General features: G+C 41.1%; 2 protein-coding genes across 2 annotated transcripts in view; one reads left to right on the top strand and one right to left on the bottom strand.

Moving 5' to 3' along the window:
* Window positions 1-33,878, top strand: part of DAW1 (dynein assembly factor with WD repeats 1) — a 66,214-nt gene extending 32,336 nt beyond the window's left edge. The window contains exons 6-16 of the mRNA XM_049614473.1: window positions 2,330-2,474; window positions 4,148-4,206; window positions 10,700-10,822; window positions 14,778-14,877; window positions 18,728-18,835; window positions 21,046-21,152; window positions 22,277-22,379; window positions 23,459-23,573; window positions 30,637-30,713; window positions 32,939-33,101; window positions 33,476-33,878. Coding sequence (XP_049470430.1) covers window positions 2,330-2,474; window positions 4,148-4,206; window positions 10,700-10,822; window positions 14,778-14,877; window positions 18,728-18,835; window positions 21,046-21,152; window positions 22,277-22,379; window positions 23,459-23,573; window positions 30,637-30,713; window positions 32,939-33,101; window positions 33,476-33,510 — 1,135 coding nt within the window. The 3' untranslated portion in view covers window positions 33,511-33,878. The remainder of the gene's footprint in view (window positions 1-2,329; window positions 2,475-4,147; window positions 4,207-10,699; window positions 10,823-14,777; window positions 14,878-18,727; window positions 18,836-21,045; window positions 21,153-22,276; window positions 22,380-23,458; window positions 23,574-30,636; window positions 30,714-32,938; window positions 33,102-33,475) is intronic.
* Window positions 33,879-70,688: 36,810 nt separating this feature from the next.
* Window positions 70,689-127,343, bottom strand: SPHKAP (SPHK1 interactor, AKAP domain containing). Its single transcript, XM_049614472.1, has 13 exons — window positions 127,299-127,343; window positions 126,956-127,057; window positions 118,575-118,691; window positions 112,350-112,409; window positions 110,537-110,671; window positions 103,506-103,761; window positions 98,643-102,411; window positions 93,110-93,135; window positions 83,778-83,937; window positions 81,839-81,925; window positions 79,607-79,659; window positions 79,332-79,516; window positions 70,689-72,560 (listed from the first exon to the last, which is right to left on the bottom strand). Exons 1-13 carry the CDS (start codon window positions 127,341-127,343, stop codon window positions 72,417-72,419), a joined length of 5,139 nt encoding a protein of 1,712 aa, XP_049470429.1. The 3' UTR covers window positions 70,689-72,416.
* Window positions 127,344-144,179: the final 16,836 nt, after the last annotated feature.

Here is a 144,179-nt window from a genome sequence, read left to right as displayed (position 1 = left end):
CATCCACAACAATCATTGCTCTATCTATTTTTCGGGGAAGACAAAGTCTCAGATCAAGTCACGATTTTCGGTTCTTTTGGTAACTGGCACATATCACTGGTAAGTGTGATTCCGCCAGCATGCTGAAAGTTCCTTTGTTAGACATTCATTTATTTAGTCTGTAATGATGTTTTGTGCACCACCTCCCTGCAAAGCTCTAGGTTAGGTTCTGTAAGAGGTTCTAAAGATATTAATCTTAATCCCTACCTCAATGAATTTATTGTCTAGCTTACTAGAGAAACGACTTGTATAAAACATGAGTGGCACAGATAAATGTCTATATGAGAAAATATCTTGCAGGTAGAGATTCAGAAAAACACAGATTTTGTATTTAAAAAACTGTAGATCCTTGGGGCGCCTGGGTGGCTCAGTTGGTTAAGTGCCCGACTCTTGATTTCGACTCAGGCCATGATCTTAGGGTTGGTGAGATCGAGCCCCGCATCAGGCTCTGCACTGACAGTGGGGAGCCTGCTTGAGATTCTCTCTCTTCTTCTCTCTCTGCCCCTCCTCCATTCTCAAAATAAATAAAATCAACATTAAAAAGAAGCGTAGATCCTGGGGATGCCGTAGTCATCCTACGTAGTGAATAAATGTCTCAAAGTAAAAAAGAGAAAGGATGGATCTTATTTCTAGTTCTGCTCAAGAATCTGAGTGAATTCTGCATATAAAAACATTTGCATGACATGGGGCACACTCGAGTTACTGTATTAGAATTAGAATTAGAATTCCACAGGGTTGGGATGGACAGATTAAATATCTGGTTAATTTAGACCTTGCTGGGAAATCTGTTTTGCTTCACAACATTTGTTGGAAACCTTTGCAAGAGGCATTATTATCTTTCTAATTCTTACGCAAGTATAACTCCTTTGACAACAGACTCTGGAAATTCATCCAACTCATCATTGTAAACTGTCTCTGATTCATTCCTGTTCTAAATATTCACTCCTATTCCGATAGATTGTATTTCTTGAGAGCCGAGATGATATCTTTTACACTCCCAGGGCCCAACCGTAGTAGGGACTCAGTAAATGTAGGTGGGATGAATCGTCTTCTAACTCAGTCCCTTACACAAGACTGGAGCTCAGGAGATGTTTATTTACAAAGACCAAGGCCTACTTATCAGAGTTTGCATTTCTGGGCAGTAGAGGCTGAGACGGAGGCAGGTGGGTGAGAGGTTTATTGGGAAGTGACATCTGTGACAGATGGGATGGAACAAGGCTCAGCACGAGGAGCCATCAGCTACGATGATGCAGAGGTGATAACATTTTCTGCCAAGCCCACGAGGGAGCTCCAGAGTAAAGCTCATTGGCGTGAGTCGCTTGCGGGGCAGAAATGGCCAGGCTGACCTTGGGCTTAGCCCTGGGCTCGGGGCGGCGGGGGAAGAGCATGCCTCGGGCTCCGATGCTGAGGTGGATCCCGAAGGAACGGCCGCTGGAGACTGTCAGCTACCTAAACACCTGCCCCCCAGCGGGGCCCCGAGTCCTTTCTTGAAGGGAGGGAACTGGACAGTACATCTTCGAGACATGTTCGTGACATGTTTTGCAGAATGACCCCATTTTGGATGCTTTGTGGCTTATAGACGTTTTGTCTTGAACAATTATTATTCTGGGCTGGCAAAATTTACCAGAATCGCTACAGGTTATTTGAATACGGAGGGAAACCTCGAATCTGCACATCCCCAACAGTTCTTTTTTAAGAAAATGATGTTGTAGCCCGTAAGAATTATTAATGATAATCATCATCATTCTTTGAATGTTCATTTTTTGGTTCGCTACTTGCTGTTTCCCTAAAAAAAGTATTTCAAACTTAACCTTTTTCAAATCTCAGTTTCTTCATCACCAAAGTAATTATGATAAAAGCGTTATATTAGAGGATTGTTGTAAGATTAAACAAGAAAGCATATGGAAGGCACAAAGTATAGTCGTATCGGGAACATTCTGTATATGTTCGTGAAAGAGACAAAGGAAGCAGGAAAAAAGTAAAGAGAAAGAGCTCAGTCTGCACTTGACCTTCTTAGGTAAGCAAATCAATATCCTTGCTCCCCTTTCCGTGGGGAAGTCACAATTAATGAAGAATCATTCTGAAGAACCCAAGCCACTTTCAGGCAGACTTGATTTCTTTATTGATTTGTATTCCACCCCCCCCCCCCAAGAAATCTCTTCGTAAAGCTGATGGTGTTTTTACATTTTATAAATGTGCTTCATAAATGCAGTGTCATTCTTCATGGGTTGCGTGTGTGTGTGCAAATTTTGGTATAGAAAACAGTAACTTGTGTGTGTGGGAATTTCAGTACTGACGTCAATGCCTTAGTAGAGGAGATACAGAAAGCGGAGCCGGTAATCACAGCTTCACGATCAGACCAAGTAAAGCTTTTACTACGGAGATTACAAGACAAACTCAGGCAGCACAGCAACCACCAATTCTATCTTTTTAAGGTAATGCATGTTTTAAAATGACCAAATAGAAGAACTTCAAAGAAGTGGTTGACATCCGATCAATCTGAGATAAAATGCAGATTATATTTTCTCTTTCCCTTGGTGTCTCATATATATTTGCTAAGACTAAGTCTCAGCAAGTCTTTATTTACTGACTGAATGAAACTGAAACGTGTTTCTCGAGAGAAGTTAAAAAAAGATTTGTAGTAAGTTTAGCTCTTCTTTACGATGTTCCTTTTAAAGGATGACCATTAAGGTAGCTTCAAGTTATTGAATAATTGAAGTTTCTTTTCAGTTGGAGTAATATTAAGTTCTGTTTCATGGAATATCAATACTTACTATTTTCTGCTTCCATGTGAACTAAACCATATTTCAGGAAATTATTTATTGATACGGCTTATATAATAATTTTAATGCAATGTAAATGTGCCTATTTTTCTCTGTAGTTTTCTCAATGATTAAATTTAAAGTATAACAAATGTAGTCAATTACTCAGGAATAGCTCTTAGTTTTTCTTAATTATTTAACAATATTTAATAGTTTATTCTAATATTGCTTCATATCACACCGGTTTTCTTTTTATGATTTAAATGAATTTTGAAGAAATGCCATTGTTATCAGGACGCCTGGGTGGCTCAGTCGGGTGAGCATCTGATTTATGCTCAGGTCATGATCTCACAGTTCATGAGTTCGAGACCCGCGTCGGGCTTTTTGCTGTCAGTTCAGGGCTTGGAGCCTGCTTTGGATTCTGTGTCTCCTGCTCTCTTTGCCCCTCCCTTGCTCGCTGTTTCTCTGTCTCTATCCCTCAAAAAGAAATAAATATTAAAAGATTAAAAAGGAAATGTTATTATTATCTATATTTGTGGCATATTCTGTCTCATAAAAAAATTACATCTTTTGTAGTCATCCCTTTAATGTACTATTGAAAGGAGGAAGTTATTCTTGTAATATTTATTTTTCCAGCAGGTGGCACTATTTAACTTCAAATATCAGCTCTATAACTAGAGTGACCTTGTAATTTATCTTCCAATGGGAACATTTTTGATAGTGAAAGCAGACACTATTGATAATTATGCCCCCGCAGCAGACGTAACTTGGACTGTCCCAGCCTAGCCAATCACTCCATCTGTAAACAGACTATCCAATTTATGTATGTTCGTTTGATAAATATTAAGGTATCCACTCTGTGCTTGACAGTGTAGGAATTGAAAGATAAATGAAATAAGAGGCATCCTGACTCTAGAGGAGCGTTAGGATTCCAGAAGTATTAATTAATTGTAAAATCTGCATTTGAAATGTATTTAGTGTATTTCCTCTATATGCTTTTTATGCCTATGGACAAAATCATGTGCAGTATTTAAAAGACAATATTATAAATTAATGCTATTTGGTATCTTACTTAATAGCAGTAATTTATCTTAAAAGCCATTTCATGGAAAACACAGATCCAATATTGTTTTTGTAATTATGTTAACTACCAAATGTTTTATTGGTCTTAATGGTAGGAGATACAATGTAGTTTTTTCTCGTCTGCTCAGATAGTGAATATTGTCCACTTATTATGTATAATTAAGATAAACTTGAATATCTTCCTTGGTTTGAAATTACAATTAATGATTTAAACTTTTTTTTTTTTTTGAGTTTAAAACAAATGCTGTTTTCTTTCATTGAAGGTTCTCAGAGCACATATACTGCCATTGACTAATGTTGCACTTAATAAATCGGGGTCTTGGTAAGTTTCTGTTATTTATTTAAAACTTAAAATTTTAAAAATTTTAAATGAAAAAATTATTTATTTATTTTCTTGCACCCAAAGTCGAAAAGTTGCTTTTATTTTATTTAATTTTTAATTTTTAATTTTATTTGAATCCAAGTTAGTTAACATACAGTGCAATAATGATTTTAGGAGTAGAGGTTAGTGATTTATTACTTACATATAACACCCAGTGCTCATCCCAACAAGCGTCCTCCTTAGCCCCCTCACCCATTTAGTCCATCTCCCCCAACACCCCTCCAGCCACCCTCAGTTTCTTCTCTGTATTTGAGAGTCTCTTATGGTTTGCCTCCTTCTGTTTTTATCTTGGTTTTCCTTCCCTTCCCCTATGTTCATCTGTTTTGTTTCTTACATTCCACATATGAGTGAGATCATACGATATGTATCTTTCTCTTATCTTTCTCTGACTTTTTTCACTTAGCATAATACACTCTAGTTCCATCCACATTGTTGCAAATGGCAAGATTTCATTCTTGTCGATCTGTAATATTCCATTGTACATATAAACCACATCTTCTTTATCCATTCATCAGTCAATGGACATTTGGGTGCTTTCCATAATTTGGGTATTGTTGATAGCGCTGCTCTAAACATTGGGGTGCATGTGCCCCTTTGAATCAACATTTTTGTATCCTTTGAATAAATACCTAGTAGTGCAATTGCTGAGTCATAGGGTAGTTCCTTTATTAATTTTTTGAGATGAAAAAAATATTAAAAAAATTATTAGACTTTATTATTTATAGTGGTTTTAGGTTTACAGCAAAATTGAGCAGAGGGTACGGAGATTTGCCACATACGTCTGGCCCCCACACACCCTCAGCTTCTTTCACTGGCATCTTCCCCCAAGGATTGTGCATTTCCTACATTTGATGGGCCTACATTGACAAACACATCATTATCACTCAAACGTCATAGTTTACATTAGGGGTTGCTCTTGCTTTCTTTCATTCTATGGGTTGACAAATGTTTAATGACAGATCTCTACCATTAAGGCATCACACAGAGCAGTTTCTCTGCCATAAGAATCCTCTGTGCTCCATCTATTTATTTCTATATATCCCTTCCTTCCATCCTTCCTTCTTTCCTTCCTTCCTTCCTTCCTTCCTTCCTTCCTTCTCCCTCCCTCCCTCTCTCCCTCTTTCCCTCCCTCCCTCCCTTCCTCCTTCCCTCCCTCCCTCCCTCCCTCCCTTCTTGTCTATTCTAGAGAGAGAGCAAGTGATCAGGGGAGAGGGGCAGAGAGAGGGAGAGAGAATCCCAAGCAGGTTCTGCCCTGCCAGGACAAAGCTGGGTTCGGGGCTTGATCCCATGACCCTGGGATCATTACCGAGCTGAAATCAAGAGGCAGACACTCAACCAACTGAGTCAACCAGGTGCCCCTCTATATTTCCCTTTCTATTCTTCATTTCTAATTTTCAACAACCAAGGATAAAAATTTTTAAATAAAATTGTATATATATTTAAGGTGTACCACATGATTTGACGTACATACACATAGTGAAATAATTGTTGCAGTCAAGCTAATTAACATATTATCTCCTCACAGTTACCACTTTTTGTGTGTGTGAAGAAAGCACTTGAAATCTATTCTTTTAGTGTATTTCCAGTATTCAAGCCAGAATTATTATTTTATTTTATTTTTTATTTATTTATGTTGTAATTTACATTCAAGTTAGTTAGCATATAGTACAATAATGATTTCAGGAGTAGAAGACAATGATTCATCCCCTACGTATAACACCCAGTGCTAATCCCAACAAGTGTCTTCCTTGATGCCCCTTGCCCATTTAGCCCATCCCCCCACCCCCAACCCCTCCAGCAACCCTCAGTTTGTTCTCTATATTTAAGTCTCTTGTGTTTTGTCCCCTCCCTGTTTTTATATTGTTTTTGCTTCCCTTCTCTTATGTTCATCTGTTTTGTATCTTAAATTCTACATATGAGTGAAGTCATATGATATTTGTCTTTCTCTTACTAATTTTGCTGAGCATAATACACTCTAGTTCCATCCATGTTGTTGCACATGGCAAGATTTCATTCTTTTTGATTGCCAAGTAACATTCCATTGTGTGTGTATGTGTGTGTGTGTGTGTGTGTGTGTATACATATACATACACACACACACACACATATATATATATGGCACATCTTTATCCACTCATCTGTTGATGGACATTTGGGCTCTTTCCATACTTTGGCTATGCACTCCTATGAACAGTGGGGTGCACGTGCCCCTTTGAAACAGCACGTCTGTGTCCTTTGGATAAATATTCAGCAGAGAAATTGCAGGGTCATAGGGTAATTCTATTTTTAATTTTTTGAGGAACCTCCATACTGTTTTCCAGAGTGGCTGCACCAGTTTGTATTCCCACCAGCATTCTTCTTTTTCCACATCCTCAACATCTGTCATTGCCTGAGTTAAATTTAGCCATTCTGACAGGTGTGAGGTGGTATCTTATTGTGGTTTTGATTTCTATTTCTCTGATGATGAGTGATGTTGAGCATTTTTTCATGTGTTGGTTGACTATCTGGATGTCTTTTCTGGTGAAGTGTCTATTCATGTCTTTTGCCCATTTCTTCACTGGCTTACTTGTTTTTTGGGGGTTGAGTTTGATAAGTTCTTTACAGATTTTGAATACTAACCCTTTATCTGATGTCATTTGCAAATATCTTCTCTCATTCTGTTGGTTGCCTTTTAGTTTTGCTGATTGTTTCCTTTGCTGTGCAGAAGCTTTTTATTTTGATGAGGTCCCAGTAGCTCATTTTTGCTTTTGTTTCCCTTGCCTCCGGAGAGGTGTTGAGTAAGAAGTTGCTGCGGGCAAGATCAAACAGGTTTTGCCTGCTTTCTCTTCGAGGATTTTGATGGCTTCCTGGCTTACATTGAGGTCTTTAATCCATTTTGAGTTTATTTTTGTGTATGGTGTAAGAAAGTGGTCCAGGTTCATTCTTCTGCATGTCGCTGTCCAGTTTTCCCAGCACCACTTGCTGAAGAGACTGTCTTTATTCCATTGGATATTGTTTCCTGCTTTGTCAAAGATTAGTTGGCCATTCGTTTGTGGGTCCATTTCTGGGTTCTCTATTCTGTTCCATTAATCTGTGTGTCAGTTTTTGTGCCAGTACCATACTGTCTTGATGATAACAGCTTTGTAATTCATCTTGAAGTCCGGAATTATGATGTCTCCGGTTTTGTTTTTCTTTTTCAGGATTGCTTTGGAAATTCAGGATCTTTTCTGGTTCCATACAAATTTTAGGATTGTTTGTTCCTGTGAAGAATGTTGGTGTTATTTTGATAGGGATTGCACTGAATATGTAGATTGCTTTGGATAGTATCGACATTTTAACCATATTTGTTCTTCTAATTCTTGAGCATGGAATATTTTTCCTTTTTTTTTTTGTTTTGGTATCTTGTTCAATTTCTTTCATGAGCTTTCTATAGTTTTAAGTGTATAGACTTTTAACCTCTTTGGTTAGATTTATTCCTAGGTATTTTATGGTTTTTGGTGCAATTGTAAATGGGATCAATTCCTTGATTTCTCTTTCTGCTGCTTCATTATTGGTGTATAGAAATGCAACTAATTTCTGTGCACTAATTTTATATCTTGTGACTTTGCTGAATTCATGGATCAGTTCTAGCTCAGGCCAATATTATTAACTATAGTGATTATGCCTGTGCATTACATCTCTAGATTTATTCATCCTACATAACTGCAAATTTATGCTCTTTAACCAATGTCTCCCCATTTCTCCCACTCCCCGGTCCTTGGTAACTACTGTTCTACTGTCTGCTTCTATGAATTTGACTTTTTTTTAGATTCCACCTGTGTGTGAGATCAGACAATACTTGTTTTTCTGTGTCTGGCTTATTTCACTTAGCATAATGCCCTCCAAGTTCGTCCATGTTTTTGCAAGTGGCAGAGTTTCTTTCTTTCTCATGGCTAAAGAGTATGACATTCATTCCCTGATGGATATTTGTTGTTTCAGTGTTTTGGCTATTGTGAACAGCACTGCAAAGAACATGGCAGTGCAGATACATCTATGGGACCCTGATTTCTTTTTTTTTTTTTTTTTTTTTTAACGTTTATTTATTTTTGAGACAGAGAGAGACAGAGCATGAACGGGGGAGGAGCAGAGAGAGAGGGAGACACAGAATCTGAAACAGGCTCCAGGCTCTGAGCCGTCAGCACAGAGCCCAACGCGGGGCTCGAACTCACGGACCGTGAGATCATGACCTGAGCCGAAGTCGGACGCTCAACCGACCGAGGCACCCAGGCGCCCCTGATTTCATTTTTTTTATATACACCCAGAAGTGAGATTGTGGGATCATACGGTAGTTTTATTTTTAATTTTTTGGGGGACCCACCATCCTATATTCCATCACGACTGTGCCAGTTTACATCCCTGAAAAGCTAAGAGGAAGTGTCTGGAGAAGAGTCAAAGGTACACTGCCTTGTCAACCCTTTTGTTTGGTTGAGTTTCCTTGTCAGAATTTATCACGTATCTGTTTACCTTTTATCGTTACCACTTGACACTCAGACTGTTTTTTTTAAATTTTATTTATTAATTTACTTCTTGATTTAATTTATTTGTTTTAATTAATTTATTCAAATTTAAGTTAGCATACAGTGCAGTATTGGTTTCGAGAGTAGAACTCAATGATGCATCACTTCTGTATAACACCCAGTGCTCATCACAAGTGCCCTGCTTAATGCCCATCACTCACTTAGCGAACCCTAACCCTAACCCTACCCCTAACCCTACCCCGCCTCCCTTCCTCCATCCACTCTCAGTTTGTTCTCTGTATTTAAGAGTCTCTTAGGGTTTACTTCCCTCTGTTTTTATCTTACTGTTCCTTCTCTTCCCTTATGTTCATCTGTTGTGTTTCCTAAATTCGACATATGAGGGAAATCATCTGATACTTGTCTTTCTCTGACTGACTTTTTTTCACTTAGTATAATATACTCTGGTTCCATCTACATTGTCGCAAATGGCCAGATTTCATTCTTTTTTATTGCAGACCAGCTTTTTACTTCTGTGCACTTTTTTTTCTGTGTTGGGGAAGTAGCTTTCCTAATGGAATATTTAAGGAATAACTAAGATAGTATTTTTAACTTTAAAATATTAGAGGTGAAGGGGTGCATAGGTGACTCAGTTGTTTCAGTGTGGTCAACTCTTGATTTTGGCTCGTCATCTCAGGGTCGTGAGATCGAGCCCTTCATTGGGCTCCATGCTGAACATGGAGCCTGCTTGAGATTCTCTCTCTCTCTCTCTCTCTCTCTCTCTCTCTCTCTCCCCCCCCCCCCACCACTTGCATGTGCTCTTTCTCTCTAAAATAAAAAACTACATATGAGAGGCCAACGTACAAATTATTCCTGTAGAAGAATGGTCATGTAAGAGGATTGCTAATCTTCAGTAAATATTCACTGACACTTACTAGTTTGCCAGTCACGTTCCAGGTCCTGGGGATGATGGCAGTAAACCAGATGGGTAGAAGAAAGACTAGCAAAGAGGTGAATGTGCCTGCTCAGGGTGTGCTTTGGGGTCAAGTTGAGGTCCCAGAGACAGCCAGTGCTGTTGGTCTTGTGGGCCATGAGCAGAAGTTTGAATTTTCCTCTAGATTGTTAGGAAGCCATCGGAGGGAAGTTAAAACAAAAACAAAAACCTCCAGTTTCGGTGTGGAAGATAGACTCATAAGGAGTAAGGACCATGTGTGAGCCAAGGTCTATTAGAAGATGGTTTCATGGTTTAGGCAAGAGACGGAGGCAATGGAGCCTGGTGAAATGCAGCCACACTAGGGGTGTATTTTGAGATTGGGCTCACAGAATTTACTAATAGATTGTGTGTGGTATATGAGGGGATTAGAGGAACCAAAGATGATGCTAAGATTTTATGGGCTGACCAATGGGAAGAACGATACTGTTTATTGAGATATGTTAGAATTTCAGAAAATGTTGCTGATTAATATTATTTAGTTCATAATTATTTATAAGAATGATTATTGGCAGGATTACTCTTAATTTGATTTAGTGGCTCCTTTTTGGTTTAGGGATAACATTTAAAAAGTTCCTAATAAAAGGATGTAGCTATTGTTCCCAATTTAACGGTTCTCCATACACGATTTCATTTTGTAAAAAGCAAGATAGGGGCACCTGGGTGGCTCAGTTTTGGTTAAGCATCCGACTTCAGCTCAGGTCGTGATCTCACGGTTTGTGAGTTCGAGCCCCGCCTTGGGCTCTGTGCTGACAGCTCAGAGCCTGGAGCCTGCTTCGGGTTCTGTGTCTCCCTCTCTCTCTGCCCCTCCCCTGCTCATGCTCTGTTGCTCTCTCTCTCAAAAATAAAGAAAGATTAAAAAAAAGAAGAGCAAGATAAATGGGGTTATAATCTTGTAGGTAAAAAAACGAGGTCTTTATTAACACCCTGCTGTTGTCACTTTGTGATCTATTTGTCTCCCGCGTGTTAGCTTTATTACAGGAAGCTATGATCGGACGTGTAAACTTTGGGATACTGCATCTGGAGAGGAGCTTCATACCCTGGAGGGCCACCGGAATGTGGTTTATGCCATAGCATTCAACAATCCGTATGGGTAAACAGACATTCAGTCATTCACTTCTTCCTCATTAATGCATTAAATCCTTTATTTTCTCTCCATTTATTCATGTCTTCCTCTGTTTTTTGGGGGGTGAAAAGAAAAAGAGAACTAAAATTTCCAAGTGCCTGGATGTGTGCTTTGAAAGCTTTTTAAATACCCCTTTCGGTGCTTAAAGGAGTTTGGGGATACATCTTCTTTTTCTCACATAAAGTATATAAAGTTCAAGGACCTTTCTCAAAATCACGGGGTAGTTAAGAGGCGTGCTAAAGTCCCAAGTTCAAGCAGGGCTGAGTCCCGTCCCCTGGGAGTTCTCTGACAGGCACTTATGTCCTATTGATGTTTAGAGCACTGGCTTCTGGAGAATGTGACATACCCCCAGAGCATGGTTTACCTTGTTCAGAAGTTAATTTACAGTCTTAGCTGAAAAAAAAAAATGGATCCAGTAGCATTCTAGATAACAGCACAAGATATAATAGCATTTTTTTAAAAAATTTTTTTAACGTTTATTTATTTTTGAGACAGAGAGAGACAGAGCATGAACGGGGGAGGGTCAGAGAGAGGGAGACACAGAATCCGAAACAGGCTCCAGGCTCTGAGCTGTCAGCACAGAGCCCGACGCGGGGCTTGAACTCACGGACCATGAGATCATGACCTGAGCCCAAGTCAGACGCTTAACCGACCAAGCCACCCAGGCGCCCCTATAATAGCATTTTTAAACCAGCCTCTAGTTAACTGATTCAACAGATGAACCAATGTTCTCTCTAGCTCTCCTTCTGCATGACGTACTGCTGGTACCCAAGGCTCCCTGGATATTTGCAGAAACGGGGCCATCCACTGGTGTGCTCAGCTTTTCTTCCCACCGGTTAGGTCTAAGTCTACCATGAGTTACTTGTATTTGTCCATAAATCTGCTTATGTTTCTTGTGATTTCAACTTTAATGATCGAATTGAATTAAATAGTGCTTAAACTAATGAAATATGCATGTGAAAAGAAAGCTGTTATTTTTTCGTGAAAATGTAGCCAAGGTAAATCTTTGAAAAATTGCTAGTGAGTGAAGTTGTAGGTGAGGCCAGTATAAACATTAGAAAATGCATGGAAACATTTCGAACTATCTTTGTACTCAGATGGTCCTACAAGTGTGTCTAAATTCTCAAATTGGAACTTGTAGAGGTTGGATATGATTTCTGTAAGGCAGATAATGAGCTCCAGGTAGCCAAAGAAAAAGCCTTTGCCTTGCGTATTTGAGTAAAAGTTTTTAATGTGTGTCTTTTTTCATGACTGACCACTGTGACTTTTTCCATTCACTAAGCTGTCTCAGTAAATATGTCTCTTTTATGATAGTAGTATGATGACTAGAACACAACAGTAAATGGCTTGAAAGTTAGAAGAGAAAGGCCAGTGGGATTTCTCTTGGTGGAGGTTGTGAGGATGATGTGCAGCTCCAGCAGAAGCTTGGAGGTGGAAAATAAAGGAGGCGGGAGGGCACCCTGGGGGAGGGCACCCTGCAGCTCCACGGCCTAGGTGGGGCTTTGCCCGGCTCCCCCAGTGCCCCTGGCTCTCTAGTGGATGTTTCCTGGTGAGAATCAGAAGTGGGTGAGGTCAGAGCGTTCTGCGTAGTTTGAACTCTGTTCTGGACGACTGAGTTGTCATGAAGGCTTTGTGTACAGAGGAGGGACGCAATGCAAGTGCCATTTTGGGAGGGCTGTTCTGGCAGAGAGAAGGGGTCAGAGGGTTTGGATTGGGATGAAACAGGAGGCAAGGAATTTAGTTAGGAGGCAGATAAAAAGATACATTCATGGGATGATGAGAACAGTCTAGGGTAGTGGCAAGGGTGATAAAGGGAATCCTATCAAAATCTGATCCACTTAAAGTAGAAATTTTATACCATATATGTTAAAAACTTGATATGTAGATTGCTAATGTCATTATATCTTTCTAAGATGTAACACAGTTTAAATCATATCAATTGTGATGGCACAATCAAACTTAATTGGTACATTAAAATGATTAAGTATTCCAATTACATTACCCAAAACTTAACTTTGATGTATGCAGTTTTGCATTGTAGAGAATGATAGTTTTTATAATGCCTTATTGCACCAACCTGTGGGAGAGAGATTTAATTGACATTATAAATGATAATGCTTTACCTCTACTATAATTCCTACTTTACTTGCAGTGTTATTTAAAGGACTTTAACAGTATGTTCTGCATGATATAATATAATATCCTATAATATTATACTTACAAGACAGGATATTTTTGCATATCTATCTTAGAACAAAGTTTTGGGGGGATAGAGAGGGGAGGAACTCTTCATCTTTTGGCCTTTCTATTGGATTCTACCAAGACCCCCTGACAAAAAACTCGCTTGTCCAATTACATAGTCTGATGATTTATGTATGGATTAAAGCAACCTTTTTCACAGCACTTTGGGGCACTGGGGTTTCAGCAGAGTGAGTTCAAGATTCAAGATCGCCACCAAAGAATGAGACGGTGTGTGTGTGTGTGTGTGTGTGTGTGTGAGAGAGAGAGAGAGACAGAGACAGAGACAGAGAGACAGAGAGACAGAAAGACAGAGATAGAGATAGAAGAACCAGGTTAGTTCTTACATGTTTTATACATTGGGTCAGAAGTAAGCTTTGATTCTATAAAGTAATTCTCAAAACTATGAAATCAGTGTTATCTTTTATAATGTAGTGGTGAATGGGTGTAGAGAGCAGTGTGTGATCCAACAGGAACTGAGAGAGAAACAGCAGCAACTTGAGACAATATGTCTGAGGGGGAGGAGGGCTGGAAAGTGGAGGGAAGGAGCTGACAAAGAGCACACAGTGCTCTCAGCGTATCTGAGCAGAAGTTGGACATCAGCAGCTGATGAGAAACGCTCAGACCATATGGAGGGGGGGTTAGTGCAGACTTTGGGTTGACAACCAGCCTTGAGTGTTAGGAAGCTCGAGTTGGGTGGGTGGGTGTTCTCCAGAACAGTCTGTCCCTGGAGCATGGAGCATGGACAGAAAGGACCTGACTCCTTTAGTATCAGAGACCACAGAAATACTTATGTGGGTGGCCTGAGAGCGAAGGAGAGATACAGGGCATTAATGTTAGTTTGGATAAAATATAAATCCTATGACTGTGCCAAGCACATAGAATTTGCTTTAAGATATGTATTTGGGTCTTAAGACCCAATAAGGGTCTTGAACAATGAGCTTGCAGTATAACCGGTGACCCCGTTGGGTGAAGCATTTTAATGAGTTGCTATAAAAGACAGGGGTCAATGGTAAAGGAAAAGGTTTAGTTCCATGGTCAAAGGTTAAGCGGGCCAACCTACTCTTATCTGTCTGGTGTCGATAGTAACCCTGCTCTGCGGTGTACATGGAAAACCTCTTGTTTGAAAGGGACTGAGGTCTCACCATATTTCCTCTGAAAACCGTCTTCCTTCACCAAAGAGCTGACAATTGGAATATTAGCAGCATTATTTTCCCAAGGAGACACTAAATTCTCAAAAACTCATCTAGCCATGTGGTTCATTGGATTTATACTTTTTCATTTTTCTTCTTTTAAATTCAATGTTATCCTTGTCAGTAGATCTAATAGAATTTTTCCATTTCCTGCCTCTCATACATTTTTAATTTCCATTTGGTAGGAGTTTTCTAAACTAAAAAATTTACCATATTCATTGTGCTAGTTTAAAAACTGATTGTAATCCCAAACATAAATTTATACTTTCAATGTAAAACATTTTAAATTAAATGCATAATCTTATATTATTGAAAAATTAGACCTTAAAATTTTTATCCACCGAAACAAACATAAGATTGTTTGTTGTTTTAAAAACGAAGTAAATTTCTGAGTAGATACAGACCTACGTATTAATGTCTTGTCTTAATTCAGTGTCTCATATAGTGTGTTTGAATTTGTTTTCAAAATCTACATTTGTTTTAAATTTTAGTGACAAAATTGCCACTGGATCCTTTGATAAGACTTGTAAGCTATGGAGTGTAGAAACGGGAAAATGTTACCATACCTTTAGAGGTCATACAGCAGAAATAGTGAGTATATTTATTTTGTTATATTTTTTATGTTCTTGTTTTCCTTCTCCTTCTTCTTCTTCTTCTTCTTCTTCTTCTTCTTCTTCTTCTTCGCTTTTCTCTTTCTCTCTTTTTTAATAGACTTTATTTTTTACAGGAGTTTTATATTCACAACAAGACTGAGTGGAAGGTACAGAGATTTCCCATATATTCCCTCCCGTCCCCCCAAAACCAAGCATGTCCCTTTATGAACATCCCCCACCAAAATGGTACCTTTGTTACAATTGATGGACCTATGTCAACACATCATTACTATTTCTTTTTAGGAGTCCATTATATAAAAGTGGTGGCTCTACCTTCATGATTAATTTTATAATTCTATCCAGTATTTTTAGTTTACATTTATTTCATATGGTGACATTTATGTAAATTACAAGCTATTCGAGTGTTTATATATTAAAGATGTCGTTCAATAACCTGCATCCTGCATTGACCAATTAGATGTGTAATATGATAAACATTTAAGTGCAATATCCAACCTGACTTCTTCTTTTTCATTGACTTGCTTTTGAAGGATTGACTTGATGGGAGTTGATAAAATTCTTAACATAGCTTTTAAAGTACCTTTTTTAAATATATATATATAATATATATTTAATTATATATATATATATATATATATATATATATATATAATATCACGGGATATATTTAGGCTGATTGTTTCCCAGATATCGTTAGAATTCAAATTTGCATAAATAGTTTGATACTCTAAATAGCTTTCACTATTGGGAGGCCTTGACCTTGGCCAATTCCGTGTTACAGCTTATAACAATTAGTGAGATAATTGGCACCCTATGGAACAAATGATAGCTTTTAAAAATAAACAAGCTGCTTATTTTACGAGTAAAATTTATTTATATTTATCCTTCAAACTCATGGTGTACTCATCCAATAAGGGCTCATGCTATGTTTAATACTTTGCTAGACACTGGGGGATAATGCAGCGAAAAACTATAACCGACTCGTTAATTGCACTCAGTGCGCACAAAGCGCTGTCCTAAGCCCTTCACATATATTAGCTTAGTTGCATCTCATAACAACACTAAGGGCTAGATATTTCCCCCTTTTACAGTCCAAGATGCTGAGGTATAGAGTACGTAATTTACCCAAAGTTATAAAAAAGACATAATCCTCATTCTCACACTCCCTTGGAACTTTGAAAAAGTTTTTTTTTAATATGTGGTTCCTAGGAAAACATTGATTTTTTCATAGTCAACAACATTAATCCAATAAATATTTACTAAATATTGGCTGCGTGTCGAGCCCTGACCTACGTGTTTGGCATGCCAAATAGAATCACACATAGATCTTGTCCTGCAGGGATTTTGTACTTTAGTAGAGGGAGTAGAGGCACCAATAAATAAGTTCAAAGATGCTTTGTGGGTGTGCTAGAAGTTCGTGGGGAGTTTAGTGTGGTCACAGAGGGGAGCACCCAGTAGGGGGGTGCTGAGGAGAGACTTTGCACGTGTACTCAGGACGAGGAAGCAGCACGCCCATAGGAGGTGTGCAACGGTGGTGGGTGCTTTTGAACTCGGGTGACTCTGTGTGGCCAGAGCAGCTCTTCCCAGCCTCACCCTGGGGTGATATACACGGAATATGCCAACGTGGCCATGCAACGCACGGAGGGGAGCTGCCTTCTGCCCATGGGCAGGGGTGCTGGCTGAGGACCCCTTGTGCTGCCCAGCTGCCTGGATTCGAGGCACCTTATCTTGGCACCTGCAACCCATTCAGAGCCACATCGCATGGTGAGCATGATCGAAGTGGCCCGTAGTTTTGATTCCTATGCTATACTAAGGAATTAGGGCTTCATCCTGTGGATGGTGCCGTGCTGTTGGGACTCTTAAGCTGGGGGATCGCGTGGTCACTTTGAGTCTTTGGGAAGATCATTCTTTTGGCAGTGTGCAGCGTGATGGGAAGTAGGGGCCGGTCGGGCATCTTGTTTCCAAGCAGAAATGACAGAGGCGTAGGTGGTGGAGGAGTAGGACTGGGTCAGCAAGTAGGTGTGAGACCTGAAGGAAAAAAGGGCCCCTCGAGAGATTCCCTGATTTCAGACAATGGCAGTACCGTTCACCAATTCTCTATATAGAAGGAAAAGCAGCTCTGTGTTCATATGACCCACGTGTCTTAGACTGATTGGTCCAAGCTGCCCGCGTGGTGTCCATCGGAGGCCCCTTGGGCCTGAATTGAGTGGCAAAGTCTGGGCAGGAGACACGGATATGTGGGTGAGTCAGTGGTATTAGGGTGGCAGCACTTCCACTGAGGAAGTGAAATTTCTGAAAGGAAAGGGGTCAGTATGGGGAGAAGTGCGATGGCATCTTGAGCAGATGGGGAAGAGAAGAACCCTCCGAAAGATACAAAAAACAGATAGGAAGCAAAAGAAGAAAAGCAGAGCAGGGTCATGGCTGCCAAGAGGGAAGAAAATATGGAGAACAAAGGGGTCAACACTGCAGATGTCAAGGAGGTTAAGTGGGATGACCGACAGAGCCATTGGATCGGCCCTTTAACCAAAGTGGTTCCAGCAGAGTTGAAGAGTGGGGGATGGGCAGTCAGGGATTTGGTGGTGAAAGGGAAAAAGTAGTCGGCACATAGAGTCAAGGGAGGGTTTGTTTTTATGTGGGAAAAGCTCAAGCATGTTTCCAGGCCACTAGGAGGGATCTAGTCCAGAAGGAGGGAAAAATCAGTGGGCACGTGGCTCCTAGGTATGTGGGCAAGAGGGTGTCTCAGAAGGGCGAAGGGATCCCTCTGCACCTGAGACGGACGGAAGGGAGGAGAGGCCCAGGTGAGGAAGTCCCCCCCTCCCCATAGATGAGTTTTCTCAGGGAAATAGTAGGAGGCCAGGCTATCTGTGGAGGAGGGGTGAAACAGACCGGGGACAAGAGTGGGGAAAGGGACAACGTACTGAGGCAGAGGCACGTTCACGTCGGGAAGGGTGCTGAGCACACAGCTGAGGACAGAAGGCACGAACCAGCAACGCCATAACCTGCTGTGCAGTTTTCCGAAGCTGAGTGGTGACGGAGGGCAAGCGAGTGAACGCAATGGCAGTTGCTACAGTTGGTGGGAGTCTTAGGGATGGTGCAGTGGAAAGACAGGGAGTGAAGGTATCGAGGATACTGGCAGGAGCCATGTTCTCAGGGTGTCAGCTGAGTGGGGGATGAGGGCCCGGGAAAAGGCAGGGGTCTGAATGAGATGGAAAATGTCCTGGGGATGGCTTGGTGAGGAAGGAAGCGGAAGTCCTGGGAAATTGTAACTCGGGATTGATGTATTGGTAGTGAATTTTCTAGGGGAAGTGATGTCAAAGTCCAGGGTGTGGCCATGGGAGCGATTATGAAAGGGAGTGCAGGGTCACGGGTCTGGGGTACTGGACTGGTGCCTCACAGGAAGGCCGCGTAGGACTTGGACTTGAGACTAAAATCCAGTAGCCAAAGTCCTTGGTGAGTGAGGGGGAGGGTTGAAAGGACTGTGAAGTTAACACCCAGGAAGCCGGAAGCCAGAAAACACGAATCTCATCTCGAAGGAGATGGGTTTGCTTTTGTTCGTGTTCTGTGGTCTGGAAGCGGGGAGGGGCGCCAGTGCCCCTGAAATCCTGAGCCGGGTGCCGTGGGAGAGCAGGAAGCTTCTTCCCAAGAGGAGAGTGCTTCGGGATTGAACCGGCACAAGGCAGGCCACCCGGATCTGATGTTTCACTGCGTGGTTTACAAAGAATTAGGCTGAATCCAAGGTGGTTGCTTCCCGAAGCTTTTCTATGCAAAATTGACGGCGGCGTAAAACTCTTCTCTCTCTCAAATCTCTTCCACTTCCTGTAATTCAGGTGTGTTTGTCATTCAATCCTCAAAGCACCCTCGTGGCCACTGGCAGCATGGACACAACAGCCAAACTGTGGGACATTCAGAACGGAGAGGAAGCGCTCACTCTGACGGTACGTTCACAATGCCGACAGCCTCCGGAGCCTTGCATTTTCATTCGCCGCCCTTTAGCACCGGCCTATCATTTGAGTTTGTTTCTATTTTTGTGTTTATTGCAAACTGACCTCTTGGGCTTTCAGACTCTGCAGTGAAAAGAGTGTCCCGGTTGGCTTGCTGGCTCTTCCAAAAGGCTTTGATGGGAGAGCTGGGGAAGCCACGCGGGCTCTTTCCTGTGACTGGCTTTAGTCTCTAAAGCTTACCAGCTGTGGCTTAAAGCCACCGCCGTCTTCCTGGCTTAAAGCCAAGTAGGAGGAGGCTGGCACTTTCTGGAAGGGGCGGAAGTGGAGAACTTGCCAGAAGATTCCTTAAACGGATGACTGCTCGCTCCGTCCTCCACCACTCCCCACCCCCCCCAGTCTTAGAAGCCTTCTGTGTTACAAAGTCTGAAATGACAGGGGGCCAGTGGAGAGAGGAGCAAGGCCACAGGGCACCGCCCATAGCCCCGGTGCTGCCTGTCCCCACAGGGGCCTCTGTCCACTGCCACCAGGCGTCCAGCACTTGCCTGCCACCTCTGCTTCTCCCCACCGCAGCCCGCACCCCCGTACAAAAATAGGGTGATTCTCTGTGCCAATCAGTGGGAACTGCTGGCTGGAAAACCCGAGTCTTATCCTTCCAAATTATAAACGGACATTAAACACAGGACCCCTCTCCTAGGAGAGCTTTTTCCAAGACAGTGACAAAATGGCCCGGGGAGAGAAAAAGCACCCTTTTTAACTAACGCCAAGGGATTCAGAGTGCCAGCCTTAATTAGCGTAAGCATCCTCTTTCGCTCTTCGTTCTCATCCTGTCCGAGGGCGGCTGCCTCTGCATTACCTACACTTTCAGACACATGCCTGACAGTCCTCGAAGGACGCATCTGTCCCTGCACACCTACACCTGCCTGCCGCCAGAGAACGCATTCGTTCCGTGTGTCCGGAATTGCAATGTTCAGCCACATTTAGTTTTTTGCCATTCGGGATCAACCAGAAATTTGATTTGTAAATGAACCTTTCCGCTACTTAAAAAAGTAATATATGTTACTTTGCTACAATAATTAGAGAAACAAGGGAGACACTGCAGAGTAGAATCTGCTGCAGAGAAGGGCTTCTTCGGATTGTCTCAGGACGTCTGATGCATCAACCGTAGACAGCGACCAGGTGAAAGTCAGGCCAAAGGCCAGATACTTATTAACCTTTTGATGTTAAGTCATCATAAGAATATCCTTTAATTTTTTTTTTCAACGTTTATTTCTGAGAGATAGAGAGAGAGAGAATGAGTGAGGGAGGGGTAGAGAGAGAGGGAGACACACAATCCGAAGCAGGCTCCAGGCTCCGAGCTGTCAGCACAGAACCTGATGTGGGGCTCAGACTCGTGAGCTGTGAGATCACGACCTGAGCTGAAGTCAGACGCTTAACCGACCGAGCCACCCCGGTGCCCCAAGAATATCCTTTTTTTTAAGTTATTAACTTTATTTCACAAGTTTGCCTATTGTTAACCCATAAAGCACACAGCCCTTTTATTTTTTTTTATAATCATTTTAAGTTTATTTTTTGAGAGAGAGAGAGAGAGAGAGAGAGAGAGAGAGAGTGTGTGTGTGTGTGTGTGTGTATGCAAGAGAGCTTGAAGGAGAGGTAGAGAGGGAGGGAGACAGAGAATCCCAAGCAGGCTCCACACTGTCAGTGCAGAGCCCAACACGGGGCTCGATTTCACAAACCGTGAGATCATGACCTGAGCTGAGATCAAGAGTCAGATGCCTAACCCACTGAGCCACGCAGGCTCCCTGCATACAGCTCTTCTAAAAGTGTTTTTAAGACAATGTGAAAAAAGCCCTCTGATTTCCCAAATCATGCTCTCGCCCTGTCTATTCAAACAGAAACAAAAATTAAAAAAAACAAACAAACAGCCGTACTATGTAAAATTGACTTGATTTAAGTGTGTAAGTCAACTTTGAGAAAAATTTAGTCAAGTGCCACTTTCCCCAAACTCTAGTTTTCAAACATTTCCCTGGAAGGAAACCTGTGCCCATTTGCAATCTCTCCCTATTGCCACCCCCAGTCAACCACTAATCTTTTTTCCCCCTATAGAGTTTTGCCTTTTCTAGCATTTTCTTATCAACTAGGATATTGTGCATTTGTAGGGAGAGTTTTTCCACAGGTGTGCATGACGGTATCCACTCTCTTTCTAGGGACATTCGGCTGAAATCATCTCTTTGTCCTTTAACACCTCGGGAAACAGAATCATCACAGGGTCTTTTGATCATACAGTTGCAGTGTGGGAAGCTGAAACTGGAAGGTATTCTGTGTCTTTAGGAATATTAAAACCTGTGGGGCGCCTGGGTGGCTCTGTTGGTTAAGCGTACAACTTCGGCTCAGGTCACGATCTCATGGTTCCTGGTTCGAGCCCCACATCAGGCTCTGAGCTGTCAGAGCCTGGAGCCTGCTTCGGATTCTGTCTCCCTCTCTGCCCTACCCCTGCTCATGCTCTCTCTCTCTCTCTCTCTCTCAAAAATAAAATAAGAAAACATTAAAAAAAATTTTAACACCTAAATCAGAGGGTTAAGAAGACAATCTTTGCCGTTCATTAGTTTAATCTTATATCTATTAAGTGTGCTTTGGATTCTATAGGAATAGGACACACCACAAATAAATTAATTCATTATTTAATGGTATTTCCTATCCATAAAACATGTGTATTTTCTTAGAATTCTGAGCAAATAATGCCACACAGCAACGTACAAGGAGAATGTTAACAGTAGCCTGGGTGTATGGCTGTTACTTATTCTGTATACTATGTAATCAAATTTCAGTGGCTTGTCATTACGGTAGGCATGGGTATCAGGAGTAAATAAAATCATGGCTAATTTCCCCTACTTAATTTAGTCCACGAACTTCAATTTCCTTCCTAATTATTTTTGGTTCTGGTTGCTAAGATGTTAACTAAATTAGACTATTTGTTCTATAAAGCTCTACCTTGGACCTGTCTGCATCTTGATAAGGGGGCTAATTATCAGGGGTAGCAATCAAGATGGATACAACAAGAAATGAGAGAGAAGGAGGGGCCCTTCAGACACTCAAGGGGAAGTTTCTGAACTACCAGGGGGGTCCGCTCATCCCACTTCCAGAATTTCAGACGATCTTTATTATTTTTTACCCATGGCTTTCTGAGGTCTTGTCTTAAGTAATGTTGCCATCTTTGAGTGCTTAAAGTTTTGGTATATTTCTGCTGAAATGAAATGAGTAGCCTAGTTGACTCTTTTTGAGCTATAGTAAAGCCATCATTGTTTGGTCATCAAAGATGTTATTTTGTAAAAACCAAAGTTTAGATTCTTACACCCACAGGGGGCTAGACATCATTATTTGGGCACATATCCTGACGTGTGGCATCGTTCACCAGCATGCATCCTTTCCATTCTGCAGGAAGGTGTATACCCTAGTTGGGCATTGTGCTGAGATTAGCAGTGCTTTATTCAACTGGGACTGCTCTCTGATATTAACCGGCTCTATGGACAAAACCTGCATGGTGAGCTCAAGAAACACCTTTGCTTTACAGTTCTTGTGTGCCTGCTTTTACTGTGTCAGACATTCCCTGCAACATTAACAAATCTCAAAGGTACTGTAAAATTAAGATATTAATTTATAAATGATAGTTGGCATTAAAAATTTTTTTTAAATGTTTTATTTATTTTTGAGACAGAGAGAGACAGAGCAGGAGCAGGGGAGGGGCAGAGAGAGAGGGAGACACAGAATCCGAAGCAGGCTCCAGGCTGTGAGCTGTCAGCACAGAGCCCGACGCGGGGCTTGAACTCACAAACCGCGAGATCATGACCTGAGCTGAAGTCAGACGCTTAACTGACTGAGCCACCCACGCGCCCCCTTTTTAAAAAAATTTTTTTTAATGTTTTATTTATTTTTGAGACAGAGAGGATAGTTGGCATTTTTAAATGTTGTTTCTGATCTCCCGAGTTTAAAGAAACTATGTAGTAAAACAATGTTAATTGAATCAGATCAAACAATGTTAATTATTACAAGATCTTTAAAAAAAAAATAAAAGGCATGTTATTTTTCTTTATTCTCTCTGTTCATTTGTTGAACTTTGATTAGAGGCAGTCTCAATGAGGCTCAGCACCACGTCTCCCTGCCGTTAACTTTCTTTTGCTAAGAGCTTATGCTCTGGAATTATTATTTGATTACACATCCAATGTATTATAACCTTAGTGTACTTTTCATGTGCTGGCGTTACAGTTTTAGATCAAGCTCCTTATCATTTTATGACCTTCTTATGAAAAGAGGACACTTCCTCTCCAGTCAGCAAAGCAGGCACTTTGAGATTTTTCCTACTATCGTGGCAGATTTGTACTACCCATCCTAAATGTCTGTCTCTGATCTTCTCCTCATCCAAAGTGTGCCTTGTTAGTTGGTTGGCTGTGGTCTCTTGTCATGAATCCAGGTAGAATTAACAGAACATGTGAAAATGATACACATGATCTTGGCCCAGTTATTTAGCCAGCCGTACGCATGTCATCAAGACTACTACTTGCTGTTTTTGCACTTCAGACAGGAAGTTATCATAGTCGTCTCTTTTTTTTTTTTTACTTGTAGCTGTGGGACGCTGCAAATGGAAAATATGTGGCAACATTAACAGGCCATGATGATGAAATACTAGACAGCTGTTTTGATTACACTGGAAAACTTATTGCTACTGCTTCAGCCGATGGTAGGTCATCGGTTCATACATTTAATTTATGGGGGGGGGGGGATTTATGCTTTGTTTGAGAAACATGTATAATTCTACACTATAGGTCATCTACCTGATGACCAGCTGTGGTACAAACCACATGTGCCTCATCTCTGTGATGTTGGTATCTATGTCCGTATGGTATTCTTGGTAACCATGTCATGATATCTGTGTCACCTCCTTGGCAACCACGTCTGGTGTTATACTCGGTCTTCACACCTCCTTGATGACTGTGGATGGTGGTATATCCTGGATCATCTCCCTAATCCTGCATTATGCTACACTGTGTTGACCTCATCAACTTGACCACCATTCACAGAGCTATAATAAGTCTGTATTATCTCCTGTATCCACACGTGCTGCTCCATTATGTATAGCGCACTTTTGTGACGAACACACATGATGCTGTGCTATACGTCATCTTCTCCCTTACCATTGATGAGTCTACACTGTATCTGCATCATCTTATTGGTAACCGTGGACTGGTGGTAAACTGTGTGTGCCTCAACTCATTGAAGACCACATATGATGCTACAATACATCTCTGTCATCTTCCTGTTGACCGTGCATATTATTATGTCCCTCTCATCCCTCCAGGACACAAGTTACAGGGTATGTCTACTCCAGCCCTGGATCACCAAGTAAGACCCTACATTATACCACATCCCCTCCTGATGGCCATAAATGATAACACACCATACTCACATTTTCTTAAAAACCATGCATGAGGGGCGCCTGGGTGGCTCAGTCGGTTAAGCGTCCGACTTCGGCTCAGGTCACGATTTCGCGGTATGTGAGTTCGAGCCCCGCGTCGGGCTCTGTGCTGACAGCTCAGAGCCTGGAGCCTGTTTCAGATTCTGTGTCTCCCTCTCTCTCTGACCCTCCCCTGTTCACGCTCTGTCTCTCTCTGTCTCAAAAATAAATAAACGTTAAAAAAAAATGTAAAAAAAAAACCAAAAACCATGCATGATATTCCATTTCACTCCATCATCTCCTTGATTGCTGCCTAGGAGGTATCCTCTCCTTGATAACCATGTATGGTTACCATGAACTCACCTTGCTGACAAATAAATATGATGTTACACCATGTCTTTGACATGTCAATGAAAGTTGCATATCATGCTATGTGACATCTGTCCCCCCTCATTGACAAGCATCGGTATTACAACATTATGAATACACTCTGTCTTGGGTGGTAATTTATTATACTAAACAACAGGTCACCCTCATAACTATGTATTCCTGACAAGCATGTAAGAGACTCCACGACTTCCGCATCATTTGCTGGCAACCCTGTCATTATGTCCACATCACGTCCTTGACAGCTGCATGCGATGACACATCTGCACCATCTCCTTGGCCAGCATACGTGACACTATACTAAGTCTATGTCATCTCATGACATCACACAACCATGTGTGATGCTCTTCTTTGAGTCATCACTCTGATAATAAAGTATGATGCTACACTGTGTCATCTTCCTGAAGACTGCAGGTCATGCTACCCCACACCTGTGTTATCCAGCTGATGATCACATATGCAGCTGCACCACGTGTGCATAATTCTTTTAATAGCCACCTACGATGCTACATTGTGTCCGCACCGTAGACCTGAGGATTACGTTTTAAGTTACACCATGACTTTGTTATCATTTAAAGACCACACTGGACGCTGCACTCTTATCTGCCTCATCTCCTTGGCAAGCTGGTGCGGTGCTATCCAAAGTCCACCTAATCTCCTGGGTAACCATATGCAATGCTGTTCCATGAGAGACCTCACCTTGGTAGCCAAGTATGATGCTGAACTGTCATCTCCCTGGAGACCAAATGTGATGCTACACTGTGTCCATATCATCCACCTGATGACCATGAAGGGAGCCACATAAGTCCACATTATGCCTCTAATGACCACGTATGATGCTATCTTGTGTCTATATCATATACCCGACCGCTATGTTTTAATTTACAGTCCTTGTCATTCTCTTTAAAATCTTGTATGATACTACACTATACCTTCATCTAATCACTTATAACCATGTATGATCCTCTGCCATATCTTCACCACTTCCTAGAAATTTATGTGCGACGCTGTAATATTTCTACCTCATCACCTCGGCAAACACGTCTTCAAGGGCCGCTATGTCTGCTTCACCTCATTTACAAAACGACATGATTCCACATCATGTCTGGATTGTGTTTTTGAAATCTGCTCCTCAGGCTATACCTTTTGTGTCATCTTGAGTGCTACGTGTGATGCCCTAGTGCCTGTCATCTCAATGGTAGGCTCGTATAACGTTACTCTGTGTCAACAATCAATAACGTTATGTGATGCTTAAGTGCTCGCTACCCTCCCTTAATGATGGTACACTCTGATTGCATCATCTCCCTGGCAACCAGATATAATGCTACACTGTGTGTCATACCCTGATAATTACATCATCTCCCTGACAATCAAGTAAGGTGTTGTGCTGTTTCTGTGTTATCTCCTAAAACACATGTATGATGTTCTACTATGTCTCATGTTCTTCCTAGCAACATATAAAGCTATATCATTTTCTTGATAATCATGTATAATGTCTATACTAGGAGAGATTCCTTGATGACCGTGCATGATGCTACATGATATATGCACCATATCCTAGAAAACCATGCTACATTATGTGAAACCCCCTGTACAAGTATGTGTCATGCTCTACGATTACTACATCACCCCTTTAACAACCCTGCACCATGCGACTAAACTATTTCTGTATTATGTCCGTGATGATCATGTATGACGCCACACTATGTCTGTGTCGTTTGGAAAACAGGATATGGTGATGCGTTATTTCTGTGTTACTTTTCTGTCTATTATTTGTGATGTTGAAATTTATGTGTCTTGTATTCCTGATCAACACCTATGACATTACAATATGTCTGTGGCGAGCCTATTATATCCACATATGACACAAGTTGTGCCTATATCGTCCCTCTGATGACCACATACGACACCGCACTGTGTGTCCTCTCCCTGATAATGTACGACACCACGCCGTATTTGCATCACTTCCCTGACAGCCAGGGTGATGCTACACCATTTCTGGTCCTCTCCTTGACGACCACGTACGAAGCCATGCTGTGTCTCATCATGTCTTGGCCAGCGAATGAAGCTATAGACTCTGTTTGCATATTTCTTAACAGTCATGCGTGATGCTCTATTATAAGGAATCTCCTGACAATCACGTATGGTGCTGTGAGATATCTGTGTCATCTTGCCCACCGCGCACGACCCTGCACTGTCTGTGGCCAGCCCACGTGATGGCATCCTGTAACTGCATTACCTCTTTGATAACTGTATTCGTTTGCCAGGGCTGCCATAACAGAGTACAACAGACTGAGTGGCTTAAAAGACAGACATTTCTCTTCTCACAATTCTGGAAGCTACAGGTTCAAGATCAAGGTGCTGGCAGCGTTGGTTTCTTCTGAGGCCTGCAGATGGCAGTTTTCTCCCTGTGTCTTCACATGGTCTTCCCTTTGCACGTGTCTTTGTCCTAATCTCTTTTTCTTATAAGGGCACTGGCTATATTGGGTTAGGGCACACTCTAAGGACCTCATGTTAATCTCATCTCTTCTTTAAAGACCCAATCTTGGGGCACCTGGGTGTCTCAGTTGGTTAAACGTCCGACTTCGGCTAAGGTCACGATCTCGCGGTTGGTGGGTTTGAGCCCCGAGTCAGGCTCTGTGTTGACAGTTCAGAGCCTGAAGCCTGCTTCGGATTCTGTGTGCCCCCCTCTCTCTCCCCCTCCCCGGCTCGTACTTTGTCTGTCTCTCTCTTAAAAATAAATAAGCATTTAAAAATTAAAAAGAAATAAAATAAAAAGACCCAATCTCCAAGTAAGTCAACTTCTGAGGCACGGTGGGTTGGAAATTCAACATATGAGTTTTGTGGGGACCGCAGTTTGGCCCAATAACAGCATGTATGACATACAGCATGCTTGTGTCTTCTGCCTGAAGACTTCTCTTCTTGCAAATCCCACAGTATGACATGTCTGCATCGTGTCTTTGATAATCATGCTACACTCTGTCTGTATCATCTTTTAACCTACTGTATACGATGCTACATTGTGACTTCCCCACCTCCCGAGAGCCATGGATGATGCTATACCAGGGATAAACTCCCTGAAGACAGTGAATGATGCTTCTTGACGTCTGCATCATATCCTTGACAAAAACATGAGATGCCACACTCTGGATCATAGGGTGTGCGATTACCCCAGAATGTTTCAATACATACATAATGCTCTGCCATTCTTCCGGTCTTTGACAACCTCGTAAGGGTATATGCTGGATATCCTATACTGTGTTTATATCATCTCCTTGATAACCATGGGGAGTGCTATGCTATTTTGCATCATCTCCTAGACAGCTAAGTGTGATGCTAAGTGTGACAGTATGTGTCATGTCCATGATGACCACCATGTATGATGCTCCAATATATCTTGCCACCTGTTGATGACCCCATATGTTGCTACGCTGTGTGTTTTAATCTCTTTGGACAAGCATACATCATGCTATACTATGTCTGCCTCGTCTCTGTGATGGCCACATAGGACACTATGTCTGTGTCATGCTCCCATGAATGCGTATCATGCTGTGCTATGATTGTGTCATCACCATGTCAACACGCATAAGCCTCCACTGTGTCTAAGGCATCTCTTTGATATTCACATATGATGTTTTATCGTGTCCAATTCCTTCGTGACTCCAGGGGACTCTACGTCATGTCCATGCAAACTTCTTAACAGCCATTTCAGGAATTCTAGCAAAGATGGAAGGCTTTTGGGGGGGGGGCGTGATTTGTTCTTAGTTTTCCTGCATTTGCTCCTTGTGGCTAACATACTGTTAAGCAGTCGCGTATCTTTTGTGTTACAATGACTTGTAGAGTTTTGCCAGTGATTCATTTTAATTACACAGTCTTTATGCCACCTGTGTCTCCTTTTTAAAAATTACATTTGCATGCTTATTCTCTTACTCACTAGGACTTTTCAAAGGTGATCCTTTGATCATACATAAAGTTCTTTCTATGCTCTGGAATTATAAACACCCTGAATTTGAGAGTTCTACTTTTTCAAAGTAACCACTTACTTTTTCATCTTATCACAGAGCTTGGCTTTTTAAAAATCATCCCTTAACTGTAATTAATCTACCCTTTTCATTTTAAATACCATTCTCACTTATACAAAAAAATCCATTCGACACAAGTAGAGAGGGTACCTACTTTGTGCCAGGAATCGTTTTAGGAGCATGGGCTAGATCAATGAGCAGAAGAGAGAGGAATCCCTTCCCTCATGGAGCTGTACTGTGGAGGGGGAGACAAGGAAGAATACCATACATATGTTTTACATAGAATGTGAGGATATAGAGAATGTTAGATTATAAAGAATGTTAAATTATAGAGAATGGCAGATTAGGAAGCATGTTAGGACTTTGTCAGCACTAGGGGGGCAGAAACAAGCCAGGTCTGGAGATCAGGATGCTGAGGGATGGGTAAGAATGAACTGCGCGTTCAATTCTTCTCCTTTTGTTTTCTCTACCATCTGTTAAGCCCCCCTAGCAGTGATTCCATTCTTTCCCTGTTCAACAAGACGTTGCTTCAAAAAAAAATCTTCTTCTTCTCTTTTGGCGTGTGTTGTGAGTCTCTTCCCATTGTGTACCTTCTAAGAAGTCTTGATGCTTAGGAAATCTTGTTTACTTAATCTCTGGTTCCTGCCCCACACCCTCTTCTTAAAATTGGATCCATTCAACTGGGTTAGTTACCTGTGCAGCTACATCTGTGTATATATATATCACCTTTTTCTTCCTCATTGGAATCGTTCTCAAGACTGAATTATTTTTTGGTGTCCTATTCATATTTCTGTCTTTTTAAAATCATAGTTTCAGACTATATTATTTCTGTCTTGCCTGGGTTTAAAATGCTTCTGAGAAATTTCGAGAATGACTCTATGTAGAATATTCACTTTTGTTGTATTAACACATTCTTAAAACACGTTGGTCACTTGAAGGTTTTTGGAATGTCCAAGTAGCAAGTTTTATATTTTTAGTCATATTGATTGTACAATAGCACTTTTCATCTACTCCTTCCTGAAGTTGACATTGTCAGAAGGGCAAGTACAAAATTTACTAAGATATTTTGTTCTTCTCTGAATGAAAATTAAGTAACCAAAATTCGTTATCTTTGCTAATTTTGCCTCTATCTAATGTTTTAACTGCACTAATTTTGCCTCTGTGTAAAGTTATAATTGCAATAAGAGAGCAGCCTTCACCTGGCTAGATAAATTTTAACTTTTTTCTGATAATTTTACTACTGCTGTTTTTCTCCTTCTACACTTGTTTAACTCCTCCACTCCTTAATTCTAAAGAAATGTATATACCTCTCCCTCCTCCTTCCCCCTTCCTTCCTTCCTTCCTTCCTTCCTTCCTTCCACCCACCCATCTATCCATCCATCCACCCACCTATCCTGTATCCACTTAATAGGTGTCTACTGGGAGCTTTGCACTTCTGGGCACAGGAGAACATCTGGGAACAAACCATTCTACTAGCTCTTTCTGTAGAAAGGCATCCCTAATGCCTATTCTTTGCCCAGCAAGTAGTGGCTGTTGTTCCTTTTCAAGAAGGCCTCCTGAACTGTCTGTGCCCTTACACGCTTTTTGGTGTGTGGTGCTGGTCTGGTGGCTTATTTCATCCCCAACTTCTCAAAACTTGTTTTGATTCTCCCCTTTCTCTTTAAGATCTTCTTTTTGGATTCCTTCCCCACCTTTTTGACCTTGGAACCCATTGTTTCTTCTAGTAAGCTCAGGGCTATAGACGCACCCTCTTCCCCCTCTTCTCCCGCGGTGGCACCAGCTTGCACGGACAGTTTCAGGTGGTGGCCCTCCCCGCAGGAAGGGAGACAAACACACAGAGCCTGTATGTCAGAAGGATAGATATTTACATAATTCAAAGCACATGGTTCAAAGTTCTGTATTACACATGAATTCATATGTATCTCCACTCTTTCAAAAAGGAACGGCAAGGGTTTTCAGTGCAGCCACAAGGAAATGCATTGCCAGATTGGAAGGCCACGAAGGTGAAATTTCAAAGGTGAGTTGCATTCTCATCTGGAGCAGTTTCTTTAGTTAAAAAGAATCGAATGCATAGTGGTCTGTTGGCACTAGGGTTTGCCCAATTATCCTACTCTTTCTAGAAATCATAAAAACGATATTTTTAAGTGTGACCTCAAACTCAGCATAATAAATGATTCCTAAAATCTTTAAGACAGTTTAAGACAGCATTTTTTCTCAGCCGTCAGCAAAGGATCGAGTTAGCGGACGATACTTATTAAAGCCATTTAAGAAACTTGTGAAGTACTTTTCTCGGTCTTGGCTGACACGCAAGTGTATATTATGCACAATAACATGCTGTTCAGCAGGTATCAAGTGTGCTGTGAATTCAATGCAATTGAGAAAGTGTGTCCGGGAAATATTTAATACTTCACAGTTTAAATTTTTTTTAAATGTTTATTTATTTTTGAGCGAGAGAGACAGAGCGTGATGTGGGGAGGGGCAGAGAGAGAGGGAGACACAGAATCCGAAGCAGGCTCCAGGCTCTGAGCTGTCAGCAGAGAGCCCGACGCGGGGCTCGAACCCATAGACTGCAAGATCGTGACCTGAGCCAAAGTCAGATGCTTAACTGACTGAGCCACCCAGGTGCCCCGATACTTAGTAGAGTTTAAAATGACCTGCTTTGAAACTTCAGAGCTGTAGCTTAGGATTTTGTATAAGCTTCACCCATATGTGATTCACAGAGCAGAGACTTCCAATCAGTGACCTGAAGTTTAGCCATGTCCTGTGTCAATTTTGGAAAGATCTGGACATGGGGACCCTGTTCAGCCCAGTTCTTTGGTCTTGTACCTGAGATCAGATTTGCTCCTTCCTTTCAAAGTATCATTTTGATGGCTTCAGGTCCTGGAAGGCTTCCCCTAGACCCTGGAACTGTCCCTGTGGTGCTCCCCACCAACCTACACCCCCCTTCCCCCCATACCTGCTGCTGGTGGCCCGGAGCTCAGGAGCTCCTGTCTTTCAGGGTTGGTCTCTAAGGCCACGCAGAGCACATCTTCTCCATAGGCTGGGGGGATGGGCAGGAAGGGAGAGAGGGAAGTGTGGATGTGGGAGACAGCCTGGGAAGAGAGCCCAGACTGTGCTTCTGAGTGGCTGGTCTAATAACTTGACACGCACGATGTGTCCTACTCAACAAGTGCACATGTTTTTGTGTATGTGTGAATATGAAGAGTTCTCAAACTCTGTATTATTGCATTTTAGGCTTATATATTTTAAAAGAGAGAGAAAGAGAGAGAGCACAAACGGGGGAGGAACAGAGAGAGAGAGAGAGAGAGAGAGAGAATCCCAAGTAGGCTCCACATGGTCAGCATGTAGCTCCATGTGGGCTCAAACTTACAAACAGTGAGATCATGACCTGAGTCGTAATCAAGAGTCCAATGCTTAACCAACTGAGCCACCCAGGAGCCCCTCGGCAAATGCTTTTTGATAGCTTCCACTGTGCTAGGCATTGTACTGGGGACATAAGGACAAAAAAAAAAAAAAAAGCCATGACCTTGAGCCTTTCCCTCATCAAATTTTTAGCCCTGGAGGATGTGACCCAAATCATTGTGTTATGATGATTTAGAGAGGCTTAGAAGCATGGTGCCCAAAGGAATAGTGAACTGACCATTTCCTTCGACAGCTGCTCAGATACGTTTGACAACACTTGGCACATAGGAGGCACTAAGCACAGGTTTATGCAATGTGCTTTGCTTTGAGTGGCAGTAGAATGAAAGTCCCTGCCTGTAGGCACGACATTCACTCATTCTGTGGCCAGGTTGAAGGAGGATCTGTATGCTTTTGCTTACAGAGAGTTGGGTTATGGGGATGACATGGGGGGTTGGATTTGAAGGAGCCTGACTTGTGTCCTCATCCACACCAGGGCTCTCTTGGTTTGCCTGGAAAGACTTTGGAAAGAGGCTAGGTGGGGAATACTCAAATTAGAAGAGAGCTTTGGTCTTTATCCTTAGAATTGTTGTGTGTGGTGGTGGTGGTGGGGGGGTGTAGCCAGTTAATTTCTTCTGTCTAGAAGCATTATTATGTGTTAACAATAATCATGTATTAATCCCCGCAATATTTTTCCCATCAGGAAGGAACTATTCTATGTAAGAATAAATGCCAGGCTAGGAAGATGACAGGTGCTCAGTAATGTCCTCTTTTTGCTGGTGAAAAATATGTCAAGAATCACATTACACAAACCTGTGATCCTTTTTCCTTTCTGTCTTGTAGATTTCTTTCAACCCCCAAGGGAATCGTCTTCTAACGGGCAGCACTGATAAGACAGCGAGAATCTGGGATGCTCAGACTGGTCAGTGCCTCCAGGTTCTTGAGGGGCACACTGATGAGATCTTTTCGTGTGCTTTCAACTATAAAGGCAACATAATCATTACAGGTATGGGAAAGAGAAACACATCTGGGTGTTCAAGTTCACTGTTTTTCCATTTGATGGCATCGTTTGAGGGGAGGGCAGAGAGGATAAGCAGAGGGGATGCCTGGGGTGGCTCCATTCTCGTCTTGGCCAATTCCGAGATGCTGTGAATTTCGCTCCTGTGAGTAGGACACAGACTTGCCCAATTTGTGACTGACAGGAATCATTTAAAAAATTTTTTTTCGCTCCCCAAATGCCCGAGCTGCTCAAAGGCTCCACGACTGGACACATTGAGTGTATTGATAATTGTCAATGACCCAGAAGATGTTAATTTGTAAAAAGAGAGAGTTAGTGAATAAAATGAGGGAAAAATAACTTTGTGCAATTTGTTTCGTTAGGTAGCAAGGATAATACGTGTAGGATATGGCGTTGACAGAAGAGAGCCGGTTGGTGAGCGGATTTGCTAGCAGTGGAGGTGAAGGTAGAGCTTCACAGTTGTCAAGCAAGCTATTTTCATGTTTCACATCTTCTCTTCTTCCGCAAGGCAACTACATGCTGTCCTTAGCTTCGCAGATATGACCGTTAAAACTAATAAACTTACATCACGTCTTCATAGTATTTGATGGAAATGGTAGGAGAGACCACAATGTGTGGCCAATGTCACTGGTGATTGCATCTTTGTTTTTATTTTTAGTAGCATCATGATAGTGATAAAGGAAATCAGAGTGATTTCACGGTGTGTCTCAGATTCTCCTTTGAAAGCTCTTATAAAATCTGTTGAATAAAGGTTTTGGAAGCAGTTGTGAGTGAATTATCCATCTATATGTATGATGTATGTGTCTCTTGTGATGAGAACTTTTAAGATCTACTGTCTTAGCAACTTTTTTGAAACATTTTTTAACGTTTATTTATTTTTGAGAGAGCGAGAGAGACAGAAAATGAGTGGGGGAGGGGCAGAGAGAGAGGGAGACACAGAATCCCAAGTAGGCTCCAGGCTCCGAGCTGTCGGCCCAGAGCCCGACTTGGGGCTCGAACTCATAGACCGCAAGATCATGACCTGAGCTGAAGTCGGACGCTTAAGTGACTGAGCCACCCAGGTGTCCCTGTCTTAGGAACTTTCAAATATACAATACAGTATTATTGACTGTTGTCACCATGTTGTATATTACACGTTCAGGGGTTATTTATTTTTAACTGGAAGTTTGTACCTTTTGACAGCCTTTACCAATTTTGCCCACTCCCCAACGCCCTGCATTGGTATAAAGGCATAAACCACCAATCTGTTCTCTGTGTCTATGAGCTCAGTGGTTTTTTGTTTGTTTGTTCGTTCGTTTTCTGTTTTGGTTTTCTTTTAAGGTCCCACATAGAGTGAGATCATATGATATTTGTCTTTCTCTGTCTGACTTATTTCACTTAGCGAAATGCCCTCAAGTTCCATCTATATTGTTGCAAACGACAAGCCTTCCTTCTTTTCTATGGCTGAGTACTATACCATTGTATTTATATACCACGTTTTTTAGTCTATTCATCCAGCGATGGACGCTGAGGTTGTTTCCATATCTTGGTTATTGTAAGTAATGTTGCAGGGAACATGGGGGTGCATAGATCTTTTCCAGTTAGTGTTTTCATTTTCTTCAGGAAATACCCAGAAGTGGAATTACTGAATCATATGGTTCTATTTTTAATTTTTTGAGGAAAGTCCATCCTGCATCGTGGCTGCACCAGTTTGCATTCCCACATTTTTAGGAGGACATGTGTGTTTGGAAATTAACTAGAAGTTGTATTACTTATTTTGTGATTTTACTTTGTGCAGCTAGGAATGAGAGGCAAAATTGGAATGGAAACTTAATCTTCCCTCATATTCAAAAGTGTATCTATGCCTCCTCCCCCCAGAAAAGAAGTTGCCAACCTACACTGATAAAATTAAGGTCGCATATAAGGAAGGCAAAATGGATATCACTTAATAGAAAATATGAATTGAGTTCATAGTGGATGTAAAATATATGGGCAGGTTTTTCTTAAAAAAAATGTTAAACAGGATAGACATTCAGACGAATGAATTAAAAAATCTGGATGGAAAGCAACTGGGATACCAGGAAAATTCATCCAACACCAACCTGATTACTGCTGAAATACTGAAAGCTATTTTTTAAAAAGGTTTTTTTATGTAAACGTGCCTTAATGCATATTAAAAGTTACTGTTAAAAGATAAAGCACAAGGTAGAACCACTGATGCTTGAATCCGGAGCAGGAGAACACATGAGAGTCTCATGGAGTCATTTTCTTAATAATAACAAGAGTGGTCAGTGTGGCTGAGGGTGTCGCCTGCCAGACACTGCCCAGCCACCTCACACATCATCCCTGCAACCCTCCAGCCAACCGTTTCTGAGCAGGTGACGGTCCTGATCTGAAAATGAGGAGGGTGAGTCACACTCAAGTTAGATAATCTACCAAAGACATCGCGTCCATTATACTCCGTGCTTAAATGAACACTTATGGGAGAAGAGTATCAGATGTATCCGTGGGAAGGTTTGGGCTGAGAATTACCCCTCAGATCATCCACGGATGTCCAGAACCCAAGAAGAAAAAGAAAACAAAAGCAGAACAACATAAACAAAAACTTCAGTGCAGCTGCTGGAAGGAGGACCTTCAGAGATGGTGAAGCCAAGGAGAGCTCGGATTAGAAAAACCTGGGCCAAAACTTAGCTACTTCTTACGAACCCAGGAAGAAGAAGCTGCCATTGGCTCTTCCTCTGACTCTGATGGCTTTAGGGAAAGTCGCAATACTGTTTTGTTACCTCATTCAATAGAGAGAGCCATTGTATGGTCATGGAGGTCATTCTACGTCTCACTGACCTATTTAGCTGTAGGAAGCCCTTGGTCAGAAAAGGCTCCTCTAATTTTTATGTGTTGAGGCAATCTTTCTTCATAGAATATTTATTAAGGTTTCCAGTAGTATTTATTATTATCGAAGTATAGTTGGCATACAATGTGGCGTTACTTTGAGATGAACAACATAGCGATTCCACAATTCTATACATTCCTCAGTGCTCACCTCCAGAAGTGTCGTCACTGGCTGTCACCACATGTTACTACAACCGTATTTACTATATTCCTTATGCTGTCCTTTTCATCTCTGTGACTTATTTAATAACTGGAAGTTTTACTTCTTCCAGCAGTATTTTTAAAACTACTTAAAAAAAATGTTTGGACACTGAAGATCATAAGAGAAGCGATAATATACTCACTTAATTTTCATCTGGAGTGTTGTAGACAGGAAGTGAAGTGTGTGTGGAGTCTGGAGTCAAATTGCCTGGACGTATGTTCTTCCTCTTTTTTAATGTTTATTTATTTATTTTGAGGGGGGAGGGGCAGCGAGAGAGGGGAGAGACAGAATCCCAAGCAGGCTCCACACTCAGTGTGGAGCCGGACGCAGGGCTCGATCTCACAACCATGAGATCATGACCTGAGCCAAAGTCAAGAGTTGGACACTCAACCAACCGAGCCACCCAGGCGCCCCTGCCTGGCCATACATACTCTGATTTCAACTTTGAATTGTTGGACCATTACCCCCACCACGCTGCCTCAGTTTCCTCAGTTAGACAATGGTGATAATAATCATTCTTGTTTTGAGGATTGGGAATATCTGGCAAGCATGATGAATATTTTCTATTACTCTTTTAAACAGTGACTTAGCAGTCACCTTAAAAAAAGTATCTTTGATACATGAGCGTATTTCTCAGGAAAGAACATAGCATTATTTACTCAGAAGTGATAATTGAAACATAACTCACTTTAATGTATTATAGGTATCCTGGGGAGAAATAGAACTCAAATTTTTATCAATTAAAATTTAAGAGCCCTGGGATCATTGTCCTTTTAAGATTTCTCTCTTGGACAGAAGCGCTGAGATGTGAGGTGATCATCAGTATAAATGATTAATGTCTAACCCATCTTCATATATTCAGATTTAATATAGGATTTTAGGAAAGCGAATCATTCTCATAAAAATGAAATCTCTTTTCTAACGACTCCTGTCTAAAACTGCAGTAGCTCATGGTTTAGCATAATGCCTGATTTAGAGACAAAATAAATGCTTTTTGAACTAAACACTGCTTTTTATACGCCCAACTTTTACATAGCGATTTAAAAACACATCCATAATCTTTCAAATTACAAGTGGCTTAGCTCCTGTCTCCCCACAGCTGTGGTTATTCTTCAAACAATTTACCTTGGTGGGTCTCCAAAGGGGGGGAATTTGTAATGACAAGAAAAAGCAATTACTATAATTAAAGACGTGTTCCTTCTCAAACACAAAGAATTGTAAAAACTGGCTCAAAATTTCTATAATCTTTTTAGTTATCTTACCAAGATTATTTCATTTTTTTGTTCAACTTCACGGTTATCTTGATTAGGATGATTTTCGTGGCAAGTAGCAAAATGCACAATTAAAGTCATTTCCAAAGTTGGTTGTTTAAAAAAATTTTAATGTTCTCTGTCAAAAATAAATAAACATTTAAAAAAATTAAAAAAAGGGGGGGGCGCCTGTGTGGCTCAGTCAGTTGAGGGTCCGACTTTGGCTCAGGTCATGATCTCACGGTCTGTGAGTTCGAGCCCCACGTTGGGCTCTGTGCTGACAGCTCGGGGCTGGAGGCTACTTCCGATTCTGTGTCCCCCTCTCTCTCTGCCCCTCCCCTGCTCATGCTCTGTCTCTCTGTCTCTGTCTCTCTGTCTCTCTCTCTCTCTGTCAAAAATAAATAAAAAAACATTTTTTAAATGTTTAATGTTTATTTATTTTTGAGAGAGACAGACAGACAGACAGAGCATAAGTGTGGGAGGGGCAGAGAGAGAGAGAGGGAGACACAGAATCTGAAGTAGGCTCCAGGCTCTGAGCTGTCAGCACAGAGCCAGAGGTGGGGCTTGAACCCTTGAGCCATGAGATCATGCCCTGAGCTGAAGTCAGATGCTTACCTGACTCGGCCACCCAGGTGCACGCCCCCAAAATTGGTTATTTAGTGGCAAGAGGACCCAAGGACTCAGGGTTTGAGGGCTTTCCCTTTTGTTTCCTATTGTTGACTTGTCCTATGTATCCTTCCTTGTTGCTAGATGCCTGACATGTTTTCTTGGTTTAGGTGTCTTGCCATCTTTTTAATCTCATCAACTCCAGAAAGAGAACTTCTTACTTCCCTTTCTATGACTTTCATTTGCCCTAACATCTTAGCAGTTCTACTCCTGCCACTGATGGAACCATCTTGCCTTTTTTCTCTTTATTTTCTCTATCTGCCCACCATATCATAAACACTTGCCTCAATTAAAAAAAACAACAACAATTCTAGCTATCCAGTCTTAGTGCCATTTTTATCTGTAATATGTAATCTCATTACCTCTGTACTAGAAACTGAGACAATCTTCTCGTTAATTATCTTGGCTTCCTTTTGCTCTATCAGATTATTGCTTTCTAAAATGAACAGAAAAATAATCCTCCAAATATTTATATGTTTTACAGTTTGCAAGACTTTTACATAACTCAGTTCATTCGATAAAGAGGAATGAAGTAGGAATTATTGGAGCCCAAATTTAGAATTGATAACACATAATTTAGGAGAGGGAGGGTGGCTTGCCCAAGATCATTTGGCCAGGAAGTAGCCAGACATGAACTCACAGCCTAGAAAGGCTATAATGTATACATACACACACACACACACACACACACACGTATATATACATATATATGTACATATATACATTTATTATTATATATGTGTGTGTGTGTGTGTGTGTGTGTGTGTGTATCTATATATGGCCAAGAGAGGCCTCAAATAATGGTGTGTTGCCTGAGTTTTTCCAACATGGTTAGTGTGTGTTTCACATACTAGCATGTACTTTTTATTTTTTTTTTAATTTTTTTTTAACGTTTATTTATTTTTGAGACAGAGAGAGACAGAGCACGAACGGGGGAGGGGCAGAGAGAGAGGGAGACACAGAATCCGAAGCAGGCTCCAGGCTCTGAGCCATCAGCCCAGAGCCCAACGCGGGGCTCGAACTCACGGACCGCGAGATTGTGACCTGAGCTGAAGTCGGACGCTTAACCGACTGAGCCACCCAGACGCCCCTAGCATGTACTTTTTAAAAATTGTTTGGATTTCCTTTGAATCCTCTATATAACTTTTCATTTTTTAAATGTTTATTTATTTATTTTGAGAGAGAGAGAGCAGAGGAGGGGCAGAGAGAGAGAGAGTCCCAAGCAGCCTCTGCACTGTCAGCACAGAGCCCAATGTGGGGCTTGAACTCACAAACTGAGATCATGACCTGAGCCAAAGTCAAGAGTCAGACGCTGAAGCTACTGAGCCACCCATGCACCCCCTGAATAACTTTTTAAAAATAAACATGATGAAGCCTGGTTCTTTTTTCCAATTAATACAAGTTTGAGTTTGGACCTTTATTAGGCATTCAGTTATTTAGTAGCAGGGTCCCAATTTCCTGTGGCCTGGGAATCCTAAATTCACATTTCTCCTAGCAATCATATCGTAACAGAGTAGAAATGTTTATGCCAAACATTACAGATACCAGATGAAAATTAAAAATAAAAGCTTCTGGAAGTAGAAAAGAGCAAGGGCTCAGATTCTTTTTTTTTGTTTGTTTTAATGTTTTTTATTCTTGAGAGTGAGAGAGACAGAGCGTGAGCGGGGAGGGGCAGAGAGAGGGAGACATAGAATCCGAAGCAGGCTCCAGGCTCTGAGCTGTCAGCACAGAACCCAACGCGGGACTCGAACTCACAGACTGAGATTATGAGCTGAGCTGAAGTTGGACACTTAACTGACAGAGCCACCCAGGTGCCCCACAAAGGACCTCATTTTTAAATGCAGTCTGTGATATCCAAAGTACTGATTTTTGACTTACTAACACAATAAGCCAGTGACAGGTTATGATTCACATATATTTCTTTCCTTTCCCTTATATTGGAATGAGTTTATCATTCTTAAATATGGCCCAGGTCCACCTATATGGTTAAAGGGAGTAAAGATTCTAGCACAGAAAAGTGTCCTCTCCACAGCTGTACTCATTCTGGTGGGATCCCTGAGCCCAACTAGATTCAATTATGGTTGGTTGTGACTTGATTCACCTCTGCTTTTGGCAAGCGCCATCTTTTATGTTGTTATTTTTCATGATTTAAACATCAATATTGAGATTCCTCAAAAGACTAAACATAAAATTACCATATGACCCAACAATTGCACTCCTAGGTATATATGCTCCCTACCCCCCAAAATGAAAAATGGTACATAAACATGATGTACCCTCATATTCATGGCAGCACTATTCACAACCGCTTAACTGTCTTACCAACGGGTGTATGGATAAACACGTTGTGGTATATCTATACAACACAATATTATTCAGCCATAAAAATGAAGTATTGATATACGCTACAATGTAGGTAAACCTCTGTTGAAAACATTATGCTGTAAGTAAGAGAATCCAGATACAAAAGATCATATATTGGGTAATCCCATTTATTTGCTGTATCCAGAATAGGTAAATCCATAAAGACAGAATGTAGATTGGTGGTTTTGCCACAGATCGGGGGTAAGGAGAAATGGACAGCACCTGGTTTACAGGAGCAGAGTTTTATTTTAGGGTGAATTGTTCACATTAAAATGGTTCATTTTATGTTATATGAATTTCACCTCAATAAAAGTATATCAAATGTTCAATCTAGGTCCAGTCTTTTGCAAGTGGTTAAGTTGTTAATTTTCTTGGTTTTCACAGCATGGTATACTTGGGTGGTTTTTTTTTTTTGTTTTTTTTGTTTTTTTGTGGTTTTTTTTTTTTTTTTTTTGCCTGTCAGAGGCATATTGTTTAAAGGAAATTCACACATTGACCTCATGAAGAAAAAGACATACTCAGTAAAGACATGGGTATTAATTCTTTAGACATAGTTATAGCTGGATTATATCTTCCAACAATTACTTATTGTCTCTGAGACACTAGGTGCAAAGAACTTGATTAGTTTTTTGGTGAAAAGGCTATGTAATTTCAGGAATTTCATTTTTTTTTTTTTTTAGAAATAAAAGTATATTGTGGAGAAGTATACTTCGATATAAAACCTAAAGGATGAAATGATTGAATCATGATGGGAAAAACACTTTCTTATTATTGCATAAAATCTGGCCCAGAAAGAGAGTATTCAGTTGGTTTTTGTGCTTTGGAAGTTACAAGATCCAGAAGCCTTCAAAATGTCTTCTGATGACAATTTATGTTTTGATACTTTTGGACTTTGGTTTGGTTATATGAGAGTAGTCTGTGTTTGGGAATGTTACTTTTAGGATTGCCCTGTTCTTTTAGGGTGAACACGGTGAATACTATTCATTGTAACATCTGGAAGATTCCACCAGGGGTTTTTTATAGCTTTCAGTCTTCTACTTCTTTTTACTAGCCACCTCCACCTTTTTCTCCTTCCCTCTGAAATACTCTGGTTTTTATAAGAAATCCTCAGAAAAGATATTGGCTTAAAACATGGAGAGGAAATGATAAAGTTGTGTGTGTGTGTGTGTGTGTGTGTGTGTGTGTGTGTCACAGGGGTCCTTAAATTCTGCACATTAAGGTAAAACCATCAGTTTCTCTCTACTCCTAAATTTCCTCTTGAGTTTGGAATTTCAGTTTCATTACTAGATCTGACAAACGAGTTTATGAGAATGCAAGAGGTGGAAATCTCAGAAAAGTTGTCTGGAAGCTGTAAATACAACGAAGACCAGAACTGCTATTCATTCTACCTTCTGGGAAATGTTGGATGCATCTCTCCAAACAAAGTTGCCTTTGCGACTATTTTCTTGGGACTGTGAGATCTTAAGGAAGTAATTCATGTTCCTTCTCACTAATGAAAAAGTAGAAAATGTTGCTGTTTTGAAAGTGCATAAGGTTGCCTGCCTTTATTCTCTTGTCTCAGCAGGTGGCAGTGTTTATCTTTTGGCAGATGAATTGTTGCTTCTAATAGCTACAAATGGAGAGTAAAAAGAGTAAACTTTTTATTCTCTGTCCTTTAAAGATCAGGGTTATGTGGGGATATATAACCATGCTCAGATTTTGGTGTGGTTTACGCTTAGGGCCATCTTGGCATCTCTGGGGCAAACAACACATCTTGATGCAGTGTAGAGATATTTTTCTATCTATGAGGACTTAGACCAGTAGGGTGAATGGGAGACAGTTCTTTTTTTTCCCTCTAGGTCCCTCTATTAATCATTTTAAAACAACACAATCAATCTGTCAAGGAATCCAACATTCATTTACGTCTTTTAATGGTAATACCTGAACAGAGTGTAACATCGATTCCTTTTATGTTTTAATAAAGTTTACTGTAATTTCACTGGGTGAGAGTCTAAGAATTGTGAATACTTTGAACTTCAGTATGTTAACATGGCCATAAATCAAAAGGGTCAAATTGGTTTGTGTTGGGCTATGGAGGACAAGAGTAAGTCTGAGACTAAATTAACAACGGATGCTTATTCATAAAACTTGTGGGAGGGAGAGCCAGGTGCTGTCACTTTCCTTCCAGCGGGAGTTTAACTGTTCAACGGAGAGTCAGTTTCATGGAGTAAAAACATGAAACACCGAGTCTCTGACGAGTGTTCTATTAGGATGTGCGCTTTGGGAACACCTTTGCACTTTTGGTGGGAATGCAAACTGGTAACTTCCTAATTGGTCTTCGGGTACCTTAGGCAGTCCTTAGTTGGTTTCAAGGGGGCACACAGATAGCTTGGGGACATTTCAAAAGAAGGATTGCTCAATGTTATGGGCAAAGGGTTCTTTTTTCCCCCCCGTGGTGGCTATTTCCTGGAATAAATGGGAATGCTTTGTTGCCCTCAAACTGTCATACTATATTCGTTATTTGGTGAGGGATGGCTGCTGTGACAGCCAGTTTCTTATGAAGGACAGCATTTTGGTAATTAAAAACATGAATTCAGGAATCAGAATTCCTGTCTCAATACCATGTTCAACCACTTCTTAGATGTGGGACTTTGAGAATTCAAACACCCCTTAGCTCAGTTTTCTCATCTTTAAGAGAGGACTAGCAATAGTATGGGCAAGTTTGTGAGCGTTAAATAAATTAAGTTAATAGAGACATAATGAGACTGATACAATGTAAACATTCAATTAATGGGGAAGCTAATATTGTTCATAGATGCTGCTTCAATGATTTTGATTTAAAGGATTTAAGAGTTGAGAAAGAATTTGCACATTCAAGGCGAATTTTCTTATTAATTCATGATGGTTTGGGGCCTGTCTGCAATAGACAAAGCCTTCTAATTCACCTTCTCCTAGGAAATGAATAAGGAAGGGATATCTTGAGGGCTCATCTCTCATGAGTTCTCACGGATTCAGGTATGTGAATAAAATTTCGGTTCAGCTTAACACACACGTTGTCTCTAGAGCTCTGAATCAGCCCAGTGTTTCTATATTTTTCCCCTTTTGCAGAACTGTGTTTTAGGTAAAGCCTTGTCCAGCCTGCACAGCCACGGAAATCACGGTTGAAGAGGAAGAAGATGCAAATGCCATTAATTAAGTGGAATTTCAAAATTCTTCCTGAAACCCTCCTCTTAGTGCTCGAGGAGATGTTCTTATTAGGGAAATTAGAGGGGATTTATCAAACACTTCTCAGAAATATCTTAAAGGTGGAAATAGTCCCCAGGATGCTCTCATGTGCCTATTAAAATGTCAGTGATTTGCATGTGTCGGAGGAGTTGACAAATGCCCCCAGATTTGGATTTTAATTACTCACACTGGTCGATCAAAGGAGCCAGTGCCCCTTCAGTGAGAGTGAGCACACTCTCCCGTCGTCGCCTCCAGCGTGTGACAGGCAACGTGTCGGGTTTGGACTCAATGCCAAACATGCAATAATCCCCTTTGAATCTTTTGTGATGTGGTTCCTAGTTTTAGTGTTTTTCTTCATCCTAAACGCTGCCAGTTGCTAGTATTGGACTCATTCTCCTCTTTAATTATGGAAATAGCAGTTCAAGGAGGAATGGCTGAATTTCGGCTCCAGGTAGAAGTGGTTTTCCCGTTTTCCCGGAGGAATATACACTCCCGCAGGGGGAGATGACACTGGGTGTTTTTCCCCACGCCGGAGAAGACTTGTTTCCCAGGTGTGCCTGAGGCAAAGGGACACGCGCAATTATTTTCTAGGTCAGAAAATCTCCGACAGGGAGTAGAGTAACTGTTACAGTTATTAACTCTTGGGTTATTACCATGAATAATCAGCTAGGTTGAGTCATGCGCAGTTGCCAATGTTGACAAATGTTGATCTCCAAAAAGTAATTTCGTGTGGGTCACCCCGCTGTATTGCTGTATACGTGCAAGGTGAGAGATTTTATGTCCGTGTTTGTTCTCAGACGGATCCTTGATCACGGCCCACGCCCATTATTGTGGCCTGGTGCCCTCCTCTTGCAGAGGGCAGACGGCAGGCTTCCAAAAATGGCTGATGGTATCTTGACCTTGATCATTGGCAGAGAACTCGCACTTAACACGGTGTGTGCCACAGAGTGTGCCCTCTGGAATGAGACAGGGCTCACCTCATCATTTTATTATTATGCGTAAGTCATTTGACCTTCTTGGGTTTGTTTCCTCATCTATAAAGTAGGAATATAATAATAGACTGAAATGAGATAATACACACAAGGAAAAACCAACTCAAAGGCTGTGGGATAGCTGGCAGGTAAGAAGTGTCCTTGACCTTGCGTTACTCCATTAAGAATGCGCCATCTCAGGGTTGCAATCGGTGTTGACTTGGGTGATGGGGACAATGACGATCTTGCATGAACTGCCCTTGTGGGTGCTTCTCTGCCTTTCTGAATTCCAGAACCCTCCCTTCCTAAATGTGCTTCTCTCTAGCCACTCAGAGTTTACTGACTCCCTTGGGAAAAGCAGGTGGCCTATATATAGAATAGCATCAGCTGCTTTCTTAAGCATTTGAGCTAATGCTTACAAGTATTAATCACAAAAACTTTTTAAGCATTGGCGGAAAGTAAACATTTTGTTTCAGACAGTCTTTTAAATATCCCAAGGGTCTTTTAGACTTGGTTTGAGAAGGAGGATAAAAATAGAAGAGTATGAACATATATATCTGGGAACAAGTCTCTTTGGAGGGAAGTCAGTTCCTGCAAAATATACATTATAACCTGTATAGATAATTAGCACATGAATCATGTTTGCAAGTTTCACCTTCAGTTTTGAACATTTTAATGAAGTGATGTCATGTCAGGTGTTCATACAGTTCACTGTTTAAAGAAGAGGCTCAAATCTCCCGTTCTTACGTTCTAAGGTATTGGGGAACTGGTCCTAACCTACATTTCTGCCCTAATCTTTCTTGCTCCCTGATATCCAAGATGTTATGGGATAAATTGTATCTTTCCAAAATTCTTATGTTGAAATCCTAATCCACTTCAGAATGCAATCAGAGTGTAATTATATCTAGAGATAAGGCCTTTAGAGAGGTGATTATGTTAAGGTCTCTAAGATGGTCCCAAATCCAATCTGACTGGTGTCTAAAGGGGAAATTTGTACACTCGAGGAGACACTGGGATGCACACGCACAGAGAAAAGACCATGTGAAGACAAAGCAAGATGGCCAAGTCAAGGAGAGAAGCTCAAGGAGAAGCCAAACCTGTCAAAAGCTTGATCTTCGACTTCCAGGCTCCAGAACTGTGAGAAACCCATTTCTGTGGCTTAAGCCATCCAGTTTGTGGTGTTTTGTTATGGCGGCCTGAGCTGACTAATACAGTAGATAACTAGACCACTCATCAGGTCTCAGATACATGCCAGACCTTCCTCCCTCTGTGATTTTACTGTTACCTGTTTTAGTCCACTTGGCTATTACAAAATAATGTCACAGACTTGGGGGGTGTGGCTTACAAACACCAGAAATTTATTTCTCACAGTTTTAGAGGCTGGAAGATCCAAGATCAAGGCACCAGCGGATGCAGTGTTTGGTGAGAGCCTGCTGTTTGGTTCATAGATGGCCATTTTCTTGCTGTGTCCTCGCATGGTGATGACACAAGGGAGCTCTCTGGGGTTCCATGAGGGCATATAATCCCATTCATGTGAGTTCTACCTTCACGACCTAGTTAGCTCCCCAAAGCCCCACCTCCTAATGCTATCACACTGGGGGTTAATTTTCAACATACGAATTTGGTGGGGGGGGGACCTATCTACCCTAAAACTCATTTTCTTGTATCTCCAGCTGGACAACCCCCCACCCCATGCTTTACACTTGACCCCAGATATCATTTTTTCCTTGACCTCTTCTTTGATCCCCCCCACCCATCCTTACCCCTCCAAGGTAGGAAAGATCTTCACCCCAAATGCCCTTTGTGCATGTCTATTTTATAATTTTAAGGTATGTTATTCTTAAGAATATGGACTGGGTTTCAAGAACTTGGGCTGGAGGTGAAAAAGTTGAAGGGGCCATCGGTCATCAGAGGCAATCGTTTGTTTTAGAATGAATGAAGCTTATGCCTGATTTCAGACTGATAACATTGTTCGAGTGGCAAAAGGAAGGTTGCAGAGTTAGAAGGAAACTGAAACTTGCTGGAACCTGGTGTTAAAGGAGACAGAAGAGGTGGTCAAAGAACAGACAGAAGGTTGATGTCGAAAGAAAAAAAGAGTTCATGTTCTGACTCTGGATGGGAGGATGTGGGGAAGAAGGTAATTTTCCTAATTTTGTGGGTTGTTGTTTCTAAAATCATGCAAAGCATGAGCTCGAGCCAGATTCCCGAATCCCTCTACCCATCATGCTGGATCTGTGACGCGGAGGGCTTTTCAATTCCATTCAGTCTTTTCCTTCTTTCTTTCTTTCTTTGTTTTTTTTTAAGTTTATCTATTTATTTTGAGAGAGACAGAGACAACACGAGTAGGGGAGGGGCAAAGCGAGAGGGAGGCAGAGAATCCTAAGCAGGCTCTGCACTGTCAGTGCGGATCCTGATGCAGAGCTAGAACTCACCAACAGTGAGAGCATGACCTGAGCTAAAAACAAGAGTCGGATGCTTAACAGAGTGAGCCACCCAGGTGCCCCATCAAATCCTTTCAGTCTTAGTGTTTCCATATCTTCAGTGGGCAAAATTGTCACTGTCATCAAAGGATTAAATGAATAACACATGTTTAGCACAGAACCTAAAGACAGTGATAACAAAACTCCTATTTAGTAATATCAGTGTCCTCCTGACAAAGGACAGATTGGGTAGATTGCTCCTTGGAGGAAAGAATGTACTCCCCTGAGGAATCATGGAGCCTCTCACAAAGGGAATTTTGGAAAGGATTTATTATAGGGTTTGGGACTGTGTTAGGTTCTTGGGGGAGTGTTCAGGGACTTTGCTCTTTACTCCAGGTTGCTCTCAGAAAGCGGGTGCAATTCTGTGATTGGATATACTCAGATTTTTTTGCAACTGGTAAATTTTATGTAATTGGTGAGGGAACAGGCACCACTCATACGAGCCAGGAGAGGGGGATGTTTGGTCATTTTTGTGCTTAAACAATGCTAATACTCTGGCTGTGTTTGGACATGATAATGGAGTGGTTTTGTTTTTGCCTTGATGTCAAGGAAGTAGCAACACCAAGAGCTGGCTGATAAATGCCTGATGACCTTGGTTTCTGTAGGGATGTCTGCTGAGAATTTGGTGCTTAGAGACTGAGAGGAAGGTTGCCTTTTTTTTTTTTTCTCCCAATAGTCACTGAAGGAAATCCAAAAGGCTGATGGGCAGGCACCAAAGGTTGAGCCAGTCGGGACCACGGATGTGTGTAGGCATCCGTACTGAGATTGTGGGATTCTCTCCCAAGGTGTTTGGTGGCACAGCAGAGGTGTGGAGAAGGCATGTCCTGCAAGTGGCTCTGGCCTGGGGTTTACTGAGAGACCAGGACAAAAGGACAGCAGCAAAATCGAGAGTGCCAGGGAGAACAGCTCTGTTGGTTGGCCGTGAGGTAGGGGTAGTGCAGTTCGCAGAGACAGAATATGGGGAGACTAACCTCCAGCACAAGAGTCTTTTAGAAAACCCAGAAGTCCTTCTGGGTCATGAGAAGATCCCTGGCTAGAAGGAGTCTAGGGCATTGGAAGTGAGAAAGTCGGGGGGAAATGGAAAGTCTGCGTCACAGAATGAACCAAGCAAGTAGACTGAATTCTCTCTGGGCCACTTGGGATTTGTCAGTCTTTCCTTTTCTTCTAAGACAGGATCTAGGTGAGGTGACAAATACCCTGTCTCTGTCCACAATGACCCTCACCTTTCCCTCTCCTGAAAGGTGGCATTCTCTCACATTCCATTTTTAGAGGATGTTCCATTTGAGTCAAGATGATGCTTCTGGCACTGACACTCTGTATGGCGGTTTGTCATGTGGGCTACGAAGCAGTCTTGCCGCCCCCGCCCCCACCCCGCTTCCAAGACTTTCATGATGGAGTAGTTCATTTCTGCCTCCTCTCCCCCAGGGCTCTGGCACAACTTCACGGAGGAGAGATGAGGTCGGAAAAAACCTTGTCAGCACCTATTTGTGGTTTTTACAAAACTCCCTCTCCTCTCTCAGGGACTGATTGTCTTTGGAATAAACCTCAGAGCCCTAGAAGGCCACCTGTCAGGACCTCAGGAGAGTCATCATTGCCTTTCATGCTGGTCCCACCACCAGGAGGGACCCTCTTTTCACCCTGAGCTTCTCCAGAATGTGGCAGAATGCCCCAAACAACGATTGACTGACTGGTTAAATGAGTGAACTAATATTGACATGGTCTGTTACTTCGGCACTGATTTTCAATAGATGTTTTATGGAACATTAGCTGTTCTTTAGAGGTTTCTTAGAGACATCCATGCCGGTGAGTGAGAATTCCGTCCTCCACATCTTTCTTTACCAAAAGAGTTTAACTTTTTTGTTCTTCCTGACTTTAGCCTGCAAGTGAAATGCATTCAGAGAAAGGTTTTTGAATGTTTGAGACAGAGGGAGGAGAGAAGGAGAGAGAGAGAGAGAGAGAGAGAGAGAGAGAGAGAGAGAGCCACAACTGGCTACATTCCATCATGAAAAATCTGGTCATGATTGAACCTTCCCAACTTATTTTCTTCTATTTGCTGTTATGAATTCTTTGTCTCATCCAGCTTATCTCATCCAGCTTATACAATGTATCTGAGAATGCCGTTTCCATTCTCTACACTTTTGGTCCCTAATTCTCCACCCTGCAATTTCAGCTCATGGTGGAAATCTTCCCTCGTCACCATGGCTGGATGCTTTCTTCTTATGATGAATTGCATAGCATTTATGGTGCTTTTATGGCCCACCCTTTATATTGCATGCTTTTCCCCCATCTGGTTCATTCCCCATCTGGTTCATTCATTCACTCAGTCATTTGGCAAGTGTTCATTGGTGCCTGTTATGGACCATGCATGTTGCTAGCTATTGGGATTCATAATGAAGAACACAGATACCTCTGCCTTCAGAGTATACCGTCTAATGGAAGTTGGCGTGTATTAATTAACCTTCAGTCAGAGAAATAGAATTGGTAGGAGATATATACTAAGAGACTTATTGTGAGGCTCACAGGATTTGAGGGATCACAAGAAGTGTCTGAAAGGCTCAGGGCAGGCCATCAGGATGAGCTGGGTGAAACTCTCAGACCCAAGCTGGAGCTGCTGCCCATGGGTAGAATTTCTCCCCAGAAGGCTTGGTTCTGCTCTTAGGATCTTTTACCTTGTTCAGTCAGGTCCATTCATATGTAAGATAGCATTCCTTACTTCAAGTTAGCCGATTACGAACTCTGGTCACCTCTACCAAATACCATGATAGCAACCTTCATAGCAAGTGTTTGATTGAATAACTGAGGACTGTGGCCTAAGTTGACAGATAAAACTGACCATTGCAGGGGAGAACATTAAAGAAATCACTCGGGGGTGACTGGGTGGCTCAGTCAGTTAAGTGTCTGACTCTTGATTTCAGCTCAGGTCATGATCTCACGGTCCATGAGTTTGAACCCCTCATCAGGCTCTGCCCTGACAGTGCAGAGCCTGCTTGGGATTCTCTCTCTCTCTCTCTCTCTGCCCCTCCCCTGCTTGCGTGCTCTCTCTCTCTCTCTCAAGATAAATAAATAAACTTAAAAAAAAATTCGAAAATATCATGATAAGTTTCAGGAAGGAGAAAAGGTTCTCTATTTTCCTCTGTTTGCTGGAAGTTTAAAGTTAAATTTAATGTACAATTTTAAGATGTAAGAGACTTAATTTATTCCAGGAGTTTAATGCAAGTATCAAATCCACTGAGTCTCAAACCAGAAATCTTGATGAAAGATACTAATGCCTAAACCCTAATATGGACCAATTAAATTGAAATCTCTGGGGCTTAGCTTTGGCATTGGCATTTTGGAAAGGCATTTCTAGGTAATTCTTTGTTTGATTAAAAAAATTTTAATGTTTATTTATTTTTGAAGGAGAGAGAGAGCGTGAGTGGGGGACAAGCAGAGAGAGAGGGAGACAGAATCTGAAGCAGGCTTCAGGCGGTCAGGTCAGCACAGAGCCCAACACGGGGCTTGAACTCACGAACCGTGAGATCATGACCTGAGCCGAAGTCAGATGCTTAACTGACTGAGCCACCCAGGTACCCCTAGGTAATTCTAACACATAGAGTTGATAACAGCTGTTCTAACGAACTTGAATATTCTAGTTGTCCACCTTTATACTTGTTTTGATATTGAAATAAGCTTTTCATCATCCTTGGAAGTAAATACTTACATAAATTAGAAACAAATAATTATTTTAGCTCAAAATATGTGGGCTTATCGCAGCCACTGAGATCACTGAAGTTACCTCCCTGGATTGTACACCTATCACGGGCAAGTCCCGTGTGTTAGTTAATCATCAATTAGGATAGATAAGGTTAAGCTTCAATTACAAACAAACAAGCAAAAAAGACCCTCACTTCTCAGGAGGTTAATAAACAGCAATTTATTTCTCACTTAGGCAAACTCTGCAATGGGTCTAGGCAACTGTTCGGGGCAGGTGTTCTCTCTGGATAGCTCATTAGTGAGATCTAGTTGATTTGCTTTAGTATCTCTGCATTTAGCCCAATAACCGGCACATCGTAAGAGCTTACTAGATATTCAGCGAATTCACATCCTCATCTTCTTCTCTTTTAGATGTTGTGTGTGATTTTGTGTACGTGTAGGTAGCGGATCTACTTTTTCCCTCTCCAGGCGGGTGTTTCTCAGCCCGCTAGCTCTGTAGTCTACAGCTCCCCAAACCCATGGATCCTGGGAGTGGAAGAACAGATACCTGGCACCATGAGATCTTTGTGACGCCAACTGCAGTGACATCATCAGTGAAGAGAAGCTCCCTGCGATACCTGACCTTCGTCTCTTCAGACTTTCTCTTTTAGACCAAATAGAAAGGCAAGAGACCTTTTAGAAAACCCCCCATAAAAAGTCGATTTGCAATGAACCTGACTAGGTTCTGTGGAGAATCAGTAATGCAGTTACAGGATCACTTCTCTAGTCAGATACATCTCCCTGGTCAGCCCTGTCACCGCACATCCCAGATCTGAAGATTGGAGGCTTGCCTGAAAAGGCCTGTAGTCAGGGCTTCTCCAGGATCTTTCTAGTACCTGCACGCTTCTGCACTTCCTAGCCCTTCCTGTGAGAGATGTAGCCAACTGGTTAGAGAGGTTCACCAACAGACTCCCAGAGGGTGAACTTTCCATGAACATCTCCCCAGGACAAAGGAAAATGGGAACATTTCTATAGCAGAGCAGCGTTGGGGAAGACACATCTTTATCCAGACGTTAAATTTTCATTGGAAATACTTGCTTTGGATTTAGATTTCATAAAATTTCCCATTGAAGAGTTAGGCTCGCATACCTAAATTTTCCAACCATATTTGAAAGTTGCCCAATAACTAAACTGAATACCAAATAATCGTTTTCCTCTCATAGACCACCCACATTGACAGACCTGGTTCATCTTTATTAGAGGAATTGATTTGGCATTGAAGCAAAAGCATCTGTTTCAAAATTACATATGTCCAAGTTTTAACTAAATTCATTAATCCCGCTATCAATCTTTATCATTAACTTCAAATTAATAAGTAAAATCAAAACTTCACTCCCTCAGTTACATTGTCCACATTTCAAATACTCAATAGCCATAAATGACTAGTGGCTACCATATTGGAGAGTATAGATATTGAAGATGTCAGTTCTGAATAACACAGTCAGGTGGATTTATGATAGTTATTCTGTAGCCAAGTCAAGGCAGAGGCCAAGGTCAAGCTGGATAACAGTATTCACCTTTTCTTTGTCTGGCTTGGGAGGCTTACATTTTATGGGTAGACTGACTCTAGTTTGTCTTGAGCCATGGGGCTGCCAACCTCCAGGTAGTCCAAGGGCTTGCGACTACTACCCACTGTTTTTGTGTGGGAGATGCTCAAATATTTGTGGAGCGATTGCCAAGTTCATTTACTGCCTATTTGAATCTTAACCTGTTTTACCTTGAGAGAATTTTTTAACACTTATTCACAGAAAAGGAAGATTGAAGTACTTATTAACTTTTCCGATTTGCTGCATAAACTTGATTTTTTTTTTTTGCATAAATTAGTTTTGCTATTTCTAAAATGGCACCACACAAAAGCAAATTAAGGCAAGACCAATGAAGCATCATAGGTGATATTTGCATTTGGGCTTCCTGACTGTTTTTTGGCCTCGCTCGTGTCTTTTTGATTTAATTAATTTGGAAGTTTTGTCAAAGAGAAGCTTAGTGTAGATTCAAAGAAATTTTTAGCCTGAGGTGCTTGTTTTTTCAGAGACCTAGTCTGACAAATATGAAGTTTTTATTTTTAAATATAATTTAAATACTTAACTTTGTCCAAACACAATGACAAATGTGTTATCGTGAGGAAATGCATTTCTTAAAGGAAGCTGCTGTAAATTCCTTTAGCAATCTCTTTTGATAAATCCTCAGTCGCTTGTGTATATTACTAAAAGATCAGCCAGCAGGAAAGATATAATTTTATCTGGGTTAAAGTCTTTAGTTTTAAAATAATGAAGACAGATAAATAACAGGATTTTAGATACAGCCTGGTCTGACCAATGAGCCATCACAGAGGCCCGGTAGAAGATTGTTCTTTTGTGCTTGGGTCTTCTGATTAAAGTCTCCAGCTTGAAGAAATGTTTTCATGAACTGCTGTTTATGCTTCTGCATGGGCCATTTTTGTTTTGTTTTGTCTTTCAATTTTTTTTAACATTTATTTATCTGAGAAAGAGAGAGAGAGAGAGAGAGAGAGAGAGAGATGGAGAGCTGGGAGGGGCAGAGACAGAGGGAGACACAGAATCGGAAGCAGGCTCCAGGCTCTGAGTTGTCAGCACAGAGCCCGACCCGGGGCTCGAACTCACGCACTGCAAGATCATGACCTGAGCCAAAGTGGGACGCTTCACTGACTGAGCCACCCAGGTGCCCCGGCGTGGGTCATTTTGTACCAAGAACTAACATTTCTTTATAGGAAATATCAAACTTGTATACAGATACGTGCACACAGGCAAACAAATACTTCATGTAATTATAAAATTGAACATGATAAAAGAGAGAGAAAGATCTCATTGGCTACAATAAAAGAAGAAAAGTAGGTAAAAAAGAACTCCTAGTCTTTGGGTATTATAGTTTTTGGTATACAAGAGTGATTTTCTGGGGTCCTTGGGCTTAGTTTTGGTGTTCCCAGGATGCCTGAGTACAGTGATGCTTAGGTATTCGTTTAACAATTAAAGTGGCATTCAAATTAACTCTGTCAGGCAGCTAAATCCATAGTCAAAGGATTAAGCTATTCTTACAGGGCCCTTAAAGGATATTTTATGTGGGGTTGTGAAAGTTAACATTTCCATACTGCTTTTGCTTGAGCCTAACAATCCTCAGATTTTCTCTCTTGGTGTTCATATTGAGATCTGAACTGTGAGGCACATACAAACCGATCACAATTCTATTTATTACCAGAAAAGGACCATCAAATGTCAGGCTTCGACTCTAACGTATTTTCCTTTTTTACGGGAATAGCTGATGAGAGTTGAAACATCTATAGGCCAGGTTTCTTCAAAAGGGCCTGTTGTTTTCCATGAAAGAAAATATATTTGCAGGCCTGGCATGGCAAGGGGCTTGACGGGCTGGAACGCTCCCACCATTACCCAAAACCCTTTTAACTAAACACAAATGATCTATAAAATCAGTATGTTTTCACTGTAAGATAAGATTTTTTTCCCGTAACTGCACTTCCTATGTGGAAATGATGGAGCCGTCAGTGTTTGCATGCTCAACTGAACATCTGTTATAAAATATGTGGTTTTTTTTTCCCCTAAGCACGACTGAGTATCTGTTATAAAATGTATTTTTTTCCTAAGCCCAGTTTAACAATTTCCAATATAAAAAATATTCTCTGAGTTCAGAGTTTTGGTAATTGAGAACATTTTGCGGGAGGTTAATTTGCAAGTGTACTTATCAGTATTTAAATTAGATTCTGATTTTAAACTTAGCATATTGATGCTGAATAATTATTTCCAGGAAAGCTGGACAAGTGTCAGCATGTGGTAGTGTTGAGATAAGTAAATGCACTATTGTTCTAGGAAGATCTGTTCTGTGGATTTTGTTTCTACAAGTGATTATTAATAAATATGTCTGAACGGGTCAGAGTGAGAATATAGGGGATAATTATATTCATAGTTTGGTATTTATGTCTTCTCTAAATAATAAAACTTTTTGATCAATTATGCTTACCACATTTGTATTAAGAGAATCCAAGAATGACCTGCTTTGAGGATATGGAAGAATGATCTTTTCTCTTGGTTATTAAATAAGAATGAAATTTATTAGCTAATTATTCCACGTCTGTTTCCCTTAACTCTGAAATGGTGCGACCGAATAAATCATTGTTTCCCGCCTGGTGCATTGGTTTTCTGAAAAAGGAGTGAGGAGAAGGCTTCTATTTCCATTGCTTTGAATTCTTATGCAATAGTGATGCTGATTTCCAGGGCATCTCTTGTTCAAATATTCTAGATCTTCTTTCATCACAGTCCTACGTGGATAAGGCTGTGACTTGGGATTTAGATGTATTTTGTAAGTTATTGCTATTGAGGAAAGGGAAAAGTAAAGATATTTACATTTACCATTAAAGACCTAATATGCACCAAGGGATTTGTAATGGGTGTCACTTTTAAGCTTCACAAACTTCCTGAATGTAAGAAGCTAAGTAACCAGCCCAAAGTGACCCCGCCAGTGATGACAGAGCATGGATTTGAACCCTAAAAGTTCTGCTTATTAAAAATCTTGCCAACTTTCCAGTACACCTCCATTAATTAAGAATTACCCCTTATGTAGACATTTAATGTGTATGGTCTTTAGACGCTAAAAAGTGTGTATGTATGTATATACACACATATATACATATCCTGGAAGTATTTCTTTCCAGGTGAATTTGCTTAAGGTATTTTGTCCCGGACTGCCTTGAATATGTCCTTGAACTTGAGGGGAACTACCCACCCGACAAATCTGCCTACTTGGTACCAGTTACACTGAGGAGAGGCCACAGGTTAGTTTCCCAGATGATGTTAAATGGCCTCCTACTTATATCCCTGTGTCTTACATAGTTTCCCAAGAAATTGGTTCCCTCAGTTTTCATCTGCAGACCCGTCTTCCACAGGCCTTAGATACCCAATCATGGGAAGCGGTGTTGGGGGCAGATATACTATTCTCTATCATCATTCCAGTCTAACCCATAAGCCTCTCTCTCTTGCAAATCATCTCTGTTGAAATCAGAGTCGTACTGGGAGTACCACTGTATCAGGTCCTCTCAGACGTGCTTCAATCTCTCAGTTGCTGTATGTCTAGTATGTTAGCAAGGAAAGGTCCAAACACATTTGATTTGGAGTAGCATATTGTTTAGAAGTTGTGCCTGGGATGTATTCTATCATGAGCTGTCATCTTCCCAACTCCCACTCAATATTTCCATCTAGCTTTACACATGTTATTCAAAGTTTAGCGTATCTATCACCTGGGAGCTTGTTAAAATGCAGAATTCTGGACCTTGCCCTAGACCTACTGGATGAGAATTGGTATTCCTGTTGAAAGTCCCACCATTGAACATGATAGCAGCTGATTTGTATGCATTGTAGGGTTTGAGAACCTATGATGTCTATTAATCTACCATTTCCTGAATTTATGCTTCAGATGGGCCAATTCTGAAAGATGTCTCAGCCATCTGTTTGCACAGGTGAGCAAAAATCCTCCATAGAAGAAGGCTTCATTATGATAGGCCTAAAATTATCTATACAGATAGTTTTCAAGCAAAATATTCAGTACGCTACCAAAGGCAGAAGGTGCACAAAGAACCGAGATGACGTAAGTGTGATCCATAGACAATAGCAATAGATCCAACGTGACTTCAGATCTAGGAATCATCAGACATAAACCATAAAACAATTATATTTATTATGTACAAGGAAATACTTGTTTTTTTTTAAATGAAACCTGGAAATATCTGGAGGGAATAGGAAACTATAAAAGTGACATAACAGATTTTAAAAACCCCAGAACTTTAAACACAATGAATGGGTTTAGCAGAAGACTTGTCTGAAGACAGAATTTTTAAGCTGAAAGGTAGGTCAGAAGAAATTACATAGCATGAAGGGACACCCGAAAAGTGTGTGAGAAACAGAAGACACAGTGTCAAGGTCTAACATGTTTAATGAGATGGGGAGATAAGGAAAGAAGGATAAGACCGAATGGTACAGAAACAGTGATGGCTGAGGATTTTCAGGAACTGTTTCAGACACCAATCACAGATTCAAGAAATTTATTACGTCCTAAATATAATTTAAAAAATGGTATTTTCATACATAGTAGCTAAAACACATCCAAGAAAAACCTTCGGTTCATCCTTGAAGGAATGGAGGCAAATTCCCCGGTGCTATGCAGTATAACAAAACACTCAGTGGCACGTAGCAATTTTATTATGTTAAAAGAATTCTATAGGTTAGGAATCTAGATCGTACACAGCAGGGATGGTTTGTCTCTGCTTCATTGTATGTGTGCCTGGGCTGGATGATGTGGAGCCCAGATCACTGGGATCGTCAGCAGGAATGTCTACACTTGTTCTCTCCAGCAAGGTAATTTCAGGCTAGTCTGATTTTTTATATGGCGGCTGGATTCCCTCACAGTGAGTAGTCAAGAGCAGAATCTAAATAGCATTTAATTACCTAGCCTTAGAAGTCACATAGCATCGCTTACACCAAACACTGCTGTACAAAAATGTCAAAACTCTATTGAGATTCAAGTGCAGGGAACATGGCCCAGTTGGAGGAGGGTCAATTCACTTGTAGCCACTTAAAAAAAAATTCACCTTCCAAAACTAAAAATCTGGTTACAAACCAGGGACATGGGTTATTGCAATGACTCAATCAAGTTGGTTTGATATTATTTCCAGGGCACTTTATTGGGCACCTATTATAATAGATTTATAGCACTCCCGGTTTCTAGAGAAGAGATTCCAGGCTTAAGCACACTTCATTCCAAAGAAAGATTCCAAGAGAAGTCTTTGAAGAGATATTTAATCAATTTCTTGTTTGCTGAACTTCATTATTAACCAAACTGCTTAGAAAGATGGTCAGAATCATCTTTACCATGTTTAGAAAGGAATAAATTGTGGTTTCAAGAAACCTCAATTATGTGTATGAGGAAACCATGTGTAATTGCCACAAACGCTTAGTGAACAAGTTAGAAAAATGAAAAAAATAAAAATAAATTAAAAAATCAGCCCACTTATCCCGACAGGTCTATTTTGTTAGAACACAAGAGTCCGTAAACCTTTGCTTCCCTTCTCTAGGCTCCGTCATATTTCCAACCCTAAATCAACCACTGTGGCCAAGGAAATAGAAAGTCATGACTGGTTTGGCCTAGGTCATGTGCAATCCTCTGGAGTCTGGGAAGGTGCTAGTTTCCCTTTAAGAAGCAGGGTGGAAGTTAGGAGTCATTGGGATGGGACAAACACATACTGGAAGAGCCACTATCAAGTGTCAAGAGCCACTATCAAGTTATCAAAATGACAAGTGTTTAGGTGAATATATATTCCAGGCAGAGTAAACAGCTTATGCAAGGGTCTTCAAGGTCATGGATCATTTGTGGGGAAATGGCAAGAAACTTTAGAGTAAATAACATCTAAAGTTGGTGCCCACTAAACCACAAGGGCCAGACCATAATTATGTCACACTGAAAGATGATTAAATACATGTCTCACTCTCAACGTTCATTTCAAAATATTAAGTTGTATATTCTTATGGAGTTGAGATGGAGGACTGGGAAAATATAGAGAACCAGGAAGTAAAAATGCAGAAATGTTACATAAAAGTTTCCTTTAAAAAATCTTATGTTCTCCAAGTTCCTAGCAATGCTGCTTCAAGCTATGTTGACTACACTCAATTACAGGCTCTATTCATGGGTCCATGAACCTGACACTTGAGAGCTTCCCTTGAGGTGATTGCATGCCAAGTATGCTTCGACCAGATGAAAACTAGATTTATAAATGCTTCAGCCTGTTTTAATTCTACCTCTGCAGACTTCTATGTCACTTTTCAAGCAAGCTTCAGTTGGGACGACCTTACCAAAATAGAGCCAGAAATTCAGGAATTACATTGACGCTATACCTTGGATAGATCCTTGCTGTTTACAAAGCACATTCGCAAATGTTGTTAAACCAAATACTTACAACACCCCTGTACAGAAGGTATACTGATTCTCATCTTACAGATGAATAAACTGAGGTTCAGAAATCTTAATGATGTGCCCAGAGATACACAGATATCTGTGAGACGCAAGGCTAGATTCCTTTATCTCAAATCTTCACTCCTCTGGCTGTTGCTCTTTCGTATTGTGAATAAAGCAGACATTACCAGAAGTCTCCAACTTACTAAAGTACAACTTGAATCACAGAACCCACATTATATTTTAAGCTACTCCATGTATCCGGAATGACAGCAATAGCTTGTCTAGATTCAAAATAGTGGAATAATGCAAAACACAAGTAACCTACTTTCAAAATGAATGTACCTGAAACACCATGTTTCTTGAACAAACCCTCCATTGTAGTTCAAGGACTTCTATGTTTTGGCTCCAGCCGCTTTCAAATCAATAAATCCTCCCATTTTCCGTGTTCTGCATCCCACACCACCTTGGCTTTGAGACCCATCCCATTGCCTACACTCTTCTTTTTGCTTAGAAATATTTTCCAACATGTCTTCCAATTCCGCTTTTCAAATTTGATCTGTGCTTTACAGCACAGGTCACGTGGAACCTCAAAGTCATTATTTCTTAACAGACCCCTCCAGCTTTCTCACTGTAACTCTGTTCCTGTCCAGTACTGTCTCTCTGTCTCAGAACGTGTGTGTGATCACAGAAAGGCAGAGGGGGCCATTGAGGTTCTCTGGAGTTGCCTCAGTTCAGGCAGATATAACAGAATACCATGACTAGGGGCTTAAACAACAAACATTTGTTTCTCAGTGTTTCTGGAGGCTGGGAAGACAGATATCAAGGCGTCAGCAGATCTGGCATCTGCTGAGAGTGTGCCTCTTGGTTTGCAGATGGCCATCTTCTTGTTATACACTCACATGTCAGAGAAAGGAGAGAGAGAGAGAGAGAGAGAGAGAAAGAAATAATCTTTCTCATGTCTCTTCTTTTAAGAGTACTAATCTCATTCATGAGAGATCCACCCTCATGACCTAATAACTCCCAAAGACCCTGCCTCCACATAACCTTCATTCTGGGGAATTAAGGCTCCAACATATGAATTTCGAGGGGACACAAATATTCAGTCCTTAGGATTTGGCACTAGTCCCCCACCCCTGCAATCTATGTACTTCCCACATCAAAGTTACATTCATTCCATCCCAAGAGCCTCCAAAGTCTTAACTCGTTTCACCATCAACTCTAAAGCCTAAAATCCAAAGTCCCAGCTAAATGTGATCTAAATCAGATGTGGGTGAGACTCCAGGAAAGATTCATCTTGAGGCCAAGTCCTCTCCAGTTGTGAACCTGCGAAACCAGAGGATTTCTGTGCTTCCAGAATACAATGGTGGGACAGACATAAAATAGACATTCCCATTCCACAAAGGAGAGAGAAAAAAGAAAGAAGAGGTGAGGGGATGGTTCCCCAGCAAGTCCAAAGCCAAACAAGGTACACTTCATGAAAGATTAAGACTCAAGAATAGTCCTCTTTGGCTTGATGCTCTGCCTTCTGGACCCACTGGGTTATGCAACCTGGGCAGCACACAGGGCCTTTCTACAGCACACGTAGAAAAGCCTCGTGCTTGGTTTAATGCTCTGCTCTCGCCCTCTTGAAATTCTTAATAATGTTTTGAGCAAGGGGAGCTGTGTTTTTACTTTGCATGAGACCTGCAAATTATGTGGCTGGTGCTGCTTTCTTGATTTCAAACTCCAACAGTATGGTATAGAAGGGAAGGGAGAGAAAAGGAAAGAAACACACATCTGCTACTAATGTGTCCAGTTTTGAAATCCTCTCTCTTGGTTGTCCCCGTTTCTCTGGCCGAAATTGGCCTCTAGAAATGGGAAGAACACGGCTTCAGATCTGTACATCTTAAGCCATTTCAGTCATTATCGTTTGCTCCCAGCTGCATGACTAATAGGACCCTCTGCCTTTCTCCTTCTCCTTGGGCAGAGGGCATTTTTTCCCTTCCTCTTCTTGAAATCAGAGGAAACAGCAAAATCATCCCTTCAGCAAGGGATTCTGGCTTGTTTACTCTTTTGTTTGGCTGCCCGTTTAGACAGCAGCCTTGATTATCTTACTCGAAGCACATCCGAGCGGAGAACAAAATTCTAGAGAGAAGGTACAGCCTAGAAGAGGGGGGAAGGGGGACAGATTTGGGGCAGACAAGATTCTTACTGTTTTTTTTTTTTTTTTTTTTTGCCTTAGCTTACTCTGGGAGTTGCGGTAGGTAACTGTGCTTTAGTTGTTTTGCTGGTGCTCTGTTCAAGAGAGTTGTCTGTTAGGTATTGGGAACCAGACTTGGACGGGGGTGGGTCATCGGGCTGCAGAAAGAGGAGGCAAAGCTGGAGTTGTGTCTCCCTCTTCAGAGAAGATCCCGCAGGGTCCTCCAAAACACTCACACCCTTATCCCACGGGGAGAACAGATGTTTGGGCTCCTGCCTCAAGGGAGGGGGGGCATTGCCAAGGGGATGGTACTAACTAGAGAAGCAATCACCATCAGTAGAGGATTGCTGTTGCTCTTCCAGACAGAGAAAGAAACATTGGCTCTGTTTCCTTTCCCTCCTCCCAGTGCCCAACACTGAGAAAGATAGAACCAGAAAAGGCAGGGAAGAGAGGACGAAAATAGCAGACACTGTCCCTCTTCCCATTTCAAGCTCCTCAGGCCACAGCCTGACTGGTGCTTAGCAGAAAGGGAACAAGAGCTTTTAGATAGCATATAAGAACCAGGCTGTAAATGGAATTAGACTGGCTGGAGATTTTAGTCATAAAAGCACCCGCCAACCATGGCGTCTTCCCTGGATGCATGATTGGGTGGCAAAGAGAAATTGGGGCAAACACAGGTGGCCTTATAGTTACATTTAAAAATGCACTATGTTTTTGTTTGCCTCACGCAATTCAGATGATTAAGCCATTTACATTTGCAAGTTGCCTGCTAAAAGCAGCCAGGGTAATGCTTTGCTGTTTAATTTTTGTTGGCAGTTGGAGTGAGAGAGAGAGAGAGAGAAAGAGAGCCCTCTGTATAATTCCTTCCCTTCAGTTTGAGCAAATGCCCACCCAGAACAGATAAGTATTCCAATATGAGAAGGCTGGGCTCTGTCTGTTGGGATGGGCTTTGTCCAGCCTGTATTCGTCGCTGAGATGGAATCGGTATCTCCTGCATCACGTGAGTTAGGTGGACATCTATGGAAAACCAGGTGAGGAGGAAAGGGAGACAGGATGCTGCCGCTGAGGCCACCCAGACTCTACTACATGGGGGCCACCATATGTAATAATCATCTGCTTCCATCGTGGCAACGACCTTTGTGGCCCTGGGTAGTGTTGGCCAACTTCCTTTGGGCTTCTCCATGCCGAGAGACTCCTCCTCCTCTCCACAGGCAGTGGGAGTCACTCATGCCCAGATAGGGAAAGGACAGGTGTCACTTCCAGGATATAACTGGTGACAAACAGGCTTGTGCGCTGTGGTCACTTAATCATCCTTACTCTCTTCCCACTGGGCTACCTCCCAGACTCATCATGACTGAATGTCGGCAATTTGTTACTTTGAAAATATCCTCCATTCAATTCTTTCTTTTTTTTCTTGCTGTCTCCTGGAGTCAAGCTCTAAAAACAGAATTTAAAATTCACCTCCCAGTGTGTCTGAGATGTTTATCCTTTCCATTCTGGATACTTGGCTGGCGTGCACTTCCTCTGTCTTCCATTGAACGATTCTGCCCTTTAGCTGGCTGTTTAACTTTCCTTTTGAACAGATAAATGGTACAGCATTCATTATTGGTTAAGAATGTTTAATATAATGTAACCTTTTAAAAGGTTAAATATAATACAACATTTGAAAAATGCTTCTAAAAGCATCATGAGAGAAGCCAAACTTTTTTTTTTCTCTTGGTGAAGAAGATTTTATTGTGATTTTACAGTTTTGGAAAACACCTTTGTAACCTAGTATTTGCCCAGATTGAGGATAAATTTCCATTTTGCATTCACATGGAGTACTGCCTGGAGTCAGCTATTGTGAATGATCTAGAAGTATCCCCGTGTGGAGGTATTCTCGAACAGGTATCTCAGCCTTGTAAATAGTCATCAACTCCATTTTCCCAGCCCTCACCTCATTGTTGTCAAAGAAACACAGAGTTCTGTTCATTGTTCTTCCTCTGTTTTGGGAGAGTGATGGTGTAGTTGAGAAAATACATGATTGAACTGATAAAAGATGATCAGTTGTTTGTGAGTCTGCTTCTTTTTCCCTCGGTGTGGTCTACCCTTTGACCTCTCTCACTTCTTGTGCCTCCAATTTATACCAATTTAAAATGAATCCCATTTCTAGTTCTGTGACTTTAAGAAAGCTATTTACTTTTTCCATGTTCCAGATTCTTTGATAATAAAATCATAACAATAAAACCTACCTCATTGGGCTGTTGTGGAGATTAAATAATTTAACATATAAAGCCCTTAAAATACTCCTTGGCATATGTAGAGTGAGTGGTCAATAAATGTCCGTGGTTTTTGTTGCTACTTTTCTTCTTATTCTTGATACTTTAATTAGGTCCCTTCACCATTTTGAATCTTAATTTCCTTACCTACAAAATTGGGTCCATAACTTTTTCCCATTCAAATGGATTACAAGGACTTGAACAAGGAACACGAGGGAGAAATCATTAGTAAAATGTTGGCTAATTAACACCAGGGAGACTCTGGACAAGGCTGTCCTCTATTTTCAGGATCATTGGAAGTTGGCTATGCTTGGACTTGTGTCAGACGCTCATTAGCAGATGTCACTATCCTCCAGCTCAAGGGTTTGCCAAAACCTCCATGCCGAGTTGGGAAAATTCATTTTCTTCCAGGAATAAACTCATTTAATTTTGTAGGTTATTTATTCATCAATCAGAAGAGCTCTGATGATGACAATATTGCCCTTGACATTCTGAAAGACAGGGCTCCGTGCCCCAGGAAAGAGTGTGCTTACGTATCACCAACCCGTGTGCTCATGCGGGGCAAGAAAACGCCACATGCAGGGACATCAAGAGTTGAAGGCAGCTCAGAAAATGTCCTGAGGGAATGTTTGGGGATCTCAGTTGAGGGTGGAAAAATATACAGCTCAAGAGACACGGAGGTGAGAGGAAAAACTGCCAGAGAACAGGGATGGGTTGGCTCCTTGCACAGCCTCTTTGGTTAACTCTTCAACTCTTGCTCCAGCCATCACCCACTAGAGGCAATGTGGCAATGCTGCCATGGTAACAAGCCAGTTCAAGCTGTCTCAGTTGCTGAAGTCCAGAACCTAGATGACATCGCCAGTGCCTTCTTACTTAGAACCCCAAATCACGTGTTTATACTGGCTAACAAGTGGTCAGGGCCATTTCACGTGCCAATTTTTGACTTCTTCAAAAATTTCAGATTTACCTAGAGAGGAAATTGGAACCACTGGGGTTAGACATGAGCCAAACGAACACTGCCCAGCCCTCTTTCACCCTCACCCTGCTTTTTAATTACTTTATTTCCAGCACAGTTCATTATTGCTATATGCTCGATTAAACTTATTCCCCATATTGTACTTTTGCTTTGGCTCCTCATCTGTATCCCTCGCTAGAATGGAAATCCTAAAATGCCAAGCACATTGTCTCTTCTCTGTTGCATTGTCTTGGGTCATCGGACACAGTGCTTGTCATGTCTGGTGCCGAATAGATGTTCAGGAACTGGAAAAGGCTAAATATGAACGCCTATCGTAATGCCAGGCATCGCACTGAATTCCTTTTCGTGGCTCTCGTTTCTGAAAATTGGTTACTAGACTGTCAAGAAATGCTTAGCCAGGCAGTAACAGGTTGTTAAGGGCATAAGCTTACAGCTTCCTATTTCTTCAGGGGTGTATATGGCAGCTTTGTTGTAACTGGTGCATTTTTGAATGGCTTTTTTACGGCAAAAAGAAATACCATGAAATGAACAATCTTAACCATTGTTATTGATTTCAACAGCCCCCTCCGCTGGTTTTAGTAAGCGATAGTTGGCCTACAGCACTGTATAAGTTTAAAGTGTAGAGCCTAATGATTCAGCTTACATATATTGTGAAATGATTACCATATAAGCTTAGTTAATCTCCATCAGATAGATGGAAAAGAAAAAAGAAAAAAAAAAGGTGTTTTTCTTGTGATGTGAGCTCTTGGGATCTACTTCCTCTGGAACTGTCCTGGAGGTCCCACAACAGCATTAGCTGTGTTCATCGTGTTGTGCGTTGTGCGTTACGTCCCTACTACTCGTTTCTCTGACAACTGGAAGTTCGGATCTTTTGACCCCCTGCCTCCGATTTCCCTCCCTTCCAGCCCTCGCCTCTGGCAACCACAAATCTGATCTCTCTCTTTTTTTATTATCAGCCTTTTTTGTGTTTTTTTTTTGTTTGTTTTTGTTTTTAAGATTCCACATACACATGAGACCGTACAGTGTTTGCGTTTCTCTGTCTCACAAAGCCCTCGAGTTTCTACCATATTGTTGCAAATGGAAGGGTTTCCTTCTTTTTTGTGGCTGAATATGTTCCCGTTCTGGGTGTATTTTTAATTAAAAGTAATCCGCTTAATCTGCTTTGAGTGGCAGGTAGTTAGAGCGGTTATCTCTGTTTTTAGCAAATACTGATGAAGGAAAAACAGATGTGTGTGGTTTGGGGGGTGGACATCAGAACTTCAGCCCCTGGAGGTGAGAAGGAATTAGTTCTCCTTAGAAGTCATTAATGGGGTCCCAGACTTTGACCGAAGCTTAAAGCAGCCAGTGTGGACATGTGTCTTGTCGTATATTAACCATGACATATGTTGTATATATTTTATAAACTCTGCCAGAGTTAGAATTTTCTGACTTAAAAAGTAATGTATTTCTTGAAGAGTTACATAGGCTTCTTTTCCCCTTCCCTCCTTTCCCTATTTCTTTCTTTCCTTCTCTGTTCCTTTCTTCCTTCCTCCCTCCCTTCTCTCTTCTTTTTCTTTTCTTTTTTCTTTTCTCTTTCTTTTTCTCTCTTTCTTTTTTTCTTTCCCCTTCTCCTCCCTCCCTTCTCTCTTTCTCTTTCTTTCCTTCTTTCTTTTCCTTTCTTCTTCCTCCCTCCCCCTTTCCTTCCTTGATTAGGACATATTCTACACAAAGAGTGCCTTTAAAATAGCATTCTTTTTAATTAGAATCTGCCCCTTGGACATGATTTCTTCACAAATACATGAGCTCCTAGAAGGGGATGGTCCTTTAAACAAACATGCAATGAAGATCCGTTCGGTACTAAATTAGATCAGGCATCAGAGGGAGGATTCCGAGGTGATACCAAGTGAACAAGCCAAGGGTTCTACTTTCTAGAGATGTAGAGTCTAGAGCAGGATTATGAAAATGGCATGCATAATCCCCCTGAAACTGTATAGGCAATCCCTGAATTTTACACAGGCGGAGTTTTCCTTCGATTTTCAAAAGAGCCTATACCACAAAAATGTTCAGAACCATAACTACATCTTTCTTTGTCCCTCTGAATACTCTCAAACTTTTCCTCATCTCTTTTTTTGGTTTAATATTTTAAAACCTGTTTATTTATTTTGAGAGAGAGAGAGAGAGAGAAAACGAGAGTGCAAGCATGTATGAGCAGGGCAGGGGAAGAGAGAGGCAGAGAGAGCATGCCAAGCAGGCTCCACACTGTCAGCACAGTGCCCAATGCAGGGCTCGATCTCAAGAACCGTGAGATCACGACCCGAGCCGAAATCTAGAGTCAGGCGCTCAACCGACCGAGCCACCCAGGTGCCCCTCCCTCATTTCTTTAACCAAAATTGTTCACCACTTGATTTCTCTGCCTCTTGCCCCAAGCAATCAGGAAACAAAGAAGCAACCTGCTGCTTGACGTCTAATAATCTTTATCTCCCCAAGACACCGAATTCCATAGAACAACCGCTTTGTTCCTCAGGAGACTACCACACTTTCCTTTCTCTCTGCCAAACAGCCATTTGTAGAATGTTGCAGTTGGAAGAGATTTCCTGTATCATATTATCTGCATACTTTATCTGCTGCATTAAAAAGCAAAGCAAAACCAAATGTTTCAGAAAACACTTAGTCATATGCTGGAGGGCACACGCAGCTGGGGCTGTAAATGACAGCTTTTTTTATATATACTTGCACTTAGGTTTTAAGAGAAGATCCTGATGTCAAATGAAGGCAGAAGGAAATGACTGATCTAATTTAGTAAGGCTTTATTAGACATTTCTAAGGATTTTATAAATGGTCGACATGTGGCCTTACTGCCTTTATCACTAAATATGTCGCTAGACTTGTAACACTTGTCTTGGTGCTTGAAATAGCAGGTAGAGCAACCTTCCCCAGCGGCACACGTAGCCACGAAGAAGAATCCAGCGAGCTCAAAACTAGAGGCTATCGTGGTTTTATCCCCCTTCGTTCTGTTTCAACACGTGGCGATTCATCCCGCTTTCCTCCGTAAGAAACAAAACTCTTGCTCCTACCTGATCTGTGTCTCACGCTGTCATTTTTGATGTGTCGAAAGAGGGATGTGTTTTGTGTTTATGAAGATTTGGGCCAGACTGGTATTAAAACAAAAAGAGGCGATAACAAGTGTGGGCGAGGATGTGGTGAAAAGGGCAACCTCACGCACCGTTGGTGGGAATGCAACTTGGTGCAGACACTGTGCAAAACAGTATGGACAGTCCTCAAAAAACTAATACGAGGAAGGCCATGTGATACAGCAGTTCCACTATTGGGCATTTACACACACACACACAATGAAACCATTAATTCTAAAAGACGCACATAAGTCTATGTTGATCGCGGTAGTATTATTTATCATAGCCAAGATATGGGAGCAACCTGTGTCCACTGACAGATGAATGGATAAAGAAATTGTGGTATATATATATATATATGATGGGCTATTACTCAGCCATTAAAAAGAATGAGACCTTGCCCTTTGTGACAGCACGCATGGGCAAGAGGGTATTATCCTAAGTGAAATAAATCAAACTGAAAAAGACAAACACTATCTGACTTCACTTTTATACGGGATGTAACCAAACAAAACAAAACAAACAAGCAGAGACAGGCTCATAAATACAGAGACTGAACTGGTGATTGCCAGAGAGGAGGTTGGCGGGGTGGAGGGTAGTCATAGGCATGAGAATTACAGCATAAGGAATAGTCAATAATACTGTAATAATATTGTATTATTACAATAATAATAATAAGTGGCAGGTAAATAAATAAATAAATAAATAAATGGCAGATGAGGTCACTGAGTAATACACAGAATTGTCGAATCACTATGTTGTGCTTCTGAAACGAATATACCCTTGCATGTCAACTACACTTCAATAATAAAAATTAAAAAAAAATGACTTGGGCCAGGTGTTCAGCCCAGGGACCCCACAATCTGCCAGGAAACAATCTTTACACCTGCGCTCTGCAGTGCTTAGAGCGTCCTGGTAGAATGTGGAGTCCCTGTCACATTCTGGGCTGGAAATAGGGACAGCAGACAGTAAAGCAGTTCAACGGGAAAGAGTTCGTCAAAGCAGTGAGAATCTTCCAAAGGCAAATAAATAACTGTTGATAAGAATTTAATGAAAGGCCATTTCTGAAGGACAGAAGGGAATAGGAAGGAGATGCGATAACTGAAAAGAAGCTCGTGAAATTGGATATGAGGCTTTAACAGGGCGGCGGCGGGGGGGCATTATGAAGGGGACTATGTCAGGAAACGGAAAATTTAGATGGTCAAAGGATTCTTGCAGCAATACCAGCAGATTACATTTTGTTGGCTTTTTAAAAAAAATTTTTTTAATGTTTTATTTATTTTTGAGATAGGGAGAGACAGAGCATGAACAGGGGAGGGTCAGAAAGAGGGAGACACAGAATCTGAAACAGGCTCCAGGCTCTGAGCTGTCAGCACAGAGCCCGACGCAGGGCTCGAACTCACGGACCGCGAGATCATGACCTGAGCCTAACCAACTGAGCCACCCAGGCGCCCCGATTTTGTTGGCTTTTTTAGGGTACAATTTTGCTGATGCGAGGGAGGCTCAGACTTTTTCCCCTGTCCACTGTATTCAAACCTGTCTATACTCGACTGGCGTCCAAGTTGTGCTGATATGTCCTGGAAATCACTTAAATTCATCCCAATACCACAAGAACATTCTCAGGTCTGTGATCCAATGTTCTTACACAGCTAAAATAAAAGGCAGGTGTTTTTTGTTTTTTGTTTTTTTTTTTAAATAGAAAGTTTTACTTGCTTAAGGCTTAAGTCCAAAAGCAATTCCATAAAAAATCTCAAGAAGCTTAATATACCTGGTGGCATTCTCTGGTAAGCAAAGAACATTACGGTAGAACTGTGTTTCCAGAATTAGTGGTTGAACATCATTAGTTGGAAACGGAAGTTATCCACGGCCCATTAGCTTTCCCAGGGGACAAGGCCTTGTGGGAGGGACTGGGGAGGAGCCCATGGATGAGTCAGAGGTGGTCCCACACCCCAGATGGCCTCACGGAAATACAGGTATTCGACCTACTGTGCTAGAAGCAGGGGGTGGTACTTGCTTGTACAGGAAAGGGTGTCAGGAGGCCCGGGTCGCTCAAACCCTTGCAGATTCCTAAAAGAGGCCTGTTTTCAGGTCATGCCTGTGGCTGGTTCCCAGGAGCTAAGCTCTGAGCCTTCCACTCCTGGAGGCTCCCTTCTGTACCTCAGAAAAGGAACCTTCAAATGCCCATTCTTTGCCTCATGAGTGATGACGAGAACTGCTTGTACCCCTTCCCAAGAAGCCTCTCCTGAGGTCAGGCTGAGCTCAGGACACAACGGGCTGTCCCCTACTGTCCCATCACACCATGTCTGCTGGGTGGGCTCGTCCATCCCACCCTCCACACCTGGCCCCTTTCTCGCTTATTCTCACTATAAAAGACAACCCCTTTTTGTTTCACGTTGAGACACCTGGCAGGTCTCAAGGCTGGAACACTCTCACTGTTACCATGACCGCTGTCCCCCTGGGGTTGCAACAACCCCGCTCTCCTTCTTACTGTAATCCTTGCAAATAAAATCTCTCCTTGGCCACCGCCCAGGGTTGGTTTTTATCCGACATTACCCTCCGGCTGACTGGCCAATTCTTTATGTGAGCACGCTTATGCCTTCTTATTATGATATAAAGTGCTCGGAAGTCTCCGGGCCTTATTTGCACCAATCCTAAGCATGCGTTTCCTGAATGCAAAGGGCACCGATCCATTTACCTCTAAGCCTGATAAGTTTACCTCTAGTTTGCTGGAGTCTAGGTCAGTTTACCCCCACGCCTTGTTTGTCCTGGGCTTCTTTCTGCTATCCGTCAGGCTTCCTGGAAAGGCCGCAGCCCCTGGACCTTGGGAAAGTGGGAGGGGGTGCCTGGTGTTCGAGTTCCTGCTGGGATTCCCTGGACTAGAGGTTACAGGCTCCCCTTCCTCCACCCTGACACCTCCTAGAGCCTCAGACTCCGCCCCTTCAGTACACTGTTTATATCGCTGGCTCCCAACTAGTGGTGATGTCACCACCCAGGGGACATTGGGCAATGTTGGGAGACATCTTTGGTCGTCATGACGGGAAGAAGTGTCCACTGGCATCTACTGGCTGTCGGCCAGGCATCCTATACCGCGTAGCACAGCCCCCTGCAACAAAGAAGTATTCAGCCCCAAATGTCAATAGTGCAAAGGTGGAGAAATGCTGATTTATGTGATAATCGCTGATGCTAACAAATTTAGTCAAAGGACATTTTCTTATTCAAAAGTTTGAAAATGGAACAGGAAAGCTTGTCCAAAGGATAATCTACCTTCATCCAATCACACTGGGGCCATTTTTTCTAGGAGGCACTGAACGATTTTTGGACCAAAAAAAAAATGGTCAACCATTCGGCAACAAAAATTTATTGATTCGTTTGCAACATTAGGTACAACATGTATAACTTTATCACATGGTAACAATCCCGTATTTGTGCTTTGTAGGATAAGTAAACATTCATTCCGGCACAAAAAAGTCTACGCACAATATTCTGGGATGGTTTAAAAAATAAATATATCCTTTTCCGTTCAGTAGCGCAAAGAGCTTTCAGTCTGAAATAATGGATACATTTTACAATTTGACATTTTGTTAATGTGACGAGTTGAACACATATCTTAAATCGGGACTATTGATGTAACAAGTGCCTAATGAATTCTGGGGAGGATTCCGTGATGTGTGAAGAGGGAGGTATGGCTCCCAAGGAGGCTTTCTTGACATTTCAAGCTGTGGATGACATATAAGTCCAGCGCCGACGGCCTGGGGCCTTGTTCACATTTAAAATCACTTCACAAATTTTCAAAATAGAGTAAAAGCAAGATATTTAAGGAAATCTTTGATAAACGCCTTCTCCGGTCAAGAAAATAAAAGCCGGCGTACCTCAGTTAGTTGAAGGGGAAGAGGATTTATCAAGGAGAAGTTAGATACGTCGATTTTTCAAAAGAGTAAAGCTCTGTTACTGAAAAACTTCAATGGGATAAGGTTTTCTTTTTTCCAAATTAAATGCCAATGTGTTTGAGTCAGGAACAGTCTACGGTCCTAACGGGTTAGGCCAAATCCTGCGCCCGTCACCATATCATCCTGGGAGCAGGTCGGCCATACCAGTATCAGTGGATTTATGATGAAACCACTGAGCTCAAGTGTCAAGATACAACTTAAGACGACAATCCTCTCATGTTGTATGAACCTCTAAGCTAACTCATATATTATTTAAGGTAATCATCTCTTCATAATTTACAATAAAAATAAAAGGAATGCTTATACTTTATATAATTGAATACACAAGGAGATTTTATCTCAAAAGACTTTTGTTTTTGATAGTAAAGTTTTCCCTTATGGTAAGAATTCTGTGATCATGTTACCCAAGTAATATAGAGACAGAAACGAGACAATTTTCAGTCTTTCTCTCTCTCAACTGAACGCCAATAGTTTTCTGGTTAGTTGAGAATGCAGACACCATTGGGGGGATAGGAGATACTTACCAGTGAGCTGCTATGAATAAATGAAATCACCTGGGCAGAGGACATCACTAGGACTCCTGCATTTCTCTTAAATATCCACTGATAATGGTCTGAAAGTGAAGATCTTTTATATCAAAATTCTGGAAATTTCTCACCCATATCTTAAGTGTGTACCTGGGCTGAGAGCCCCTTAATCAGCTCAAAAAAGTGAAATAAAAGTTACATCATAGTTTACAACATTATTTTGACTAGTGACTTTGTTTCCAGTTGATTCACATAATTGGAGACATTACATGTCATTTTATGTCATTAAAAATATTTAAGTACAGCTTTCCTGGAGTTTGGGCCGAGTTAAAAGCTTTTCGTTCGGGGCCCATTAAAATTTCTGCTTTTCCAGTGGTTCTAATACAAGCTTTTTTTTGGACTTGCTCACAGGTTGCCTTGATTTGTACCGATCTATGTTTTGCTTTTCCTCAGATTTATTCGATCTGCAGCAGACTTGAACAGCAGATTTTGTATAGCTCTGCTAATGTGATGGGATGTTTTGAGGAGGTTTAGAGCATTTCGAGCAAACCACTGTAATCTAAGCTGGGAAAAAGGGAAGGAATATTCTAAGGGCATTGCTGCCCTATCCCAGTCCCAAGAGCCAGTCAAAGAGACTCGGGGTCCCCTCCTTCTGCTCCTCATGCATTTTGCAGTACTGAACAACCGCGTGAAAGATGTCTCCCACTTTCCAAGACTTCTGCTGAACCAGCCGCACGACATCTAGAAACTAAAATAAAGCACAGAATTAGGACTCATGTATCACAGATGAGCCTCAAAGTTATCTCATTCAACCCTTTTTCCAAAGCCAACAGCTCTCCGGGCTATTTTTTTTTAATCTCTTGTGACAAGGGACAAGTTTGCAGGACAGTCTATTTTCTTTTTAGACAATTCCGATTGTTAGAGAGTTTTTTCAAGTGAACTGGATTTTTCTTCTTCACAGCAGCTGCCTTCCATTGATTGTGGGAAAATAAATGGGATTCTTCTTTCAAGAGTCTATCTTTTGGATATTTCAAGAGTTTCCCCAGGTCTGAGCTGGACTCTCTGTGACAGGACTGTATAGCATAGCTCCCAGGACCTTCTATCTGTCTTACAAATAATCTTTCATTGGAGGTATACATTTAGGCCAAGTAAATCAAGTGCTGAACTTTTGGGTACAGTCACTTATTGGCTCCCCACTCTGTCTTGAATAGTCCTCTCCCCCAGCATCACATTTCAAGAGACATTGGTTTTCCATTGTAAAAGGAAAAGGAAAGATTGGGGCATCAGAGAAAAGGGGAGAAAGGCTAGGATGTCTTTGCACGATTTGATTAATCAGACTTTTCCAGCGCTTACTTTCCCAGCTCTTACTGGAAGTCTAGAAAGTAGGAGTTACCAGTAGAGAAGGCTTGAACATCAAGTTTCTGAGATCTCACTGAGAGAGGCTCGTAGGTTGGTGACTTCTTTTCAAGATTTCCATTGAGGGGTCACCAATGGCCTTAGGCTAGACCCATCCCTTGAGGGTGTCGCCTCTCCCTTAACATGTCTTATAAAGACGCAGCCAACATGAAATACACAGAAATATAAAATTAGCCTCAGTTCCTTTTTTTGCTTCCTGTAGACTCTGGCTCACTGGGCTACCATTTCATTCCCAACTTTTATCTCTGAGTCATTGCTCTAAGAGACAAAGCTCTGGAGCAGATGCCAATATTTGCTAAGCCCTTCCCAGGAGGCTGTTGGCCCCAGACCTTTCTGGAAGCCCAATTACTAGATTCTTTCCATCTATTTAGGACTTGCTGAAGTAGGATCTGCCACTGTGGTGATGAGCACAGGATGATGCTGACCGATGCCCCACCAGCTAGCCACTCTGCCAGTAGTTTGTGGAGTAGTCACAGGCTAGAATCTGTTTCATGGTTTCTAAATACAATCTGATATCTCAATACATCAGCTTTAAAAATGGTCTGGCACGACTAAATATAGACTATTCTTGAGGCTGTGATGACTTAACCTCAGACATCAAGACCTTGAGACATCTGTGGGGCTGATGAACAAGAAGGTCTACACTCTTTTCTTTCTTCACTAAAAAGAATTTCTAAATAAAAATGCAGCTAAGATTGTGAAGAGGCCAGAAAAGGACATTCCCAGTTTGTTGCTATAGCCTTTTAAAACCACGTTCAGGTGGCGCCTGGGTGGCTCAGTCGGTTGGGCGTCTGACTTCAGCTCAGGTCATGATCCCACAGTCCGTGAGTTCGAGCCCCGCATCAGGCTCTGTGCTGACACCTCGGAGCCTGGAGCCTGCTTCGGATTCTGTGTCTCCCTCTCTCTCTGCCCCTCCCCGGCTCGCACTCTGTCTCTCTCAAAAATAAATAAACACTAAGTCCACATTCAGGTTAGCAGTTGGCCCTAGATCTTTCATTGTTCCTGTCCATGTTATTGCTTTGGTAATTTTAGAATCAGCTTTAGGGTGTCCGGGAGCTGAGTTTTTCATTCCAGTGCAGTGAAAAACAAAAATCAAACATTTTCACTTCCTGCCACTTCACAGTCCATAACAATCAGGTTCCCTTCCTACATATCACAGTGGGCATTTCCTTGAGCACATATTTTGTCTTAGGAAACTAAAATGGCTTATATCCTGTGATGGTGTCATTGACAGACTCACTTGAAGAGGGGTATTACGTAGAGGGCTTTCATATTCTCAGGTGCACTTGCTAAATTAGATCAATGGTTTACAAAATTATATGGTAGTGTCTATGGGAGTTGTTGCGAACTGTGAGATTAAAAAAAAAAAAAACAGTCAACTTAGATTTCTGAAAGCAACTACCTTCTCTTGCTCCAAGGCAGAATTCCATTTTATGAAGTACAAATGAGTTCGTTTCTATAACCACTCCTGCAATTATGGCCTGTAGAGTCGTGATTATCAGCCTTGTCTGTGGCCTAGAACCACCAGGGACCTTTAGAAAACTCCAGTGTCTGAGCTTCATCCCAAGAGGAGATTCTGATTTAATTGGCCAGAGCATCTGGGTCTATAAATCTCCCCAGGTAATTCTAGTGCACACTAAGTTAGAGAACCATGACGAAAGTATTCAGTTCAAGCCAATTTCTTATGTTTATAAGTGAAGAAACTTAGTATCTATTATGCATTAATGTTGGCATTCTCCACCAAATTCATATATTGAAGTCCCAAACCCAAAAGTGATGGTATTGGGAGGCAGGGCCTTTGGGTGACAATTAGGTTTAGATGAGGTCATGAGGACAGGACTCCTATGGTAAGATTTATTCTCCTATAAGAAAGGGAAGAGAGACACCAGAGCTCGTTCTCTACCATATGAGAACATAGGAAGGGAGAGGGCTGTCACCAGGAATGGAATCTGCTGGTACCTTGATGTTGCAATTCCCAGCCTCCAGAACTGTGAGCAATACATTTTTGGTTTAAGCCACTCAGTCTATGGCATTTTGTTCAGGTAGTCTGAGCTGACTAAAACAGTATATAAATCTTCCCTATTTTTCCTTCCTTTTTCCTACTGCCCTTCTACCATTTTGCAAGTAGAATGGAATGAGTAACTAGGGGCAAGGTCACTTCTCTTATGACCCTCACTTTCTTAGGAAGGCGTGCATATACCTTTTTCCTCTGTTTTTTTTTTTTTATCATCTCCAAGAAAAAGAAGTAATTCTCAAATGCGTAAATATGAGAAAAGCACTGATTTACAGTGAAGCCAGGCATCAGGCCACTCTAGCTCACAGGAGCTCGTTGGATTTAGAAAAGGAGCTAGAGAGCAATGATATTTTGGATCCAGAAGGAAAAATAATTGGCCAGTTTATGTCATTTGTTAAAAAAAAAAAACAATTGCTGTCATGATTTTTTTACATCTTAAGTTAAGTAGATTAAATTTAACTGATGTCAGTCATTGCGAATTACATTTACAAAGTGTTTTAGATCTTTAGGCATTAAGATTCTCAGCAAATTTGCCCTGGAATTTAAGATAGTTAAAGTCCAACTCAAATTCTGTCACTCTTTCGGGCTATTTCTTATGGGAGGGGGTCTCGAACTTTGGTACTCATCAAAACGGCTTCACTTGAGGGAAGTTGTTAAAAATGTATACTTCTGGGCCCCACTGAAAGCGATCAGGGCTAAGAAAAGACCTAAGAAGATGAATTGTAAGCAAGTGTCCCAGATAATTCTGTGCACTTGGCTCATAGATTTCTCTTTATAACCTGAGTCTCCTCTGGTTGACACTCACCCTACTCTGGGTCCCTCCTGAACTAGAATGGAAATTCCATGAGGGTAGGGAATTTTGTGTCCTTTGTTCCTTATATTCCCAGAGCCAAGAACAGTGCCTGGTATGTTGTACATGCTCAAAAAACAGTTGATGAATGTTCTGAGTGCACAACTTTCAAGTGAACGTAGTATTTTAATGCGTAGAGAAAATGCCATGAAAGAGAAAGCTTGAAATGAAAGTGTCACTTTTCAGAAAGGAGTGGCACTACACTGGCCACCAAAAATGTTTGGCATTTGCCTTTTGAGTTGAAACAAGGCTGAAATTCATTATAAGCTGAATTTAAGTGCCCTTTGATTCCAAGGTCAATGGTGGGAAACATGAGCTGCTTCGGTATTCACTCATGATATCGTCTCCCCTTTAGTTTATGCCCTTTAGCTTCAGGCTGGGGCACTGAGTGGGAAACACACAAGTGGGAAAATTGGAAACTAAATTCATTTTTTAAAAAAAAAATCAGAATTCACACAAATGGTGGCTTGAAGGGTAGATCTGTGAATGATATCTAACACTCCAGCGATGGTGGGAAAAATGACATTTCTGAACTTAACAGAGATGTTTCTTTAACCCTTTCCGAGCTGAGGAGGAGCAGTGCTACCCTTGTGTGACACGGCCCCATGGGAGGCCACAATCTCTCTTCCGCACTCCTGGTAAATAGCTACTTCACCAATGAAAAAAACAGTCAGAATTAGCACTTGAGTGTTCAAGTGCAGCACTGATAAAAGCAAGGATATAAAAATTTTGTGTAAGGGTTTGCTTTATTTAACCAGTTTGGTCTCAAACAACAAACAGTGCCCATTTATGGAGAAGCCACTCTGCAGAGAACCTTAACTGACTCTGAAAAAAATGAGAATATTTCGTCCCTAAAATTACAATCCTTAGAAATAAGCTCCTTGATCTGATGCTAAATTGCATGGGTAAAACATTACTTCATGTTTTTCTTGATACCACTCGTGGAGTGATTCTTTTCTCAGAAAAACAGCTATGACCAAAGACAGGCATCCCCTCTGAGGATTGAAAACTGGTGAGGATAAAGAAATGTCAAGTCAGGGCCTGATTTACATAATCAAGTTACTAATCAAGTTAGTGATACACCCCTGGTCCTTTCACCTAATGGGGATTTATGAGGCACGTATTCACACAGAGTCCTGTGTTATTTCTTCAAAATGGTGGATTGGATAAAAAGCTACTTCCTTAACAGATCATCTGAAAATGGACCTAGCAATGCTCTGGAGATGGAAGTTGGAAACCAGCCAGTCCTTCATTTTTCCAGGAATTTGAGGACATCATTCGCCTGAGGAAGTTCTTGTTCCCCTCCCCATGGCAGGGAGTCTTTGGGATGGTGTACAGAAAGAGGGAGGGGTCCAATGTGGGGGGTTCTTTTGCTCCACTCTTTGCACTGGGCCGGCTGGAAGGTAAGATGGAAGGAGACCCTATTAAGTAGTGAACTACTCATCACCTTGCCAACAGAGGTATGACAAAATTCAGATGGCACGGAATGGTCGAAAGTCCTGGGCATGAAGAAAAATATAAATTACTGGCTGGAGAGAGAGGCTGATGTGGGAGGGGCCAGTATAAATTAGGTCTCTGCAGTTTTTCCAGTGGCCAGTCCCACTGGCTGGTGATACAGAAATGGGGAAGCTGTTCTTATTACCATGTACATGGGCAAGATGATCAAGGATCTTTCATTTCAAGCTGCTAGATTTTGACAGTGAGAATTAAAATGCAATTGCACATTAAAGAGAAAATCCAGATTGTAACTCCAAGATCATTGAGCTTGAGAGAGACACACTATTGAGAGGTTTCCAGGACTAGGCTGAGTCACCTTTACCATCCTTTTTCATGGGCCAGCCTCTCTGAATCCTGACTTGTCCATTAAAAAGCGACAGTAATAGCCATTTGGCTCTTCTCCCAGGCTTGTTGAGAAACAAGTTTAATGAATACGTGGAGGTACTTTGGGACAATAAGACATTCAAAAATGCACCGTGGCAGTGATAAGCAGGATCGTAAAACGGCTCCCAAGATTTCTGCCCTAATCCTCAGTACGTAGGATGAGATATTACGCCCTTATTATGTTATTGTACATGGCAAAAGAGATTCTTTAGTTAGTTTTGAGTTAATCAAAAGGGAGACTATCGGGTGAACCTAACCTACTTGCACAAGCCCTTTCAAAGCAGAGAGTTTTCTCTGGTGGCAGAAGTAAGGGACTGACTGTATGAGAACATGAAGGGGTCCACATGACAAGGAATGCCGCAGCTTCTAGAGGTGGTCCCGCAAAGAAACAGGGTGTCAGTCCCACGGCCACGAGGGCCTGAATTAGGACAACAACCTGAAAACCCTTGGAAGCTTGTTTTTCCCCACAGTGTTCAGGCAAGCGCTCAATCAGGCTGCCATCTTGCTTTCTGCCTTGCAAGTCCCTAAGCACAGAGCCGAGTAGAATTTACCCAAACTTCCGGCAACAGGGCTGGGAATCATTGTTCTAAGCTAGTAAATGTGTGGCAGTTGATGACACAGCACTAGAAAACGAATAGAGCAACATTATTCTTAATGTGAACATTTGCAGAAGGGGCGTACTTTTAAATCGCGGGCAAATCGAGCTTGAAGACATTGGCAGATGAATTTGTGCGTCAGTCTTAATCATTGGGATTCTACAGCAGTTAGTGGGCAGTCTCAAAGATAGGGAGTTAGAGTGACAGTTGCTATTAATGTTGAGGTTGGCAAAGGATCTATTCCCTGACTTTATACCGCTGGTAGGTGGAGAATGATCATGAGAAAGGCTGTCTAATGCAAACCTGTTCAGTAGGGACTTAAACATGCTTCTTCTTGACATCATGCCACAGTCTGTTTTAAATATCAATGTGGCCTCACTTTAGTTTCTTATAAATATCAGGTCTTTCCCTTCTACCCTTGATTTAAATGAGTGTTATGAGGAGGTTGGTTCCAGAGCAAGGAACCATCAAAACAGAGCAAACAAACCAAGGAACAATCAAAAAGCCAGAGTCTGGAAGAGTTCCCAGCTCCTCAATTCACTTTCTCGCTGCCACCAATGAGCCGAGACAAACTGAGGGTCAAAGAAACAGTTATTGTGATTTTATGCAGGTGGAAGCTTTCAAAGTTCTAGCCACAATTTTAAGGTGAAAAGTCAAGAGCAAATCATTCAAAATGTAAGTGAGTTGACTGGGAAGTTACTGAGTTTCCAGCAGTGACAAAACCACGAAGCTTTTTTCACATCCAAACACACGACATGGTACCTTTTCGATTCTGTTTTCCTGAGATTTCTTAAAGTAGATGGTGGGGATCCCAAGTTCAGAGGCTGCTATCCACTGCAGAGTGGCTCGAAGCTCAGCGTCAGGGCACTCTGGCTCCAGGTCAAAGTTGATCACCAGCAGGCTCCCCTGGGGGCTGGCCGCTCCCACCTGCACTCCAGACGCGCCTTCTGAACACAGACAAAACCTCAGTCTTACGATGCTTTCCACGGGGAGATCACAGGCAAATTGTGTGTCAAAATTATGGGAATGTGGCTTACCCTCTACGTTTTCTGACTGTCCTTTAAGAGTCTCCTTTTCTTCTACTAATTCACTTTGGGAGAAAACAACAGTATATGGTTGGTAATGTTTAGAAAGGGTAAGCTGCAAATGGATGATGAGGCAATGGGTCGTATTGATCTACAAGCTTCTGAAATTCGTTCTAGATCCATTGTTTTCGTAGAGTGGAGTAATACTGGGGAAATATCAATGTGGCTCTTATGTAGGATTATTGGGTCTGCAATCAATACCCTGGCCCTAAAAAAGAGGCCAGATTAAATGTCTAGTTTTAGTGGGGATAATTGGTGGGGGAGACCGGAAGAAATGCATCCATCTATTCTCCTCAACTTCCCTTCCACAAACCTTCATCAGTTTGAACAGTCAAGGAAATATCTTGTAGGCTACTAGATCTGATTTGGGGATGTATCTTTCTTCTGTATTTGACTTGTTATTTAAAGGTCCCTATATCATCCATCCTGATACGATGATTTTTTCCCTAAACTATGATGGCAACAAATCTGCATTTTAGTCTGAAATAAGGGATAAAACAACCAATGGGCTGCAGAAATTGAGTTGTACAATGAAATATCTCAATTAAAATTGAAAATTTTCTTTTTCTTTCTAGCAGAAGGATGAAGGAGGCTGGAGGTGATAAAGAACTAGAGATAAAACCAAAGTATTTCATTAAAGTCATGGTCAATGTTTGAGGTGTTTTCATACAGCGAGTGCTTGTTAGGAAGCCTTGATATAATGGAAGGATTCAGTAAGTGCTTCCAAAATGAGAGCATACAGCTCAACAGTTGAAAGGAGGTGGCCATCTTGCAAAGACTGTGGTTGTCTTATATTTTTGTACAGTCTAGCAATTAGACTATAGCAGCTCCTAAAAATGTGTGTTTTTATGAGACAGTATTCTCTCTTATATTTTCTATTCCTGCTAAGATTTGCTGGCTGTAAATCCCACTGTATTCCTGATGTCGAGAGAAAGTTTGGGTGTTCTGCCATGCTTACAGAATTACTTCTAGAAGCATGGCCAATTTCCCAAGGGTCTAGATTCTCTTCTACGTCTCTGCAAGTGATCTAAGTGAAATATGATAAGACAGTTTCTGCTATCGTGGAGCGGCCAGACACGGATATGGGTGGTGGTTATTTTGGTTTTCCCTGAGAGCATATAATCTGCGGGGTCCTAGGCTCAAACCCTAGGGAAAGATGGAAAAGGGTAGCTAAACAAATGCTTCCTGAAAGACAAAAAATAAATTTACCCCAAAGTAATTTTTTGTTTGTTTGTTTTTGTTTGGGTCCTACCTTAAAAAAACAAAGCAAACCCAAGCTAACGTGTATGTTCATCTCTACTTGTGACTAATGGCTCTATGGAACAAAGGGTGCACGGCGACCGTCAATCGCTGAACCATCCTCCCACAGGCCAGACACCTGATTACATAGCGAAGCAAAAATGATTTAGCTATAGAGAGCAACTGAGAAAGGAGATCAGGGAGCACTGTTAGTCTTGTAGCTCATTTTTATTTCTCTCAGATTTCAGAAAACTCCAAATAGTAAGCTAAGTCATAATGGTCAAAAATAGATTTCAATTCATTTACTTTTCCAGAATAATCACAAATTCTGGATGCAGTCCTGACCTCGCACTGTCCTCCTTTTCGGCACTGTAATTTACGTTACACATGTGCTTCTCTAAGTGCTATTTTCCCTTGGTCTTTTAGACCTTTTAGAAGGGTCTCAAGGTCGTGGGGAGCAGAGTCACTGCACGGCAATGACCTGTCTCCATTGTAGCACCGCTTGGTATTCGACCCATTTAGTAGTGATTATCCCAGGTTTCTACGAGTAAAGGAAAAGCCATTCACATTACATTCTATTGAACAATAGTCTCTGTTGGTTGGCATGGTATGATCTAAAAGGATTTCTGCTTCTCTGTGTCCAATGAAGTAAAATGACATCTCTTTCTGATTGTATGGATAAGCTTTTTGTGAAATGATTTTATCAGAGGGGGCAGATTTGAAATCCAGAAGACAGTGGTAAGGCAGGGTAGGACCCGTGGTGGTCCTACCAGTGGTGGTAGGGTAGGACTATTCTAGGCCCTAGTTCTTGCTCCAGTGACATGGAACCACAGCAGCGTGGACATGATGATTCAGTGGTTGGGCACGATCTCAATGACCAAAATGGATTGCCAGATGGAGTTAGGGTAGCGGTCTCACAATCACTGCATCTCGGTGGCTACTTACTTAATCATGGGAGAAGATGGCATGCTTTCCTGATAAATGTCCAGGTCCACAGTGCCAAGACTGCTAGTGGCACTACTGTTGCCATTGCTGACAAAGCAAAAGTTTACATATTAATGCCTGTCTCCACCACCTGGCCACACCGCCGACACTGACATTCCACCATTTTTTTCTAAGAGGTCCTTCTTTGGTCCCCGGGAGAATATTGTTGGGGGACCCCTACATTAAGATTTTTTTCTGGACAGATTAGGGGGAAACGGCACAAAAGACATTTTTGGCCCAAGCCAGTCATCATCATTGTCATCGTCATCGTCATTTTCGAATTTCTGTAGTGGTGTCATGCCTGATGGGCTGCACCTAGTGGGTGACAATCTGCATGACTTTTATTTTCCTCATTCTAGGTGTAGTGAGGATGTTTATCTGGCAGCAAGAGACTCCTCGGTGTTCCCATGGAGACCAAGATACTTCTGAGAATGCTGGCTGGGGAAGCTACCAGAATGTTCATCTGCCTGCTTGTTGACTTCTGACAGAAACCAGGGGACACGCGTTCTCCCTTTGCCTGTCACGGGATTTTTCTGAGGGGCATTCCACAGAATATGCGCCTGGATCATTGTTTAACTATGGCACTGCAGAACTTACAAATATGAAATTGGGCAATGCCAAAGTTTAATCAGCTCCCTTGTTGTAAAATCGTTGGGAAGCAATACCTGATACCTTATGTATCGAGGAGTAGGAGGGCTGATGTATCATTTTCATGGGTTACACAATCAACATATGGTCTAGTTACTAGCTTGGAATTTATTTGCTGAAACACAGTTGACTTGAGCCAATTTTTTTTAGGCTGTATCTGTACTTGCAAAATGGAATGCATCCAATTTTAGCAAGCTCACCGAGTTTCCTCATACTCCCACTATTTCCCAGTGACATCTCTTCCAAGTCAGCTTTTCAAAGGGTGAGTGCTGGTGTGTCATATAATGGGGCAGTCTTCCCTCAGGAGGACCGTGACTAACACACTAGACTCCTCCAGTTTCAAATTCCGGCTTTGGGTTTCGTGTGGGGCATCAGATATATTCACTGACGGAAATCTGATGACTCAAACACGTCACTCAAGGTAATTAACCCGTAAACTTCTGCTAAGACCAGACGTTGAAATTCTCTTTCCTCTCTATCTCTATATTGTAATATTTCCCACCAGTTTGGGGGGATTTTAGACGAAGTGTGTGACGATGTTAAGATTTCCTGGGTCTAAGCAGACCGAACTTCCAGAAATAAGGCTGCCAAGGAGCCATTACACCCAGATGCATCTGAGTCCCATTTGCCCGTTGGCCTTTCTGGAAAGTCTGTGGAACTGGGCCAGTATCAAATAAGACTTAGGGCAGAAATGTGGAGATTCTTTCCGTTTCTACCTCACGGAGGGATAGTGTTCGGTTTATGTCTCTTGATGGGCTTGGGTCTTTCCAAATCTGATCTTTCATTAACTCCTCTCTTGCTTTCCCAGAACAACAATACAGAGGTCAGGGGAGAGAAAGGCAGAGAAACAATTAGGCCAAACAACACAACACAATGTGGAAACACTTGCCTCATGTAAACCCAGTCTGGGTTGCATCTGAAATACAAATGAACCAGAGAGAAAGTATCAAACACACCAGGTGTAACAGCAGCCCTTATTTAAAAATTCTCAGTCGCTATCATTGACTGCACTAGCTGGGACTTGGCAGAGAAAGAAACACAGCTGACTCTTAACCTTGGCCAAGGTAATTAAAGGCACAACTGGATATTAAGAAACCTCTTGGCCCAAAACATGACAGGCAGGCACCTTGATCTAGCGGGGAGCTTTCTCTCTTGTCCTGTTAGGGACCCTTTGCAGAGAACCATTTAGGAAGCATTTCTAGTATCTGTGTTGAGACCTGTTTCCCTGGGAAGTCAAGTCAAGAGCAGGTACCTCATGGATCGCTCGCTGAGCTGAAGAAAGCTACTGGTATCATGTGGATTGTCCTCCTCGTTGGTGAGCTGGGACCAGCTGTCCGTGCTTTCCCCACTGCTGCTGGGAAGGTTGGGAAACTCATCGGGGGCTCTGCCTTCTGCGGACACCTCCGCTTCTGCTACATCAAGGCCGGCACTGTAGATGGCAAGGCATCATTACCAAGAGCGGAGGCACAAGACAGAGCTTTTCACGAAGACCTTGCTGACTGCTCAGCGGGCACGAGTCTCTGCTACAGTGAGGAAGATACCGTTGCAGACAAGCACAGTCTTTCTTTTAGGCTGACCCTTCTCCTGGCACTCTCCGTCCCATTTTGCCTTTTCGAGATTACTCCTTCAGTTGTCCCATCTCTTTATTTCATCTCCTTCTACTGACTCCCTCCAATCATTTCAAAAGCATGTCGAACCCCCCCGGGCTACCTACAGAAGAATAAAGGAGGGACGCTAGCATCTAAAATGAAGATACCCAGAGCATCGTCTCCCAGAGATTATGATCCAATGGTTCTGCCAGGAGAGCAAGAAACCTGCATTTTAAACAACCACTGCAGGTGATTTTTTTTTTTTGATTTTTTTTTAACGTTTATTTATTTTTGAGACAGAGAGAGACAGAGCATGAACGGGGGAGGGTCAGAGAGAGAGGGAGACACAGAATCGGAAGCAGGCTCCAGGCTCTGGGCCATCATCAGTCCAGAGCCCGACGCGGGGCTCGAACTCACGGACCGTGAGATCGTGACCTGAGCTGAAGTCGGACGCTCAACCGACTGAGCCACCCAGGCGCCCCGTAGGTGATTTTAATGCAAGTGGCAAGTGGAACATGCTGGGAGAAAAACACCCACCCGGTTCTGGAGGTTTACCAAGTCGGTTTGTCTCTAAATGCCTCTGAACACATTTGCATTTGTAGCTTACCTTTCTTTCCCCTCTTTTTTTAAAGCTTTTATTATTTTTTTTTAATATGAAATTTATTGTCAGATGAGGAGGGCACCTGTTGGGATGAGCACTGGGTGTTGCGGCTTCCCTTTCTGTACCATCCTCTCCCTTTGAAACCTCTGATGTGTATCAGTATTGCCTTTCTGGGTGCTTTTTTAGGTCAGGTAGCTCTCTAAAGCCTTAACCCTTGATCTGACAGGCTTTTCTCCTTACAGCCTTTCCTCCCTGGCCTCCATGACTTTCTGCCTCTCTGGTCACACCTTGCCCGGAGCCTGGTTCCCTGGGTTTCCTTTCAGTGCCACCATCACAGCCATGATGGATTCACTGCCCTCCTTTCCAGTCTGTCCTGAACAATTTCCTCTACTCTCTCTCCTGCCTCTGAAAATAGCTTCTGAACTTGAACTCCGGCCAGGGCCCCTCTTCCTGCTTCTGGGGGCTCTTTTTTTTCAGCCGGTCTCCTGGAAACATCCAATCTGTCTCATTAATATTTTGAAATCAACGTATCTAAAACAAATGCTAATTGCCCTCCTATCCCCTTCCCATGTGCTTCTATTTCCATTGATCTTGCCTTCTCTATGCTCATGAAATTATCTTAGTTTAGGTCGTTCTGAATTGTTAGAATTTAGATTTGGAAGGAACCTCATAGATTCGCTGTAGATTGGGATGCAGAAGCCCAGTGAGGTTAAATGACTTGTCCAAGGTTGCAAAAAAAGTGGGTGCCAGACATTAGACCTCACGTTTTGAGACTTGTGGGCTTTGTTCCGTTCCTCCTCGTCCGGACTGTATCGTACTAGCTTCCTGACAATTGAGCCCCAACCATTTCTCTCCACCTTCAACCATACGATCCAGCAATTCCCCTTTTAAGAATTTATCCCCCCAAACCGAAAACACTAATTTGAAAAGACCAATGCGCCCCATGTTTATCGTAGCACTACTTACAACAGCCGAGATATGAAAACAACATAAATGTCCAGCAAGAGACGAATAAAGAATATGCAGTAAATATATACAATGGAATATTACTTGGTCATAAAAAGAACAAAATCTTGCCATTTGTGATAACATGGATGGAACTAGATGGTATTATGTTGAGTGAAATAAGTCAGAGAAAGACAAATATTATATGACTTTACTTTTATGTGGAATCTAAAAACAAAACAATGCTGGAGAATCATGTAGTGAGGCTTGCAACACAGGAGGGAAACCTCGAAATTATGAAGCTTGGAGTTCATATAGGAACTGCTGTTGACACATTTGCCCCTCCTCTTCACCAGGGAGAGAGAGGAAGTGAAACAGAAAGAGCGAGAGGGAGAGAGGGAGGGAGAAAGAGAAGGGGAGAGAGAGAGAGACAAAGACAGAGAGAGGGAGAGAGAGAGATCACTTACAAACAAATCCAAACGTTCTCTGCAGAGGACGAAACGGTCTCTACTTCACCACCCTGGACTGTAAACAAATAGCTCCAGAAATATAAATCTCTGGATCTCTCTAGAAGTCTCTGTCTTTAGGGTTACCATCCAATCGTTCTTTGATTGCCAGTGCTCTTTGCCCAGAAAGCCAAATGTACAGAATTGTGAACATGCTCCTGGAACCCTTCTCCTGACACTACGTACAGGGTCGTCAAAACCGAATAGCACAGGAGACAAGGACACCAACAGACTGCAGGCAAAAAGCAAGAGTGTATCTCTCAGGTGATAAGGAGGAATACAGCTGGTGTCATGGATATGGAATGCTTTTCTAGGCCATTGCACGCTGACTGTAGACAATACTGGCTGTTGCCAGCACACTGGGAATTACCATGGGGCGGACAATTACCTTGCCAAGGTTGTACCCTCCCTCAGCGAACATCCAAACAACCAGCTGATACAATGACACAAAAGGCCTCTCGTCGTCTCCCCTGGCACCAGAGAGACGGATCCTTCCACCTGCGGCATTTCCCGCAGGACGTGCTGAAGCGTCCGTTGCAAACACATTTGGGGGCATCTTCTCTCTGTACAATCGTACCTTTCCTACCTCCCCTAGGTGTATGCACACCTATCTCTGGAGGGCACTCCCTGACAGATCATCTGCCCGAAACTCCCCCTCTTAAGGTCTGTTCCCAGGAGATGCAACCCAAGACACTTCGTCCCTTTCATTCAAAACAGTATCCTGGGCCGCAGAAAAGCCTAGGTAGTTCTCTTCAATCTCAGGATTCGTACCATTATCCTTTCTCCAAAAATGGATGCATTTGAATTTCTTAAAAAAGAGTTCTGGTATAGAGAGTAGGATTTCAAAATATAAATTCTGGGGTTTAATTAAAAATCTCCTTAGCTGATGTGTGAACTTGTGACCTAGAAAATGTCACAAAAGTGCTGGATCCTTGCCTCTAAGATTCCTCCCCACAGCCTTCTGGATAGGTACAGCCTTAAGGTGTGGCTCTTTCTCGCATGCTGTGCTACTCACGGTTGCTGCAAAAAGGTTTTCCTTTCTAACATGTCGAGATTTTTCCAAACTGAACAGGGAGAAAGTGAGACAGTGGCTGCACCCAAAAGACATTTGATGAATTTAATTAAATTCAAATGAAAGAAAAGTCTATTGAAGCTAACTATTCCCCAAAAAGGGGGGTAAATAAGCCAAGTACTGAGCACAAAGGAGACGCTTCTAAAACCATCTGTTTGCTCATTTAACATGAAACTTCCGAAACTAACTGTTTACTAAGTTAGGACCTTGCATTATTAGAAGAATTCATTCCAGGATATTTCTTACTAAAGCAGAAGCTAAATCTCAGTGATTGACATTGAACATTCCAGGTTAAAAATGAGTCCGTCAGCATATTTTATTTTATCTAATTTCATGCTCTATTTACAGTAAATCTTATATTCTGTGTCACATAACTGGGAAGTCGAAATGAGTAATGATTATCTAAAACACCGGTTTTCATTTTCTTTTGAGAGGAATATACAGCTTGGCTCATTTATTTGTGAATAATGCACAGATGTGTTATGCAGATGTATGTATATGGCCTTTCCCCCACTACTGATTTTATATTCACACATAGAGCTTTAGAGGACCGGTTGTAATATGCTATCAAATTCAACTGTAGAATTTCTGAGTTAGCAAGAACCTCAGAAATCATCGAGCTGAATGTTCCTCCAGCTTAATTTACTAGTGAACTGGGGCGCCTGGGTTGCTCAGTCGGTTAAGCGTCCGACTTCGGCTCAGGTCATGATCTCACCGCTTGTGAGTTCGAGCCCCGCGTCAGGCTCTGTGCTAACTGCTCAGAGCCTGGAGCCTGTTTCAGATTCTGTGTCTCCCTCTCTCTCTGACCCTCCCCCGTTCATGCTCTGTCTCTCTCTGTCTCAAAAATAAATAAACGTTAAAAAAAATTTTTTTTTAAAAAATAATAAAAAAAATTTACTAGTGAACTACTGTCATACCTGATTGTACCATCGTGCACGAATTTTGCCACGCCTGCATTCCCCCCTGTATTATATTAATAATAAAAATTGTAAGCAACCAGTTTATGTAATCTAAAATGTTTATTTTAAACCTAAATGTTTATTTTAAAAAGAAATTTTGAGTCATCACTGTAAATAGAAAATAGAAATCACTTGCCATAGGTAGAAGGTAACAATAAGCATGGAACTACATTTACAAGCTCTCTTTCCAATGGGTCATGTCATTGTTTAGTTATAAAAAGTTCATTGAAGGGGGAAATCATGACAATTAAGCATCTACATTTTAAATATTTCATTTTAACTTTAAAGCATAAAAATGTCCTTAGTCACCAATCTTTAAACCAATGGATAATTTAGAAGTGTGTTGATAATTTCCAAATATTTGGGGGGGATTTCCTAGATTTATTTTTTTGTTATTGATTTTATTTAATTTCACTGTGATCACAGAACATACCCTGTAATATTCAAAACAGTATACTGACTGCAGAAAAGTCTATGTAGTTCTTCCATTTTAAAACAATTTATTAAGACTTAAAAAAATTTTTTTAACATTTATTTATTTTTGAGAGACAGAGAGAGACAAAGCACGAGCGGCGGAAGGGCAGAGAGAGAGGGAGACAGAGACTCTGAAGCAGGTTCCAGGCTCTGAGCTGTCAGCACAGTCCCTGATATGAGGCTTGAACTCATGAACTATGAGATCATGACCTGAGCCGAAGTCGGACACCTAACCGACAGAGCCACTCAGGTGTCCCTAGGAGTTATTTTATGGCTTCGTGGTCCACTCAGGTTAATGTTTCAAGTACACTTGGAAAAAAAAAAGTGTATTCTCAGAACAGATGAACATAAGGGAAGGGAAGCAAAAATAATATAAAAACAGGGAGGGGGACAAAACAGAAGAGACTCTTAAATATGGAGAACAAACAGAAGGTTCCTGGAGGAGTTGTGGGAGGGGGGATGGGCTAAATGGGTAAGGGGCATTAAGGAATCTACTCCTGAAATCATTGTTGCACTACATGCTAACTCATTTGGATGTAAATTAAAAAACAAAAAGTATATTCTGCTGTTGTTGGAGTGTTTAATAAGTGTTAATTAGGTCAACTTGATAGAGAAGGTTGTTCAAATCTTGAATACCGTTATCGATTGTATGTCTACTATTGTATCAGTTCCTGAGAGAAGGGTGTAAGATTTCCAATCCTGATTGTAGATTTGTCTATTTCACCCTCCAGCTCTATCAGATTTTGTTTCATGTAGTTTGCATTTTTGTTATTTAGGTGATTACATATTTATAATTACCCTCTTCTTGATGGATTGGGCTCTCTATCATTATAAAATATCCTTCTTTATCCCTGATAAAATTTCTTGTCCTGAAGTCTACCCAGTGTGCTATTAATATGCCTACTTCATATTTCTTATATTTCTTTTCCCATTCTTTTACTTATTACCTATTTATGTCTTTATGTTTGAAATACATTTCTTACAGACAGTTATAGTAGGGTTTCCCTGTTATATTCAGTCTGAGGAAATGTCTTTTTAATGGAAGTATTTAGACCATTGAGAATTAATGCAATTATCAATATGACTGGGTTTATTTTATTTTTTTAACGTTTATTCATTTTTGAGAGACAGAGAGAAATAGAGTGTGAGTGGGGGGAGAGACAGAGAGAGAGAGGGAGACAGAGAATCTGAAGCAGGCTCCAGGCTCTGAGCTGTCAGCACAGAGCCTGACGCGGGGCTTGAACTCTCAAACTGCGAGACCATGACCTGAGCCAAAGTCGGACACTCAACCGACTGAGCCACCCAGGTGCCCCTGACTAGGTTTAAATATATCATCTTGATCATTGTTTTCTATTACTCTCATCTGTACTTTGTTTCTGTTCTCCTCTTCTCCTGCATTTCTCTGGGATTAACTGAACACTTTTTAGCATTCCATTTTATCTCCACTATTAGTTTATTAACATAGCTCTTTGTTTTATGTTTTTAGTAGTTATTCCAAGGTTTACAGTATCCATCCAATTTATCACAGTCTAACTTCAGATTACATTACACAAAGTCACACAGAACGGAAGATTCTTAGGAAAGTATATTTCCATTTCCCCCTCCCACCCTTTGTGTCATAACCGACATATATTTTAGTTCTACATGTCATAAAATATTTTTTTCATGGTAAGTAATTATATTTTAAAGAAACTTTAAAGTAGAAAAGGTGTTTTATATTTACCTACCTACTTCATATTTGTGTAGTCCAAGTTTCCATCAGTATCGTTTTTCTTAAGCCTAATGACTTCCATTAGCATTTCCTTTTGTATAGATCTCCTAGCACATGTTCTCTAAGATTTTGCTTGCATAAAAAGTTACTCTTTAGCCCTTATTCTAAAAAAAAAGGCTTTATTTTTTCAGAGAAGCTTTGGGTTCACAGTAAAACTAAGTGGAGAGAACAGAGAGTTCCCATGCGCCCAGCCCCTGCACACCACAGCCTTCTCCACTATCAACATCTTGCACCAGAATGATACATTTGTTACGATCAATGACCCTATATTGACGCATCATTATCACCCCAAATCCATAGCTTACGTGGGTTCACTTCCGTGTTGTACACTTTATGGGTTTGGACAAATGTATAATGACATGTATCCACTGTTATAGTATCACACAGAATGGTTTTATTGTTCTAAAAACCCTCTGGATTCCATCTTGTCATCCCTTCTTCCCTCCTAACATCTGGCAACCACTGAGCTTTTTACTGACTTTTCCCAGAATGTCGGAGGGTTGGAATCATACAGTATGTGTAGCCTTTTAGATTGGCTTCTTTCACTTAATACGCATTTAAGTTTCCTCCATGTTTTCTCATGGCTTCACAGCTCATTTATTTTTTGTGCTGAATAAACCTTCCATTGTCTGGATGTACCAGAACTTATTGATCCATTAACCTGCTAAAGGAAATCTTGGTTGTTTCCAAGTTTTGTCAATTATAAGTAAAGCTGCTGTAAAATCTTATGTGCGGGTGTTTGTGTAGACATAAATTTTCAACTCCTTTTGGTGAATACCAAGGGGCATGACTGTGGGATCATATGGTAAGTGTATGCTCATTTTTGTAAGAAGCTCCCAAAGTGTCTTTGAAAGTCGTTGTGCCATTTTTGCATTCCTACCAGAAATAAATACGAAGTCTTGTTGTTCTACATCTTTCTCAGCATTTTGTGTTGCTTGAGACACAAACAACACATTGGTTGTTTTCATTTGACATTTGCCTAATAACATATGATATTAAGTATCTTTTCATATGCTTATTTGCCTTCTGTATGTCTTCTTTGATAAGGCGTCTGTTGAAGTCTTTTGGCCACTTTCAAAATCGAGTCATTTGCTTTATTATTGAGTTTTATATATTTTGGATAACAGTCCTTTATCAGGTATGTCTTTGGGAATATTTTATCGCAGTGTTCAGCTTGTCTTCTGGTCCTCTTGACAAGCACCTTTCACACAGTCAAAGTTTTTAATTTTAATGAAGTCCAGTTTATCACTTAGTTTTTTCATGAATCACGTCTTTGATATTCTATCTAAAAAGTCGTTGCCAAACCCAAAGCCACCTAAATGTTCTCCTATGTCATCGTCTCGGAGTTTCATAGTTTTATTAAGTTTTACATTTAGATCCATGGTCCATTTTGGGTTAATTTTTGTGAAGGGTGTAAGTTTTGTTTCTAGACTCTTTTTTGGCAGGTGAGTATTGAGTTGAAAAGACTCTACTTTTCACACTGTTTTGCCTTTGATCCTTTACCAAAAATCAGTTAACTATATTTGTGTGTATCTATTTCTGGCATTTCTATTCTGTTCCATTGATCCATTTGTTTATTCTCTTGCCAATGTTACACTGTGTTGATAACCGCAGCTTCATAGTAAGTCTTGAAGCCAGGTGATGGCAGCCTGACTTTGTTCTTCTTCTTAAATATTGTCTTGACTGTTCTGGGTATTTTGCCTGTCTGTATGTACTTTGGAATCATTTTGTTGATATCCACAAAATGATGAGCTGGGATTCTGAATGGGGTTACATTAAATTTATAAATCAAGTTAGGAAGAACTGATATCTTGACAATATTGAGTCTTCTTATCCATGCATAGCCTTTATTTTTTGTGAGGTGAAGAACACTAAGGTGGCAGTTTTTTTTCCTTCTGCACAGGAAAGATGTCATTCTTCATCTTTTAGATTTCCTTTTTTCTGATGAGAAACCTGCAATTTTTGTGTTCCTCAGTATGTAAGTTGTTTTTCCCTCTGAGCTACTTTTAGGACTGTTTCTTTGTCGTTGGTTTCTAATAATTTGGTCATGATGTGCTTGATGTGGTTTTTTGTTTATCCTGCTTAAGATTCACTGTACTTCTTGATTTGTGAATTTATAATTTTCACCCAATTATAGATTCACGTGTACCTTTAAATATTGGAACATGTTTGTAATAGTTATTTAAAGTCCTTGTCTGTTAATCCCGTTACCTCTGTAGTTCCTGGATATATTTATGTTGACTGATTATCCTATGGGTTATGGGTGACATTTTTCTGCTTCTTTGTATGTGAAACATTTTTTTTTAAATTGGATCTTATGCTGTAAATTTATGCTGTCGAGTGCTGGATTTTGTTGTATTTCTCTGAAGAGCATTAGACCCATTCTAGGTTAAATTAGTTTTAGTTCAGTTTGACCTTTTCAATGTTGAGTTACAAGTTTTATTAGAACAAGTTTAGATTAGCTTTTATTTTTTAGGGGTAAGTTAGCCTTAATTCTATAGTGTGATACTTTTGGGGGTCTCTGCTAAATGCTGCATGTGTTTAACATGGGTTCTCTACTCCGCTGGTTGGAAATAAACTTCTCCAAGTCCCATGTGAACTTGTGGGATTCTTCAGCTCACAGGTCTTTGGCTTCATGGGGTTTCACATACACATGCAGGGTTTAGCATTCACCAACAGGCTCAAGGGGATCCCTCTACAGACTTCTGGAATTCTTTCTCTGTGTGGTATCCTCTAATCTCTGACTCCTTAACTGAGAGTGCCTTCTGAGCTCTGTTCAGGCTGTCCTCTTTGCACTATTGCCTAAAAAGGGAATCTAGGCAGAAATTTGGGGCAATTACTGGGGTCACGATGTTTCCTTCCCTACTTTCAAAGTGCTGTTGATTGTACAATGTCTAGCAACAGTTGCTTCATATATTTTGCCCATTTTTCTAGTTGTTTACAGAAGCAGGGTAAATTTAGCTTTAGTTACTCCATTGTGGGTGGAAACGAAAGTTGTTTTACACTTACTTTTACTGTAGTTCTCTCTGCAAGTATGCCATTGAAGTCTTTATTCCAATGACCTTATTTTTTAAGTAATTATTTTTCATAACAAAGGCTATAATTTCAGTAATTATATTTGTCTTTAGTATTTGACTAATTTTCAAGTCTACTTCATCTATTTTAATTGTAGTTTATGCTTTCTCTTGGTTTATATACCTCTTTAAATATTTAAGGTATATTTATTTTATAGTCTGTATCTAATAATTCTAATATCTGAAATCCTTATTAGAGTTAATGCTACTATTTGATGTTTGTACTAGGTCTTGTTTACGGCGCTTTGATTCCTTGTGTATCTTGTAATCTGAGTTTTTGAATACTTATTTAATGGGGCTTTATCTATTGAAGTCCTTTGAGACTTGGCCTAAAATACCCAGGGGTTTATTGTTTCTTCCACCAAGGTCTCATCATGTTATTAACCTGAGATTGCTTTAAGGTAATTTATCAACTTAGGGTTTTCTTTTTTTTTTTCTTTCTTTCTTTTTAGAAGTTTGTTATACTTATTTATTTAAATTTTATTTTTTATTTTTTTAAATTTACATCCAAATTAGCATATAGTGCAACCATGATTTCAGGAATAGATTCCTTAGTGCCCCTTACCCATTTATCCCATCCCCCCTCCACAACCCCTCCCATAACCCTCAGTTTGTTCTCCATATTTATGAGTCTCTTCTGTTTTGTCCCCCTCCCTGTTTTTATATTATTTTTGTTTCCGTTCCCTTATGTTTGGGAGGATGCAGAGAAAGAGGATCTCTTTTGCATTGTTGGTGGGAATGCAAGCTGGTGCAGCCACTCTGGAAGACAGTATGGAGGTTCCTCAAAAAACTAAAAATAGAACTACCCTACGACCCAGCAATTGCACTACTAGGCATTTATCCGAGGGATACAGGTGTGCTGTTTCGAAGGGACACCCACAGCCCCATGTTTATAGCAGCACTATCACCAATAGCAAAGTATGGAAAGAGCCCAAATGTCCATCGATGGATGAATGGAGAAAGAAGATGTGATATATATATATATGTATACACACACACACACACACACACACACACACACACACACAATGGAGTATTACTCTGCAATCAAAAAGAATGAAATCTTGCCATTTGCAACTTAGGGTTTTCTGAACCAGAGATAGTGTAAATTAGAACCTCAAATATGCATTAGGGAATCTGTGGTTATACATTCTTAGGGGATTTTTCCCCTTTCTACCTAGAGCCCTAACCCTAAAAGATACATCTTCTTCTTAACTCATTTTCTGGTGAGTGAACTTTTTTCCTAAGTTTGTACTTTCTTTTCTGAGGACATAACCTTTCTGGATATGAAGGTTGGTGTCATTTCTAAGTCTTCATCATTCATGGACCCACAGTATTATTTCCTGGTTTTCTCTAGCTTTTAGGAAATGAACTGGTAGATTAGGGAGACTAGTAAGAGCAAGCACAGACCTAACTTTAGTCTATGACTTTTGTTTCCAAATCCTTTCATTTTCTGCCTCTGAGATTGTCATCATTATTGGTAACACTGTTAAGGTCAGCCCTGTATTCAAAAGGATATTTATCATATTTAATCTAGGACTTTAAGGTGGTCTGTGGGAGGATTTTTTTTAGACTAGCTAGAACACCAGTGCTGCTTGAAATGCAAATGCACATCTTCCCCTTCAATTCTTCTCATGGTTGGCTCCGTCTTCCCCTAGGTCTCATCCAAATGCCCACATTCTATCTTAAGTAACCACTTCACCCAACCAGATGCTCTCTGTCACATTACTCTCTTTATTTTTCTCTCATAACACGCCGTAATGATCTTTTGCCAAACGGTTCTTTCCATGCATGTTTTCTGTATCTCCCACTGGTGTGTAGGACCCATGATAGCAGGTACTAAATCTCTACTTTCTACTGTGTGTTTCGCTCCAAGGGCAGCGTGTGCCACAGAATGTGCATGTACATGCTTGGTTGATGAATAACTGTTTTCTTGAAGCCAATGTAAATAAAAACACAACACAAAACACATTCCTGAAAACATCAGATTATGCCAACGAAGGCAACATGTGAAGGCTCGGGATTCTTAGCTTGGTGTTTCTGCCTTGTGATCCCAAATTATCGAAAAGTTAGATCATTGCTCTTCAATAACCTCAGAGGAGGCAGCTGAATTAAGAAGACATCGCTGCTCACCAGTATGATACCATTTTCCCAGAAATCAAGAATCGGGCTGTCCCAAATTATTTACTTTCTTTATGACTGAAGGACTATTCAGGTATCTGGACAAATGTGACAGCTTCAAACCCAACAAGTATTTTCATTTGGACATGGCTTCCATAATGAATTCCGAAACTGTTACTCTGTTTTTCAAATAAAAAAGTAAGAAAGTGAATTTCATTTCAGTGTGTTGAGCCTTTGTAACATTTTTAGCAGAGTTATGAAAATGTCCTTCAGAAAGTAGCCTAAAAACATTTTTAGGACATGACACCTTGCCATGACCAGACAGAATCAAGTGTTGTGTCACGTCCTTCGCTCTGTGTGTAGGTAGGAACTCTTTCACAGGGAGTTCAGTTCTCTATTTTGACATATCAAATCCCCTAATAACAACCCTGAGCTTAGAAAATGTGATCCAAATAGAACGAATTTCCCCCCTTGTAAATCATAGTAATTCCGTTTTAACAAAAAGTTCACACTGTTCACAACAGGTTTCTCGTGGGAAAAAAAAAATCTCTTGAAATAAAGGCAATCATACACCCTAACCCTGAACAACAACAACCATAAAGGGAACGTTTATTGAGTACTTCTAATGGGTTAGGCACTGAGTTAAGAGCTTTATTCCTATAGCTTACTCACCTAAACTGCCGTAGAGAGATTAGGGAACTTGCTCAAAGTGACACTGTTACCAGGTTAGTCAGTAGAGTTCATGTTCTATAACAATTCTTCATATTGCTTCACAAAGAAAAATATATTTGACGTCCTTATGTTTTGGAAGCAGATTCAGCTCTTGAATTTCTAAGGATGTTGGCTCTACATTTTCGTTTCTTTTGTTCTTGGAAAACCAAATCAGAAATCCATACCATGAGTTGAGAGAATATGTGCTTGAGTCATTATATGGAATCCAAACCTAAATCAGTTGGAGGCCTTATTCATACATACTTCTCAAACAGTTTGAAAGTCCCCAGGTTGTACCTCTTTTAAGCTTAAGGTTCGTGACCTTTCACTCAACAATGTATAATGAATGTTACTTAACTTCATTGACAATCACTATTTGGTTTGAGCCTGAAACCATGCATCTTGTTGAACTACTAGTTCACAAATGTTTCCTCACTAGGTAACTTTCTTCAGCTAAAAATCGCAGCTGGTTTATGACGATGGCGAAGAAGATTCAAAGTCAGACACGTCGAAGCTAAAATAAGACTTTTCCATGTTCGTACATCTCACCTTAAGGGAATTCTAAAGAATTACACATTGGCCCTTTTGTTTCTTCAACTCTTTGATCTAAAGTGAGGTATAGGGTACTCCTATAAGACTTGGTAAGTATTGTCTAGAGCTGGAGAATTACTGATATATATGAACTTGTTTTGGTCCGCTTGGTCTGGATTTCATTTTGCTTAACTTACACTCTTTTGCTTGTGGGTTTTCATGCTTTCCTTCTCTTGAATTCTCCTAGGATTTTATTCAATCGGAAAGTTAAGTTCTCAGCACTAAGAGGCTAAGAAGGAAATAGGTGCACCTTGACCACCATCACCTACACCTTGTAATGATGCCATAATCATAGGGGGTCCCAGCACCTGAAGACGGATCCCTTCTGCTTCCCTGGTGGGGGGAAAGTATTAGGGATTTTCCAAAGCAGCTGAAATTTGATGAAAGCTGTGTTCAACTTGTTTATTGCACCTAAACATTTTAAAATACCGGGCTCTTTGTACAACAGGCATAGGTCTCTGAAAAGATGTAGGCTATTTCTCTAACTTACGTTTTCCAAGGCTACTCAGCTTAATTTGTTTTTTTTTTTTTCTGTCTTATTTAACTTTAGAGACAAAAAACATTTTAAAATGGAGCAATGGTATTAAATACATAAGTCATGGAGATGAAAACTACAGCATAGGGATTATTGTCAATAATAGTGTAATTGTGACATGTGACAGAGGGTGACCACACTTGTGGCGAACACTGAGTAATGTGTAGCTGAACTGTGTTGCACACCTGAAATTAATATAATATTGTAGGTCAACTTCAATAATAATTTGTTTAAATGATACAATGGTCCCATATTCAAGAATAGTTATGATTTTTCTACAAAAACTGGGAATTGTAAGAGGACTGACTCTTCCTTAAGCACTTGGAAAGAAATAATTCTTTTGTCTCAAATTCAAAATGCATTGCCACTTACATTACAATCTTCTAGAAAAGAACTACTGAAATAACAAAACTCCAATGTTGCCTTGCACTTAAACTGCCATGATTATACCATGCATCTAAAGGTCCAGTATTTGTGGGACAAGGTGTCCTTGCAAAGATCTTTAGAACAAAACAAAATAGAGAAACTTGAAAGGAGAGACGGTAGAGAAAAATGATGCCAAAATGTTTAATGTCAGATTCTAATATTAAAACGTATTTAAATTTAACTTTTTTCAAGTGGATAAGTTGACATAACTTTCTTTTTTGTTTGAAAATTTTTATGACTGAATTTTAAAAGGTAACAGTATGGGAGATTAATTTTAATGCGGAAAACGAAACATTCATTCTCCTATTATATAGATGAATTCAATTTGTTTTTGAAGTTTTAAAAAAATTACTTCCAGGGTCGCCTGCGTGGCTCAGTCGGTTAAGCGTCCGACTTCGGCTCAGGTCACGATCTCACAGCTGGTCAGTTTAAGCCCCGTGTCAGGCTCTGTGCTGACAGCTCAGAGCCTGGAGCCTGCTTCCAATTCTGTGTCTCCCTCTCTCTGCTCATCGCCCACTCAGAGTCTCTCTCTCTCTCTCTCAGAACTAAACAAACATTAAAGATATTTTTTTAATTACTTCCAAATTTCTATTATAAGTGCATATTAAGCCAGAGAGGTCACTTATTGTCTCAGAATTCAGTTCCTGCATCAATAAAGTCCCTCCGATTTAGACTAAATACTAAGGGAGATGCAAAGTCCGGTCCCGTGCACCCTATCTAGTCTAAGAGGTCATTCACTCACCTGGGGTTTTGGCAGGCACTCTCAGCAGTGTCTCCACCCCTCGCCACATGGGGGACTTTTCCATCTTTCAAATGCTCCTCTGCTTCCTCTAGGGGGCTGCTTTTGGAAGAGAAGTGTTCAGGTTCTCCAACACACTCTTCTCTCTGATCTGTCTCAATTTGAATTAAAGGTACATCCCTGGCACACAGGGACCACCTGGTGTGGCTTACAGGGACAGACCCATGGCATGAAGACGTTTCCTTTTTAGAATCTAAACCATTGTGGTCTGTAAGAGGAAAAGCTTTGCTCTGAGCTGACACTGGGGGATGCTTGCTTTCGGTAATGGAGTCTTTCCTCGGGTTATCGATGGACTCCTGCGCCAGAAGAGCGGGCCCACTTTGCGCCCTGCTCGAAGATGATCTGTTTGCACATCTCTCCGTTTGCCTGGGAGAGCCACCGGGAACAGGCTCAGCTGCCTCAGCATCATCCGCTATAATTTTGTTCTTTCGCATGAGGGCCTTGATGGAGTTTGCCCACGTCTCGTGAATTAACATGTTGGTGATCTGGTCGGTTCCACCTCTCCGATACAAGCAAGAGTCAGATTTGCAGAGACCGGATGAGGAAGTGCTACTGACCGGATGTACACTTAGGAAATCTTGCTGGCTGTTTTGAGTAAAGCCATCTAAGGAGCTGGCTTTGATGGGCGCGTTCACCATCAGCCTGGCACCCAGGGGTCTGCTATCTGGCATGGATGACTGTCTGTAACACAAGGGGGATCGCAGAGAAGGTGACAGTAGGCCAACTGTCCAATCCTGGCTGCTTCGTCTGGAGGACGTGCTGTCCTTGTTTTCTCTTTCGATGTCCCTCAGCATGTACCTGTAGAATTCCTCTGTTATGCTCTCGGTGCTGGACTGCTTAGAGGGACAACTTGGCCTCACGCTGAGGTGCTCATTTTTACGGCACGCCTGTTGCACGGCTGAGTTCAGGATGCTGCTGGCATTCTTGCCTGCGTAGTAATCCAGCAATAACTCAAACCCTCTTCCTTCATTTTCCATCTGGTTCACCATGAACCTGGAAAACTCCTCAGTGATGCTCTCGCAGCTGGACTGCTTGGAGACAGAGCTGGCCCTGCTAACTGGCTGACTTAGGGTACTCATGAAACCCAGGCTATTTACGTAGGCCCTGGCATTGGAGTCCTCCTCTGGAATGCTTTCACAGCTGGAAGCCTGCAGCCGGTTCCACCTGTCTCCACTGAGTAACCGGTTCCGGGGATAGCTCTGGGCTTGCCAGACGCCGTCCACCACGGAGAACTCTGTTAGGTTCATGATCTTGGCTGCCACTTCATCTGCAAAAACACTGACCGAATCCGGGATGTCCTCAAGGTTCACGGACTCGTCCACCACCCTGTTCATCAGCTTCTCTTTAAGCTCCGGGTGCTCATCCGTTTTCCTCTTGATCTCGCTGAGCCGTGGTGGTTTGTGCTTCCTCACTGTGGCCCCGCTGGTCTGGCTTTCCTTCTTCCTCTTCAAGGATCGGCAGGATACGTTCGGGGTAACCAGAAACTCATTCCCTCTTTTCCATGCACAAAACCAGGGTTGTTTTCCATTGGAGTTGTCAAGGCAAATTGCTGCGATTTCAGTTGCCATGGAGACAATCATCTCTGCTAATTCTTCCGCAAAGTCTGTAATGCAGTATAGGTCTGCATGTTTTGCCTGTAGTGTGGATTGAGCAGGAAGGGGGAAGTCATTCCCTAACAAAGACAGGTTAACTTGAATTTCACTGTTCAGACGTGAGGTATGATTATACTTCTCCTGGGCGTTTATACTGACACTGTCCTTGGCATCCTGGGAACCTCTGCTGTACTTGCCCACTGTCAGCGTCCTCTCTCTCTCTGAAGAGGCTCTGAACTCATTCTCATTGTAACTGGGTGTCTGATGAGGCTTGTCTGGATCTTCTCCCACTGTTCCTTTTAGATCTATTTCCTTGGGGGGCGTTTTAGCAGGTGAAGAATCTGGCCCCCTGGGACTACAGGGCAATTCAGATTGCAGCGTGGGATTCTTGAAGAGGCCTGGCTTTGCTGGGCCCCTCCTATCTTGCTTCAGATAAATGTCATCTAGAAGATCATTGGTAACAAGACTGGTACTCTGCGGATTGCCACCAAGTGGCTGGCCGCTGGAATGTTCGGTGGCTCTTGTCCACGCTAGACTAGCAGCCTGATCAGGTGGCTGGCAGCTTAAGTCCGTTTCCCTCCATCTGATGGTCTCATTAGCAAGGACAGTGGGCCATTCACCAAGCTGTACAAAATGCCTCATCTTCTTGAATGTGAAGCATATCACACTGAAGAGCAGTTGGTTTGTACTTTCCATCAAGGTCTCAAGAGTCTCAGATGAATGTCTGCTAACATTGGGATCAATTGTTCTGTTTCTCTGGAGAGCTTCATCAATGGAATGCTCCAGAATAACATTGGAGAGGGTCTGTGCCAGCTCATTCCTGAGGACGTTTTCTGAGCACAGGGTCTGAGGCTTTGAAGCCGTTTCTAGGATTCTCCTGCTCACTGATTCCATGAGATCTCCAATGCTGCTGTGGGGGTCGGGCCTTGTTAAAACCAGCGCAGCCTCCTGGAGTAATACCTGTGCGATGGCCTCGCTTCCCAGCTCCATGCTGCTCCCTGTCGCCAAACCGCAGAGTGGGGGGACTGCTGCATGAGTCTCAGCTGCACACGAGAGGCCACGTGGAGCCTTCGCCTCTTCCGATTCGCCGAGGCCACAAACAGCAATGGCGCTCGCCACCTGGGTCATGCCACACAAGGCAGATGGAAAGGAGTATTCGCTGACAGAAGGTTCCTTGAGGACTTGGGATATTTGACTTTGCAGGCGGTCACTGCCTCCCAGTGGACGGGGTGAAACCAAAGATTCTTGCTCCATTTTAAGTCTCTCCGTGGCCTGTGGACTGGAAATAGTTCCAATCACAGTGGCCGCGCAAGCTAACGCAACTTCCAGAGCGCTCTGAGGGTGTCTGCCGGAGTTCTCTCCAGAGAGGACCCCTGAGGTTTCAACAGAGACTTCCATCTCAGGCCACGAGGAGATGCCTGCTTCAGGGGCAGCATCGCTGCCATCTGGACTCTGAACGATGACGATTTTGGGGAGCTCATTCCATGACCGCGGGACCACCATACCTTTTGTGGAACAGCCACTGGGTAGCAGAGCGCTTCCTACAGAAACACCGACTGCAGATTCCTGGGGTGGCGTGGGCTGCGACTGAGATAACCGAATAAACGCATCCTGTAGCACGGATTCTGCTAAATTTGTGGCGTACTCCCCGGCGGTGACTTCTCCATCTTGGTGGGGACGAAGAGAGTTTGTGCCGTCTTCAGGGTCCCTTGGGTCTAAGCTGCTGCCATGCTCCGTGAGGGTACCGTGCACGGAAGGCCCACCTTTCTTAACCATCCCAGGGAAATGAACATCCCCTGGAATATATGGTGCCTGTGACTTTTCCACATGCCCTTTATAACTTTCTGAGTAACAATAATTTCTGGCTGGCTTCTCATTCTGCACAGCTTTGCCTGTCCACTCTGATGGCTCGGCTGATGAATCGAGGCTCTGTAAAATGGTGCCTTCTACTTTTTCCAGAGTTTCTTCTGCTTTAATCAATGTGGTATGAGATCTGCTAATGCATTTGTCTTCCGAAGGATAAAGCAACTTTTTCTTGTTGTCATTCCATTCCTCCTGAGTGACTTCCTTTGGTTTTTTACTTTCCAAAACATGAGCGGAGGCGTTTATATTTTCATAACCTGGTGAAGACAAAACGAGGGCCCGCTATTACTTTTTGGATGGCAGGATCTGATGAGTCCAAAATAACAACCACTTTCTAAAAATGCCTTAAAGCATCAGTTTCCCCCTTGCCTTCCGCCCCCCAAAAACAACATTTAGAGTGTTCCTTCAAGACAAATGAATCTGCAAAGGTTTCTGAGTTTAGGTATGGAACCCCGCTCAACAAAATGGCTCTTAACATGGGATATGAATGTAAGCGCTAGCGTGGAAGAAGAAGGCAGTGGGGAGACAAGTGCTGGTCACCTTTCTCCACCAGAAAAGTACCCCAAACAGTTGCATTTTAGAGCTTCTCAGTTCATAGAGAAGGAGGAGGAAGGATGTCTACAGCAACCTCCATAGCAAGCCTTGTTGCAAACATCCGCTCTCAAGTTTGAGTAGGGCTTGTCCCAGAGAGTGTCAAGAGCATCTGGGGTATCCCTTCTTCGGTAGCTAAGGGTGGGGAAGAGGAACACCTTGTTGACTGGACTGTATTGATCAGCCAATCAAAACCATGAATAAATGAGTGCTAAGTACTCTCCCGGGTTATTTCCTTCTGTCCTTCCCACAATTACAGGCAAGTATCATAAATATATGTAGCTAGATAGAGTAACTATAACAGTGTTAGAGGCACTACTGTCCTCCCAAGTAATGGATAAAGAAACTGGGGCTCCAGAGGACTAGGTAATCAGCTCAGGCTTCACAGCCTCAAAGAGGCGGTGCTAGGATTCAGGCCAGTTTATGTGGGCTCAACTTTAATAGGTAGCTTTATGGAAGTCTTCGGGAAGATAACTTTCCTCCCTGTGATAGTCTTTGTCTCCTGGCGGGTGGGAGGATGTCCTCAGGGTCCCCAAGGCATCTTCAGGAAGACGGAGTCACCCAACCATTAGATCTGAGTGCCTTAGTCAGCATCCTCACTAGTGTTCCCTTATCCTCTCCTTCCCTCCCTAAACTCAGTAAGTGATGATGGCGATGTGTCAGCCAAACTGACGTGGCCTGAAACTCTCCTGGAATGGCGCTCATTTTCCCAGGGTGACTAATTTCAGGATGCGCATGTGTTTTCTCGGGAACTTCTCACCATTCCTGTATTCTTCCCCCTCAGTTTCCTCCTCCAGGTGCTCCGATGCGGTGAGAAAGTCTTCTTCAATTGAAGACAGGGAACAGTTTGTGTCATCTTCCACCTTCAGGATGTTTGTTTCCAGCTGGAGCTGCCGTTCCTGCACCAGTTCCAGACCGATCAAAAATTTGTTGATTTCAAAGATGATGCAATTGGTACTGTTTGCCCTGTTCCCTCTCGCACACTGGACCAAGCAGATATCTGGCAGCCAAGGACACTGAAAGTAGAGAGAAAAAAATGCATTTATTGAAAGACAAAATAAAAAAAAAACCATTGCTTCTGACCTTCCTTCTTCTACTCATCTTCCTTGTTATAAAGAGTGGGGGACATTTAAAATACTTGGCCTATCTTCTGGGCTGAGATTGACGAATTGCTTGAAAAAAAATTCAAGTGATATTTGGGAACACAGGGTACCTAGGAGAAAGTCTGACTTAGGGGAAAATAGACCAGCTGTATCACATATTTTTGCTCTCTCCTGTCAAAGCAAAAATTGCACTGGGCAAAGTTAAACAGGTTAAGGAAGACTTTCTTCAGAGCTCTTAAAATAGGAAAAGAAGGGCCAGAACTGAGTTGGACCCCAACTGCACTGAAACAAGAGGCAATAGAGTTTTTAAAAGCTGGTGTCGGAGGCCCGCAGGCCATCTGTGCTTGCTAACTGGCTTTATCCAAAGGAAAAGTAAGTGTACTTGTATCTGCATGGCAGGAGGTAGTTTTGCAAATTGGAGGAAGGATCCTACTGATGTTAGGCTCCCATCCTTCCACCGAGAAAGGGACACTATCCTGTTTGATGATCTTATTTCAGAGACGGTCCCCCGGTCTTTGAAAAGGACACTCCTGGGTTGTAAAACAGGCATGAGACTTTTCAAAATGATTTCCATCTCAAAGGGACAGAGAAATAATTCATAACGAGTTTTCTAAAGTGAATGTTCTAAGAAAAGGGCAGTCGGTGCCTATCAGGAAGAAGCCTGTCTGAAGTCTGGTCAAGCTGAGGGGAATGTTAAGACCGTCTTGGGCACCCTTCTTGATTAAACTGAGTCCCAGTTTCTCAGGCCGGTGTCTCTTTCTGCCTTGGTGATGTTCTAGCCATTATCTACAGTTAGAATTTATAATGTGTATGGCTCATCTGAAGAGGCAGACACAGTGAGATATGAGGCAACCCATTGGAAGTGCACTAATTATCTCTAAAAGGCCAGCATGTGAGGAAAACAGTGAGAAGGAGGCCCAAATCATTGGAGGGTGTCCCAGTGAGACCTGTTAATTTTGTTCTCTTCTAGCGTTGCAGACCATGTCCCTATTCGCCACTACACATTTTCACTATTCATATTGTTGTTCATTAGAAGAGGAATAAAAGTTTCAATTGCTTGTGCGCAGGTTACTAGTAAATTGCAAACATACGTTGTGCATCAGGATTTTTGTTTTTTTAAAAGGAACAATGTGTTCATTTATAGTAATTTTCAACAGAAAGTTCTTTGAATGGAAACAAGAGTTAGTGGGCAGGAGGAAGCTAAATAAATTTATATCACAGTGGAATCTGAAATGTTTGGGGGAAATATTTTATGTCCAAATGTTTGTCTTACAAAAAGGATCATTTAAATCATGTGCTTTCTAGGATCAGAGTTAATTTTGTCATTTTGGAATTCTTGAATGTGGATATATGCGTGTGTGAGGGGTAAGTGTGTGCACACACTGAGAAATACATGTATACCGACATCCATATTGTATTTCTGAAAGTAGTATATATTTTTCAGTCTTTTTGGTTGAATATTATAATTAGAGTAATTCTAGAACAGGTGATTGCAAAATGAAAAATCCAACCATTCTCCAAGGGGTCCAGGAGGCTCAGAAATGGAATTGATCTATGTGCTTATGCAATTAGGTCTGTTTTTCAAAGAAGGGAGGTCATAACCTTATTTTTTTTTTTTAGAGTTTATTTGCTTTGAGAGAGAGAGAGAGAGAGAGAGGAGAAGGGGCAGAGAGAGAGGGAGAGAGAATTCCAAGCAGAGTCTGCACTGTCATTTCAGAGCCTGATGCAGGGCTTGATCCAATGAACTGTGAGATCATGACCTGAGCCCAAATCAAGAGCCAGACGCTTAACTGACTGAGCCACCCAGGTGCGCTCTGACCTTACTTTTCAAAGTGTGGGTTGTATGTAGGCCAGCAGCCTTGGCGTGGTTTGGCAGCTTATTAGATGTGTATAATCTCAGAACCTACCTCGGAGGTACTAAATCAGAATCTGCATTTTCCAGAACTCTTTTGGTGATTCCTACATGCCTTAACATTTGAGAAGTAATGGTCTGTAGCTTTTATGGAAGTCACAAAGGGTCTGAGATCCCCCGCAATAATGAGGAACAATTGTTGTAGAGTAACGGTAGCTGGCGTGATTAATTTTATTTCCACTGAATTCAGACATAATACACTAACTTGAAATTTATAACATACTTTTTGGGTGTGTATTACATGCAAGGCATGCTGGTAGGTACAAACATGACTTAGATAATTCCCCAGGGGGGTGGGACACAATATATTACCGGTGGATAAGGCATGAATAAAAATAATTACAAAGTGGAACCAAATGAAGTTATTTGTAGGTAAAAATGGCTGCGTATTGGCCATTTCATATCATTCAGATTAAATACATATGACATAAGGTTTTATATATTGTTGCAGGAACCAAAAGAGTTATTAACGAACAGTTAAATAACACCTCAAAACAAATGTAGAGAAAGAGTTGTATTAAAAGTGCAATGTTCCATGGCTATTGCATTCCTAGAAAGAAAACATATTTTGTTAACAAGCTTCTTGAAAGTAAATAAACATCCCGAGAGTCTTAGGGAAATGAAGACCAAACACTATAACCTACAAAATAATGGCAGGTATTATTATATAATTTTTATTGTAGTCTATTAAGTGTTTTGAATATCGTGTTACCTTCAATGCAAACAATATTTCTGTGAGGCTGGTGATGCCTTTGCTCTTTTATAGAGGAGAAATCAGGCACAGAAAGACTTACTGGTCCTTTCAAGTCTACACCAATATAAAGTGGAAAGCCAGCACTGCAATCCAGATCTGTTGGATTCCTGTGTCCTTTCCAATTCTCCCCATGACTTCCTGGCCCAGTCGGCAAAACTCCAATATTAATCAAAAACGTGCAATTTGGAAAGAAGGGTGGTTTGCACCTGGACCTCCTCAAACGCACACATGCTCAGTAAAATTATGTGTTCATCTCATAGAAAGGTCAGCCACGGGAGTAGATCTTATTATTGTACATAATAAGCATCTCAGAAACATTTTCTTCTGTAGGAAAATAATTGCTTTTACTTGTACTTTCCACTTAGTATTTTACTTGACCATGGGCATGATGATTTTCTTTAAGATTTTTTAGAGTCTTATCCTAAGGATGGCCTGAGGAAGGAAAATGTACCTGTTGTGGCAATTTCTTATTTGTTGCTGGCTGGTATGTATTCATTAGTCTTTTGAGACACAGGTACATGGACAGTTGTGCAATGTGTTTATATACATTTAATTATATCCAAAAGAAATAACATCTGAGATAATGCCAGACTAAGTAAGTTGCTCTTTGAGAGCAAGATGTCCGACTCATTTACCACTGTATCCTTAACCCCCTATGCTTTGCACTTTTCCAGGTGCATAGTAAATATTTGTTGAATGAATGAATAAAGTAGATGATAAATATTTTCTCACATTTTTTCCAGTTGTACAATTGTAAAATAACGTAGCAATATAAAAAAGCATGTGAGTCATTTGCTGAGCTGGAAAGACGAAGACATTGAACAATCATTTCGTAATCATCTATGAGAAAATAACAAAACTCCTCAGGAGGCAGAAAAGGCACTCTGTACACCATCCCTTGCAGCAATATTACACTTCTCTTCCCCAAAGGAGAATGGATGATTACTCCTGGTGTATATAGTACTCCACCCTGGTACCTTATTTTGCTTTAAATGAAATTTTCTTTCTACTTCACCTTCCTTCAACTTTTTGGACATGGAGAGAAAATACAATTTGCATTTGAATAGTCCTTCCCAAGGTGGCTTCATGTTATTTTATGAAAATCACTGTGACTAGTCTCTGAGAATGGAGAAAAGGTATTTTTTTAAATCTCCATGTTATAGAATAGGAAATTACAGTTGAGAGAAGTGAGGTAATTTGTTATCTGCACCACTGAACATCTTGGGCATTGTAATTTCCAGGGTCAAAGGTGCCAAGTAGCTCGTTTATTGCCTTCTTCACAGGGTCAGTAGGAACAATAGCTATGCCCTTGGGAATGCCCTTAGATTCCCCCCATTAACCCAGCTCATGCTGCCTCTGCCAATATCTCCATGTTCACTTAGGAATCAACAGGTAACTGAATTTCTTGAGGCGAGGCAGCCAAATTGAGACAATCCCTAAAGAATTAGGTACCGGCTATGGTTGGCTAAGATCGGATTCATTATTGATATGCTGCCCCAACATTGCTAATTTATTAAAACACATGGATTGTGGTATCTGAAAAAACGATGTAGGCCTTTGGGAGATGGCAGAAGGGTGAAGTGATATATAGGAAGTGATGAGGACTTTTAGAAGAGGGAAGTAGGAAACATTTAAGAGTGTTATAGCTCACAGGCAATTCTTGACGACTCCTAGGAACAAATATGCAGATTTTTAAGCATGCTTTTGATGGATGATATTTAATAAGTCCTGATAATTTAACTTTCCCTAACCCCAATTAGTATCTGTGTTGTTTTTGTGACCCAACATCACTCAATCTTCTTCTGGTTCTCATAGCCTGTGAGGCATCGTTTTCTGGCTCACCCATAATGCCAGTGATTTCCATGGAATTAATTCACCTAAACCCTCTGAGGTGATCACGTGACCCAGCCTGGCCAATCTGAACACTGCAATCCTCAGGCCATAGTGAGTGGTTGAGCAATAGGCACGTGACACATGAGAGCCAATAGAACACAATTAGACTTTTACTGTTAGCCACCTGGGGGAGACATTCACTCTTGCTCAACTTGAACCCAAAGGGAATGGTCTTCTTATGGGAAAAGATTGATAAACATTAAAGAGAGAGAAAGCCGGAAAGAGGTCACAAGGGGAAATTCATGTCCTGATGGCACTGTTCAAGTCCCTATAATAATCTACCACTAGTTTTTTTCTTTTTAAATGTTTTATTTATTTTTAAGACAGAGAGAGACAGAGCATGACTGGGGATGGGGCAGAGAAAGACGGAGACACAGCAACTGAAGCAGGTTCCAGGCTCTGAGCTGTCAGCACAGAGCCCGACACGGGGCTTGAACTCACGAACTGTGAGATCACGACCTGAGCCGAAGCTGGACACTCAACCAACTGAGCCACCCAGGCGCCCCATCTACCCACTAGTTTTTTAGCTACATTCTTTTCATGCATGAGCCTATTTTCTGTCATGTTTAATTAGAAATCCTAACAGGCTTGGTACAGAAATACTTTTAAAACTCAGTTTTGGAAATTACTTTTGGTCATCATAGTTTTGTTCGATATAAAGAGAAGGCACTTAGGGCCATTTCTGTTTTCTCTTTCCAGATGATTAATTTTCTCACTAAGAATATAAATTATGAGATAGACGGAGAAGTTTGGTTCTAGTCTTAATTACCAAATTGTAATAGGCTGTGTGCAGATTTTTATGAAGCATCCGGGGTAGATGCTAGAAACAGTGGGTACATTTCCGAGTTTTTTGGTATTTCAAAGGACTGAAGAATAAAAGAGTATCTTAAAATTTTCCAGCAAAACTAAAACCCAAGAAAGAACAATTTGGAGGAAAGCAAATGTTCATCATTTTAATCTGTAGTGGTGTTATGTGTCACTATCAGCATATCTTATTTGGGAAAAATCAACAATCTTCAATATGATGTGCCTTTAGAAATCATTACATATATATATATGTGTATATATATATATATATATATACACACATATATACACATATATATATACACGTATATATACACGTATATATACACATATATATATACACGTATATATATATGTGTATATATATACATATACATGTATATATATATATACACACATATATACATATGTGTGTATATATATATTTGTAAATTGAACAATTTATAATTTAAAAAATTTGTCTTCAAGTAAAGAATGTTATAATGATTTCTCTAATAATAACGAACATCAGTACACTGAATGAGAAAAATAGCATCTTAATTCCTGCTTTATTTTTAGTAACATTCATTTCCTCTAGGAATTTTACTCTTTACGTCTAGGAAACTCACATTCCACCCACGGGGCTGCAATCCTGTATTTATTATCATGACTCATTTGGTATATCCTAAGAAATAAATAACATCCAGAAAGAAGAAATGCTGGGATGCTGGGACCATATAGTATGAATTAGAATTTTCGTATCATATGTGAAACAGAAGATGAATCTATTTTTTTAAATGTTTCTTTTGAGAGACAGTGAGAGCATGAGTGAAGGAGGGGCAGAGAGAGAGAGAGATGAAGAGAGAGAATCTCTAGCAGGCTCCATGCTGTCAGCGTGGAGCCCGACATGGCGCTCCATCTCCCAACTGTGAGACCGCGACCTGAGCCACAATCAAAAGCCGGACGCTTAACTGACTGAGCCACCCAGGCGCCCCAAGATGAGTCTATTTTTGACTATCTAATGGATTTGTAGAAAACCAAGCTAAGCTGTCAATTCCCAGCATGTCTGCTCTAGTTTAAGTACAACTTAACAACATGAACTTGAGAATATAATAAATGGTAGGGGTTGAGGTAAGGGAAGCTCTGTCAAACTCTGAGTGGCATATTTAGAAGAAACACAGATACACAGAAACACTGCTCTTGATTGCAAAGAAATTTTTGAGTCCTAGGCTATGGAAGCTTAAATGTAGCATCTATTTGAAGTCCATACTGACTTGTGCCAAGAGCTGACCGTAGATGACTTATCTCTGATGAATATTTTATCAAAAGTTTACATCTCTTACCTGTGAAACTTCAAAATCTGCCTGGAGATTTCCGGATGTTAAGCCACTTAAAAGAACAATTTCATTTTCTTTTGGCTGCTGAACATTCATGGAGCTGATAAGTTTTGGAAGATCTGGTGAAACGTTGACCAATTTCTGTAGAGGAAGAATCTTTATTAGTTTAGATGATTTCTTTTCACCTCCAAAACACTACCCCCAAACTACTTACTTGCAAAAATAATATACCTGAATAACTACACCAATGATAGATTACTTAATCTACTAAGATTATTACTAGACGAAGTGTGAAGCTGAACTTGAAGGTTTACACTGGAATAGGAAATCACTTAAAGCTTTAAAAACTCTTTGCTTCTAAATATGCCAAAGTAGACATTTAATAATTACTGTCACACCACAGGTATGCATAGTAAGGGTTTTTTCTTTCCTTTAAAACCTGGAATGAGAGACTTGTCTAATCACCATCTGTTTTAACAAAGTCAATAATCATAATATCAATAATAAAATAATTTCTGACATTAATTTTGCTCTATGTACCAGGCACTGTGCTAAACTCTGCACACATGTTACATTTTAGTACATTTAATCCCCACAACACCCCCATACTGATTAGGTCCCGTTACTACTTTCTATATTTTGCACATAAGTAGCCTGAGGCCCAGAGAAGATGAGTTCACACAAGTTTAGGCAGCTAAGTGGATGCCAGGTTTCTACGCTTAGCTGTAGAAGAAGACTGTCTCAAATCCCTCCCATAAATCTTCAAACACACAGTCCTTAAGATGCCAACTTGCTTTGGTCCCTCCTTCTCTCTCTGTGACTCTGCACCACAAGTCCCCTAAATGAAATGATATGTACACTTTTTTTTAATCCCTCCAGTACTACATGGATGAATGACGTCGGAAGCTCTGCGGAAGTCTGTAATGGGTAAGCTGTATGGGCAACTGGGTTTGAGAAGCTTCAGGTGCAGCACTGGCAAGGGAACAAAAAACAAAACGAAACAAGAGCGCCTGGGTGGCTCAGTGGGTTAAGCTTCCGACTGCGGCTCAGGTCATGATCTCGCAGTTCGTAAGGTCGAGCCCCGCATCCGGCTGTATGCTGACAGCCTGGAGCCTGCTTCGGATTCTGTGTCTCCCTCTCTCTCTGCCCCCACCCCTGATGGCACTTGTCTTTCTGTGTCTCAAAAATGAATAAATGTAAAAAAAAAAAAACCCAATTAATTCTTCCTATAGGACCCCTTGTTAGCTCTCGGTCCAAAGGACTGAGGGGTCCTTCAACGTCTTGCACGTTGTCAAGGATTTACGTCGGGATCATCACAACCTCAGATGAGCCTGGAATATGTAGCTGCTGGAGAACGCACAACTGCGAGCCCCAGATGAGTGTAGGGCTGGGAAACCAAGGTCAGAGACCAAGCGTTTCCTCAAAGCAGCAGGAAGGAGCAGACCTGAGACCCGCAGAGAAGGGCTGGTTGGTATCCAGCAGGTTGGGAAAAGCCTTGGAGACATCATCCCAGGCGGGGTGTTTGAGACGGGATGAAGACGGGGGCTCAAAAAGCCACTATCAGGCCCCGTGGGCAGGAAAAAGCGCCTGTTTGGAGAGCGGCCCCGTTATCTTGGGAAAGCAAGCATCACAAGCATAAGGAAGGCAAACTGTGGGAGGTGGCAGGGAGACGGTCAGGGAATGGGCCGTGATGACACCATCCAGCTAAAGAGTCTCCAACGAAATGAGCATCATTTATGGAAAACGTCACGTCAGCTGTCTGGTCAGCGCAGGCAGCCCTTGTCATGAGCTCCCGGGGAGTCCGTGCTCCCAGCATTACCTGCTGCAGGTGCTCCGTGCTGCACGCATCCTTGTTCACATCCAGGTTCACGAAGCAAACCTGAGAAAGAGGGCAAAAACAGCCATGTAAGTGAAAAACCGTGGCAGTTCTTTCAGAAGAAAGCAGGAATCCATTTGGGGAAAATGATGTAAGAATCCCGCACGTTTTGTGTAGTTGATCTGATACAGAAATGGCCGCTGTACCTTTGGGCTTCTATGCAAACCTCTAAGGCCCTCCTCACAAATCCCTGGATTCCACAGAGCGCCCCTTTCCGTTCGTGGCACAACAAACCAGACAGTCTCTTTGTATTCAAGTCCATGTAAGTCACAACAAAATCTGCAGGCTTATACAGGGTTAGCAAAACTCATGAAATAAGAAAAAAGACTTGGTCACCCTTGGAACCTCTGTTTATAAATGCAGTGAACGTTTCTCTCCATTTCTCCCTTTTTTCCCCTCATCTTCCCTTTCTCTTCTCATTTTTAATACAGTGCAGGAAAAGTGGATTTCTCTTTGTTTCAGGGTTTTAGCTGATTTATTTAATCCTGCTGTATAGTTTGCCTCTTTTTAGCCATCTTAAATAAGTGCCTGAATAGGCTGAGTATGAAAACAACAGTGACAACATTAAAAAAGAATTCAGAACAACAGTAAGAGAATGGTTGTAGTTTAAAGCTCAAACACAGCACAAGAGAAAAATCTACTATGGGCATTCACATGGAGATGGGGAGAAGAAAACTTAGAGAACAAAGAGGTGAGATGTATTCTTTTTTCCCTCTGAAATTAATTAATTGATGAATTTGAGTATAGTGGGCACATAATGTTTTATCAGTTTCAGGTGTACATAGTGATTAAAGTTTCTTATTCTTAACAAGTTAATTTGCCCATATAAAACTGATAAAATTAATTATTTGGATATTTAGTCAGACGTTTGGGTCAATTCCTGGAAGCATACGCGCCCTTCTGATTTCAGTTAGTTGTTCAGGGTCATGATTTCCTAGAGTCCATCCTTTTTCTTTTTGAAGTTTAATAAGAAAACATAATTGAAAGACTTTGGGTAAGTCTTTAAGAACTACGTAGTTAGGGGCGCACGGGGGGCTCAGTCAGTTAAGTGCCCAACTCTTGATTTTTGCTCAGGTCATGATCCCGGGGTTATGGGATAGAACCCTGTGTTGGGCTCTGCACTGAGCATGGAGCCTGCTTAAGATTCTCTTTCTCTTTCCCTTTCCTCCTCTCTCCAGCTTGCACCCTCTCTCTCTCTCTCTCTCTCTGTGTGTGTATATATATATATATATATATATATATATATATATATAAAATTAAAAATAAAAAAAGAACTACAATAGTTATACATTGCTAAATTTTTGTAAAGATCACTACTGTTTTACTTCCCACCAATGGAAGGTTTTCTGGATTTCTGAACTCACAATATCCTTGCAGCATATCCCTTGGATACACTATCTGCTTGTTAAGAACAACTTGATGGGCATTTGGGGGAAGAAAGGGCATGAACCGCCATCCACATTCTCACTTAGAGGTTCTCCTCCTTCGGGTTAATAAGATGGCTAAATAGGGAGGATTTAGCTCTGGGCATGAGCTCCTGTAGGGGCAGCACAAATGGTGACATAAATAGTAGATGGTGCTTGGAAGGAGTGCACGGTTTAGAGCAGTTTGCAAATACTCATGCAATAATCGGAACTTTGCCCTTGGAAGCCTGGTTCAATATCTATGAGTCCTCAGGGGCGTTGAATAACATGCAGCAACGGCAGTTGCTGAATTGACTCGACGGTTTTCCATTCACCTTGAAGAAAGGTGGGTTACCTTGACTCGGGCATCACAAGGCTCTTCTCTCACAGTGGCAGAGGACAAAGCAGAAACCAAAGCAAGGCATCTATAATAACGACTTCTCTGCCCACTGATATTGTCTTTTGTTCTCTGAAGATGGGCTTTCTTTTTATTCATTCTGGATTGTCATGTAAAACTCTGCCTACATTTGGAAGAAACCCTTCACACTTGCCAGCTGGGCCGAGACTAGAACAAAGCCAGACATAAACCAATCGCTTGCTTACACTTGGCACACGGATCTTTCCAGATCTTGGTGGGAGAGGATGATCTAGGTTTTTAAGGGCCTGATGTACATACAAGGTCTGAAGACCTTTTTACAAAAAAGAGTAACAAAATCAAAAATTCTTTTTTTTTTTAATTTTTTTTTTTAACGTTTATTTATTTTTGAGACAGAGAGAGACACAGCATGAACGGGGGAGGGGCAGAGAGAGAGGGAGACACAGAATCGGAAGCAGGCTCCAGGCTCTGAGCCATCAGCCCAGAGCCCGACGCGGGGCTCGAACTCGCGGACCGCGAGATCGTGACCTGAGCTGAAGTCGGACGCTTAACCGACTGAGCCACCCAGGCTCCCCTCAAAAATTCTAAATTACAAGTGAAAGTGGATACTCATTTATTTAGAAGAAGAAATCATTCACAAATACCAAATTTAAAAGAGGTAACAAACATCACAAACATGACAACCTCCAGAAAAAAAGATATTTTAACTAATCTACTGCCTAATACACCTCCATAATACTTTTTATCTACGTTTCTGGCTTCATTTGATGGCAGTTTTATAACATTTTCCCTGGATAGAAAAGAAACATAATTCAGTCTTAACCTAATACTGTTGGTAGATTTTTTCAACTTCACTAAGTTTTATTGATAATATTTTATACATTTTCCAAGTTTTCAAATTCAGTGGGAAGCCACTCTAAAAGTTCTTTCATATAGGAGTTGTTTGTTGTAGGCATGCTCATTACTTGTTATACCGCTACAAGTCTACAAACATGAGAATTTGGCTATATTCTCTTCTTGTTTGATTCTCATTTAAAAAGAAAAAAAAAAAGGCATGGTGCGATTATAATTTTTCAATGTTATCAAACAAATTTCCTCCAGGAGAGAACTTCTGTGTTGACCAGGCATCAGTCAGAAACCAGTCTTGTCTTTACAAGTTCACATGTCTGATGACGGGAAGAATTCTCCACAGAATAGCTTCTGCCCTATAAACCTTGTTTTCTCTCCACTATCTATATGTTTCCAGTAGGACGTATTTACATTGTGAAACCATTTCTGACCTGACACCTACGTGTCTCAATCAATGTCTGGCTGAGTTGCCACTGTCGATGGTAAAGGTATTCCTGGGAGCCATTATTACATGTGTATGGCTAGCAATTGCCTAACTATATACAGAAGTGACCTCAAATTGTATAAAAATATCTTATGTATACACGACCCCACTCAATTTCCTTCAAGTCAGACCCCACACACGTCTGCGGTCACTCCAATGACCCTCAACATAATAAAGGGTAGTGGGAGTCTCATTGGAAGGAGATCATCGTAGTTAAAAGATCTTCCTTTTGAAAATTTTGAGAATTTTACAAGCATCTAACCACTTGAGCTTGTGGGAGGGGGCAATGGACACATGTGGAGCCCTGACTTTTAGGCTCTGAATTTTAGGCTTTAGAGTGAATCCACTTGATGCCAAAATGGTCTGTGTAATGGTTCCTCTCCAAATGTTCACTCTCTGAGGCCTTGGTTTCTTTATGGAGATGTAGGCACCCACTGAGACCGAACTCCAAGTGGAGAATGTGACAAGCTTGTGTCCAGAAGAGTTGGGCAATGGTGGGTATGGGGTAGGAGGTTGTGCAAGGTGAGGAGAGGGGGAAATGCGCCTCATTTCCGAGGGGTGTGGTTTTGGTGCTGGGTTCTGAGAAGACAAACAATGCGCGTTATTGTTCTTGTTCTCAGGGAGTTACGGTCTGGAGGCAGAACGCATTCTTTGAATCTATGAAGAATATTATCACAGAAGTGACAAGCCTGCCATTACAGACATGGTGGAGAAGGAAAGTGGGAGAATCTGGTCAACCACCAATGGCATTGCAGAGAAGGCCGGATTTGAGGGGAGCAGGCAGGACAAATTTACAATGGCGCAAACCTTGAATGGATGATCTCCCCCACCGCCCCCATCAGCCCCAGCTGAGTGAGGGCGAGAGGCTCTGAATTAAGCACAAGGTGAAGAGAGGGAGAAGAAAGGGGCTGCGACGACCAAGGTGAGGGGCACATCCTAGAGAAATTCCAGAAGTGAGGCCCAAGTTGGTGAGCAATATGCCTGTCTTTCTACGCTATGAAGAAGCTGGGCATACCTCAGCAGACTTTTTAAAGAGGTGAGGTAAAGAGGAACTCATCATTGTATGTTGGACTCCCAGTGCCGTAAGAGTTGAGAAAGACCCGAGGGTTAGCATTTCCCTTCCAACAAGTACGGCTGTTCCCTGTGTTGTTGCAGGAGGGTATCAGGAAACAATTGGTGATGGAAGTTGAAAAGAAGTTTCTGGGGGTTTCGGGTGAGTGTTTTATGTGACTAAAATATGACAGCCTGGGAGAGTCTGCATTATGGTTCTATGGGCCGTGCGTTGAAAGGGGTCCCTTCAGCAGAGAAAATGCTGCAGGCAGGGAGGCGGAATGTCTGAGATACCAGTCACCTGGGAATAAGATGTAACCTTTCTGTGTTGACTCTTCATCTCGGTCTGGCGTGATGCTACTGAGTCATCTGTAAAATGCCCGAATGTGCAAATCCAAAAGTACCAACTGATCCAGAGAAATGTTGTTTTAAAGTATGTGTGTTTACTTAATAATCTCTTGAGCACCGTTTATTTCCCTTCAGCCTTTGCTAGATGGTTTATTCACGAAGGCAGGCCTTGCTCGTCACTGAATTCTTAGTGTTTAGCGAAGCCTGGCATTGGGTAGGTGCTTAATAAATGCTTGTTGATCGACGCATAGGCACGAATAGAGTGGAAGCACTGTCTCAGGTGTTACAAGCATCTTACCGGTAATAATTATTTTCCTTATTTATGTAGCGAATTCCAATGTTATCAGTAAACAAAGCTGTCTTCCAATAAGGACATAAGGGAATAGACAGTGAAGTTTATAGAATTAACTGAACTAATGTTAATCCAGCAATTGCTACTGTTTAAAGTACTTAGATTGGCTTCTTTGTTCTGTGATTAAGGATTTGCTAAAAAACAGAAAAAAGCAAAAATTGAGAACCAGAATTGGTAATAAATACGGGTAAAAGGTATTAACAGTTTTCTTGCAATAGAAGCTCCTTTTCTCTTCATATAAAATACCTTTCGTGTTGTCTGTTTGTGTCCCGTTCGGAGCACCTGCAGACATGCTCAGCCGAGATAGACAGACGGAAACACACATCATCCCCGAGAGAACACAGACCCCTCTTTTCTTGCCTACCTAACAAAGTGAATTTTGTGGTTTTACGTACCTTTCAAATGCAAACGCCTCTCTTCTGTCATTATCACAGTTTTAAAACAAAAGGTTGGAAGAGTAAGTATCACTGAGAAAATGATGCCATTTTATGATTGTGGTTTTTACATAATCTCATCAAATAGTCTTCAAAAGTTATTTGTCGATCCTAAACATTCTACTGCTATTTCTTCTGCTTCGTGCTATGGATTATTTAGTCAAGCAATGTCAATTATTTATTTCACTGTAGGTCCCTTTTCATAAATGGAGGAGATTATAGGCATGTTATAAAATAGTATTTCACTATGAAATTCTAGAAAACAGTGATATAAGACCTATTTTGGTCCAAGCCCCTGTGAGAAAAAGGTTAACATTCAAATGTAGTAAAACAGGAAAAAAGAAATAATTTGAAGTGGATTGTAACCCACAGCATCTTCTGTGAGTTAATTGCACTTATTGAATAGCTTTAAATATTTATTATTTATTTATTGTAGAAGTCAGACAAAAGCAATTTTAAGTCAGACAAAAAAGTGTCAGACAAAAGACATACCGTATGTCATGTAACAGGTTTGACATTTTGAACAGAAACCAGAGAAAAAGAACTGGTGATGACTGTCAGGGGCAAACTCCCACTGCATGTGGACAGTTTTTTTTTTTTTTTTAAATTTGAGAGAGAGAGAGAAGGGGGCGGGGATCACGAGTGGGGCAGGGGTGCAGGGAGACAGAGAATCTCAAGCAGCCTCCATGCCCAACACGGAGCCCTGCTGTGGGGCTTGATCTCACAACCATGAGATCATGACCCGAGCCAAGATCAAGAGTCAGTTGCTCAACTGGCTGAGCCACCCCGGCGCCCCTGTATGTGGACAGTTTTATTTTTGCATGGGCTCTTCAGGTGGTTAATGCAATAGTTGAGGAATGTCATCGCATTACACATCCAGGAGCGCCAAAAGGCGCCCAGAGGCTGCACACCAGCAGGGCTTTTAATCCAGGGTTCCGGGCCTTTGACTTCTGCTGGGTATTGTCATCGCTCCTGATGTCAGCTGAATCCTGTGAAGGCGGTCATTCTATCTGGAGGCACTGCTTAGAAAAGGTTAACCAGAAGCATCATGTCAAATTGCCTTTAAAATCTCGGCATTTGAATGCTTACTACGACCAAATGTACACTTAAGCTTTAACTCAGAAGAAACTCAGTCCCTTCCTTCCGCGGCTTCTAACAATGCAGCCATCTGGCCATGCGGAAAGGATGGGACCTCTATTTGACGGTATTAAAATGCCCATCTACGCATCTTCCAAAGAAAAAAACTGCCTCATTTCTTACCCCAGCCAAAAGACGCCTACTAGATTCAGGATCGTGGACCAAAATTCTCTTTGAAGGAATATGGCATTTTTCCGGATGAGTAGTTTAGACTGATGATAAGTAAAATGGCAATTTAGGCATCAACGTTGTTATGTCATGATGCTGTCAGACATTCTCGAACACACCCGATGTTTGGAATGATAACGGTATTTGTATCCAGTTACTATTGCTTTAAAATGATTGCAGAGATCACACAAAATGAAATACAAAATGTTACTTACACTGAAGACTGTCAAATCTCTCTGCTTTTTAAACTGCCAATATTTTTTAAAAATATCTTAGAATTGCTGTTTTGAGGAAAGCTAGTCAAGCATTTTGTGACGAGAGACTCAGTGAAAGGTACTGGAATTTCTAAACTGTGCCAGATAGTCTAGCCGTACATCCAGCCAATTTTATTGCTAACCTAAAAAATAAAGAAGTATGCTACTCAATTGTTCATTTTCCCACTATTTTTGTTGTGTCAAAAGCCACTTCTTTTGGAGAAAAAGGAAATACTTAGATACGATATCTGGTATACATTTACCAGTTGAAGAACACACTGTATTTAAATTTCCATTTTGAAGATGTGCTTTACTGAGATGTAATTCACATGTGACTTATCCCTTTAAAGTATACTTCAGTGGTTTTTAATACATTCCCAGGATTGTGCAACCATCACCGCAATTAACTTTAGAATATTTCTTCACCCACGAAAGAAGATGTATTTATGAGCAGTTAGTCTCCCTTTCTCCCCGCAAATCCCCCAACCCCCAGCCCTAGGCAGCCACTAATCTACTTTGCGTCTCCACACATTGACCTATTTTGGACATTTCATATAACCAGAGTCGTTCAATATGTGTTTTTTTCTGATGACTGATACAACATCATTTTTTTAACGTATCGACTGGACAATTCTATACAATAGGCTGCGTTCACTGCGATAAGTCTAATCACTATCTGTCACCATCCAGCTTATTACAATATTACTGACTATATTCTCTCTGTTGAGCTTTTCACCTCTGTGGCTTATTTATTTTATAACTGGAAGTTTGTACCTTTTAATCCCCTTCACCTATTTCACCCATCCCCCTACCCACCTCCCTTTGGGCATACCTACATAAAAGCTTTTTGACTATAACTGTCATCTCTTGTCTCCTTAGTGATGAGAGCTTTCTCCCATCATCTCCTCCCACTGAAAGGGGTAGTTTAATACTACCTTTTCCTTAATGGAAAAATGATGCCCAAGGATGGTGGGGGCAGAGATGAGTCAAATTTCCCTTGGAACAGAATTTATCTGGGCGCTCTACCTTGCTTGTATGTTAAATTGAAAGGGAAAAAGAATGCATAGGATAGACTTGTTTCCACTTTGTTTACTTTTTCTTTCACAGAGGTTATTTAGATTTCCAATGCATAAAAAGCCGAGATAAACTTCTGAACTCTCAGGATTCATGCTCTGGTATAGTGCAGGCAAAGAAAAGCCAAATGTTGATTAAATATCAAGCAGATAAATTATTATAGACATCACTGATGATGGTGAAGGATCTTCCATTCATCAGCAAAGATTTGGTTTCTTTGGGAATCAAGATGACCTTTCAACTCTTCACTTTGCCTCCTGTAAGTAAGCCAGATTTCAGAGAGCCACGGGAATCATCATCAATAGGGATGATTTAATAGGGAAAATTCTTTTCTAAGGTGTGTGGAGCATGTATTGAGCAGGGGGAAGTAGTCAGAGGATTCATGTCTTCTGATGAGTGAGCTGGACCTCAGGAGGTGGTTAGTTGAGATGATCTGTTTGCTGACCCTAAATCACTCATATCTAGAACATGAGATTCTTATCCATTATCAAGTTAAATATGATGATTCTGTACATCTCATCCTTCGAAATTCATTGTGCCTACACTGCTGTTTGAAATAAATAAGTTCTTACCACTCTCTTGGATGCTATCTGTTCAAAAAATTTAACTCTCCTTAATCTGGATAAGTATGCTCCAGTGAAAGCATGACAGAGAAAACAGGGCTATTCCTGAGGCATGGAAGTCAGGAATAACCCAGATCCCCAAAGTATGAACAGTCACGATCAAAGAACTAAGAGCAAAGAACTGGAGAAGCAAATAGGCCATGTGACAAGAAAAAAATTCTAGTTTTCCAATCTTTGACAATAATCCTGTTTTCCTTTGAGAGGACACATCATTGTTCAGAGAGAGGAAGGCAAACTGTGAGAGGCTGTTAAATACAGAGAACAGACTAAGGGTTGCTGGAGGGGAGGCGGGTGGGAGGATGGGCTAAATGGGTGATGGGCATTAAGGAGGACACTGGTTGGCATGAGTACTGGGTATTACATGTGACTCATGAATCACTAACTTCTACTCCTGAAACCAATACTACGCTCTCTGTTAACTAACTTGAATTTAAGTTAAAACAATTCTGTAAGTGGGGCGCCGGGGTGGCTCGGTCGGGTTAAGCGTCCGACTTTGACTCAGGTCATGATCTCGCGGTTTGTGAGTCTGAGCCTCACGTCGGGCTCTGTGCTGACAGCTCAGAGTCTGGAGCCTGCGTCAGATTCTGTGTCTCCCCTTCTCTCTGCCCCTCCCATGGTCATGCTCTGTCTCTCTCTGTTTCTCAATAATAAATAAACGTTAAAATTTTTAAAGAAAAAATTCTGTAAGTTTCACCAAAAACAATGGAAGAAACTCCAGAGTAAATGACTTAATCATGTCATCTCCTTGGCTGACCCTTGGGAGAATATTCTCCCCTTACATGGCTGGAACAGTCTCTCATCTCTGAGACACAATAGTGTGGGGGAGGCAGGAGGTTGTGCTTTGCCTACAGAGAAGCCGAGCTTCAAAGCCAGCTCTGTCCTTGCTTGATTCTAGTCTACGGAGGGATAATGAAATACTCTGGAGAATGTCTACGAAGACTAAATGAAACATAAAGTAAAGAACATCAGAGCAAATTGGATGACATTTCACTGATTTCTGGGTTATTGTCTATAAGGGTGAATTATTTGAAATTGCCACTCTTAGATCACACAAAAATGGCACTTTCATAAGGCCCAATCTAAATAATTTGAGGGGGAATATTTATAAAGTGCAGCTATTTCTGACAACGTAAAGCAATTAAAAGTTTGGGTCCTTGCACATAGCTCCTCACTCTTCTGCCCAGATGTTTTTCACTTGGTATAAATCTTTGTTCCCGCTTAATTACTGAAACATTATTTATTGATGAACAACATTAAATTATTTTTTCTAAATCTTTATTACTTATGTTTGGACCGTGTATTAGTACAGAGTGCTACATTGGTTTTCAGGGATATAAGACATTTGATGAAGAAATGCCTTCCTTCTTATTCCCAGAAGTAGTTCTGACTTAATTCATCAAAATTCACACCATGGGTAGAGTGCTGCCTTACTCCACACCATGAAACCAGTGGATGTTTGCAACAGACATGAAACTGGGAGCCAAAGGCATACATGGGAGTAAAAAAAAAAAATTTAAAGCAGACATGTAGGGAGGTTAAAAACATCAACCACTGCTTAATCGTTATCATTTAAGTTCCTAAATATGAATAGTGCTGTTTGAGAGAACTTACAGACCTAGACACCACAGAACCTCTTTTATGAGAAAAAGGATCTTGAATCAGAAAGAGTAAATACCAAGTTTTACGTGTACAAATCAACCACTAGAATCCGATGCATAATTTCAGTTTCTCAACACAGTACATAAGTGGATATATGGATTAGCTTTACTTTAAACATTAAAAAAAGTCAGCCAGAAATGTACTTTTTGCCAGTGTTGAAAAGTGTATCAGTAAATTGACAAAAATCTTCCTTCGGATGTGACGAAACAACTCATCTTTGACTATGGCATAAGAACCAAATGCTATAGACTTGATAAATTGAATATAAACCTTGCATGGGTTTAAATTTTGTAGAAATTTGTGTTTTAACTCTTCAACTAGCTTTCATTAAGGGTTATTTCCAATTTTTCACCTTTAAAGTAATAAAGGAAAATAAACCTCCAGTGATTGCCTTTCTCCTCTCCTTAAAGCCATAGACCTTTGCACAAAAGAAAGGGTAGACACACACGTTTGGGGTCTGAGTACTTCAATTATTTTAGAGGAGTTGAAAAGCAAGTTAAGCACGCAAAATTATCAGGAATAAACGATAGTGACTCTAATTTTAAAATGCAAATAATTTATCTGAACTAAACATCTACCTAGCACATCTCGTATTTTTGAGAGCCGAACCCATAAACAGCTCCAAACTCTACCTCCCCAGGATGCGTTGGGTATATCTGAGCAAAGCCTTTGTGGGTCTTCCGTGATTAAGTGAGACTGCTGTCCGCTGGTATGGATAAAAGGTGCAAAAAACAAAAACTCAGTAGCCACTTCCAAATGCATATCCTGGGTGATGTAATGCAGGAACGTGGAGTGACTCCCTAGAGAATTTAGTACTCCAATCCAGCTGCTAACGGGGTAAAGGTATTTTTCCCTTCTTTTGAACAGCTCTAGATGGACTATCCACATTGATGACTGGCACCAGAAAGCAGGTGTCACGTTCCATTTCACTGGGCTCAGTCTATTTGGCCTGTTCTAGGTCTGCATGTGAAGCCATTAGCTCAAGGCATGTGTCCCAACTACAGCCCCACAGCTTGGATACTGAGGGCTCTTTAGAGACTCAGTTTAAAATATTCCAACACACAGGCAAGTCTTCGGAAGCAACTTGCTTTTCAGTGAAATAACTATTAAAGTCAAACCTTTGAAAAGTGGAATTTGGAAAGCTGTAGTTTGCATGCAATGAATGAATAATTAGATAAAAATAATTCAAGAAACAAAAAAAAAACATGAGAGGGAACATCTATCATAAGGGAAATGATAAAAACTGCGTTTTTGTATTTGTTTCCTTCAACCATGCTTCTGATTAATTAGTAAAATATCCATGTTTCAAAAGACTTTCTGCATGATGAAGACTGTGTGTGTGTGTGTGTGTGTGTGTGTGTGTGTGTGTGTGTCTTGGTGAAACTGACATACATGCTGATTTCTGGCTTCTTTGTCCACTTTGCTTCCCTGAACTTTATTTGTTTAAGGGAACGGCTTCTGGAGAAAAGGCCCTCATAATGGAAGTGCTAATTCAAGTTAGCTCAAGCTGGTAACAAATGCAGCAAGTGAATCTCTGCACACTTCAATTTGGATTATGGAATCAAGTGTTCAAAATAGGTAGGTGACTCAGAAGTTCTGAAAATACTTTCTATTCTCTAACCACTCCAAAAATCATTGACAGGAATAAGGCAGGAGTGGAGTTTTTTGTTTTTTTAAGTTTCAGGTTTCAATGTTTCTGACTTCAATCATGAAAACACCCATTAATTGGACCTCATCATTTACAGAAAAGGAGGAAAATATTAAAAAAAAAAATATCATTATAGGTTCCCGTCTGAGATTTAAAGTTATAGCTTTCAACTGGAGAATACTGTGAATTGCATATTGGTAGCTTTTGAAAAGCTTCCAAAAGACCCCTCTCTCTGCAAAGAGAGACAGCACTGCCAGGGTAAGGCCAGCATGGGCCGTGAAGTTCGTTCCTTTGTAATGTCTAAACCTCATCATATCATGTCTGTGGCCGGCTAATATTTCCCACTTGAAAGGGACGCAGAGTAAAGCTTAAGAAACATTCCTGGCCTTCAAAGAGCTCCACCAAATAAATTTTAATTTCACTAGGAGTAAATGATAAGAAAACGATCAAAAGAATTAACTTTCTAAAATGTAAGTGCAAACACATACCGGAAAATGTGTTTTAGTATTTTTACTGCAGTACAGAACAACAGAATTTTAGAGAAGGAAGTGAATTTAAAAATCATCTGGCTCAACTCTTTTATCTGTAAGGAAACTGAATCCCAGGTAAGCAAAGCATACCAAATTCCATAGCTAGGTCCTTCCTTCCTTCTTTCCTCCCTCTTCCCTCCCTCCTTCCCTTCCTTCCTTCCTGTACTTATTCAGCCTACTCACTCATTTATTACTTAAAGAAACTTAAAGGGCAACCCTTCTATACTTGTGGAGGTAAGTACTGACATACAACAGTAAACAAGAGGGTCATGGATCCTTCTCTTCCTTATGATCTGGGGACCTAACGTATTTATTTGTTAGAAATTAGACCACTTTAAATGAAGACAGAGAGGAATGGATGTTAAACAGAGGTACAAGCTAAAATGATACGGAAATCCAGACAAGGGTAAAGGGTAAAGGTTTTCAGACATGGAGGTTTAGAAAGGCCAGATGGAACTTTGAACACATCAATCTAGGAAACAATGTGGAAAGGTAGATATGCTGGAAGAGAAAGCTAGCAAAATGGTAGATGAAGGTTCCATTGTCATGATAGGATTCTGTGCTTTCTATTTTAAGCGCTAGGAAGCAACTGGAAGATGATGAAAACTGTAACTTATTTTGCTTCATTGACAGCTGAAGATGGGGGTTGTCAGCTGAGGGTAGATGCCCCCTGAAATCTCCTTCAATTATCTTTAATGCTTCAAGTCACTGGCGCAAAAGGGCGGCATCCTCCAGATATTTTTACAAGGCTGGCCAGCTTGCTAGAGATCAACTCTGGTGTGAAACTCAGTCACTTCTTTGGTGTTCATGGGGAAAAAATACTATTCACACCAGTCCTTTAAGTTTAGTAGAGTATCTAAATACCTTGGTCAAGAGGGGTTGTGTGTGTGTGTGTGTGTGTGTGTGTGTGTGTGTGTGTAGGGGTGCTGTCCCGTTTACCATCACCCTGTGCTCTTCATTGTTTTCCCTTCCACCTCATCGCATCACCTACTCCATCCTTGCTATGCCTGGACTTCAAATTCTCTATCACGCACAACTGTTTCCTTGCTGAACTCCTGACACAACCCAGGCCAGGTGAGGGATGGTAGTCGAGAACTGGACTCCAGTCCCAGCTCTGTCCCTCCTGAGCAACTTCTTAAAAGGCTCTGTGTCCTCCTCCATTAAATGAGGAGACAACAGTGTCCATCTCATCAGGTGTTTGGAAGGGTTTAAGACATAGAGCTTATAAACCCTGGAAAAGTACATGCTTAATGAATATTTTTGCTTCGCTATTATTATTACTTCTCCATACACTTACCAATATGTAGTTAAAATTATCTACCTCTTTTAGATCAAAGTAATATACACACATGGTTTAAAAGGCTCCATACACTTATTAATATATTTAAAACTATCTAGGTCTTTTAAATCTAAATAATAGACACACATGGTTTAAAAGTCTGTTAATGGAAAATATTTGCCTTCTGCCCACCCAACTGTGACACTTCTCAAACTCCTTCTTCAATTTCTTCAAGTATACTGCTATTTTTTAAAAAGCTTATTTATTTATTTTGAGAGAGAGAAAGAGAGTGTGCACATGCATGAGTGAGGGACGGGCAGAAAGAGAGAGAGAGAGAGAGAGAGAGAGAGAGAGAATCTCAAGCAGGCTCTGTGCTGGCAGCTGGGCTCGAATGGATGCTTAACTGACTGAGCCACTGAGGCGCCCCAAGTATACTGCTATTTATTGATCACAAATGTTAGACACGGTCTCCTCACTGTAGATGAGGTTTTAGCAGTCTTAGGCTGTTATCCTTACCTCACTTTCCCTCCCCTCTCTCTTCTCCATATTTTTATATCATAATTTTTGACAAATCAATGTTTCGTGTTTGCCTTGTTGTGATCAAGTAATTTGATCAGGAGGAACCACGCTGTATATGTGATTTTCCTTTTTTCAGTAAAACTTATTCTTATTGGATTTAATTCTTGCCTTACGTAGTAGATTGAATCATTGTTCAGCCAATATTCATCCTTTCCCAACTCCATGGGAAGAATCTACTTCTCTGCTCATTAGCTTTGAATTTGGTTCTATGACTTGCTTTGACCGATGAGATGTTAGCATAGGTAATGCAAGCCAAGGCCTGAAATGTATCTGTGTGGCGGGGTTGTCCTCTTTATACTTACCATCTTCCTTACAGGAGCTTGTTCTGAGGCTAGCCTGCTGGGCTTAAGGGGTGTGAAGAACACAAGGAAAAGCCAAGCCCAGTCTTGGAACTCCACAACAACCTGAAGACCCACAGGAAGTATATATTCGAACACTTCTGAAGCATTGTGGTTGACTCTCACACAACAAAAGCCAACTATTATACCTATTTTTTTTTTCTGATTAGCTTTCTATTTCACTATTATTCTTCCTTAAAATTGATTTACAAGAGCCTTAAGAATAATGGTTTTCATATCATTAAACACAACGGAACTTTTATTCACTTTTTTCTTTAACCTGGAGACATTTTACTGAGTCCCCTACTCTCTTACTCTCATCCAGGTTGGTTTTCCTCCAGATTTCACACATAGCGGTCTTCTTGGGAGTTTCCAGCTTCTCCTATTTTGGATCTGCTGCTTTCCTTACCCAATGTCTTATTCCTTTTTTATTTCTTTATTTTTAAAATACAATTTATTGTCAAGTTAGCTAACATACAGTGTATACAGTGTGCTCTTGGCTTCGGGAGTAGATTCCCATGATTCATCACTTACATATAACACTCAGTGCTTGTCCCAAGAAGTGTCCTCCTCAATGCCCATCAGCCATTTTCCCCTCCTTCCTACACACCCCCATCAACCTTCAGTTTGTTCTCTGTATTTAAGAGTCTCTTATGGTTTGCCTCCCTCTCTGTTTGAAACTATTTTTTCCCCTTCCCTTTCCCATGGTCTTCTGTTAAGTTTCTCAAATTTCACTTATGAGTGAAAACATATCTTGCTGTTTGCAACAACATAGATGAAACTTAAGGGTATAATGCTAAGTGAAATAAATCTGTCAGAGAAAGACACATATCATATGTTTCCACCCAATGTCTTATTCCTTGATTTACTCTCGTTTTGAATGTGCACATTGTCAAGTAGCTTTCTTAGAAAGGGTGCATGGAGACAGCTTTAGGCAGTGCTCATTTTGGTAAAGTCTTATTTTAATGTTTCTTCATTTTTGAGAGAGAGACAGAGGGTGAGTGTGGGGGGGGGGTTGCGGACAGAGAGGGAGACACAGCATCTGAAGCAGGCTCCAGGCTCTGAGCTGTCAGCACAGAGCCTGATGCGGGGCTAGAACCCATGAACTGTGAGATCACAACCTGAGCCAAAGTAGGATGCTTAACCAACGGAGCCACCGAGGCACCCCTTGGTAAAGTCTTACTTTAATCCTCACTTTTGATGGATAGGTTGACTGGATAAAAAATGGGCAGAAGGCATGAACAGACATTTTTCCAAAGAAGACATACAGATGGCTGACACACGAAAAGATGTTCGACATCACTCATCAGGGAAACACAAATCAAAACTACAATGAGATTCCCCCTCATACCGATTAGAATGGCTAAAATCAACAACTACAGGAAACAACAGGTGTTGGGGAGGATGCAGAGAGTGGGGAGCCCTCTTACACTGTTGGTGGGGGTGCAAACTGGTGCAGCCACTCTGGGGAACAGGATGGGGGTTCCTCAAGAAACTAAAAATAGAACTACCCTATGATCCAGCAATTGTACTACTATATATTTACCCAAAGGATAGAAACATACTGATTTAAAGGGATACATGCACCCTGATGTTTATAGCAACATTATCAACAATGACCAAATTACGGAAAGAGCCCAAATGTCCATAAACTGATGAATGGATAAAGAAGATGTGGTACACACACACACACACACACACACACACACACACACACTGGAATATTACTCAGCTATCAAAAAGAAGAAAATCTTGCCATTTGCAATGACATGGATGGAGCTAGAGTGTATTATGCTAAGGAAAATAAGTCAGGCAGAGACAGACAAATGCTGCCACTGCCTGATTCAGGACCATATTCTCTGTGACCAGGAGCAAAAGTCTTTAAGCAACATCCCTAATTCCAGCTACCTCCATTCTACCCCATTCTGTGCCCAGCTCCTCCCGGCCCCACAAGCTTCATTTTCCTTTAATATCTAGAGAAATTTTAGCAAAGGGTGTGAGTCGCTCCATGTGTTAAGTGTATATACATACAATTATATCATTATACATGCATTACCCTCCACTTGGTATACGTTAATCCTCACCTGCATTATACCATTATACATACATTACATCAAATTATGTTACTTAGTCTTCACCACTCCCAGATAAGGTAGGCACCACCATCTTAATGCATTCCACTTATCAGCCCTGCTCCTTAAACTCCGGCTGAAAGAGACCGGTAGAATTCCTGAACACACGTAGTCTTCTTTCTTCTACACCTCTGCTCACACCGTCAGCACTATTGTTGTCTGTGCCGTTCCTTACCCCCTCCTAGTGCATCCATTCAGACTTCAAGTGACATGCTTCTTCTTCAGTGACCTCCCTTGCAGGGTTTCTGCAGTTTTGTGCTCCCCCAAGTTTGGTTCTTAATTGCTGCTACATGGCATTGCAATAATCATGTTAATAGACAGAAGGGTCTTCTTTTAGTAGTTCGTGAACTCCTTATTAGAAGTGTTTGCTTATTCACTTTCATCTAAATAAAATTATATATAGTAAAATTTACATTATTTAATGAGGTGGGATACATACATAGACTCCTGTAAGCACCACAGGGTACAGAACAATTTCAACGCCCCAAAGAATTCGCTTTCGCTGCCCCTTTATGGGCAGAACCTCTCCTCGCCTTTAATGCTTGCGATCACTGACCTGTTCTCTGCCCCTGTAGTTTTACCTTCTCCAAAATGTCATATAAGTGGAATTATATAGTATCTAACCATTTAAAACTAGGTTCTTTCACTTGGCAAAATGCATTTGAGATTTACCCATGTTGTGTTATCTACTGTTTGTTCTTCTTTCTTGCTGGGTAGCATTCCATTGCATGTATCCATTTGCATGTATCAGTTTGCTTATCCATTCACCTGTTTATCAGTATGCACCAATATTAAAGGGACCCCATGTTATATTAAGTGTAGAAAGCGAAACACAAACCATTGTATACAAAATTCTATGATTTATGGGAAGAAAAAAGAATACAAGTATATATTAAAAAGAGAAAAAAAAGAGAGAGATCTCCTTCCATTGTGTGAGGGCACAGCAAGAAGGTGGCTGTTTGCAAGCCAGGAAGAGAGTCCTCACCAGAAACTGAACCCTGTTGGACCTTAACGTTCAGCTTTCCAGCCTCCAGAACTGAAAATCTGTTTAAGCTATAAAAATGTAAAATAAAGTAAAAAGAACACTCTTGATTTTTGGGGGCCTGATTGCATCAAATAACAGCGAAAGGATCATTATTGGGAAATGGGAAAGTAAAAATTTTCAGCAGGTTTAAAGTGGACCAAAAAATGGGATGTATTATTTTGACAGGCAGAAATCTGCACATACAGGGCAAGAGATGAGCAGAACTGAGACAAATTTGTAGCCAAATGAGAGGAAAACAGCAATATAATATTAACATAAACATTCACTCTTAAGATCTGGTGTGTAGAATTTTTTTCTTTGAAGCTTCTCCTACATTAAAAATACCGTTTTTTTCTTCAGAAACTCCATCCAAAATCATTTGATATCTGTATTTTATCTGGGTAGGAAATGCTCTGATATCATGTGTAGGTTTATATCAATCTTTCTCATATATCTTGTCAGATTGTGTCATGTGAAAATTTCCAAGTTAGGACTAAAATATAGTTTTTATTCAATCACACAGTCCACAGCTTGTTGCCTCTGTGATTCATATAACTGACAAAGAGATATTCAGCTAAATAGCTTAAACAACTAAACAGCTTTAGTCTACTTGCCTAAACAGCTTTTTAGCAGCTACATAGGAATACCATATGAAACCATGTTTTGAACACAATCTTTGTTAATTTTCAATTAACAATAACAACTTGCTTTCTCTAATTACCTGGACCACTTAGTTGTAGAAGATGTTAACCAGTACTTGGAAATAATTTTCACCCAAATATTCATATTCTCTTTCTCTCCTCTTCCACCATTTTTTCATGGAAACAACACCAAAAATACATACAATATAGTTTTCTCCATAATTCTGCTTTACAAATGAGTCTTTACTACTGAGGAGTTAGAATTTTATGAAAAGGGAAGGATTAACAAAAGCAGGAGGAAGATGCTGCCGATAATTAATTAAAATCATTAATAATCTCAATTCTAAAATAATTACTGAGTGAGAATGAGCATAATGACTAATACTTATTGAGTCAAATGCTATTCAAAAAACTTTGGGTCATTATTTTACTTATTCTTCATAGCAATCTTATGCAGTAATTATTCCAGTTATCCCCAGAAAACCAAGGCACAGAAAATGTAACCACAGTGTGGGAAACTCCGTGCTACAAGTCATCAAGGGACATTAAAAACGGCTACCCAACGTCTACTGGTTGTGTTAGTCCGTGCTTGGTGCTGTGCAGTGCATTATCTTAGTTCGTCCTCCAGAAGCCCAGTGATGTAGTTATTGTGATTTCTGTTTTCAAGCTGAAGAACTGAGACTTGGATACGTTAAGTAAATTGCGCAAAGTCAGGAAAACACTGTACATAAGAGTGAAGATTAAATTCCAGTATGCGTGTCTATTTCGATGGATACAATGTGTCCTTATCAAAATAAGGAACCTCATACTTAGGTCAATCGAATCTGAAGGAATCTACTATGGTCTGGTTCAGCAACCCATTTCTACCCTGGGCTCCAAAATCCCTTTGTTTATAGCTTATTGACTATAATAAGAGCTCGATACCAAGAAGCTTAGTGTAGAACCAGAGCACTGCAATGATTTCAGAGTACAAGGAGAACTTGGAAGTTGTCTGTCCAATGAGAAATGCTAATCCACATATATCAAGATGTTCACAGGCATTCCAGGGTTCTCAAGTTAATTGTGTTAAAAGGACCTAAAACTGTTTTTCAGGTTTGCTATCAAATTTGGTGTTTTAACTTTATTTGAAAGATAACTATCTTTCTAGCACAATTTCCAGTGTTTATATGTTTCTTCCAATTTCCTTTCAAGGGAGGTGAACCAGTATTGTCTAAACTATTTCTCTAAGGAATGTTTCACATTCCAGGATATTCTTTGGAATGATTCTTCCTGAAGACTGCATTTCTGGGGCATGGAGTGGGGTGAAGGGAAATGTAAATGTTCAACATACCTTGGGATTATATAGGTCCAACAGTGGTGGACTTCTCTGAATTAATCATTTTGTTTATTTTTACCTTTTTTATTGTGGTGAGAACACTTAACAATATAGTTTTGTTGACTATAGGCACTATGTTCTACAGCAGATCTCTAGAATTTACTCATCTTGCATAACTAGAACTTCAGACCTTGCTATTAGGGGCTGGAAAAGGCTGAACTAATGATTTTAATTGCAAAAATGACTTATTCTAAGCACTACTCTGTGTGATGTTTACTTCTAGGGCTTTAATATATATGCAGCTGAGTCTGTGATGGTGGCTGAGGATTTTTCTCTCCAAGAGGTATCTAAAGTTGGGTTCAATTGGTGGTTGGGATAAATCCATAATGAGCCTGAATTGGGAGAGAAGATGGGCGGCAGGGCTTGGAAGAGGTGTCCCCAGGGAAACAGTGAGAGTACTCAGGTACTCTTAAGTTTGGTGGGTGATTGAGAAAAGACCATGGGAAGAAGAGACACTACCAAGAGCAGTCCATGAGAGGGGAAAGTAGTGGCCTCATCTCTAAGAGCAGGGTCAAAACTGGTGACAGAAGCTTCATGAATCTCCCTGGACTTGGGGCCAATTTTGGAAATATTTGGGGTACCTTGAAATTCTCCATTTTCATACGTATGCTTCAAAGTAGTAAGTGTGACTATTCTTTTCTAACTGTTAAACTTCGTCATGACAACATAATAATGTGGATAATAACAGTAGGCAGGGCGGACTTTGTTGGCTGTAGGTAAGTATACCTAGGGATAGTAGGATCAGGGATGAGAGCTGAAGTCCATTAGCTTTATTATTGTATTATCTATCTATCTATCTATCTATCATCATCATCATCATTATTACTGCTGTGATGATCATTATTATTATTATATTATTAATACGAGTTGGACTCTCAATTTTACCTATGACTTGGTAAGACTCAAATAAGGAATTTTGCTTGGTGATAGCTGTGATATTTGGGTTGAAGTATTTATTTATACTCAGAATATCCAAGGGATGAATTTTCTTGAAATATAGCATTAGCTGTAGTCACTTAAAAAAAAAACAGAAAAACACTTGTTTTCCTTGAAAAATGGTCGGATCTGGTAATGACTTAATTTAGGCTGCAGCCTTATTAGACCTCATGCAATGGTGAGGAATGAATGATGAAAAGCATCCAATTTCTTTCAGAGATTGCAAACTGGGACTTTCAGTCTGAAGGCAGCGAATTTGCAGCCTGGAAAATGTGTCTCGTGTGGAACGGATAGTGTTTTAAGGGAAGTCAAGGTAATTTGTTTTTGGTTGTTTTTTTAATTTAATTTTTTATTTTTTAAAATTTACATCCAAATCAGTTAGCATATAGTGAAACAATGATTTCAGGAGTAGATTCCTTAATGCCTCTTACCCATTTAGCCAAGGTAATATTAAATAATTGGGTAAGTTCACATTTAAAAATCTGGATTTCTAGCTTCTTTATAAAAGCTCTGGAACAATAAGCCTTCATTTCCATATGGCAACAATTCCCTAGACCTTTTCAAGTAGGCTGTGCTTCCCTGGTCCCCCATCTCCACCACTTCCTATCCTGGACACTGAGGTCTAATGGCAAATGTCACTTGTCATTGTTTTCTGCATGGTAATTTTTTTCAAGTTTATTTTTATTTATTTTGAGGGAAAGATAGAGAGCAATTAGGGGAGGGGCAGGGAGAATGGGAGACAGAATCCCAAGCAGGCTCTGCAAGGTCAGCACAGAGCCTGGGGTGGGGCTTGATCTCACCAACTGTGAGATCATAACCTGAGCCAAAATCAAGAGCTCGACACTTAATCGATGCAGGCTCCCTGGTAATTATCTTAATAGTAGAAAAATATGTCTCCGTACCCATCTCTTTATTAAAAATGGAAAAGTTAAATGCCAAGACTAAATTTTTAAAAAATGGTAGAAGGCCCATTCTTTTGTGAAAGTGAATACTGGATCCACATGTTTAACATACAAAGTACATCTATTGTTAAAAGGAACAGAATCATTAAATAATATTATGAAACAATCCATTATCAAGAACTCCACAGGTATAAAGAAAAGATTTGTGATGAAACAATTTGTGATCTGTAAAAAAGGACTGAAAATTTAAAAGCATTTCTTTTGGATATGAGTAAAATAAGTGATGCTCCTGCAGAATTAGTTATGTGTTAGGGGAAAAAAAAATTGGGCAATTGCTTTTTACAGATGGCAGATTTATTAAATAAAGTCTACTGAGTGCTGCAGAAATCATGTGTTCTGAACAGAAGAAAGCTTTTATAAACAAAATTCTAGCTGGAAATAATGTTGCTTGGCACGCTGAAGCTACTTCTGAAATTTTACTATATAATTTCCATGGAAAATCATTTGCAGCATCTGTTAAAAACACAGATATATCCTTCCTTCGTTTTTCTTTCTTTCTCTTTCTCTCTCTTTCTTTTTCTTTCTTTCTTTCTTTCTTTCTTTCTTTCTTTCTTTCTTTCTCTCTCTTTTTCTTTCTTTCTTTCTTTCTTTCTTTCTCTTTTTCTTTCTTCCTTTCTTTCTTTCTTTCTTTCTTTCTTTCTTTCTTTTTCTTTCTTTCTTTCTTTCTTTTCCTTCCTTCCTTCCTTCCTTCCTTCCTTCCTTCCTTCCTATCTCTCATCTATCTATCTACCTACTATCTATCATCTTTCTGTCTATGTAGTACCCAGTTAATTGTATTTGTTCCTGATGTTGATGATAATTCTGATTTAACTCAGAACTTTTGGATATGGTGCTCCTGATGGCATAATATCAGGAAGTGACTTACCTCGTTTACTGAGAGAGATCAAATGGCTTATTGTCAACTGGTCAAAATTAGTAAGAGGTGCTGTTGCTGCTGTGGTTGGTGTTAAAGTCGGACTCATTAAGAAACTAACATACACGGTGGCAACACTTTTCAAGAATGTACACTTTTAGTTTATGTAGTATCTTATGAACTAGTTTTGTCTTTTTTGGTTAAAAAAAGCTAGACAATGTTACACATAGCAATGAACTCCATGAACTCCATAGGCTCCTATAGCCTGAGTCAAGGTAAGGTTGCTAGATGCATGAACATGAAATGCTGCACAGTGCTGATGCCTTCAGTATCACAAAATGCTGAAACAGGTTTTAACTGTTGAAAACATTGACTTTTTCAGGCATCCTCAGGGTCTTACAGATTTGGCCACTTTAGTTGCCAATACAATGCATCTAACCATTGAATAGTTATCAGGACGCATGATTTTCATTGGTCTGATGATCCTAAAATTATGTATTTGGAGATGTCATTTGGGAAGAAATAACTGAGTCCATGTTCATATGCCAAATTCAGTTTCCCAAATGAAACTACACCACGTTGCCCACACTATAGTTTTGAAGGTTGATGTTTAAGACGCTTTCTCTGGTCGTTGTAAAACTTAAAGTAAAATTAATTAGCATTGCTCAATTTCTCTCTCTTAATATTTAAGCTGTGAAGGAAGAGCTGCCCAGGGAGATTACCGAGATACAGAATCTTAACTAATCTAAAAATGGTAATATTGGGACATCATAATTCTCTCTCTCCCAGATAAACTTCATTAAATGTAAAAAGCATGAATCTGTTCAGTCTTGGGTACAGTTGTTTTTCCATTATGGAAAGCAATGAAAGGAAATACCACATGCAGCCAGAGGCTTCGTGGCTGAACTTGGTATTAACACATTGCGGAATGAAATATTAAGACCTGTCATCGACATCTTGTGTAGAAGAAAAGGTTTCAGATTTTTAGTTTCAGATCAAGTTCTGTTAAGTTACCACGTAAAATTGTAATAATGGGATGTTTCTATTTTTAAAACATGTACTTTAAAAGTTTTTACTTTAAAGTGTTATTTTCAGTGTCAATCATGTTTGTATGGTGTTGGGTGTTTTTGTCTCCGTTTAGTAAAAATGAATGGCAGAGGATTATATTTCTGGCAGATGCTGGCTTTGTTCCTGTGTGTCACTCATTTATGTTACCTGCCTTACCCTGTAGGCATTCGAGTTTATGTTCCCTGGTACAGATATCAATTAAAGCATGAGGTCATAAAGGGAAAGAGAAGAAGAAAGGAGGAACCAATACAGAACTCTTTAAATTCTGACACAGGGGCAGAGTAAGAGAACCAACAAAGGACACAGGTAGCCAGAGAAGTAGACAAGAAATCAGTGAAGCATGGTCCTGCAAAACTTAGGGGAAGACAATGTTGGTGGAGGCAATCCACCATGAGTCCTTGTACGTTCTTGCTGGGTATGCCAAACACAAGGCCCTGACCGCTCTTCACCAGGGCCATTTCTTAGCTTTGTTTCCAGAAAACAATCTTAAAGGACGAGGTATTGTTTCCCTCAGGATTGCTCTGGCTATTCAGGGTCTTTGTGGTTCTGCACTTCCTGATTTCAAACTATACTACAAAGCCAGAGTAACCGAAGCAGCAGGCTGGCACAAAAATAGACACATAGACCAACAGAACAGAATGGAGAGCCCCAAATTAAATCCTGGTATTTACAGCCAACTATTTTTTGACAAGGGAGCCAAGAATACCCAATGGGGGAAGGATAGAGTCTTCAAGAAATGGTTCTGGGAAAACCGGAGAAGCACACGCAGAACAATGAAATCAGACCTCTACGTCCCATCACTCACAAAAATTAACTCAAAATGTATCAAAGATTTTAAATGTAAGACCTTGTACCAGAAAAATCCTAGAAAAACCAGGGAAGAAACTCATCAATATTGGCCAGGGCAATGATTTTTGTGGACAGGATGCCAAGAATACAAACAACAAAAGCAAAAATCAACAAATGGGGCTATATCAAACTCAAACGCTGTAACACAGCCAAAGAAACAATTGACAAAATGAAATGGCAGCTTATAGAATAGGAGAAAATTTTTGCATAACATATATGAGAGAAGTAGTTAATATCCAAAATATATAGTGAACTAACACAATTTAACAAAAGCTAAACACTCCAATTAAAAATGGGCAGAAGAGTGCCTGGGTGGCTCAGGTGGTTGATCATCTGACACTTGGCTCAGGTCATGATCTCATGGTTTGTGAGTTCGATCCCTGCATCAGGCTTTCTGCAGTCAGCACAGAGCCCACTTCAGATCTTCTGTCCCCCTCTCTCTCTACTCTCCCCTGCTTGCATGTGTGCATGTCCCCCCGCCCTTTCAAAAATAAAATAAAGTAAAATAAACGCACAGAGAACTAAATAGACATTTTTCCAAAGAGGGTGTCAAAATGACCAATAGGTACATTAAAAGACGCTCAACCTCATCAATTATCAAGGAAATGCAAATGGAGACCACAATGAGATATCACCTCACACCTGTTAGAATGGCAACCATCAGAACAAGAGACAACACGTGCTGTCGTGCTGTCGAGGATGAGGTGAAAAGGGAACCATCCTACACAATGCAAACGTAAACTAGTCCAACCACTATGGAGAACAATATGGAATTTCCTCAAAAATTAAGAACAGATCTACGATACAGTCTAGCAATTCCACTTCTGGGTGTATACCGAAAGGAAATGAAAACAGGGTATTGACAATATAGAGGTACACCCATTTTGATTGCAGCAGTATTCACAATAACTAAGATGTGGAAACAACCCAAATGCCCATCGACAGATGAATGAGTAAAAAAGACGTGTGTGTGTGTGTGTATATGTGTGTGTGTGTGTGTGTGTGTGTGTGTGTAATGGAATGTTACTCAGCCACGAGAAAAGAAGAAATTCTGTCATTTGCAACATGGATGAGGCTTGAGGACATTACGCTCAGTGAAGTGAGATTAAGTCAGACAGAGAAAGACAAGTTCTGTTATTGATATTACTTTTACGTGGAATCTTAAAAAGTCAAACCTATTAAAACAAAGAGTAAAATGGTGGCTACTAGGGGATGAGGGTGGGGAGATAAGATTAATGGTATTTAAGGGTACAAATTACAAAAAATTAATTTGTCTTCTCTTCCCTCCCATCTGACAAAATAGTAAGCTCATTCATGGCTCCCTCTAAAACCAATGCGTTTCCAAGCTCATCATTCTTTGGTTGTGGTGCATACTTGCAATGTACACGGCACATACCTGAGACCCACCCGTGTCACCCCTGTGGTTCTTAGGAAGCAAGAGAGATGGACAGAAGCACATTGACTCTCTGGCCACTGCTGTGCTATGAGTAAAAAAGTCCTTTTGCTCTGACCCAACAGTCTCGTGTCTTTATTTAGTGTTCATTTAACAGTAACAGCCTAGATTAACAGCTTGAATGCAGGATAAAATTAGGTCTTTCATAATCCTTCACAGACACTCATTCAGGGACGGAGGAATCAGCATTGCCAAGAGGTCAGAAAGATAAGGATGGGAAAAGGCTCTTACTGGTCCTTGACCCACTTGACAAGAGCAGTTTCCGTGGAGTTCTGAAGGCTGAAGAGACGAGCCTAATCAATGTCAAGAAACTTATTTATAAGTGGAAATACAGAGGAGGGTAAACAGCCCAAAGAAATGGGATCAAAGGAGAATTCTATTTCTGGCAATGATTTTTCATTTATTTCATTGGGTCTCCCTCCCCTTCCTCTCCCCTTCCCCTCCTCCCTCCCCTCCGCGCCCCCCTGCCCTGCCCACTTTTCTGCCCCAGCCTTTGGTTTTCTGACTCTGGACCTAAGGCTGCTTCTTATGGTAGTTCAGGCCTGTGCCATTATAACTCCAGGGGGCGCCATTTGTTTTCTAGTCCTGGTAGAATCCTAAGGTTATTGTAACAGTTTTCAGAAGAGAGGCTGTATGGTGATTTGAAGAAGGGGCACCCTTTGGACCTGTGGCAAAGCTGCCTCAGGGGACACTCAGGATGAATCTGACCCTGAGCAAACCAGCCTCAGGCTGTAAAGATTGCTTCTTTGCCTGTACTCAACAAAATTTTTATCAGGAGTCAACTCTACACCAGGAACGGTACTGGGGTACCTGGGGGTACAAGACACAGACACGGACACCTCAAGGTTCCAGAAGCCTTTCAGGGAGAAACAGATGCCACAGCATGCACAACGAAGAGCTGTCAGCCACCAAAGTGGGGAACAGAGGGTTTGGAGAAGTGAGAATAGTTTGTGCAGAGTTGGAGTTGAAATGATTCATGTGGGAGGGGCGAAGGAAGAGTGGAGTGTGGTTTCAAATGGCATCCATTATCCCATGAGGCCCCTGTGGTTTAGGCTGGAAGGACATAACTCACAGTGGAACTTACATATGCCCTTAGGTGGGGCGCCTGGGTGGCTCAGTCGGTCGAGCCTCCAACCGACCCTCAGGTCATGATCTCATGGTTCCTGAGTTCAGGCCCTGCATTGGGCTCTGTGTTGACAGCTCAGAGCATGGAGCCTGCTTCAGATTCTGTCTCTGTCTTTCTCTGCCCCTCCCCTGTTCATGCATTGTCTCTCTCTCTCTCAAATATAAATAAATATTAAAAATTGTTTTTGAAAAAAAAAATGCCCTTAGAGGCCAGGAACAAAACCCAAACCTGTAGCAGTCCTGGAAAGAAGGAAAGCGGTATGCTTAACTTTTTCTAATAATTAGACAGTTGAATAAGATCCAGAGAAGCTCCAAGTGGTCCTTGTTCATTTTTCTCATCTTTCCCCTCGGATCATTGCCTCCAGCTGATTTCCCGATAAAATGTGGTTTATTCTATAGTTGTGTTCATCTATTCTATATGCCTGTGTTCAGAAACTCCAAAGGTTGGTGATCCCGGTGTCCATATCTGACCTCATCATCAGCCACAGCTATGTCCTTTTTGCCTCCCCCTGCCCCACCCCCCCATGCTTGCTCTCTCCTTTGGGTCTCATCTTGACACGGGGTAATTCATTTTCTATAAAATGGTAATTTGCGTCTCTTTGAAGTTTATCCTTTTTAAAAAAGGTTATCCAATTACCTTCTGTTTCCTTTCAAGCTACAGTCAAGCTGTTTGAATCTGCAGATGCAAAGCTCCCCTTCACCTTCCAGAGAGAACAGAGAGCTGAGCAGCTGGCAGGGCCCTGAAGCCCCGCTGTGTGGGGACCAGTGCAGCCAGAGCCCGGGGCTGTGATGAGCACGCAGTTTTAGGTTGCAAATTGCTCACGTGGTGACAAATCACACTCATTTCGGTGTCCACAAGAGAGGGAACACATTTCTCTGCTAGTGGGGCTGTTTGGAGCAACAGGAACATCCCTTGTTCCATAATAAATTCTCACTATAGCACAAACTTACTGGAGAGATAATCTCTTAAAATTCACCCATTGTTTCTAGCACCCATGTAAACAACATGAGTAAACCGAAGAGGGAAGACTTCAGAGATTGTTTAAGTGTGTTTTTGACGCACTATCTTACTAGGCTTTATTCGTCAGTCCTGTTTCATTGGGTTTACTCCTTATGGCAAAACATATCCAGGACTGCCCTCCCACCTAATTTGAGGATTCAGCACCATGGATGTGACTTGAAAAGCCCAAACCACTCCACGTGTGTTGAAAGACTCAACGACCTTGGCTTTTTTTGTTGTGTGATGACATCAGGGCCCAAGGCTCTTTTGCTTCTCTCTTTTCAGTATAGGAGTAAAAAAACTGAAATGGCAGGAGCATTTGCCTTTTATATTTGTACGTGATAAAGCGCAGGACTGAGTAGTGTCAATCCCACAGACTCACTGGTACCTGTTGGGAATATCGCGGGTGAGCCCAATCACAGTAAAAAATGGATTTATTCTTAAAATCACACACTGAAATGAAATCGATAAGAGATCAATATCAGGCTAGCAATTTACAAAGTATAAAATTATATATGATCGGCATACGCGGAGCTAAAAATCTGGGAAAGCTGAGGTTTCATATGCTCCCTTAAAATCATCTTGACTTTCTGATCGATAGGCCCTCTTGAGGGCTGAGCCGGCTAGACATCAGATGGACAGACAGGTGGTCAGGGAGATGGACTGTCATTCAGTCATGTTTTCAAGGGTCTCTGGTTCAGAGCTGTGACTGAATTTGATTCTAGTCAGGGCCCCAGGACTTTAATTGAGCATTTCTACATTTCTGTTTCCTCTGTTTATATACAGGGGGGACAGGTAAGATTTCATTTGAAAAAAACATTTTTGTTGCTTAAAAAAAAAGGCTGTGATTCCAGGCATATTCAGAGGCTACGTATGAATTATTTACAAATATACACGCATAGTGACAAATTTCAGCTTGAGTCATTACATATATAAGAAGACAGAAATCCACACTTTTCTCTGGGACCCAGCAAACTTTAAAAGTATTAACTAAAGCTTTAACTAAAGGTTAAAGTAGATCCACACTAATATTCTGAGCACTTTAAAATTTTATGTTCCAGGTTCTCTAGTTATCTTTACAACATCTTTGTTATCACTTAGAGTTTTAAACATTCCCTCTCACCTCATGTGTTTTGTGTTTTATTCCTGTGGATTTTAATATTACAGCGTTTCACTTAAAAAACTGTCTTAATCTTTATTTTTGAGAAAGAGAGAGAGACAGAGAGAGAGAAAGGATCTTTCTTTAATGTAAATATTAAACCTAATTGATGATTACATGTATTTGCCTTTGGTCACGTTTCTGCACCTGCCTAGAATTCTTTTCCCTAGGTTTTTCATCCAATTAATGTTCTTCTATTTTTTACGCTACAATTTAATTTTTTTAACATTTATTCATTTTTGACAGGCAGAGAGAGAGAGAGAGAGAGAGACAGAGTGTGAGCAGGGGAGGGGCAGAGAGAGAGGGAGACACAGGATCTGAAGCAGGCTCCGGGCTCTGAGCTGTCAGCACAGAGCCCCATGTGGGGCTTGAACCCTTGGACCGCGAGATCATGACCTGAGCCAAAGTTGGATGCTTAACCGACTGAGCCACCCAGGTGTCCCTTCACGCTACAATTTAAAAACATAATCACATCTCCTCGGGAACCTACTTTGCGTGTTTAGCTTTTTCCCATCACCATTTTTGACCTGAAATAACTCTTCCCCACCCTGTGGTCCCACCTCCCTTCATTAGTATCTTTGGCACTAACATATCACCCTGAGGTGGGGCTGAAAGAATGTAAACCTTCACTCTCCATGGAGTGACTGTAGACACGGCTCATCTAGCTTTATTTAATTTGTTGTAAAAATGTTTTTATTTCTATTTTTACAAATAGTGTGGTCATTAGAATAAACGAAACAAAAAAAATAGGTAAAGACAAACGGATCACCCAAACCCCACCTGCCCCCTCCAATGTTCATACCACTGCAGTAATAAATTTTAACAGCTTAATGTAGGTCATTTCCCATCTCTCTCCAAATCAATCTGTATCTACATAGATATATAGTTCTACTACCAGTATATACATGTATGTGCACATAGATACAAGGGTTTTATTTGTTTGGTAATAATAGAATTTTGCTATATATATTACAACATGCCTTTCACATGGACATCCATTTATCTAACTAGATATATTTGTTCTAATTTTGCTTCAATAAATGGGATCATAATGCATGTTGGATTTTCCATCTACGAGATGTGAGAGTGGGTTTGGGGGGGATTACTGGGGGAAAGTGCGGTCTTTATTTTATTCTTTTCCTTTTTATTTAATTTGCTCTAATCCTTGATCTGTCATTTCCACATGAAGTCGTTATTCCTTCCACACCCGATCTGTGGTAAGAACTTGATATATATATTATATATATGGGGGATTTGGATATTCCTTTAGAAAAATGAGATCGTATTATATACCTTTCTTTATATTTGACTTGTGCCATTCATCAATGCATTTTGGTAATCCCTCCAAGACTAGTGATATAGCTCAAGTTCCTTCTTTATATTAACTGCATTCTATTCTGTGGGCCAATGTAGCATAATTTATCCAACTGTTATCTCTCTCTCTCTCTTTTCTTTTTTGAGAGAGAGAGAAAGAGAGAGAGAGAGAGTGTGCGCACGTGCATATGAGTGGGGGAGGGGAGAAGAAGAGGGAGAGAGAGAATCCTGAGCAGGCCCCATGCTTAATGTGAGCCCAACATGGGGCTTGATCTCTCCGCTGTGAGATAATAACCTGAGACCAAATCAAGAGTTGGTCACTCATTGAATGAGCCACCCAGGTGCCCCTCCAACTGTCCTCTTATTAATGAGAGTCCCTTTACTTCCAGGTTTGTTGGTTTATTTCTGTTGTTGCCACTATGAAGAATGCCATATATAGATTCTCGGGGTACCTGGGTGGCTCAGTGCGTTAAGCATCCAACTTGAGCTCACGTCATGGTCTCACGGTCTGTGAGTTCGAGCCCCGCGTCAGGCTCTGTGCTGACAGCTCAGAGCCTGGAGCCTGTTTCTGATTCTGGGTCTCCCTCTCTCTCTCTCTCTGCCCCTACTTGTGCTCTCTCTCTCTCTCTGCCCCTACTTGTGCTCTCTCTCTCTCTCTCTCTCTCAAAAATAAATAAACATTAAAAAATTTTAAAGATTCTCATTTTCAGTTGCTTTTATGGGTTTGTATCAAAAGTGGGTTTCCTATCCACACAGGGTGGACCAATTTAGATGTCATCAGAGATATGGGGAGCATTCTTTTCCTACATCCGTGTCAGTAACATAGGTGTGTTGCTCTTTTAAACGTTTGCCTTTATCACTAAGGAGCACAAAATTGGAACATGTTTCCTTGATGAAGCTCTTGGACCTTCCCTGTTCTTTGGTGTTTTCCTTTTCTTTTCAGTCCATTATTTTTAATGGAAGAATTCAGTCCATTTCACCTTTCATTCAACTTTCCAGTAACTGGGTGAACCCTTGCAATCTGCAGACTCAAGACTTTTTTTAAGTTCAGGTTAGCGTTTCCTTTTAAATCATTTAATTCTCATTTTCCTTTCATTTGCTTTACATTCCTTTTTCTTCTTCAGAAGCTGGTCATTCTCCGGTTAGATTTCCTATATCTGTCTTCTTGGTATTGAATGCTTTCATTTTCTAAAGTTAGCAGTTTGAGATATTTCTGTTGCTTTAACTCCTGGACTACAAATTTGAATCTCTATGGTGACCATCTTCCACTCAGCCTATCTCTTGAAATCTTTAGTTT

The sequence above is a fragment of the Panthera uncia genome (genome assembly GCF_023721935.1).
Source record: "Panthera uncia isolate 11264 chromosome C1 unlocalized genomic scaffold, Puncia_PCG_1.0 HiC_scaffold_3, whole genome shotgun sequence".
In the NCBI taxonomy this organism is placed as follows: domain Eukaryota; kingdom Metazoa; phylum Chordata; class Mammalia; order Carnivora; family Felidae; genus Panthera; species Panthera uncia.
This window is presented reverse-complemented; position numbering and strand designations above follow the sequence as displayed.

What these genes read in the sequence shown, in the direction of transcription:
- SPHKAP (XM_049614472.1), bottom strand. Translation starts at nt 127,343, where the DNA reads ATGTGTGAAATCTGGAGGAAAACCAACCTGGATGAGAGTAAGAGA. An exon ending in ACCTGGATGAGAGTAAGAGA is followed by an intron (nt 127,058 to 127,298) that starts GTAGGGGACTCA and finishes GTGGGTCTTCAG; the next exon opens with GTTGTTGTGGAGTTCCAAGA. An exon ending in AGTGCCTGCCAAAACCCCAG is followed by an intron (nt 93,136 to 98,642) that starts GTGAGTGAATGA and finishes AAGTCTGTAGAG; the next exon opens with GGATCCCCTTGAGCCTGTTG.